The sequence below is a fragment of the Mixophyes fleayi genome, chromosome 1 (assembly GCF_038048845.1).
Source record: "Mixophyes fleayi isolate aMixFle1 chromosome 1, aMixFle1.hap1, whole genome shotgun sequence".
NCBI classification, from domain to species: domain Eukaryota; kingdom Metazoa; phylum Chordata; class Amphibia; order Anura; family Limnodynastidae; genus Mixophyes; species Mixophyes fleayi.
Window position 1 is genome coordinate 91,567,159 of NC_134402.1, and position 144,179 is coordinate 91,711,337.

At 40.6% G+C, this 144,179-nt stretch overlaps 2 protein-coding genes across 2 annotated transcripts; one reads left to right on the forward strand and one right to left on the reverse strand.

The window, feature by feature from the left end:
- The first annotated feature begins 26,245 nt into the window (after positions 1-26,245).
- TMEM192 (transmembrane protein 192) lies at positions 26,246-81,260 on the forward strand. The gene is made up of 6 exons (XM_075197999.1): positions 26,246-26,433; positions 40,491-40,637; positions 42,990-43,248; positions 56,578-56,709; positions 74,099-74,201; positions 78,540-81,260. The coding sequence occupies exons 1-6, from the start codon at positions 26,404-26,406 to the stop codon at positions 78,655-78,657; spliced, it is 789 nt and encodes a 262-aa protein (XP_075054100.1). The 5' UTR covers positions 26,246-26,403; the 3' UTR covers positions 78,658-81,260.
- Positions 81,261-83,135: 1,875 nt separating this feature from the next.
- Positions 83,136-96,249, reverse strand: APELA (apelin receptor early endogenous ligand). The gene is made up of 3 exons (XM_075189501.1): positions 95,940-96,249; positions 92,964-93,053; positions 83,136-85,019 (listed from the first exon to the last, which is right to left on the reverse strand). The coding sequence occupies exons 1-2, from the start codon at positions 96,013-96,015 to the stop codon at positions 92,965-92,967; spliced, it is 165 nt and encodes a 54-aa protein (XP_075045602.1). The 5' UTR covers positions 96,016-96,249; the 3' UTR covers positions 83,136-85,019; position 92,964.
- Positions 96,250-144,179: the final 47,930 nt, after the last annotated feature.

A 144,179-nucleotide genomic window follows, 5' to 3' on the forward strand; every position in this document is an offset into this window, starting at 1 on the left:
TTGAAGTGAACTCGGGCTAAGCCATTCATATAAACTCCACATACGCTGTGGCTGGAAGTAAACCCGCACAATAGGCAACCTAGATTAATGACACGGCTTGCTGAAGGGTAAACTGTTTACTTAGCTTTGCTAGTAATCCGTGGTTCACAAGGTGCCCGATAGTAGGTAAATATAGGATATGGACAGGTCCGTTCGATCCGTGTAAGTCACAGGAGAGGAGACAAACTTCCAGAGTTGGTTGTGCATACTCCGGGGTAGACAAGGTGGAGTCAATTGGTCAGCTGATTTTCCAAAGCACCAATCCTGACGCGTTTCTCCGTATGATACGGCTTCATCAGAGGGATAGTGATTACTCTGGATACCTGTTCATTTATAGCCAAACATAGTCACATGGTCATAATTAACAAATCAGATGTGATTCAGATCGTTCTAATATATAGAAAGTTCAGTTTGTATCTGTAACGGACTTACCTCCGCCGCTCCAGAAGCCGCACTTCCGCATCCAATACCACGTGACCGCACCTGGAGGCGGTCACATGACCACAACCTAGAGGCGGGGATTTTGAATCCCTGTCAGCATAAAAACCTCACTCTGATACTTGCTGAGTGTCAGAGCAACACTTACCTGTTCCTGGCTCCTGTGCTTCGTGGATTGCTGTGTCTTCCTGTGTGCTGATCTCTGCCTGTTTGACTACTCTGGCTCTCCTATCCCTGTGTACCGACCCGGCTTGCTGACCATTCCTCTGTTCTTGTGACCCGTGTACCGAACCTGGCTTGTTGACTTCGAGTTGCCTCCTGATTCTGCCTGACTCTATTCCTGTGTACCGAACCGGCTTGTCTGACTCCGCAACCTCCACTCCACTCCGCTGTACTACATCTTGGGGCGAACCTGAGGACAGCGACCTGCGACTCCTGGCAGCGAAGCCCACCCCGCCTTGCGGCGGTTCTTGGTGAACACCCGGGAGATCGTTAGAGTCCGCACCTCAGGTAAGCCAGCGCTAATCAAGATTAGTAGTAGAAGTATCCAGAATCTGTTACAGTATCAAGCCTTCATTAAAGGTATCCGGTATATCCAGATTCCAGAGGGGCATAATGTGCATAATCCGCAGCTCTTTATAGTGCTTAATAGCTACACCCAAGAGTATATTATACAATTGATAACAATCATCTATAGAAGGCAGTTGGTACTATAGAGTTGAAATTGGGAGCATAACATGAATAAGTAAAATTTACAATCCCATAAACACATATACAATATAAATAATACTAATTATATATAAAGATGAGTAACAAAGCACATTAATATATAAACTAAAACAAAAAATATAGATACCGACCACTGAAACCATGGCAGTGTCATTGGTCCATGGCATGTCATTGTCATTAATGAAGGCTTGATACAAACTGAACTTTCTATATATTAGAACGATCTGAATCACATCTGTTTTGTTAATTATGGCCACGTGACTATGTTTGGCTATAAATGAACAGGTATCCAGAGTAATCACTATCCCTCTGATGAAGCCGTATCATACGGAGAAACGCGTCAGGATTGGTGCTTTGGAAAATCAGCTGACCAATTGACTCCGCCTTGTCTACCCCGGAGTATGCACAACCAACTCTGGAAGTTTGTCTCCTCTCCTGTGACTTACACGGATCGAACGGACCTGACCATATCCTATATTTACCTACTATCGGGCACCTTGTGAACCACGGATTACCAGCAAAGCTAAGTAAACAGTTTACCCTTCAGCAAGCCGTGTCATTAATCTAGGTTGCCTATTGTGCGGGTTTACTTTCAGCCACGGCGTATGTGGAGTTTATATGAATGGCTTAGCCCGAGTTCACTTCAAAGGTTGCCACTACAGGATCGTACTATCGAATTACCCGGTTCAATGGTTGGACGATTAAGGGGTCTCTTATTGATAGTACGTGTAGTGTCCTTGCAATACACAGACCATTTCTGCTGGCTACTGATTTATCAGCCTAATTATACCTAGCGATGGACAATGAATTTATATAGAATTTGTATTGAATTGTTTAATTGGATATCGGTGTATGAATGCTAATGTGACTACATTTCACTATCATTTGAATTCTTTCAGATATCTATCTTTATATGAGGAGTTTTTCCAGTATAAGACACTCATTGTGTCAAATGATTATTAATGGAATGGATGTGTCCCGATATTGACAAATGAGGCTTGTTTTAAGTCACCACTACTAATTTATGTTTGTTATTTCTGTGGTCCGGACCACTGTGTGATTATTAAGGAATACTATTTCTGTAATCAATACCGCTGTGCGGCATTTCACACCGATATATTTATTTCTTTCTATCAATACAATTTATTTTATGTTTATGGTGATTATAATTGCCTCACCTCAATGTGCGGGTGTTTGGTCAGTTTTTAATTTCCTGTATATTGCCAATACAGGACTTTTTATGCTCATTTAATAAATTGATACAGAGAAACCTGCGCTCCTTTACTATTGTTCATTGTATATCACTCTGGTAGACTCAGATATCTATCATTAGGTAGCAGCGGTTATCTGTTGCATTACAGTAGATTACATAGCGCCCGGTATATATCTTTGGTTTTTTTTCAAAATGTAAAATAGTTGAAATGGCATTGTCCTTGGGCCCATCTACCCATCCATATGTTAAAATGTACATGCTCATAGTTTAACAAACTAAGCACTTCAGCAACAGGGGCTGCCATTTTTGTGGCTAAAGCGCTTGATTTTTGTGCGCCCCCACATATATGGTTGGTCATTGAACTGGACAGAATAGATTAAGAAGTTTCATTTTTTATTTTTTTTTACAAATTACTAATTGTCATTTGGTTAACAGTGGTCATCTTCCTCTATGTTGATGACAATGCCATCACCCTTATCCTCATCACTCATGATCATTATCATCACAGAAGTACCGGGTTTCTTCTGGGTGACTGAAGCCGCTAGCGTACCCCGTTACTGGTGTACCTGGGCTGTTACCCCTGACCTCTTCCTATGGATCAGGGCTGCTGTGGATGGATCCTCTCTGGCCTATCACACTGGTCAGAGCTGCTGGCTTAGCCTCCCTGCCGGTTATAGCGTACATTTTGTCTGTTGCTGACCTGCTCCTGTCCTGTTACCCATGTTCCTGTGGATACTCTATCTCTCTGTTATTGATCTTCCCGTTGTGACCCCTAGCCTGTTTCTGGATTCTGCTTATGCTCCGGTGACCCTGACCTTTTGGCTTCTTATTCGGACTTCCTTGTTTGCTGCCAGCCCTGACCATTTGGCTTGTCCCCTAATAGTCTGCTTGCTTCGGACCCCTGACCTCGGCTTATGTCTAACCACCCGTTATCATCTGGACTCCCTCCTCTGGCCTTTCCGCTGCAGTGTTGTTAAGAAACTTGCACAACATAGAGTTAAGGCCGTGGGGGCATCTGAGTACCTGTGAGCGTATCAAGCTCCACGGGAAAGGCGGCTGCTAAAGGCGAAGACCTCTACCGCTAGCTCTGCAAGTTTATTATGAGACTAGTCAGCATAACACACACACACACATATATATATATATATATATATATATATATATATATATATATACACACATACATATATGGTGTAGTTGACAATCAGTGTGTTAGTGATGTCCACAGAGTTGTCCACTTTCCTGCCCTCCCCCAGGCATAGATTACATGAGATTATGTCATTGTTCTGTTTTGTGTTTTTACCATTGTTTACATTAAATCATGTGGTCTTAGTGTGATTAGTCCTAGGTCAGAAAATCCAAATTACTGACTAATAAAGAAGTCAGTATAAATGAGCTAATTCAATCAAAGGATTTGGCTATAATCTGAGGTATATTGTGTAGGTGGGGCCAACACAAGAGTAGGCGGGTAGTCGACATCAATGCAAAACACAATGGTAGGTGATATCATAGCCATTTCATGGGGAGCCTGTCACAATAGGCAGACCTAAAACACAAGTAGAAAAAGCATTACAATGGTAGGTGCAGCAAACACAAGTAGGCAGACTTTGTACACAAATAGGTGGAGTACACACACTGGTTATGTGAGTGGTGCAGCTTAATATTCTCTGCCTACCTGTACCCAAACCTTTAAGGTAACCCAGCCATGGCGTTGGCATTCCATTACCCCCAAGAAAAGGTTCCATCCTCCCAATGCCCTCTGTACCTTTTCTTGGGGGCAGAGTAAATTTAAAAAATAAACACACATTATTAAAATATAACTGTGTTTATCAACCTGTAAACACTAGCATCAACAATACAGTAAATGATAACATATGTTTTAGTGTAAAATGTAGCATGTCAATCTTAGAAGATAGGAACTACACTAAAGCGAGAGATTTAGTTTTATCTGCTGGCTGTCGTCCTCACACTTGCAGATGCCATAAGCACCACTATCTGAATCTGCCCTTACTCTAGGAACTCTCTGCTGCTGCATTAAGTCCTGCGCTTGGACATATGGAGCCCTGTTACTGGGGTCCAACAATGTAAACATAGATGATAGTGCAATCACCTGCTGCCTGCACCCAAAATTTTATGTCTCAGCCATGGTGGTGTGAATGTTCTGCCCCTAAAAAAAGGTTCCACCCTCCCAATGCCCTCGGTCCATCCTCTTCAGAGCAGGAGTGTCTTTCAAACATAAAAAACACATTTGTTTAATATGACGCTCATTGACTATGTTAGTGTCTTCCTTATAACAAATATATTACCACAAAGAAGGAGTGTAGGATAATCGGTACATTTTATTATTATTATTAATTTTTATTTATAAGGCGCCACTAGGTATCCGTAGCGCCGTACAGGGACATACAGAAACACGATACAGGGTGAGACAGCACGGTACAGTTAACAAAAGCACAGTAACTCAGAAGCTCAATGTACAGCTAGATGAAAGGTGAGATCCCCCAGCGGTGAAGCTAGAGGGGCAGAAGGGCAGGAGGACCTCACGGACGAGACAAGGAGCTAGAGAGCAGAGTTAAGGTGGTGGAGAACAGGAGGAGAGGAGGCCCTGCTCGAAGGAGTGTACAATCTAAGGGGAGGGTTGGAAGGACAGAGACACAAGGGTAGGAGGAGGAAAGGGGAGAACGCAGAGAGGGAGAGGGGGGAGAGGAGAATGACGAGGAGGGAGGCAGGAGGAGGGCAGGATAGGGAGGGCGGTAGGTGGGAGGCTGGAAGGAGGTCGGTTAGGTGGGGGACTGGAAGGCTTTGAGGAAGAGGTGGGTTTTTAAGGCCCGTTTGAAGCTGGACAAGTTGGGGGATGTTCTGATGGAGCGGGGGAGCTGGTTCCAGTGGAGGGGGGCAGCGCGGGAGAAGTCTTGGATGCGAGCATAGGAGGAGGTAACCAGGGGGGAGGTGAGGCGACGGTCATTAGCCGAACGCAGAGGGCGGGATGGAGCATGGATGGAAATGAGGTTGGAGATGTAGGGAGCAGTGGAGTTGGAGAGGGCCTTGAAAGTAAGTGTGAGGAGCTTCAACACTATTCTGTAGGGGAAGGGGAGCCAGTGGAGGGATTGGTATAGGGGGGAGACAGAAGAGGAGCGTCGAGAAAGGAAAATGAGCCGAGCAGCTGCATTGAGTACAGAGCGAAGGGGAGCGAGATGAGTGCGGGGGAGGCCGGTAAGGAAGAGGTTGCAGTAGTCCAAGCGGGAGATGATAAGAGCATGGACAAGAGCCTTAGTGGCATCTTGGGAGAGAAAGGGCCGAATGCGTGCGATATTCCGCTGCTGGAAGCGGCAGGATTTGGCGAGAGAGAGAATGTGAGGAGCAAAGGAGAGAGAGGAGTCAAGGATGACACCGAGGCAGCGAAGTTGAGGAACAGGGGAAATAGAGGAGTTGAGAACAGAGATAGAAAGGTCGGAAGGGGAGGGGGAATGAGCGGGAGGAAAAACAATAAGTTCGGTTTTAGCGAGATTAAGTTTGAGGAATCTAGAGGCCATCCAGGGGGAGATGGCAGAGAGGCAGGCAGACACCCTGGAGAGGAGGGAGGAAGAGAGATCGGGAGAGGAAAGGTAGAGTTGGGTGTCATCGGCATAAAGGTGGTACTGGAGACCAAAAGAGCTGATGAGTTTCCCCAGGGAAGAGGTGTAAAGAGAGAAGAGTAGGGGTCAGAGAACAGAGCCTTGGGGGACCCCTACTGGAAGGGAAGAGGGAGGGGAGAGAGATCCAGAGGTGGAGACAGAGAAGGAACGGTCAGAAAGGTAGGAGGTGAACCATGACAGGACCGGATCGGAGAGGCCAAAGGATTGAAGGGTGAGGAGCAGGAGCGGGTGGTCAACGGTGTCGAAGGCCGCTGAGAGATCCAAGAGAATGAGAAGGGAGAAGTGGCCCCTGGCTTTCGCAGAGAGATCATTAGTGACTGTGGCCAGGGCAGTTTCAGTGGAGTGGAGGGGGCGGAAGCCAGATTGGAGAGGGTCAAGGAGGGAGTGGTCAGAGAGGTAGGTGGAGAGGTGGCTGCAGACGAGCCTCTCAAGTAGTTTGGAGGCAAAGGGGAGAAGAGAGATGGGGCGATAGTTAGAGAAAGAGGTGGGGTCAAGGTTAGGTTTCTTAAGAACGGGGGATACAAGGGCATGTTTGAAGGAGGAGGGGAAGATGCCGGCGGAGAGGGAGAGATTAAAGAGGTGGGCGAGGTGGGAGCAGGTGGCGGGGGAAAGGGAGCGAAGGAGGTGGGAGGGGATGGGGTCCAGGGGACAGGAGGACGGAGGGGAGGATGAAATTAGAGAGTGTACTTCTTCGCCCGTAGTGGGGCGGAAGGAGAAGAGGGGGTGGTGGCGGGAGGGGGAGGGAGGAAGCGTGGGGGGGGGGGCGGAAGATGGCAGGAGGTGATTTCGAGTCGGATGGCCTCAATTTTCGAGGAGAAGAAGGAGGCAAAGTCGGTGGCGGTGAGGGAGGAGGGGAGAGGAGGGGCGGGGGGGGACAGGAGAGTGTTAAAGGTGGTGAAGAGGCGGCGGGGGTTGGAGGACTGGGAGGAGATGAGGGATTTAAAGAAAGATTGTTTGGCTAGAGAGAGGGCGGAGCTATAGGAAGAGAGGATGAACTTAAAATGGAGAAAATCAGCCAGGGAGCGGGATTTTCTCCAGTGTCGTTCAGTTGTGCGGGAGCATTTTTGGAGGAAGCGGGTGAATTTGGAGTGCCAGGGTTGGGGTTTGGAGCAACGGGGGTTGACAGAGTGGGCCGGTGCGATGGCATCAAGAGCGGAGGTGAGGGCGTGGTTGTAGAGGGAGACCGCCAGGTTGGGGCAGGCCTGGGAGGAAAGGAGGAAAAGGAGAGTATCAAGAGTAGCAGATAGGGTAGCAGGATCGAGGGCGTCAAGGTTGCGCCTGGACTGAGCAGGAATGGGCATAGGGTGGGGAGCGGGAGGGGAGGAGAGAGTGAAAGAGAGAAGGTGGTGGTCGGATAGAGGAAAGGGAGAGATGGAGAAGTCAGAGAGATTACAGAGGTAGGAGAAGACTAGGTCGAGGGAGTGACCAAGGCAGTGGGTAGAGGAAGAGGTCCATTGTGTGAGGACAAGAGAGGAGGAGAGGGCGAGCAGCTTAATGGACGCAGGGTCAGAGGGGTTGTCGATAGGGAAGTTAAAGTCGCAGAGGATGATGGAGGGGAGGTCAGAGGAGAGGTGGTGAGGAAGCCAGGCGGCGAAGTTGTCGATGAAGAGGGAGGTGGGACCAGGGGGGCGGTAGATGACAGTGACTCTGAGGTGGATGGGGTAGAAGAGACGGATAGAGTGGGATTCAAAAGAGGATAAGGTAAGGGAGGGTTCAGGGGGGATGACACGGAAAGTACAGGCGGAGGAGAGGAGGAAGCCCACACCATCGCCTGGACGAGCGCCAGGTCTGGTGGAGTGGGTGAAGGAGAGGCCACCTTAGGAGAGGGCGGCAGGGGAGGCGGTGTCAGAGTCAGAGAGCCAGGTTTCCGTAATGGCAAGAAGGTTAAAAGAGTTAAACAAGAAGAGGTCGTGGATAGCGGTGAGTTTGTTGCGGACAGATCGAGCATTCCAGAGGGCACAGGAGAAGGGGAAGGAGGAAAGAGGAGAGATAGGGATGAGGTTGGCAAGGTTGGCAGAGCGCTGGGGAGAGCGGAGGCAAGATGGTGAGGTGGGGCAGTGGGAGAGAATGGGAATGGCGTTTGGACAGGGTGGCATATTGGGGGGGGGAGAGAGAGGTGCGGAAAGGGGGGGGGGGGTGCAGAGAGGAGCGAGGGAGACAGAGAGAGGGCTAAGGGAGGATGCCAGGAGGGCAGAGGAACAGGTTGCAGGTGACTGGGGAGACAAAGGACACGAAGAGAATGAGGGGGAGAGAGGAAGTCAGTTAATGAGGCTAGAGGTGGAAGGGAGAAAAGGTGTGGAAAATGGAAAACAAGGCAGGAGGAAAACAGTGAGTGATAGAGTGAAAACAGTGAGTAATGGAGACAATAAAATGGCGTAACAGTGGATAATAGAGACAAAAACAGTGAGACAAAATAATGGAGTAACAGTGGATAATAGAGACAAAAACAGTGAGAATGGAGAGAATGAATAACAGATGGTAACAGGAAAATAAAAATGGAGGCAATAAAACAGGCTATAGAAGCAATTGGCAATAGGGAACAGGCAATAAATGGCAGTAAGCAATGGGTGCCTAAATGTGGCTAGGAGCCATTCAGAGTGGCAAGCCAAGCCAGGGGAATAGTTCGCGATTCCAGGGAACAGTCAGGGAAAATGTCAGAGGTGTGATCCAGAGAAACAATAGTGTAGACCGTAAACGATACCTGGAGAGCATGGGTGAAAGTTAGAGGAGAGCCAGGAGACATCGAGGGAGGGGCAGCATCCGTGGACATCAGAGGTGGCAATGGAGACAGACCCGGGCATGGAAGGAGGTAACATATCCTTGAATTACTCGCCAAGGGAAGTTGCTTGTAGCTTCAAGGTGCTGGTGTATGCTTAGATGGGTGAGTAGTTGTTGGAGTCCTGCTCAAGTCAAAACCAGAGGGTAACTGCAGAGTGGAGAGGCAGCGGAGGCGAGGAGGCCGGCGGAGGCAACGGAGTCCACCAGGAGGAGACCTCAGAGCGGGTCAGTCCGGGGAACACTGGAGCGAGGTGGAGAGGTGCGGCACTCGAGGCCGGGGATGAAACCGGAAGTAGGCCTCGCGGACGGCAGTGGGAGGATGCAATAAAATAATGCCAATATGAAATACCTACGTCTTATTAATAAGACGTAGGTATTTCATATTAGCAATGAGCGCCTACTTTATCTTCTTGAACTGTTTCTAAGGGAGGGACCCCCCTAACTGGTAGAACTGCTCTTGCAACCAAGAATGAGTGCAGTCCCTTAATTTGTTTAATATAACTGTGATTATTTGTAAACACTAGCACCAACATTTCAACAGATGCCTTTTTTTGTTAAAATTAAACAAAAATATTCCAATGAATACACCTGGCAAAATATATTGCAAGTAAGACAAAGCAGGTGTTATACTGTTCTGCATACTAATTTGCCCTGTACAAGTGATAGATATACAATATATGAACACAATGTACTGTATATCTAAATTATGTAATATGTAGATGAACCCAAGCAATAGCATCAAATGCAACTACATGTGTGGTAGCTGCTAGACTATTGTGTCTTAGGTGGAGAAAAGAAGGAGGGTTTTTATTATATTCCCAAGGGTTCCTTCTCCTCAGTTAAAATTTGGGGGTTCCCCAGTGCATAGCTGGATTAAGGCACTGGGGGGCCCGGGGCACTTTAGACAGGGGGGCCCCTAATGTGTACTATGGCTATAATTTTAGACAAATACACAGACAATACTGTGTGCACTACTGTTAGGTGCACGCAGCTCTGCCTTCACCAGTAGTACAGTGTGAAGTGGGACATACCTCCCAACTGTCCTTGAAGTTATACCAAATCCCGACTAAGCGAGACAGTCACCCAAATTCGGGACGGCCCCACCAGATTCAGGACAGTTGGCAGAGTGTCCTGCTCTTGTCACTTTCATCACCTGTGGCTGCCGGTGTCTTAAACTCAGTTGTTGCTTGTGTAGATTCTGGAATGTTCATGAAAATCTAAAACAACCCTGGCATTAAATCAATAGCACCCACATTTAATAAGTAGGCCTCCCTCCCTGCAAATAGGCCTGAATATAAAATTAAATAAAATAAATAGTATACAAATTTAATTAAAAAAAACTATTCCCCCACCACACAAAATTATATCATTATCAATATTCAGGTTTAATAAATTTGCCCTCCTTCTCCCCAAACTTAGACCCACATTAAAAAATAAATGAATAGTCCCAAAACATCTCTCTCAGACAAGGAGATGAATGTTGACATGTATGAGGTGGTGTCTCAAGCAACTGGTGACACCTGGTACCAAGGGTGGCAGGAATATCAGGGTTTCCTAGTTCATGATAGCCATGCATTGGTGGTGGCAAGAAGGACACTGTTGAGATACCTGTACAAAGAGATCAACCTGTACCACAGTGAGCATCCTGATGTGACTAAGAAGTGCATATTCGAGGCTCCTGAGCCAAGCCAGTGTCTGGTGCTTAAACCTAACATTTATCTGCATCTGTATTTAAGCTGCATCCCGGAAGGAGGTGCTCAGTCCTGCCCATCATGGGGAGAACAGACTACTGTGGAGGTTCCCAAAGTGTGCTCTGGGGTGCCGCGGCGCTGTCACTGGGGTGCCGCTATCACCCTCTAAAAAAAAAACCAAACAAAACTTACCCATCCAGCCAGAGACGGATTTACACCTCATGGGGCCCTAGGCAAGATATCGGTTTGAGCCCCCCCCTTCACACACACAGTGGCCCCTCACTCACATGCAGGGCTGCCATCAGAAATTGTGGGGCCCAGTACAAACGAAAGAGCCTGGTTTAGGCCTGGAACTGGAAGTCAGTACCGCTAGACACAGAAATGACTCCAGAAGGTGGATGACTCAGAACAACAACCTACTACCCCAGATAGCCAGTAGGAGAGACAGGAAGAGATTGATGAGAGCAGGGTCCACACAGAAGATAACAGCTAGAATCTGTGCACAAGTTGATAGAATGAAGGTGAATCCAGACAATGAATAAATAAGTATTTATTTAAGCAGGCAGAATGAAGCTGAATTCACATGAAGGGTTAATGGTTTGCAGTTCATATAACAGCAACAATAAGCTGAATTCACTCAGAGGGTTCATGGTAAAAGTCCATATAACAGCATACACGATGAAGATGAACTCACTCAGAGAGTTAATGGTAGAAATCCATAGAACAGTAAACATGGTGAAGCTGAATTCACACGAAGGATGATGGTTGAGATCTGTAAAGAGCAGACAGGATTGAAGCAGCAACCAACAGCAACTGTGGGAGTCTGGAACCAGGAACTAGGAAAGTGTTGCACTGGCAATTTGCTGAGTGTAGGAGGAGACTCTTATAGTCTGCAGAGGAAGCCAATTGGTGGATGAGATCAAGTGTTCAGACTCAGCATGATGTTACGCAAATGTCTCACCCAAGATGGCAGCCTCCAGTACTGAAGACAGAAGTCATGCTTGTCCCAGGATAAAATGCTGCATTCGACCAGGAGGGAGATGTACGGTGATATGGTACCTCAGAGTGGTGTAAGCAGGACTAAGACCCTGATTCATGACAATGAGGTTGTATACCTCACGGAGATTGATTTTGGAGAAGATGGTGGCTTCTTTTTGTTGGTCGAAGAGGAAAGAAATAAGAGGCAGCGGGTAGGTGTTTTTTAACAGTGATTTTATATAGTCCTCTGAAATCAATGTATGGCTGCAAGCTCCCATCTTTCTTGGAAACATAGAGGAATCCAAGGCATATTAAAACCCTTCTTCAGATTCTCTTCAATGTAACTCTCCATACTCTCCATAGTTTTGGTCTCTGAAAAAGACAACACAAAGACTCTATATTGGGTAGTTGGAACCAGGGATCAGGTGCATGGCACAATCATATTCACGATGAGAAGGCATAGAATCTCTGGTCTTTAGCAAAAAGGCCAGGAAGTTGTGATATGGTAGGGGAAGTTGCTCGGAAACGTGTTACAGGACCCGAAAATGCCAGGACAGGCAGGTGGATGCGCTCACCTCTGCTCCAATCAATGAGAGGATTGTGGAGATGGATCCAAAGATGACCCAGGATTAGTGGAACGGAAGTACACCTGATCAAGTATAAGGACAGACTCTGAGAATGTAGTGTTCCAACCATAAACTAGAGTGGTAGTGTCTTGGAAGAAATTTTGCAACTGACCAGAGGGTTCCCATCCAGACCACAGATCGTGATCACCGGTTTCATCTCCAAGGAAGAAATACCCAAGGTTTAAGCAAGCTCAATGTCCAGGAAATTTCCAACTGCAGAGCTATCCAAAAAAGCAGAGACAAAGGCAGAATGGCTGTTGAAGTTAATCTGGGCTGGAACCAAAAGAGAATTTTTGGAAGAGATTATTTGCAGACCTAGATGGACCTCACCCATGTCCACCAGGTCTGATCTTTTTTCAACTTGTTAGGGCAGGGACGAAGCAAGGATCTCTATTCTACAGGGAGTCTGTAAACCCCAATCTGCAGGGGCTCTGCAGTGTCCACAAGAGCAGAGAAAGGGGCAGGAGGTGAATAAGGAGAATGATTCTTTATCTGCTTTCCTTTCTTTAATACAACTATCTATTTTGATGGCGAGCTGCATAAGCTTCTACAAAGAGTCTGGTGTAGGGTACTGCACAAGTGAGTCCTTTATCTGATCAGATAACTAAAGACGGAATTGGCTTTGGAGAGCAGGGTCATTCCATTTGCTGTCCGTGGACCAGCGCCTGAATGCCGCACTATATTCTTCTGCAGTCCAACGCCCCTGTTTCAGGGATCGTAAGTGGGATTTGGAAGAAGCCAGACAGTCAGGGTCATCGTATAACAACCCCAGTGTCACTCACCGGACTGTGAGTGCTTCTTCCCGGACTATTAGGAACCGTGGACGTCCTCTATCCTGAGGGACTGCGCATGCGCAGCCCTTTCCAAACCTTCAGTGTATGTTCCTTTAACTTAATTGGCAGATCAGGCAACCTCCCTATATTAAGCACCTGTGGTCAACACCACGTTGCCTGATCTTGGAGTCTCATTCCCCATGAGTCTCTGAAGGTGTTCCTGTGTTTCCTCGTTTATTCAGCCCAGCTGATTCCTGTGGTTTCCAAACCACTTCTACCTCTGTGGTTTCCAAACCACTTCTACTACTGTGGTTCCCATACCACTTCTACCATCTACTGTATCATCGTGACTGTGAGCTGATTCCTATCCGCTGCCTCCGTGCACTACAGTCTTCAAACCACTTCTCCTACTGTGGTTCCCATACCACTTCTACCATCTACTGTATCATCGTGACTGTGAGCTGATTCCTATCCGCTGCCTCCGTGCACTACAGTCTTCTAACCACTTCTACTCTACCATCTATTATTGGGACTGTTAGCTGATGCCTATCCGCTGCCTCCGTGCACTACAGTCTTCAACCTGCAACTCGTCTGTGTTTCATCATCGTGACTGCTAGCTGATTCCTATCCGCTGCCTCCGTGCACTACAGTCTTCTAACCACTTCAACTCTACCATGTATCATTGGGACTGTTAGCTGATGCCTATCCGCTGCCTCCGTGCACTACAGTCTTTCATTCACATCCACTCACCTGTTCATGATTGTGACTGCCAGCTGATTCCTATCCGCTGCCTCCGTGCACTACAGTCTTCAACCTGCAACCCGTCTGTGTTTCATCATCGTGACTGCTAGCTGATTCCTATCCGCTGCCTCCGTGCACTACAGTCTTCAACCTGCAACCCGTCTGTGTTTCATCGTGACTGTTTGGCTGATTCCTATCCGCTGCCTCTGTGCGCTTCAGTCTTCAGTCCTTGTCAACGCTCCCGTGTTTCCTTGAGTCTGCCTCCACTATTGCTACCCGCTATTCTCCGTGATCAACAGTGCCTGTTCAACTCTGCTCTCCCGTGTCCCATCGTTACTGCACCTGCTGGTTGCTATTGGCTACCTCCGTGTTCCCGCAGAGACCCGCTGCTGCTACTCCTCAGCACTACTCATCCATCTACTGCTGATCCGCTCTCCACGCTTTCCTGTGTTCCCTGCTGGTCTACCTACCCGTGCGCTGCACCTACTAGACCACCGCTTCACCCATCCAGGGACTTCGCATCCTGCCGACCTCCTGCCGTTCAGGTATCTCTGCACTCCTGTCTGACTGCCTCCTGAACCACGGTATGCATACTTCTCATTGACTGTGCTGTGTATTGCATACCTTGCTGGACTGTGTTGGTTCTCCTCTGGAGTGTGCTATCCGCTGAGTCTATTGCCATCATTGACTGTGTTATCTTATGCTGGACTACTTCAAGAGACTTTCTATATTGGCAGTATTGTTCAGTCATCTATACATTTATATTGTGCATATCACTGTGGTTCAAAGTCAAGGTGCCCGTGTATATATTGTGTTGCAGTCTCTCCCCGTGCACCTCCTCACATAGCAGTGGTACAACTTGCTAACGCAGACCACTGACTCCCCGGATACCTCCACTTGGATTCCATTCCTTCACTCAGACAGCGGTACAACTTGCTATCCGCAGACCGCTGACTCTCATCACCTCCTCGTTTCTGTTGGACATTCCTCCTCACTATAGCAGTGGTACAACTTGCTACCGCAGACCACTGACTACCTTCACGTGTCCTTTGTCCATACAGTTCCTCGTGTATTACTACCTCCATATTGCCAGTGCTGCTAGTCATAGACTTTCCTGAGCATCTCATCATCTGCTATTTCCTGTTCCGTGATCACCCTGCTCCCAGAGTACCATATTACCACCTATACTGCTCTGGTAAGCCTATCACCTGGTGATCCCTGGGTAAAGACTCCTAGTGCCCGTGACAGTAAGATCAGGCCATGACAGACCCAGATACGGAACCTACTGCTAAAGAGATGCTGCAGCATCTGGTCAGTCGTGTGGAGCAACAGGATGCTCGCCAACAGCTGTTACTTCAATGTTACCAATCGTTAACCTCCCAAGGAACATCTGGACAGACTGTTACAGCTAGTATTGAAGCTCCTGTGCTTTCCTCCGTTTCCCCAGTGCCATCCCAGGTGTCTACAGCTCCTACGCTTCACCTGCCTACTCCGTCAAAATATGACGGGGACCCCAAAACTTGTAGAGGTTTCCTTAACCAATGTTCAGTCCATTTTGAACTCCAACCTCAAAATTTTTCTACCCATCGTTCCAGAGTGGCCTATCTTATCTCATTGTTTTCTGGACAAGCCCTGGCTTGGGCCTCCCCTCTGTGGGAAAGAAACGATCCAATTCTACAAGATAGTGCCAAATTCATTTCCACGTTCCGAAGTGTGTTCGATGAACCAGGTCGTGTGACCTCCGCTGCTTCCAGCATTCTTCGTTTGCGACAAGGCTCCCATACAGTAGGACAGTATGTCATTCAATTTAGGATCTTAGCCTCTGAACTTCAGTGGAACACTGAAGCATTAGTTGCCGCCTTCTGGCAGGGGCTCTCCGATAAAATTAAAGATGCACTGACTACCCAAGAGCTTCCTTCGTCACTAGAAGATTTGATCTCTCTTTGCCATCGTGTAGATATGAGATTTCGTGAAAGAGAGTCTGAGAAAACAACAGCTGTCAAAGCACCTCTTCGTTTAAACCCTCAATTTCGTCCAGCTCCATCCTCTGTGATTCCCATGGAGATAGGACGTTCCAAATTATCTTCAGAGGAAAGGAAACGAAGAGTAAAGAATAGACTCTGTATCTATTGTGCTGATTCCACGCATATGCTCAGCTCTTGCCCTAAGAGATCGGGAAATGCCAGGCCCTAACTAGTTCTGGAGAGGTGAAGTTAGGGTCCCTGGAGTCCTCTCCATTGTCCATGAAATCTAAAGTCTGCGCTTTTGATGTTACGATTTCCTTTGCTACCAAATCCTTTGAGTCACAGGCATTGATTGATTCCGGAGCAGCAGGAAATTTCATTTCTAAATCACTAGTGAATCAATGGTCCCTACCAGTGATCACTTTAAAAACACCCATTACTGTGACGGCTATAGATGGATCACGCCTCATCAATGGTCTCATCACCCAGAGTACATCTCCAGTAACCCTTCAGATTGGTGTACTACACCATGAAGAAATTTCGTTTTTAATTCTTCCTGTTACGACAAGTCCGATTGTCTTAGGCCTTCCATGGCTTCAGTGTCACTCTCCCCAGATTGACTGGCGCACCCCTCAAGTTACGTCTTGGGGGTCTGAATGTCACCATCGTTGTCTCTCTCAAGTTATTCCTCTTAAAGTACAGCGATCTTCCATCTCATCTTCCTCCCCGGGACTCCCTCCTCAGTATGCTTCATTTGCCGATGTGTTTGATAAAGCTCAGTCTGAACGTCTTCCTCCTCATCGTTCTTGGGATTGTCCGATCGACCTTCTACCCGGCAAGACTCCTCCCAGGGGTCGGGTCTATCCTCTCTCGTTACCTGAAACTCAAGCCACATCTGAGTACATACAGGAGAATCTCCAGCGTGGGTTCATTCGACCTTCCACCTCTCCCGCTGGAGCTGGGTTCTTCTTCGTCAAAAAGAAGGATGGATCATTACGCCCTTGTATAGATTTTCGTGGACTCAACGCCATTACTATCAAGAATCGGTATCCCATTCCGCTGATCACTGAGCTATTTGATCGCATCAAGGGAGCTCGGATATTTACTAAGTTGGATCTTCGTGGTGCCTACAATTTAATTAGAATCCGTTCCGGTGACGAATGGAAGACCGCGTTTAACACCAGAGATGGGCATTACGAATATTTAGTAATGCCCTTCGGGCTGTGTAATGCCCCCGCGGTTTTCCAGGGTTTCATCAATGAGATCTTTCGGGACTTATTATATGTATGTGTCGTTGTCTACCTGGACGACATATTGATCTTCTCACAGGACCTGCCTTCTCATCACCAACATGTGGCAGAGGTCCTCTCCAGACTACGGAAAAACTCATTGTTCTGTAAATTGGAAAAATGTTCATTCGAGTTACCCCAGATTCCATTCTTGGGGTATATAGTTTCCGGAGTTGGCCTGAAGATGGATCCAGACAAAGTAAATGCTGTACTACATTGGCCTCAGCCAACTACTCTTCGTGCCATCCAGCGTTTTTTAGGTTTTGCCAATTACTATAGACGCTTCATTCAAGACTTCTCATCCATTGCATCTCCCATTGTGGCCTTAACTCGGAAAGGGGCTAATACTAAGCAATGGTCATCTGAGGCTCTCCAAGCCTTTCAAATCCTCAAAGAGTCCTTCTCGTCTGCTCCCATTCTGCGACAACCTGATGTGACACTCCCCTTCTTCCTAGAAGTAGATGCCTCTAATGTGGGCTTAGGAGCTATTCTCTCCCAACGCTCGGAGCAACAAAAATTACATCCTTGTGCCTTCTACTCTCGGGGTCTTCTGCCCGCAGAGAAAAACTATACTATCGGGGACAAGGAGTTGCTGGCCATCAAAGCTGCATTAGAGGAATGGAGATACTTGTTGGAAGGAGCTCGCCATCCGGTGACGATCTTCACGGATCATAAGAACTTGTCATATTTGCAATCTGCTCAATGCTTGAACCCTCGTCAAGCAAGATGGTCTCTTTTCTTTTCCCGTTTTGAATTAATTATAACCTTCAAACCAGCTGCTAAGAACAAGAAAGCTGACGCTCTATCTCGAGCTTTTGTGACGTCCTCTGATGTAGAAGAGGTTCCCAACCATGCTATTCTAGACCCCAAATGTATTTCTCTGGCTGCTTCATCCACCAAAATGCTACCATTTGGGAAGACCCTCGTGCCTCCTACTCTGAGGAGGAAAATCCTTTCGTGGTTCCATGCCTCTCGTTTTTCTGGACACGCCGGTGAACATAAGACCTTTGAGATTCTCTCTCGTAGTTACTGGTGGCCTTCAATGAGGAGAGACGTCAAAGAGTTTATTGCTTCCTGTGATTTATGTTCTCAGTTCAAATCCTCCCGCAGAACTCCAGCAGGGTTGCTGCGACCACTACCCATTCCGTCCAAGCCTTGGACCCATATTAGTATGGATTTCGTTACTGATTTGCCACCAAGTAAGAATCACAATACTATTTGGGTAGTGGTAGACAGATTTTCGAAGATGGCTCATTTCGTCCCTCTGTCCGGTTTACCTTCCTCGTCTACTCTGGCTGAACATTTCATTAAAGAAATCTTCCGCATCCATGGATGTCCGTCTGAGATTGTGTCAGATAGAGGAGTACAATTCGTTTCCAAATTCTGGCGGGCCCTTTGTAAAACCTTGGGCATACGATTAGCACTCTCATCATCGTACCATCCGCAATCTAACGGACAAACGGAACGAGTCAATCAAGATCTTGAGACTTTTATTAGGATGTTCTCTTCAGCCAACCAAGACAACTGGGTAGAATTGCTCCCTTGGGCTGAATTCGCCCATAACAACATGTACCATGAGTCATCATCCAAAACTCCATTCTTTGTGGTTTACGGTCACCATCCGTCTTTTCCGGAATTTCCTGCCCTCCCACCCACCCAAGTTCCTGCTGTGGAGACTGCTTGTCAGACCTTCAAAAATATCTGGTCTCAGGTCAAAACCTGTTTAAAGAAGACATCTAACAAATATAAGTCTTTCGCAGATAAGAAGAGGCGGGCTATTCCACCACTAAAAATTGGAGATCGGGTTTGGTTATCTACCAAAAATATTCGTTTGAAGGTTCCATCTATGAAATTCGCCCCTCGTTTTATTGGTCCATATAGGATCATTCAAGTTATCAATCCAGTATGTGTTAAACTTCTTCTTCCTAAGAATCTTCGGATTTCCAATGCCTTCCATGTGTCCTTACTCAAACCTCTTATTATCAATCGTTTCTCGACTCCTCCCTCAGCACCGCAGCCAGTTCAAGTTCATCAGGAGGAGGATTTCGAGATTACTGAGGTATTGGATGCAAAAATTTCGCGAGGAGTCCTCCGTTTCCTCGTTCATTGGAAGGGCTTTGGTCCTGAAGAGCGTTCATGGATCAAAGCTGAAGATCTTAATGCTCCTGCCCTTCTGAAGAAGTTTTATTCCAAAAATCCGGACAAGCCCGGTTCCAGGCGTTCTGTGCCCACCTTTAAAAGGGGGGGTACTGTCACTCACCGGACTGTGAGTGCTTCTTCCCGGACTATTAGGAACCGTGGACGTCCTCTATCCTGAGGGACTGCGCATGCGCAGCCCTTTCCAAACCTTCAGTGTATGTTCCTTTAACTTAATTGGCAGATCAGGCAACCTCCCTATATTAAGCACCTGTGGTCAACACCACGTTGCCTGATCTTGGAGTCTCATTCCCCATGAGTCTCTGAAGGTGTTCCTGTGTTTCCTCGTTTATTCAGCCCAGCTGATTCCTGTGGTTTCCAAACCACTTCTACCTCTGTGGTTTCCAAACCACTTCTACTACTGTGGTTCCCATACCACTTCTACCATCTACTGTATCATCGTGACTGTGAGCTGATTCCTATCCGCTGCCTCCGTGCACTACAGTCTTCAAACCACTTCTCCTACTGTGGTTCCCATACCACTTCTACCATCTACTGTATCATCGTGACTGTGAGCTGATTCCTATCCGCTGCCTCCGTGCACTACAGTCTTCTAACCACTTCTACTCTACCATCTATTATTGGGACTGTTAGCTGATGCCTATCCGCTGCCTCCGTGCACTACAGTCTTCAACCTGCAACTCGTCTGTGTTTCATCATCGTGACTGCTAGCTGATTCCTATCCGCTGCCTCCGTGCACTACAGTCTTCTAACCACTTCAACTCTACCATGTATCATTGGGACTGTTAGCTGATGCCTATCCGCTGCCTCCGTGCACTACAGTCTTTCATTCACATCCACTCACCTGTTCATGATTGTGACTGCCAGCTGATTCCTATCCGCTGCCTCCGTGCACTACAGTCTTCAACCTGCAACCCGTCTGTGTTTCATCATCGTGACTGCTAGCTGATTCCTATCCGCTGCCTCCGTGCACTACAGTCTTCAACCTGCAACCCGTCTGTGTTTCATCGTGACTGTTTGGCTGATTCCTATCCGCTGCCTCTGTGCGCTTCAGTCTTCAGTCCTTGTCAACGCTCCCGTGTTTCCTTGAGTCTGCCTCCACTATTGCTACCCGCTATTCTCCGTGATCAACAGTGCCTGTTCAACTCTGCTCTCCCGTGTCCCATCGTTACTGCACCTGCTGGTTGCTATTGGCTACCTCCGTGTTCCCGCAGAGACCCGCTGCTGCTACTCCTCAGCACTACTCATCCATCTACTGCTGATCCGCTCTCCACGCTTTCCTGTGTTCCCTGCTGGTCTACCTACCCGTGCGCTGCACCTACTAGACCACCGCTTCACCCATCCAGGGACTTCGCATCCTGCCGACCTCCTGCCGTTCAGGTATCTCTGCACTCCTGTCTGACTGCCTCCTGAACCACGGTATGCATACTTCTCATTGACTGTGCTGTGTATTGCATACCTTGCTGGACTGTGTTGGTTCTCCTCTGGAGTGTGCTATCCGCTGAGTCTATTGCCATCATTGACTGTGTTATCTTATGCTGGACTACTTCAAGAGACTTTCTATATTGGCAGTATTGTTCAGTCATCTATACATTTATATTGTGCATATCACTGTGGTTCAAAGTCAAGGTGCCCGTGTATATATTGTGTTGCAGTCTCTCCCCGTGCACCTCCTCACATAGCAGTGGTACAACTTGCTAACGCAGACCACTGACTCCCCGGATACCTCCACTTGGATTCCATTCCTTCACTCAGACAGCGGTACAACTTGCTATCCGCAGACCGCTGACTCTCATCACCTCCTCGTTTCTGTTGGACATTCCTCCTCACTATAGCAGTGGTACAACTTGCTACCGCAGACCACTGACTACCTTCACGTGTCCTTTGTCCATACAGTTCCTCGTGTATTACTACCTCCATATTGCCAGTGCTGCTAGTCATAGACTTTCCTGAGCATCTCATCATCTGCTATTTCCTGTTCCGTGATCACCCTGCTCCCAGAGTACCATATTACCACCTATACTGCTCTGGTAAGCCTATCACCTGGTGATCCCTGGGTAAAGACTCCTAGTGCCCGTGACACCCAGGGCACTGAAGAAGGCATCCATTGTATGAAGTGTTGGGCTACTCCGGCTACTCGGACTCTGACTCTCCTTGAAGAAGGGAGATCACAATCCCCACTCTCTGTTGATCAGAACCCGAGGTGCAAGGTCTCAGACGGAAATAAAGTTTGCAATTTTCCTTGAAATTGCTACATAATTTTCGATCCCCCCCAGAGAAACTATCCGGAAGGCTCGATTTGGGTTCTGCAACCGACACCTGAGTTGCCTGAGAGGACTTAGAAGCTTCTTCTTGCACTGACAAGCAGAGTGAGAGTTTCTGATCAATTAGAGGGGCTTGAGTCATTAAGGAAAGTAAGGCAAAAAAAGGAGTACAGGAAGAGAGGCAGAGTAAGGAAATAGGGGGGAAGAGAGGCAGAGTAAGGAAAAAGGGGGGAAGAGAGGTACAGTAAGGAAAGAAGAGAGGCACAGTAAGGAAAAAGAGGAGAAGAGAGGCACAGTAAGGAAAGAAGAGAGGCACAGTTGTTATGAATCCCAGTGCATTCACGAAGAGCAACAGAAGTGTAAAGCAAAGTGTCTTTATTCAGGTAAATAAACAAACAAAGATAGCTCAGATTCACTGATAAGAACAGGTTCCTAAGGAGACTGTATAGTAAAAATGGCAGGAACAGGTATTATAAGTTTTACCCCAGTCCAGAAGGCACAAGGTTGTCCAGGAAAGCAGAGAGTCCAGGGATCAAGCAGTGATCAGACAAACAAATCCAAATAGCCAGGCAGAGATCAAGCAAATTAGCAAGGTCCAGAAGTCTGTCCAAAAGGTCAGGGCAACAGGCAAAATAGCGTGGTCCAAGGTACAGGAAAACGATTTGGGGTCTCAGGCAAGCAGGCAAGATCCAAGGTACAGGCAGGGGTCATACACAGAAGTTCAGTCCAGCAGGTATATACCAAACAGCACAGGAGCAGGTTAGCAGCAGCCAGGAACAAATGGATAAACTGCACAAAGCACAGCTAGAGGCAGGTACTTAAAGCAGTGCGACAGGTGCAGTTCTAATCAGGCATAATGCAAGGAGATTAACTCCTTCAGGCAAGTAGAAGAGTTCAGGAACAGAACAGCAGCACCTCTGGTGGTATGAGGCACTGCTGCTAGGTACAAACAACAGAGTTGTAACAACAGTAAGAAAAAAGGAAGAAAGAGAGGCACAGTAAGGAAAAAGGAAAGAAGAGAGGCACAGTAAGGAAAAAGGGGGGGAGAGAGGCACAGTAAGGAAAAAGGGGGGGTTTGGGCGCTACTGAATGTGGGGGTGAGTTTGGGGAGAATGAGGTCCCTTTATTAAATTTGCCTATGAATTATTTAATGGCAGGGACGGTTGCGGGAAATAGGTATATTTCTAAAATGTAAATACTATTAATTTATTGCTGGGACTGTTTGTAGGGAGGGAAATAGGTTTATTTATTAAATGTGAATACTATTATTTTAATGTTGGGGCTGGAGGAAGGCCTTATTATTAATCATGGGTGGTTCTTATTTAACTCCGAGGCTGGCTGTAATTTTCTAAATATACCCATTTTTTTTTCCAAATAGGGCCCCTAACATTCCAGGATCCAGACAAGCTGCAACTAAAGAAACCTGCAGCACAGGTGGTGAAAGTGAGAACAGGTAGGAGAGAGCAGCAGAGTCTGTGAAATGTTGTGATTCTAGTGGGACAATCCCAATTTTTGGTGACCGTTCAATGGTGTACACAACAATGCAGGTTTTTTGTCTGTAGGAGGGTGGCCTGGCCACGCCCAATGATGCATTATCAATGGTATTTTTAATTTGTGGTATCATTCCTAGTTTTAATGTGCATTATAAATTTTATTTTTAAAGTGCGGTATCATTGCTAGTTTCAGCGTGCAGTATCATTGCTAGTTTTAGTGTACGTTATCAATGGTATTTTTAATGTGCAATATCATTGCTAGTTTTAATGTGTGGTGTCAATACCCATTTTAATGTGGTGTTTTGATGATTGTTTTAATGTACAGTATTTTATTTTATGGAAGCAATGATTTTTCTTATGCAGACAACCTACGCAAGCCCTCTGGGAGGGCTGTAAGTGTCATACTGTGGGCTGTAGGTGATGTAATCCAGGATGTGTCACTATGCCCTTAATTTTAGATCTTAGGGGCCCCCCTGTCTGAAGTGCCCCGGGCCCCCCAAAGCCTTAATCCAGCTCTGTTCTGACCTACGCCTCTCCGACAACCACCTCTCACTCCCACCTCCGAGATATCTCCCATGCTGCTCTCTACCTTGTCTGACTAAACTCCGCTCTCTTCTCTGTAGCCTATCCTACTCTCACCTGATACTACTCTGTTTTCATGTTCTACCTGCTACCAGGGCCGCCGAGAGGGGGGGGAGCGGGTACTAATTACCCGGGCCCGGCATGTCAGGGGGCCCGGCCCGGGCCCTTGCGCTGCTGATTTTTTTTAATTTTTTAATTTTTTTTTTCAAAACGTTTTTTTTCCTTTCCTTTTTTTTGGCGGGGGGGGGGGGGGGCTCGGTCGTTGGTGGGGGGAGCAGGCTAGTTTAAAAAAAAAAAAAAACATACTCACCTGATCGCGGAGCCGGCATCCCTCCTCTCTGCTGCTCTGTGCTCTATTCAGACTGTCTGAATGCTGGGTGTGATGTCATCATGTCATGCCCAGCATTCAGTCAGTCTGGAGCAATGGAGCACAGAGCAGCAGAGAAGACCAAGAGAGGAGAAAAGGTAAGTGAAGGGAGGAAAACGAGGGGGGCACAGAGGGGTTAAAAAACGGGGGGGGGGGGGGGGGCAGCATGACAGAGGGGTTAAAAAATGAGGGGGAGCACAAAGGGGTTAAAAAACGGGGGGGCAGCATGACAGAGGGGTTAAAAAATGAGGGGGCACAAAGGGGTTAAAAAACGGGGGGGGCAGCATGACAGAGGGGTTAAAAAATAAGGGGGGGCACAGAGGGGTTAAAAAACGGGGAAGCAGCATGTCAGAGGAGTTAAAAACAGGGAAGCAGCATGTCAGAGGGGTTAAAAAATTAGGGGGAGCACAGAGGGGTTAAAAAACGGGAAAGCAGCATGTCAAAGGGGTTAAAAACGGGGAAGCAGCATGTCAGAGGGGTTAAAAAATGAGGGGGAGCACAGAGGGGTTAAAAAATGGGAAAGCAGCATGTCAGAGGGGTTAAAAAATGAGTGGGGGCACAGAGGGGTTAAAAAATGGGAAAGCAGCATGTCAGAGGGGTTAAAAATTGAGGGGGGAGCACAGAGGGGTTAAAAAACGGGAAAGCAGCATGTCAGAGGGGTTAAAAAATGAGAGGGGCACAGATGGGTTAAAAAATGGGAAAGCAGCATGTCAGAGGGGTTAAAAATTGAGGGGGGAGCACAGAGGGGTTAAAAAATGGGAAAGCAGCATGACAGAGGGGGTGAAAAAATGAGAGGGGCACAGATGGGTTAAAAAACGGGGCAGTATGGCACAGTGGGGTTAATAAACAGGGGTCAGCATGGCACAGTGGGGTTAAAAAATGGTGGGCAGCATGACACAGTGGGGTTACAAAGGGGGGGGGGGAGGCATGGCACAGTGGGATTGAAAAAGGGGGGAGCAGCATAGTATAGTCTGATGAAGGGGAGCCAGATGAAGGGGGCAAAAACAGCATGGAGGGCACAGTGTGATCATAAGGCATGGCGATGATGAAGGGGCACATTATTGTAATATTGGAGCTGGAGGAAGGCCTAATTATTAATCGTGGGTGCTATTGATTTAACGCTGGGGCTGGCTGTAATTTTCTAAATGTAGCCATTTTTTTTTCAAAATAGGTCCTTCAACATTTCTGGATCCGGACAAGCCACAACTAAAGAAAGCAGCAGCCACAGGTGGAGAAAGTGAGAAGAACAGGTAGGAGAGAGCAGCACAGTGTGTGAAATGTTGTGATTCTAGTAGGGACAATACCAATTTTTGGTGAATGTTGTGTCCAATGTAAGGTGTAGGCCAAGACTGAACTGTTTGTGTACACACTGCATTGTTTGTATACTACCCTGTGGTGGTAGATGTCCTGAAAGTCAGGAGTGCTTAAACATATGTGACGCTCCGGCGAATTGAGAGCCTAGTGGTTTTTATGTTAGCCACGCCCCAATGGCACGTTTGCCACGCCCCCAAATGCATGACCGCACCTCCCAAAATTTTTGCACTGCCGTTTGGCTAGCCACGCCCCTGAATATATGACCATATACCTAATCTTTTTTGCGCCGCCGTAAGGCGGCGCAAAAAAATTTTGGGGCTTACTTCACTATGAGGGGGGCCCCATGAATTTGTTGTACCCGGGCCCTGAATTCTTCTTGGCAGCCCTGCCTGCTACAGTCCCATGTCCATTCTGAGTTCCAATAGCCCCTATTCTCTCAGCATTGCACTCTCTCTCTCTCTAGACTGTTAGTTTTAAACAGCACGGTCCTCTCAAACCTTTGTCTCACGTCTGCACTTTTCTCATCAGCCTTGTATGTTGTTCTCATGTATGGTATTTTAATTCAGAGATGTGCGGTGCCTTACAAATAAACAATGATGCATTTGTGAGGCTTATGTTACTTTAGAAATTGTGACTGTAACATTTGCAGATTATAAAAATGTATCACACTACACATACCAGTCCACATAACTGGGAAAATGACTCGGGTTGGCAGGCTTGCACTACACCACATTACTTAAACTAGCTTTGGTTAAACAGCAGCTTTGCAAGCATTGATTGAATTAATTGAAATGCAACCTAATAGTCTGTGCATTTCATGTGTGCTAACCTGGAATACTATAATCATCATTATCATCATTTATTTATATAGCGCCAGCAAATTGCATAGTTCTTTACAACTGGGGACAAACATAGTAATAGACAATACTGGGTAATACAGACAAAGAGGTAGAAGGCCCTGCTCACAAGCTTACAATCTGTGGGTAAACTATATGAATATGGAGTTTTTCTATTTAGCATATAATACAAGCATCATCACTTTGCTGCCCATGTGCTGCAAATCAGGAGGAGCTGTTATTGTGGGGGTACAACACAGCAGAGTAAGACAGGTAACAGTCTTCTACCACAATAAAATAAAAGAGATTCTGCAGTTTTCCGCCTCATATAGAACTGATCTGATAGAACAACTGACGGAAACGTTTTCAGGGGACAGGAAATACACGTGCTACAAGGAAGGGGAGGGCTGCCAGATCTCAGATTACAGGAGAGTGGTACAGCTACCGGGAGGGTTACTATCCTACATGAGATCCAACGTGTGCCCACAGCAGGAGGATGAACGGTAACCGCAGGCTGCTCATTGATGTAAGTAACCTGGATGTGACGTATCTTTACCATTCACTGGTTCCTATGTGTACAGTAGCACAGACATGGAGGCTGAGTGCTCGCTTATGTACATAGTTTATCTGTTATTGTCAATGGAGCAACGCTCTACGTCAATGGTTATGTCTCACAATTACAATGTTGTACTGCTCTTTGCTAATAATGCGAGTGCTGGATAGAAACAACCGAGATTATAGTGGGTGTCAATTGTGTAATATTTCAAACGTGATCAGATTCTCGGTTCAGTAGTTCGCACTGTGCTCAGTAATACCATAAGGCTGCAGTGTGTGGTCCAGCTGTGTGCCAGTGTATGGTGCCAGTGTGTGGTCCAGCTGTATGCCAGCCTCTGTGGCAGAGAATGGCTGCAGTGCCCAGTTGCACTTGTTGCTCTGTGATATTGTTTTGGTCATGTGACCGCCTGTCACATGACTACTGTTTAGTATTGCAGCTTGCACAGCAGGACAGGACAGTCTTAGTCAACGTTATGTTCCAATGCTTGGAGTTATGACGTCTTGTCTGAGACATGTGTGCTAAAGTTATGTTGAAAGCTTAATTTTCTTGAATGCATTTGGTCTTTAGAAGCTTAAAGGTTTTGCTTTATATTGCACGGCTTGGCACATATATGCTGTTAGTAGTTTTATTATGTCTGTTCTGTCCAGTAGACCTTTCAGAAATACATTTGATCACTATACACTACAGGAGTCCTACGTTTAGCGCCGTAATCATATTGTGTAGTAATCGTGATCCCCCTCCCCATCTTGTTTAAAGATAGTGAGTCTGGTATTCTAACCTGGTCAGCACATTGTTCCTGTGGGATAACAAAGGTCTACACAATAGGGAATAAAGGGCAAAGTGTATTTATGTTTAAATAGTCTGTTGTGATATCTTATGTAAATTGACATTTGATTAGAATCACATTTAAAGCTTGTAAAGTTCATTTGGTCAATATGTTATTGAATGTTATGTTCTCTAGCTGTCATGTGAGAATGGGACAAACATTTTACTTGTGGTAACCACAGAAGGGACCCCACCAAAGTACTGGTATAGGAAATGGTGATTTAGTACAGTGTTTTAAAGTGGAAAACCTCTTTTAACAGGCGTTCACTATGGACACGTGAATGCATTCTATAGCTGCCTTAAATATTTGTATCCTTTTGGGACACTGACAACCCTTTTCATGTTGTATTAAATTGTAAAATGTATATTATTATACTTTTCTCTTTGCTTTTCAAATTGTATTTTTTTGTTTGTTGCTATTATCTTTATAGTTAATTGGTAATTTTATGTAATACAAAAATATTGCTAACAATTAACAAATGAACGTGGAAACAATAGTGACGCATATTTGGTGAAATCCTAACACTTTTTTTTTTAAAAAAAACATACTTTGGTTTGGGCATAGCCCTTGACACAGGGATCCAGCAACTATATCATGATTTCCTGTGATTTTAATACTAGCAACACAAGCTAAATTCAAAGTAAAATGTTCTAAATTACTCCCCATCTGATTCTCTTTAATATTCAGTTAAGAATCTGACTTTGTTTGAAATTCTGCAGATTGTTTTGTAACTACATATTTTCAAACTGAAACAGTTTGTGTACAGCTAAATCATAAAACATTGTTTAATTGCTTCCCTATCAAATATGAATGGGAGGGATGGGTGAAACAGTCTTATGGGTAGATTTATCAAACCTTGTATAAAGGAAAAGTGGAAGTGTTGCCCATAGCAACCAATTAGATTCTAGCTATCAATTTCTAGAATGTACAAGGTAAATAATAGCTGATATCTGGTTGCTTTGGACACCTCCTCCACTTTAACTTTTAGAAGGTTTGATAAATTGTCAGTTCTCCATACTTTATCCTCCATGACTTTTTTGCTTTCATTGATTGCCCTCCTCTTCTGCTCCCCCTTCACTTCATTGACCATCTTGAGAAAGTTCTCTCCTGGTTCACTTTCGACTTGTCCAGCCACTTCTCCAGTGTTTTTACCTGTGAGATAGCCTTCACTCCCACTAGGCTCTGTTCATGTGTGTCTGCTTTTTCATAGCATACCTCTTCTCTAATTCGCTTATTCTGCCTCCAAAATCTACCACTTCTCCAATTCTCTACTATCTTGTGTGACCAACCATCTCTCTCTTTCCACATGGCAGTCCCAATGACTGCTAAAGCTCAAGATGTCCAAACAGCTCATGTAATCTGCCCTCCCATCAGAGCCAGCACTTCCTCTAAAATCTGTTTCACCATCAACAATTCCACAACTTCCTCAATCTCCAAAGCTGGCTGCCTTGGTGTCACCCTAGACTCCACCCTGCTTTACTCATCACGCCCAGTCTTTTTCGCAGTCTGGTCACCTCCAAACTCGAAATATAAACCCTAAATGCAACAAATACTCTAATCCATTATCCTATCATCTCCTGCCTTGACTACTGCAATCTATTCTATGTTGCATTCCCCCAAATCCATCTATCTCCATGAAAATGATTGTCATCTCTCACTGCACTCTGCAAATCCCTCCCCATATCTTTCAGAATGCTATTCAAATTACTCATCCTCTCCTACAAAACCATCCCTTCATATATCTTGAACCTCACCTAGTTATATACTACCACCTCTTGGATATGCCTCTGACCACCACCTCTCTACTGCTCTCTGATAACCATGTCCCACTCCTGTCTACAAAACTACTTCTCTGCTACTTCCCACCAAGAATATTCCCTACCACACCTAATCAGGAAGATTTAAGGGCTTGGGGAAAGACTGAAGTGTAAAATTGTTACTAGAGCCTACCCTGCTCCCACCTCCTACCCACTGTGTCACATTTGGTCATCTTATCTCAGTTTTGCCATTGGACTGCAAGCTCTCGCAAACAGGGTCTTCCTTACCTTCATCATCATCACCATTTATTTATATAGCGCCACTAATTCCACAGCATAGTACAGAGAACTCCTTCACATTCCCTGCCCCATTGGAGCTTACAATCTAAATTTCCTAACACACAAACATAGACAGACATAGAGAGACACTAGGGTCAATTTAATGGCATCCAATTAACCAACTAGCATGTTTTTGGAGTGTGAGAGGAAACCGGAGCACCCGGAGGAAACCCACGCAAACACGGGGAGAACATACAAACTCCACACAGATAAGGCCATGGTCGGGAATTAAACTCATGACCCCAGTTCTGTGAGGCAGAAGTGCTAACCACTTAGCCACCGTCTTGCCCCACGGTTGGTTTTTACGTCTGCACTTATCTTTTCTATAATTATTATACTATTGCCTCTATTCTTTAGTTATCACATAACATTTTGTGCCTTACCAGATTTAGTCCAGCTAATGGGTATTGTGGAGAAGTAGTCTATTAATGCACTCCACAATATGTTGGTTACTTAAGAATACAAATTGTCAGTGATTTAGGTAAACCAATCTGACAACGAGCTAGGATAGTGCTGTAAAAGAATGTACATGGACAATGCCCACTCATGTTATAGGTTCTTGTGGGCTGGAAATTGTATCGTTGTATTGTAACGACGACTATTAAATTGTTAGAGACAGTGGTGGGTCACCAAAAACTTTTTGGAGGACTCTGTCCAGCTCACGGCCCTAGGTTATGAGAACTTACGCATGCACCCCTACCCTATTATGCTTGATTAAATTAATGTTAATTACCAATTTTGTGGTGTAAATTGAATTGTATCACATGTCATAACCAAGGTACAGATTTAATTTTTGTAAAACTGTTTAGAACATGTCGCTAAACATGTGAGATGTGGATGTAATCTCTAGTTACTGCCAGCTTGTTGTAATAGTTTACTAATTATAATGTAGCTATTGCTACAATAGTAAATCCTGGGGAGAAAGGAATGCCTGCAACCTCTCCCATAGAACCCTCGTTTTTTTTTTTTGTTTTTTTTCTTCTTCTACTTTTGTGCACACATGTTTTATGCATGACTGTCACAAATGAATGTTCATACTGAGAGTGGTGGACAAAAACCATAGTGCCACCCAAGACCAACCCCCCCCCCCCCCCGCTCCTCTCCAGTATACAATTTTTAGGACCGTCTCGGCATGTATGACACATTCTATGCAAAAGATAACCAGTTCGCTATAGACAACTCTTTATAAAAGGCATATAATAGACTTTTTACAGTCATGGTACTGTGTCTTTAAGGCAGGAGAATGTGCTGATGCAGAGAACTGTCTGTGTTTACAAGTACAATGTGTCTGATAACATACAGAGACCTTTGTATAGCAGCGGTGATAAATCTAACACAGTTCGGGGGCTGCATTTTGCGGCTATCTAACCTTCAAAAGTGCTGCACATTACCCATAATTTCGGTAATAACTTAAAACAATACATTTAATGAAAGAAACAGACATCTGCCTGCAATGACATATAAGCAGGCATTTTAAACAAGTGTTACAATCTATAGCAAACAGGAGCTGGGGGCCGAAGGTGAAGGCTCAGTGGACTGCATGCGGCTGTAGGGTTACCTGTTGCCCATCACTGGTGGACTGGGTGTATTACTGAGCACTGTGTATGGTGAAATGCAGCGTATATACACTGATATAGAGCACTGTGTATATGGTGCATTGGACAGTAATTGGTGATGGGGGAGGGGGGGGTGCAGCAGAGGATTAGAAGAGTTATTTTGATTGATGGTTTAAATTGGCGATGTTTCTGCCAACCAGTTCCCCATGATCCAGCTGTGAATTAAGACTGCATTGTGACCTGGGAGATGATCCAAGTCATGAGCCCCTTCCACATTTGAGTAGCACTGTGCCTTGTAAACTAAACTACACTCCTTAAATCAATATAATATGCACTAATGCTATATTTTCTGTGTGTGTAGGGGGTGGCATCACTAGTATAATGTTCAAGGTCAGTGCTATTATGTCTGCGGAAATCCATATTGCCAGATGACTTAACTCATTAGCATGAAGTTCTTTGGTACTCTGTTATTTGGGCCACCTGGGTCATTGACTAAAACAAGTGGGCTATGTGAACATTGTTACACAGATAGGTATATTACCCAGACTTGCGATATGCAACAAAATGTGGTCCTGTTCAGAATGCCAAAACCGCAAAAAAAGTACTTGTTTCAAAAATACTTTTCATGTGTCTTTAATGCACTAAACAGGGCTTTATAATTGAACAGATTGGAATCCTGCTCAATGCATTGAGAATGCACATCCTAGCACCGCTAGTGTTAGTGCAACTAATATGGGGAATAATTTTTGCTTTAATGTGGGTACTTCTGCCTCTGCATATCCATCTGTCTTTGCAGGCCTCTACCCAATTATGATTGCTCAGGGGTGTGGCAGAATCAAATGTTGGATTGCAATAGAACCTGGAAACCTACACTTCAAGATAATGAAACACACAAGTCATAACTAATCATTACCAATCTGGATTTTCATCCTCCAAATTTAATCAGATTGCATTTTTTTTAGGATGGAGCCAACCCCGCATTTGAGGTTTCTGATGTACCCCTAAATTCACTTGATTGGAATCCTGTAAAAGACACATGTCAGAGGCAGGTGTGGAGAATTTGGTGTCTCTAACCCTTTTGTGTGGGTTACAATGAAGATTTTATGTCTTGTGCGGTCAATGGAATATAAATTGTACATATACAAGTGTGTATGAGTGTAGGAGGTCTGTTTATTAAACAACAATTTTCTCCATAAAATGGCCATCACACAACTTTATGAAGGTGGCAGATTTTTCCGCCATAAACCATTTAATATTTCTTAATGCAGTCCCCATATATTAATATGGGTACTGCGAAGTTCTGCAATTCATTAAGATTTGAAAAGCTCTGCTTTTCACAGCAAGGTAACACAACGCCATCCTGAGATAATCTGTCATTATCTATGGGATCCTGCTGAGGCCTCTCCAGAGTCACTGGATCCCTCACCTGCGGAAGTGCTATGCACATACACGTTAGTAAGAAGAATTTGTGTTGGAGGGGGGAGACTTCGCCAGAGTTCCCACAGCAACCCCAGCATGCAGCAATGCAGAATGATTGTCACCGCACTGTTTTAATAAATTGACCCCTAGGTGCTGTACAATAGCATCACCCAGGTTAATGGCTAACTGCATATTAAAAACATTGGAAGTGTAAACTAGTTTAGGCGGTCCACTCTGGATTTGGCAAACCAAGCAAGATTACTATTTGCAAAGGTCTCTGCAGTGCAGAAATAACATTATAGATTTTGCTGATGAAATAACTCGAGCCAAGTTTAGTATAGGTTCTAAAACTACAATAGTTCCTCAACTTCATTGCAAAAAAAAATAAATGTGTTCTTTTGGTCTTTTTTATTTTATATAATGTTATAACTTAACTGATTATTGATTCAATTAAAAATAAAAAAAGTTTGCATATTAAGGTTAGATGCTCAAATTTTAGTGAGACACGCGGAAGTGACCATTCCATGTATAAATCTGCACTTTTAAGTGTTTTTTTTTCTAATTATTAAAGTAAATTAAGTCAATTTTTATCTTTTTTTTTTTTTTCTTTTTTTTTTTTAACAGAGCAAAGTTGGTTAACTTGTGCTAAATAGGATGTTCAATGGAATGCTGACCCCTAGTGGGGAGCATGTAGATTGCAAGTTAATAATTTTGCAACATTGTAGGCTAAATAATATGGCTGAATGCTACATATTATTCTCTCAGGTAAAGGCTAAACTTGTGCTCTTAAATAGATCTAAATGTGTCCTTTTTAATGCATCATTTCTACTATTCTTTGGGGCGTATTCAATTGTCGGTGGAAACGCAGAAAATCCTGCGGTCCGTGCACAATTACGGTAATCGTGCGTGGAAAAACAGTTAATACGGTAATTTACTCGCTGGATTTCAGCTCGAAGCTCCCTGAGCCGCGAGCTGAAATCCAGCTAGATTTTACCGTATTAACTGTAAGGGGGGTATTCAATTGTTTCTTTTAACGCGCTAAAACAAAAAAAAACGAGCGCTCGAAAAAAACTTCATATTATACGTTAATTTTACGCGCGTAAACAGTTAATACGGTACTTACTCGCTGCCAGCGGGCTGAATTTCAGCTCGCTGCTCAGGGAGCTGCAAGATGAAATTTAGCGAGTAATTACCGTATTAACGGTAATATTTTTAGAGTGCTCGTTTTTTTTGGTTTTAGCGCGTTAAAAGAAACAATTGAATACCCCCCTAATAGTTTTAACGCCGCAGGACTTTTTAACAATTGAATATGCCCCTTTGTGTGTGTGTTTAGAGCCATCCTCCCTGTACATTGGCCCTTCCAGCTCTACTTGCTAGTCGGGAGAGGAGGGGAAGCTGTGGTGAAAGTGTTGCCACATATGCCTGCAACATATACTAAAGGAAGGACGGAATCTGTCTAAGGGGGTATTCAATTCCCCTCTGAAGTACCGCCGCATAAAACCCATTACCGTTATTGCGGTAATATTAACCCGGCTCGGGGAGCTGCGAGCAAAATGCTGCCATTGAAACTACCGTAAAAACTGTATTTAAGCGCACTATTACCGTTATTACGGTAATAGTGCGCAGGCAGCGTTACTTTTTGCAGTAACGCGCCCAATTGAATTCTCCCCTAAGTGCAGTCTTTGTAACAGAAAGCAAGGGGGACATCAGTGATTTAATTCCAGTATCTTTTGGAGTGGAACATGATCAGTTTTATCAACCTCCATGCTTTTAAGTGTTTAAACATGACATCTGATGCTAAAGGCGAACCAAAGATATTGTGAAAAATCTGAATAACTTTGTAGTCATGAGACTTTGCAGAAGTAATAACAAATAATTTGAATAATTAACTCCTTCCTAGTCACTTATTAAATTAAATACTTAAATGGTATTTCCAGTAGATGAAAGCAGTAGGGGCTGGAGGTTTGCCTTTAATAAACTGGTGTTTTAAATATGGACATAAAAATTTAAAATCTGCAATTTGACAAATCCGCTATTCATTTACCCCCAGGTCCTTTACCTGACATTAAGGCTGTCATGAATCTATATATATTTACAACCCCATGTCATGTACTAATGTTAAGTTTTCAATTGCTAAAACACCTTATTACAGTGCTACTACACTAAAGGCTCTAGGTACTAACATAGGTACTGGCCCAGTGCCCCATTTTTTGGAGCAGCGCTCCTCAACCTTTTTATCACTTTTACTATCTGACCTAGCAACGTGGTATTTGTCACTTTGCTGTCTGTTTAATTTCCACATATTTCCCCTCCATAGCTTTTCCTTGTCTAGCAATGCCAAATGTGTAAGCCCAATTGTGTGTCATTACGTAAATATGCTCCTCCTATACATGGCATGGACTGTTAGAGGTCCTGAGGACTGAGTTTGAGAAACGCTGCTCTACACTCTCACGAATACCCTGAAGTCCGATGCTGGAGCCACTTGGCCAGAGCCCGAAAGCGCAAGTACACATTATGGTGTTGGTTAAACTTGGAGTAGAAGTAACAGTGAGTGGAATACAGTACCTATGATGATAATAATTAGTGTCAGCTCAGAGACCACTCCCGATATTGAAGCCTGAGTCCAAACCCCTGCTCTGCACAGAAACTGTTAACTCAACCATGGCATAGAAAGCGGTAACTTGGATAAATGTAATTGATTAGTAGCTGGACCAGCATTGCCTACTACAGACTGAAAACACAAGGATAAAGTGAACACAATCCATTGAAAGTATAGCAGTGCCTTTGGATAAAAAGTGGCATTGTCTTTGGATGCAATTATTCCAACAAGTAATTTAATCAAATGTATTCCCTGCTAGAGCTGTTCCAGTCAACGGCAGGTGCTGTAATTATGAAGAAGTAATGCCTAGGTGCAACAACAGCTCAGCTGTGAAACAGGAGGCTATACAAGCACACAGAACGGTACCTCTGAATGCTTTAAAGTGCGTTGCACATAAAAATAATCTGTCCTCGGTTGCAACACTCACCATCGGGGTCCAAACTTCCTCTGGAAGCAACATCAGCACAAGAACTGTAGGTTGGCAGCTTTGGGGACTGGGCCAAGAAGCAGCACACAAGCCTCATCGCCAGGCAAAAAGCCAAACGTCATCTAGAGTGGTGTAAAGCACACTTTCATTGGACTCTGGAGCAATGGAAACGTGTTCTCTTGAGTAGTGATTCACACTTCACCATTTGACAGGGTTTGGCAGATGCCTGGAGACCGCTTCCTGCCAGAGTACGTACTGCCAACTGTAAAGTTTAGTGGAGGAGGAATAATGGTCTGGGGCTGTTTATTATAGTTTGGCCTGTGTCCCTTAGTTAAAAAAAGTTAAATCTTAATGTTACAGCATACAATGACATTCTAGAGAAGAGTGTTCCAATTGTGTGGCAACTGTTTAAGGAAAGCCCTTTCCTGTTTCAGCATGACTATGTGCCCATATCTCTCTACAAAGAGAGGTCCATCAAAAAGTGGGTTCCTGAGTTTTGGTGTGGAAGAAGAGCCCTGACCTCCATCCCATCGAACACCTTTGGGACAAATTGGAACGCCGAATGTGAGCCTGTATCAGTGCTCAATCTCAGTAATGTTCCTGTTGTTGAATGGATGCAAATCCCACTTGTCATGTTCTAAACTGTAGTGGAAAGCCTCCCCAGAAGAGTGGAGGCTGTTATTGCAGGAACGGGCGAGGTTCAACTTATTGATGCCCATGATTTTGAAACGAGATATTCAACAAACACACATGGATGTAATGTTCAGGTGTCCACATATTTTTTTTTTTTTGTTTTAACAAATTTATTTTTGTACAAAAGGTGACATTTCAGCACAGGACAGTCAACACAGCAATTATACCAAAGATCGTGAACATGCTATAGCGATCAACAGGTACAAAAGGTTTGAGAAAATGCCTGTGTGGAATGAAGGTGAGAATTAAAGGTTAATAATGAGGGAGGAGGGGAGGAAACTGGAACAGATGCCACCTCCCAGGACCCTGGCTAGTCCGGGAGGACAAATGCAACAATAAGGAGAACTGTCAAATTTCAGCCGGTGTATGTTAGATAGACTGTCTGCTAGCAGCTCTTCTCTTCCTTTCCAACGCCCAAATTCCAGACTCCATTACTGAAAACATCCACTTCAAAAATACTTACAAAACTTGTACAAACATAACAAAGAAATTAAAATACCCTCATTTGATTACAAAAGAAAACCAAGATTTGGCACAGTGCTGCATTTGCTCTGGGTTTATAAAATGAGTCATATCTATCAAGAAGGGCTAAAGGTATATTATTAATTAGAGCAGTGGTTCCCAAACTTTCTCAGTTCAAGGCACCCTTAGGGTCACCATAATCTTTCCAAGGCACCCCTAAGCCAAAATAATTACCGGGTAGTCCCGTTTTTTAAGTAGTTGAGTCAAAATGACGTAAGATGTATTTAGGCCCCTTCACCTTCACATTGTGCCCCTTCACCATATTATTTTGTTCCCCTCTTCTCCATCTCTCTCTGTCCCCCTCCTTGAGCATCTCTCTCTGTCCCCCTTCTTGAGCGTCTCTCTCTGTCCCCCTCCACTTTCCTTTACTTACCTTCTTTCCTGACGTCCTCTCTGCTGCTGCTCCTCACTGAGGCTGATGGACGTGATGACGTCACGCCCGGCAGTCAGTGAGGAGGAGGATCCGGTGCTGGATGATTGGTAAGTTTTGTTTTTTTTCTCTTTTCTTTTTATTGCTAGGGCGATCGCGGCACCCCTGTGACAGCGCTGTGGCACCCCAGGGAGCCGCGCGCACACTTTGGGAACCGCTGAATTAGAGATTTCTTTGACACAGAAGACATGTTTTACTCTTTTCAAAAGCTTAAATCAAAAATCCTCAGCAACTCCCAATTCTTTATGTAGCTACAATTCTGCGATTATATACTGTTAATTACAAATGGTAAGTTAACCTTACTTTCTCCAGCTTACTTTATCTGCTCCATTTTCCTAAAAGTAGTAAGTATATAATTACATTTTTATATAATGACTTTATTTACTTTGATAACCCGAAGCTTTGGCAGAAAATCTACCCTACATGGATCACAGACTCTCTGGAATGGTCTTCACCAGTAGACTTGTATAAATATTTGGATAAAATAATGAAGTGGTGGCACTCAACCAGATTGCAAGAGATCCACCTAAATTTAGTAAATGGAGCTTATATATCCCAGTCCCAATGGGAGCATTATGTAGAAGGAGAATCTGGATTTTGGACAAAATGTAAAACCACCCCTGCCTTTTCCATAACATTTGGTCATGTCAAAAAATAGTCAAGTTTTAGAACAAAATTGTATTCTTTATCAACCATGGTCTGTGAGTAGCTTTCACTAGAGATCATCAGCTATTACAGAGAACTCGCTCACATCAGTCCCTGTCCCATTAGAGCTTACAGTCTAAATTCCCTAAGACACACACTAAGGTGAATTTAGTAGCAGCCCATTAACCCCAAGAAGTATTCCTTTCTATCTGATATTAAAACTGAACTTGTGTAAACAGACGAGCTCTAATATACATTTACACCCCCCCCCCCTCACGTATTTATGCACCCAGTGGGAATGATTCAACGGTGTGCAGCATGAATCATTTCTGAACTTTAGACCTTGTAGACAAATAGTCTTATTTTATTTTGTTCCCTCACCCGAGTTTTATTTCCTACCCCTACAATACTGTGCAAAATTTTTAGGCAGGTGTGGAATAAAAATGCTGCAAAGTAAGGATGCTTTCAAAAATAGAAGTATTAAGAGTTTAATTTTTATCAATTCACAAAATGCTAAGTGAATGAACAAAAAAATAAATCTAAATCAAATCAATATTTTGTGTGACCACCCTTTTCAAAACAGCATCAATTCTTCTAGGCTAGGTACACTTGCACACAATTTTTGAAGGAACTCAGCAGGGAGGTTGTTCAAAACATCTTTAAGAACTATTTACAGATTTTCTGTGGATGTAGGCTTGCGCAAATCCTTCTGTCTATTCATGTAATCCCAGACAGACTCGATGATGTTGAGATTAGGACTTTATAGGGGCCATATCATCACTTCCAGGAAGTCTTCTTTACGCTGAAGATGGCCACACAATTAAAACCATCTGCTTAATATTGTGTAGGCACTTTGTGCTGCCAAAACAACTCTGACCTGTCAAGGCATGGACTTCACAAGACCTCTGAAGGTGTCTAGTGGTATCTGGCACCAAGACGTTGGCAGCAGATCCTTTAAATCCTGTAAGTTGCGAGGTGAGGCGTCCATTGCTCTGAATTGTTTTTCCAGCACATCCCACAGATGCTCGATTGGATTGATATCTGGGGAATTTGGAGGCCAAGTCAATACCTTCAACTCTTCGTCATACTCCTCAAACCAGAACAGTCTTTAGTGTGGCAGGGCGCAGTATCCAGCTAGCAGGGAATTCTGTTGCCGTAAAGGGGGGTACTTGGTCTGCAACAATGTTTAGGTAGGTATTCTGTGTCAAAGTAACATCCACATGAATGAGAAGACCCATTATTTCCCAGCAGAACATCGTAAAGAGCATCACACCGCCTCCGCCGGCTTGCCCTTTTCCCATAGTGCATTCTGGTGACATCTCTTCCCTACGCGTATTGATGAGCCTTGGGCGCCCATGACTCTCTTTCCTTGGACCACTTTTGATCGTTACTAACCACTGCATACTAGGAACACCCCAGAAGATCTGCCGTTTTGAAGATGTTCTGACCCAGTGGTCAAGCCATCACAATTTGGCCTTTGTCAAAATCTCTCAAATACTTACAATTTTCCTGCTTTCAACACATGAACTTCAAGAATGGACTGTTCACTTGCAGCCTAATATATCCCACCCTTGACAGCTGCCATTGTAATGAAATAATGTTATTCACTTCACTGAGTAGTTTTAATATTGTGGTTGATCGGTGTATATATTCACATAAGGAACACGTTTTTCTCAAGTTAACATTTTAATTTACTGTACAGCTTTTTATGGGAGTTCACCATTTCTAGACATTTTACATGCTAGAGCAAACTGGACTAACTAATTTATACAATGTGGTCAATTGAAAACTGCTTTGTTTGTGTGCGTGTTTTCTCCATTTTACTTGAAATTGGGGATGTTTGACTTTTTGTTAGATGGGGAGTTGACTATTTATGCTTCCTTTTATTAAGAAGTTGTTTTGTCAATTTAAAATTTTAATAATATGGATTAATTTTTTTATGAATATATCATACTTGCCAACTCTCCCGGAATGTCCGGGAGACTCCCGCATTTCGCGAGAGTCTCCCGGACTCCCGGGAGAGTGTGTCAATCTCCCTGATCTGCCCACTTCCTAGCGAAGTGGGCAGAATTCGGTTTAAACGCCGCTGCAAAATGACTCGTTTTGCGTCATTACACCTCCTCCGGCTGGCTCCCGGAAGTCAAATCTAAAATGTTGGCAAGTATGGAATATATCATTATCACTGCACTACGTATATTGTCTGTCATGTTAAAAATGAATTTACTTTGCACTAATTCTGAAGTTTGCTAATCGTGGTGAAGCTGCTCTCTGCCCATAGTCACATGTTGGCTAATTCTGTATACTAAACTCTATGTAGCCTGTGACTAATTATACACCTGACATAACTGAGGTGTATACACCCTTTTGCAGCACAAACTGGTATCTCTCTCATGCGTGATGTTTCTGCCTGTGTCTACCTTTCTTCCTTCGTTTGTGCTGTACGCTCTGTAGATCTGTCCAATTATTTTTTGGGGGTCATTTAGTAGAGTATTTTTCATAAATATCTACTGCATGGCTGAGAAAATCAAAATGTTGGCATATGAATGAAATGTGTTTATTAAAAATTGCAACGATAATTACTCTGGAGGAGCACACAGCCTGTCTATGAACCTCAGTTTGTCACTTTATACAGTACATTCTTTTTTTTTTTACCAATATAGTAACTGAGGTACAGAAAGGCCACCGTAACACCAGATTCGTTCTTTCCAGTGTATGTGGTGATGACAATTGGTGTACCTATGTGATTCTGTGGCACAAAGTGAAATGCTAAGTGGACAGTGAGTGACTAAACTATTTGTATTTTGTTTTATGCAGAGTTCTGGAGAGCTGACCCAGAGTGCAGATGAAGACTGTTTCCTGGACGCCCCTCTCCTGCCTTCGCAGAAACTTCACGCTGATATCCGGCCAATCTTCCACCCGGTGCCCACAGTCAGTGTTAGCATTGTACTAGTACTGCTGCAGGTAGGTAATTGAGAATATAAGCGTTGATATCAGGACTATTACAATTCTGAAATTCTAAAGCTTTAGATAGTTTTCTCTTGTTTGTAATGTCCTTGGATCATCCTTAGATTAAAATACATCCAATTATATAGATCGACTAAAGGCTGTCACAGTAGTGCTGCCTATATGTGTGTATTGAACACTGCTCATGGTACACAATCATCTATTTATATAGCGCCACTAATTCCGCAGTGCAGTACAGAGAACTCACTCACATCTGTCCCTGCCCCATTGGAGCTTAGTCTAAATTCCCTAACACACACACAGACTAAGGGCAATTTACATTAGTTATTTGAACTTCACTTGCCCACACAAAAAATGAGTGTAAAGTATTTTGTTATTTTGCTGCTTTCGTTTCTTCCCGCTATATGTCTCAAAATATTAATAGACACTAATTTGAGATTTAAGACCATGGCTTAAATCCACATTCAGAAACCCCATATTAACGCACATACACTATAACATATATGCATTACACACTTTAAAGCAGAATAATATAAATGGTATAATACATTCATAGTGTTTGCAGTATGCATGTGCTCAAGCTGTCCATCATAATGACTGTAGATTGTAAAGGTCAGTAAACTTATACCCCTTACCCCTTTCAGATTGTCGCCCCTGCAATGTCCTTTGTATAGGAACCCGGGATATTGCATGGGGACAGAGCCTCCCACCCTAGCAAATTCCCGGGTAGACAGTGTTTACGCTGAACACGGAACTGCCTGGGACTCCCTGGCAACATCACAAGAGGAGCTCTGATTGGCTCCTTTTGTGGTGGTGAGTTTTTTCTTTTTTTTTTTTACTTGTGTCTTTTTAACTTTACAATGGTGTTCAGTGAGACCCGGGTCTCACCATTCACACTGGCAGCTACCTGGGTCGGACCTGGGAATAACCCTTTGAGACCCGGGTCTAATTCCCGGGTCACGCGGCCCGATTAGATGCCCCTGGACCCATTCCCACTGAGCCTCGCCCCAGGACGTTGAGGCTTGCCCTGGTAAAAACCCAGGTCTTTTAGTCGGTGTGTAAGGTAGGCAGCGTATCAATAATCAGCTAAGAAATGTGTAATTTGCTGTTCTAATTATTTTATTACACTTTACAAACAATAAGAAAGTATTATATATTCCTTCTTCTACTGTTACTCATATACAAATCCACATTGTGGCCTGTAGATGTGTCATTAGCATTTTACTCAGTGACATGGTCAAAACAAAAAAAAAGTAAGATGTAAAATAAAGACCAGAAGATTGCTACCACAAGAAAACATATATTTTTTTCTTTCTTTTTTTTAAAATTATTTTATATTAATTTCAGCAGCATATTCAAAAGAAAAGCATTAAAAAATGATTAAGTTAAAAATGTAATGATAATTGTCCTGTAGTATGAATTGCAGAGATAAAAATATATCAATTGTATAATTCACCGCATTAAAATTTTTTCCAATTTGCAAACAATTGGTTTGTTACGTGCTGCTTCTCATATGGGTAGGTAGGAACTTTTCCAGTAAATGTTATTGAGGTCAAAGATAACTATGGTCAACTTATTTCTACATCACATGAACTGTGCAAGTGGGAACAACCTCTAAGTGCATTTTATTTATTTGTTTATTTATTTTATTTACATTTTTTATTTGTGGTGTATTTATAAATGAAAAGTAATCTGAAGATACTGAAAGTAAGACCATGTGCTAGGTATCCATTTTTGCTTATACTTTGCCCCGTATACTGTCTACTTGACAACATTGATCACATGTCACAGACATAAACCTAAGAAATGGTTGGTTGGTTGTACCATTGTTGCCTTGTAGCACTAGGGTCTGGATGTAATTCCAGCCAGGGTGCTAATTCTATATTCTCCCCATCTGTACTTTGTTTTTGGAATGTTGGAGCAAACATAGCGCCCCACGATTTGAGTAAAATAAACATTCTGTGATTGTATAGTGTGGCATGGTATGTAGACGCTCTGTAAAGAATTGATAATATATTTGTAATAAATTTTATCAAGCTGCGGGTTTGAAGAAGTGGAGATGTTGCCTATAGCAACCGATCAGTTTCTAGCTGCCATTTTGTAGAATGTACTAAATAAATGAAAAACTAGAGTCTGGTTGCTATAGGCAACATCTCCACTTTTTTAAACTTGCAGCTTGATAAATTTACCCCCTGGACTGACTTAAAACAAGTCTTGGAAATAACAGCAGCGTAAGTAATAATATAAGGTATATGTTGTTGTTCTGTGTAAATAGCTGATATTTACGTTATTGAACGGTTGTTTTTAAAAGGAAATTAACCTCACAATATATCTAACTTGTTTCTCCAGGTGGTGTTTGTAGCTCTGACATCCCTCTCTGGTTATTTTTGCTTATTCAATGATGAAGAGGATACATGCCAGAAATACACCACACCGCTTAATCTGTCCACCACAGTCGTCATTTCTAAAGTCATTCTGTGGTTGCTTCATGTGCTCAATGAGCGTTTTGTCCAGCACCAGCATTGTAAAGTGAGGAACCAAGGCTACCTTAACCTGTACCGATCCAGCAGGCATCTCACGACACTTCCTCTAACGATACAATCTACAGGTACTGTATATAAACTGTGTGTATACAGCATATGAGTCACTGTCCTCTTTAAAAAAGAAAAAAAAAAAAATGCAAAAAAAATCAATAGGATAAGTTATAGAATATTTTGCTGTAGGATGCCATACATCTCATTTGAAGTTTTTCTAGGGTTTGTTTGTGTTATATTTTTGTGTGTGTGTTTTTCTACCCCCTTCCCCTCATGTAAGATCTCCCTGGGATCATCTTGATTCCCTTTGCAGGTGTCTGGACTTTGATCTGTTTGTTAACTTAAGTCTGTGGCCTTAACTATAAATCTAATCATGATCTCGTGTTTGAATTTGCCAAAAGATATATCCCCCATATTCCTTCTATTTTGCTCCAGATGAGTCTGTTGAAAACAATGTTATCCCTTCAAAAGGTATTGTTTCAAAGAGGTTTCCATACCACATATTACAATTCTCATGGTGTCACAATCTCTGATAGAAGGGCTCTATGTCAGCACTGATTTTATGGGCCTTGCATTGTATTTATTTCTTATGGTATAGCCGGTAGTCTTATATTTGTACATATATACAGTGTGTATATATATATATATATATATAATTGGTAAACTTTGTTCCTTGCCGTTGGCTCCGGATGTTGTAGTGGAGGGTTTTAAACGCTGTATAGGATATGGCCGTTAGAGATGGCTGCAATTTAGATCAGCTATGTTCTCCACCTCCCACATAATTATCTTCTCACAGTTAAAGGTTTGTGAAGGCAGTCGTTGCAGCAAGGACGGGATGGTTCAGAGATCTACTGGAATACTATCGCAATACAGCTGTTAGACCCAGTGAGTTCAACTGCTGTTCCCATTTATGTTCTTGCACTGGTGACCTCTGTAGCCTCCTTGATAGTAGCATTGACAGATAACCATAAGAATGCCCAATCGGCACAAAAGCTAAAGCCTTATCCAGAACCAGAACAAGAAAAAAGTTTGGATAACGTAAATGTTGAAGGACGGTCATGGTTCCTAGCAACTGATTGTCTAAAGATTTCTACAATGAGTCATTTGTCATGTCTCCACCTACTGTTGTCTCCTTATTCCAACCACACCGGCCTGTGCCTGCACAACTATGCCAATCAACAAAGGCTGCTTTAATAATGGTGGCTTATAATGTATCTGCCTTACAATAGACACACAGTTTTCTCCCCAGCAGCAACAATTGTTATTCCATAACATTGTGTATCCTTTTTTCATTCACACCTCTTAGATTTGAGTACGGTCATCTTAACCCACTGTTCCCTGTTGTTGTACGTAATTTGTTTGTTATGGTTTCCCCCGCTAATGTACATGTGCAGATTGGTGTAATGTGCATTTCTTCACAAGATGTTTGGATGCGGAGAGCTTGTCCTGAATAGACTTTGGCCTTGTCCTCAGCCTCCCATGAAGTGTTACCCTGGCTTGCTGCTGTGGAATACTTGGCAAGAGGCACATCTGACCACCTCCTCCCTTAAAGTGTGAGGACTTAATCCTGCCTGGCTGATGGTTCTTGATATTGCCATTGTCTGGTCTGCTATCCAATATTGACAGAAGAACTTACATTCTGTGATTAAATATGGGATTGAATATATCCTAATATAGGATGCTTAAAAAAAAAGCAATCTATGGAGCATATATTTAATTTCACAGTACTGATGTACCCTCGTGCAAATCTGCCAGGAGTCGATGCCTGGGGTACAAGCCCTGGAGTTGGAGAATGTGAACTACCCTATTAAGCGAAATAGAAATATACAAACGAGCGCTCCACTTAGTGTGATAGCCCTTGATGACTTTGTAGGCTGTCACCTTACCCCACAGTTGAATATGCAAATATCAAAAAATAATTCACCTCAGTGAGCGCTACACATTATCACCACATAAAATAAATGAATATTGTGTCATCGAAAGTCCATGATAAACTTGATGAATCGTCTACTTTATTTAATTCAATCAGAACCTCCAAAGAATGAAAGAAGCAAAAATACATAAAGTGTAGTATATTGATACAATAAAACTTGAACATAAAGCCAAACGTGATTAGTGGAACAGCATCATATATAATGTGCAGATGAACCACGAGCACAAACAGTGGACAATGAGTATTGAGTGAGCCTCCAATAATTATGGCTATATTGAACACCAAATGTGTAGCAATATTCTAAAGGAATGTCATTGCCTTGAAAAAGACCTAATGGTTGAAACGCATCGGCGGCTTCCCATAAAGGACACTAGACTTCTGCTAGTCCCGTTCCATCTGCACATCCCTGGGGCCCCGTAAGATATTGCTGAAAAACATTTGCGTCTTATGTTTCTGGTATACAGATAGACTATTATCTTTATTGGAAAGTGTTACACCTGTCTATACTTGTTATCTATTTTTAGATAGTTTGTTTACAAATAAAAATGAGATAATGCACTATGTATTTCTCCTTTCTTTCTTTGCCCCCCAATTTTTTCTGAGGATTGATAGAAGATGGCGGTAAAGTCTTCATCCTCCAATAGGATTTGATTTGGAAATATATTTATATATGTCTGCCCTATTTGTGATCAAGTAAGCACATTCACATGAGGGTGAACTTCTAAGAAGATCTTTACACATTTGGGGGTATATTTACTATACTGCAGGTTTAAAAAAGTGGATATGTTGCCTATAGCAACCAATCAGATTCTAGTTATCATTTATTTAGTACATTCTACAAAATGACAGCTAGAATCTGATTGGTTGCTATAGGCAACATCTCCACTTTTTCAAATTCACAGTTTAGTAAATATACCCCTTGGTGTTCAATATTTCCCTAATTTATTGGAGGCTCACTCAATACTCATTGTCCACTGTTTGTGCTTGTGGTTAATCTGCACATAATATATGATGGTGTTTAACTAATCACGTTTGGCTTTATGTTCAAGTTTTATTGTATCAATATACTACACTTTATGTATTTTTGTTTTCTTCTTTTTCATTCTTTGGAGGCTCTGATTGAATTAAATAACGTAAAAGATTCATCGGGTTTATCGTGCACTTTCGATGACACTATTTTAGGTGGTGATAATGTGTAGTGCTCATTGAGGTGAATTATTTTTTTTAACTCTATTAAGCAGGTTGATGGAGTTACTCTCAACAGTGGCAGCTCACTTTTCTACTCTACTATAAGGCGCATAAGAAATTGTTACATTAGGCAAGTGCTATTTTGGAGAGAATAGCTTTCCTTTCTAGATCTGATTGCCCAGTTATAGCTAGTACTCAACTTTGGGTCCTCTGGGATCTTTTGTTCTTCATATTCTACCAATTTATTTTTATCTAGTGAAAAATATACCTTTGTGGAACTTAATTGATTTCTTGATACAATTGACTGGTTCCATCTGGATGGGAAGCAGAGTAGTTATTGCATAATACTCTAACACTGAATCAGAAAATCCTACATGTTATTGGATTAACCATTAAGTGGTTCAAATCCTACATGTTATTGGATTAACCATTAAGTGGTTCAATCAAAACTTAGGCTCAATATGAAGTCTTTATATAAACCCATTTCAATTTGAAATTGTGACATTAAGATCCTTTTTAAAGTCTTTGCTATGCAATGCAATACAAATATCTCTGTCACTTTTATTAATCTGAAGCAGACTGGATTTATGCAGTTATGCAGCATATTAACCATATCCATAACCTGTCATTAAGGCTTAGTTTCAGGTGGTGCAGCTTCTATAGACGTTTGTAAGGCCTAGAGTGGGAATATTTGTGTATGGTTCTCAGGGTGATATGGTATAGTCCATGCTTTATCTAAACAATAAGTATAACAGAATCCACTTTAGATAGAATGGGGTGTTACTTGGTTTTGTCTGCTAGTCATGGCGCCCAGCGGCAGCACCTGCTGAGGGTCCTGCCTCACTTTATGCTGAATTAAATCCGCCCCGTGTTTGAATTTTAGTGCCACTTTTTCTAGTATGGTAATGCCGTAAAATCGTGAGGATTGGTCAACATTGCACCACTGTCAGGTAATGGTTTACTGTGTAGTTATTTTGGTAGTTCATTGTTGTTCTAACAGGGAGGAAAGGTATGCATGAAAAAATATAGGGTTTGTTGTTGTAATGTTTTGGTTTAGTTATATTATAAAAATACTAAATATTTGATAATTTTAAAAATAAATACATTGGCTTTGGTGCACATTTAAAATACTGATAGAGTAGTAGGGATATGTATAGTTTAACATGTATTCTGTATTGTAACGTTCTAAACCTATTTCTGATTCAATATTATAAGTTAGTGTATATATAAAATAATATTCATGGTAATATAGAGGATTTTATTAAAGGAATGATTGTATTATTATCCTGTAATATAACATGGTAATATTGACATTCAAATGTATTCTTAGTGACTCACATAAAGGTTCCACAAATCTAATTTAATAGAACGTGTTATTGTTTTTGTGAAAGTGTTTGTTTAGTTGAAAGTGGCTTTTAATGTGTTTTCAGTTGTTAAGATAATAGTTTCACTTGCAGCCACAAGGTGGTGCTATGTGACCAATATAATTCCTGGGTTATCATATTTGTAATAACACCTGTCACCAGGTTAGCATATGTTGTTTATTTATACTGCCATGTGTTCTAATAGGAATTTTCTGTGTGAAAATGTTCGCCATCCATCTGGGAGAGAGTCTGTTCTGTAGCACACCCTGTATACTAATGTGAGGAAGATAGGCCTGATCTGTCTGGCCCAACTCCCTAGTGCTGGTGCACCAGTGAACTGGGCCAGTCGGATGTTTAGAGAGAATAATGTTGTCATCTCACCTACAGGAGATGCCTTGATGTCCGGCAGGTGAGCTTAACCCCAATATAGCTATATTGTGCACAGAATTCTCCTTTGTGTTTATGCTGCCACAGTGATTTTTAAATTCTGTTTGTTTCTGAGCGCCGGACAACATTTTTCTTTTATTTGCACTTGCACATTGGTCCTATTTGTCCTTGGCTGCCGTTTCAAATGATTTTATACACTTGTACACATTTCATTAATTTAAAGAAGCGCCCTTTTTTCCTTTCACTATTTTTTGGATGTTTAGAGAGTTTGACTGATAGAGAGTGGGACAGTGGCACTAGAGAGACCAAGCACTGGCCGAAATGACTGTCATATGCTTAATAGTTGTGCTTGTTAATCTTATTCTCCCTTCAGCCCTAGGCCCATTTCTATTACTAGTATAGAACACTGGAAACACTGATATGGAGCTAAAAGGAGGAGCAAGTTGGTAACATTTTATAGTAGATAATAGTGCAGCTTTAGAAGAGCTAAAACTGTTTCCTTTGAAACTGTGCTATAGCTGCAGAACTCTGGAAATACAGAAACCAAGGCAACCTTACATAATGCAAATATTTTGAGGACATTCCATTGCTGAGGTTTGCTATATAAATGCGTGTTGAGGTTTCTTTCCTATCATCATATAATAAAAATGTCATAAAACTCTACTGTAGATATTTACTGCTAATATAAGGGCCACTGTGGTCTTTTAGGGCAACATATGGCATATCGGTATCTCTTGGACACCTCCTGTTGTAGAAATGTTTGTTACAAAATGCTCCTAATACCTAGTTGTACTTATTTTATTTCATTTACTGGAATATAAAATACATGATGTCACACAAGTGGTCAGTCTGATTCGCTCACATGGATCAGACGAACAGATCCCTGCTTTGATACAACAAAGGTAATGTATTGGTTTTGGGTGGAGTTTGAGATAAATAAAAGTCACTTACCATGACGGCTCTGTTAGTCGCATCCTCCTGGGTCTACACTTGCTCTAACACCTCCTGCTCCGCCTAAGTGAAACAAAGTAAGCCGGTTTTGATGCCCCCCATCCATGAACTTCCTATTCAGGTGGAGCGAGTGGAGTCTGTGAACGGACCATGGAATGTAAGCGAGCCTCCATTTTGTTCAATGTTTTATCTCCTTGTCATTTAAAGGACCACTTAACCTGTTCAGTTTGCTCTTTTCTACATCACCTGTTACTCATCTGCTGGGTTCTCTTCATAGGATAAAACCTTGCTATGATGTTTTTGCTCAACTCTCTCCTGTGTTTAACCCTCTGGTGTGCTCTTTGCTGTCTACTCTTCTCTCCCCTGCTATTGTGCTTTCTGCTGTCTCCTCCCATTCTTCTTCCATACATTCCACCATGGGCACCTCCGCTCATAAAGATTATGATTAATGGTGAGACGGTTTCTCTCTTTACACCATGCACACTAACAGTAGGTCCCACAAATTGATTTGACAGTTCCCAAAACTGAAATGTGGGTGTGTGCCTATGTATACGAGGGGCAAAATCACTGTTGTGCCAAATCTATAGCTATGCGCACCCTCACACAAACACACTCCCCGACATTGTCCTGACCGTATGGTTTTGGACAGTGGGAGGAAACCAGAGCCCCTGGAGTAAACTCATGCAAACATGGGAAGAACATATTAACACCACAGATAATGTCCTTATTGGAGTAGAAGCTGAATGACCACTGTGCAATCCTTGAACTTTGATACAAGCCTGGAGCAACAGAGAAAACCTTTTTAAGTAAATTACCTTTTATTTTTTGGGTTGTTGATCTATGTCCATTACATAGTTATTAAAACAAAATTGTACAGCAGAGGGGATTAACACATGTGGAAAAGGAGATTAGAGGAAGAGAGCCGTAGACATCACAGTAGAGGGGGAAGGGCACAGGTGAGGGGTTAATACGTGGGTGGAGTACAGTAGAGAGCTTTGCACAGGAGTTTACACTTGGGGAGAGCTTGGCAGAGGGATGAAATCTGTATTTTACTGTCCTTTTGTATAGCGTCAAATGCATTTTTGCAAGTGAAACATTTAGATTTTTCGCATGGATAAAATAAGCGAGAGAACCAAGTTATCCAAATTGTTGACCAAATCATGGTGTTCAGTTATGCAATAAAAGTAATAAGTTATCTCGTTGTATGTGAGCTCTAACATATACATACATTTCTATGTTATTAGGAGTTCTTATATTAGGCAACTTAGTAGTTGTAGTAGTAGTTTAGGTTTAGTGACCTTTAAAATAGAAGCCACTTATGCCGCTTTCATACTGCCGCCCCGGCAATATCCCGATCATATAAACCCGGGATATTGCCGGGGGACAGAGGCTCCCACGGTGAGAAATTCCCGGGTAGACCCTGTTCATACTAAACACTGGTCTGCCCGGGGTCTCCATGGCAACATCACAAGAGGAGCTCTGATTGGCTCCTCTTGTGATGTGTGGTTTTTTTTTTGTTTTTTTTTAAACTTTATAATTGTGTTGAAAAACCCGGGTCTCACCATTCGTACAGCAGGCAACCCGGGTCGAAACGGGAATTACCCCACCAAAAGTCCTGGGTCTATAACCCAGGATTTTTCACTAACACCATTCATACTGCGCCTAAACTCGGGTCGTCTGGGCTTACCCCGGCAAAAACCTGGGTTTTTCATGCAGTATGAATGGGGTTTTATTAAATTCACATCCTTTAAAGCTTCAGTGATTTTGATTAAATGCAACAAATATTTTATTGTTTTATTCATTTACTTATGGCAAACTTTATTTTCATTTATGTCAGCTGCACTTAAGCATAGAATACCCCACACGACTAACAGACTAGCGCTGGAACTTTGATTGGTTGGTGTGACGAGCACTGACCGGAAATTGTGCAAAAAGCCATGACCTCTAGTACCTAGTGTAGGGATGCTGGGCCAAAGCTGTTCTGCTACTTTCGGTGGAGGGGAGGGTATTACAGCATATTTTATGCTTGGTCAGAGATCTTCTCTACAGGTATAGAAACCTCATTTTTAGTACAGTGATTGACCGGTGAGCAAAAGTGCTGTGGAACCAGGGAGCTGAAGTAGTGGGAATTTTTTTTTTTTTTGCACTTTATACCAAATATATTAAGATAATTTGTACAGTGAATTGAGTAACATGCTTGTTTAGTTTATTGGGGAAGGGGTGTATCATGTTCGATTACCCGGCATGTTCAACTACTTTTCTCTCGCAGTTACTGGTCTGTTTTCCTTAGGAATGTTAGTGTATATGTAAAAGTAAAGAAATGTGTTTTGAATTACCATGATATGAGCTGCAATCGTTCAGTATATTCTGGGAGTTGTTTTTTTTGTATGTTTATTACCTTTGTTTATTTACATTTGTTAGACAGAGGTGTCATGTGAAGAAAATCCAGAGGCTCTATGTGATTAATCCTGCGTTTTTATTTTGACTGTGTCTGTATGTGGGTGAATTCATTGGAAGGAATGTTTCTCTGTTCAAATTTGGATATTTGTCTGATACACTGGAATGTTACATTTGCATCTAGCCTTACTGAGTTTTAAATGAGAAGTCTTACAATATTACTCCTCTCATCTGTCACTGCGGTCCTAAACCCCAATCTGGTGCAATCTTCCCAGCAGATCGTTACAGCAGATTGTGATTACTTTGTGCAGTGTAGTTATTTGTTTCCAGGCAAGTTCAAACCTTAGGATTTCTCCTCGCACTAGTATAAATACCTGTGCGTATCTGTAAATTGTGCGAGATGAGATATATATATATTCATGCTCATAGGATAGTACAGACCAGCACTGGCGTTTATAGAGTTTTTCAATCCACCAAAAGAGTTCAGTGTCTCTGGCTTTCTTCTATATATAAAAAAATAATAATCCGGGTTTGTCCACTTTAATCTTACACTCTCAGGGCTAGATTTACTAAACGGCGGGTTTGAAAAAGTGGAGATGTTGCCTATAGCAACCAATCAGATTCTAGGTTTCATTTTGTAGAAAGCACTAAATAAATGAAACCTCGAATCTGATTGGTTGCTATAGGCAACATCTCCACTTTTTTAAACCCGCAGTTTAGTAAATATACCCCTCAGTGTGTCTTCTATAACCCTATAACTTCTTGGGACCCCCACAGTGGTATTTGCTGCACATGTATTTTATGGTAAAGTAAGGCTAAGCATGAATCACACAATCCTCATAACATTGGACCACGCTTGTGGATAATATCACAGCTGCTCCATGTTTGCCACCTCTCCTGGAATATTTGGGAGACTCCTGTATTCCAGGTAGGTCTCCCAGGAGAGTAGGGCATCTGCCCACTTCCTAGTGATGTGGGCAGGATTAGAGCCGCCATGACACGATTCTCAGGGAATTGTCACTGGGGTAAAAAAAATGATACGATTCACCCAGCCCTGTCCACCTCCGGCCACAGGCGAACATCAAAAAGTCGACAAGTGCGAGCTACTCCTGTCATTTCTGTAAAAAAAAAAAATATAATATTTTGCCTTTTTAAATGACTTTCTGAGATTTTGCTGGGATTTAAGTAAACATTCATTCAACAGTTTATATTAATAGCTTACAGTATATTCCTCAACTTTAAGGAAATCTAATTCAATTTATTCACATAAGAAACTGTTTATATTTCCAGTTTAAAAAAACAAAATCACACTATGATTTGGATTGCTAATTAGTCTGTATTTATTCGAACTTTCTGCAAATTGTAAACCAGGAGGTGTTGATGAGATGGATGGTAGATGTGGTCAAATGATAGCCGTGTATGGCCCAGGTTTAAATGAGTATTAGCAGACATAAAACACCCTTTATAGAGTTACTGTTAAGAAAAAGATAAATATCCAATCATAGTACAATAGTCACCATCACATGACCTTAACTTTATTAAAGCATGTAGCATGTTTCATACTTCTGCCTGAAAGGAATCCTCTCTGTCCCCTAAGTGAGTATTGAGATTTCTGCACAGCAATACCAGTTGGCCTGATTCATTAAGGAAAGTTAAACAAAAAATATGTTTTTGGACAAAACCATATCACAATGCAAGGGGTGCAAATTAGTTCATTATTTTGCACATAAGGAAAATACTGGCAGTTTTTTTTCATGTAGCACATCAATACTTGATAGCTTATTTGTAGACTGAAATTTAAAGTTGATCTAGGACATGCCCTACCCCAAATATAAATCTGCCATCACATATTAAATTTACCTCCCCTCCAATGCAACATGGTTTTTTGCCTTACTTGCTTTTGCTTAAATTTCTTTTAATGAATGAGGCCCATTATCACTGATACACTGACATATATTGGTGCCTGCATATACTGCTGGTTTTTTATATGTATATTGCAATGAATAACTTTGTAGCTGTATTTTATATTCTGCTAATTGGAACAGCATTTTTTTTTTCTTCTCTTTATGTACTTTTGCTTTTAGCTCACCCAGACATTCAAATACCTGTTTTTTTCACTAAAACACCCCAGTGGGTGCAACTATAGATTGTAGAAATATACCTTGTCGGTTTAGCAAATGTTAAAAATAGTAAATATGACAGTGTGTGTTCCATTCATGGTAACTGTGATATGCTTGAAGGAAAGCAATGATCTGCAATCCTCTCATGCAACAATCACAAGGACATGCACCTTAAAAAACTGTATATGCCCTTTTGGAGAACAGGACAGTAAATGTTAGTATTGACAGATATGTATTAATGGTAGGAAAGTACAAAGCCATGCTGGTGATTTGTCTTTCAGTTTACCGAGACTTTCAAATGCCTCTTTTTCAGTCGGATACCACAGTTGCTGTGGCACCAATTATTTAAACATATACATATTTATTCTCATTGTTAGGAAAGTGTCTCCAATTTAGAAAGAAAGAAAAAAAAAAAAAGGTTTTAATTTTTCTATTTATAAACTTTTTTCCGTCAAATACCAGCGTTTCTGTGGTTCTGATTTATTTTTGCATACACAAGTGTGCAAGTACAATACCAGAACGTGACAAAAATATGAAATTAATATTTACTTTTGGGATCCGGTCATTGCCATCTCTGAAGACCCCCTATGAGATGGAGGGCCTGATAGCCCGTTTCTGGCTACTTAATAAGATGAATGTTCCCTTGTCTTGTTTTAATAAAAAAAAATCCCTTTTGAAACCTCTTAACTCAGCAGCTAAAGCCGTGATTCTGGTCCATTTGACGTTTCCCTTCCAACTCTGTGTGAGAGGTTCAGGAGACTGGAATTTTATAGAACACTGGATGATCTCCTATCCTCTGTAGATAATACTGTGCTATATGGGGGCCCTGGCTTGGATTTTTAGACTTGGGGAAAAATATACATCTTTGAATTCTCTCCCTTCCATCTGAAGAATTCTCTACCTTGTATATCATTGTGCCACTATAACCTTTCTATTGGTTCCTCTTTAATGTTTTCTTTTTTCTTTTATTTTTTTTTTGGGGGGGGGGGAAGGGACTGGGCCCTCTATTTTTTCCTGCACTCCCACATTCCCCACCTGTTTCCATGACAGTTCTCTGTCCCCCTTACCCGCTTTTGCTGTTTTGTTCTTTTATTGAGGATATTTACACGTAGTGTTTATTAGGCACTATATTATCCACCTAAAATGTTTTTATATGACCGTTATTTGTGATTTAAGAGGTTTGTGTTTGTGGGCTATGACACACCCAAATGTGGGAAGCTTCACTTTTTGTTTGAGTTCTTACCTGTATATATCACTCTATGTAAAGATTTTCATTGTTATACGCTTTACTCATGCTTTTGCACGATATATGCTCACATGTTGCATGCTCTTCTATATTTCAGTGGTATTTAGTAGATATGAAGAAGTTAAATAAAATGTTTAATGCTTAGAAATGCAATCTTTATCACCTAGCCAAATAAAAAACTGATAGCTGTTTAGATTCCAATGCTGACTAGGCTAATGATTTTACACTTGTGTGGGGATCCTCATTTAACATTGATGCTAATTTATATCCGCTTATATGTACTATGTTATGCAGACTTTAACTCTCCAATACCTGATTTCTAAATAAAATATTTTTTCATTTTTACATTTTTTTTTTTATTTTATTTTTTTTTAAATTCCTCTAATTTTTAGCATGCTAAGGATTTTTTAATTCTGTATTTTACCTTTTCAGCTAGACTTATTATGTACCATGTTTTTACCCTTTGAGTGTGATAATTAACATTCTTTCATAAGTGCATTAATCCTGCTCTGGGAGTTGACACAGATCACTGCCATGTAGAAATTAACCCGTGCTAGAAATGGTGGTGGAATGCCTTTCCTTATATTGTGAATGGTAGATCTGGCATAGAGATGGTATTGTGGGCACCTGACATCCCATTGCCTTCAGATACCAGGCATGTATTAGCAAGATAAAACCTGGTTATTGAGCAGGGAGACAATGCAAATTTAACTTTAGTGAGGAGGCAGCATATTCCCTCCGGACAACTGTAAGAGCAGACTGTATGCAGGGAATCGCTGGAATACAATGCCTTCCTCTTGTAGGGATGCATTTTGTATTATGGATGACGCATTTTTTCATTCAATAATTTTTAATTGAATTTATATCTGTGTAATACAATTTTAATGCAAACAATTGTTCTGGCCTGGTAAATGGATTATTTATTGTGCTTCAGATTAAAATGTTATGTATTCTTTTCCAATAAACCTCTATTCGTTTGTAAGCTTATAATGTTTTTCTATATTCTCCCTCTATTCTCTACACTGTTCATCTCCTAACATCCTGCCTGTCAGCCTGCTAGCATGCAATCTTTGTGTTATGGGCCATTAGCAATTAGACTAAATGAACATCATTAATAACATCATTCCACTTATTAAATGTCAACTCTCAGCATGGCTCGATGGCTGAACATGCTGGTGGTTGTAGTTCGGTAATAGCTGTGTGTTCTTCATTTGTCTGTTCATGGTGGTATAAAGGGTGCTGGATAACTTCACAAATTATTAACTATAAAAAGCCTGAATTAAAATGTTTCTAGAGGTGCTGGTTTGTGGATCCGGTACAAAACTATGGGGAACTGTTGCAAAGCTATTATATAATTCTACCCTTTTATAACTAGGAAACCATGGCGATCTAAGCAGTCTTGTATTCTAAAACCACCTGCATGGCTGGTCCACTCTGTACCCCTAACATTCTCGCATCCCTATACGTCAACATATAGTCGGTCCATTGCTTAACTTGCCCACCTGTGTATCTTGTGTAAGTTCCTTTTCATATTAGATTGTTAGTTTTTGTGAGCAGAACTCTCTTTTTCTCTTGTTTCATGTACTATAACCAATGTTTGTTTCTTTTACATCTCCTCGTTGTGCCGCGCTGTGAAATGACCTTTTATTATAGAGAGCATATTAATATACATGATTTTTGTAAAATATCTCTGCTAATCTGGTTTCTTTCTGAAATGTAATGTGCTGTGATGGTGTTTTACATTTTATGTGGTTTGTTTTCCCCAGAAGCATTGTTCGAACGGTCATCTTGTCATTATCTCTGTTCCTTTCTGTTAGGCAATGCAGCTGTACTTCTAATCGTCTCTGCCCAGGATTCCTTTGGTAACAGCAATGTCTATCTCTACCTCATCCTGAGTGTCCTGATACTGGAGCTGATCATATCGGTGATATTCCTCCTGATGTACGCAGGTGAGAACCTCCTTCACAAACAATCTGAGAAATTCCTTTTCATTAGAGTAGTACAACTTGCCAGGCCAAAGAGACCTTTTAGACTGCTACAAAAGTGAACTTGTTCTGTGACATCTGCCCTCTTTATGTTGTTGAGACTAGCTTTTTGTGAAGGTTTGGGGGTAAAACAGGAAATACTAACAATTGAAAGTAGATCATTAAAGTTTCAATGTTTGCTTAGAACTCAAAATATCCAAGAGCTTGCCGGGGAGGAATGCCGGAGGAATGTGTATCCGCTAGAGGCCTTTAGAAGCTAGGCAGTGAGGTGAACCTCCAGTAAGTTGGCATTACACAATGGAAGGAATCTTACAAAGTCTGGATACTGACCTCTTTGTGCTAGTTTATTCTTTTTACTTTAGCTATGTTCTGCCTTTACTTCCAATATCATGCCCCTGTCTCTTTTCCAGAGGCTTTATCTCTTCCACAGGGACTGGCCATTCTTTACTGTCCCTGGACTGAAAAGTGTTTCTTTGATGTCTGTTTATGTCCTCTCAGTTTTGTTATCTGCACAGATGAGGATTTCTACTAGTACCTGCTAAGTATGTTTCCCTCAGGCTTACTGGAATGGCCCAGAAGCAAGATTTGTGAAATGTGATGACAGATACAAAGCAATGCTTGTATTGCTCACCTACTCGGATGCCTCAGGCCCTCTGTTCCTTTTCTGGAAGTCCACTCACACTTATGATTCTGGAACACACAATGACTTATCGACTAAAATTAGAATGATCAACATTAAAGTATTTATACTCTGGGAAGTAAGGAACATCTCGCCTTTTGATGAAGGTTTTGAAATGTTTCTGTAGATTGGTAGGAGCTCTTGACTCCTCCTTGCTGTGATACAGGTTTTTATTTTATTTTTGTACCATACCATACAAGGACGATGCCCAATATAGCGTGTTGATTTCTGTACAGTATGTGCTTCTTAGATCAGTTTTTTTTGGACAGCCCCAAATATGTTCTTTAAGTAGTCACTTACACTGCATCACTTTTTCCTTGGCTACAATGTTCTGCTCATGCAGTTTTAACTTGACAATGTTTCAGTTAATTGACATGCAAATAAATTGTCTGAAACTGTAGCACAATGGTCCAGATGGTGAAGCAAATATGGAATTGGAATGATCGAAAAAGGAATGTATTATTTTTCACTGTGTGTTTTTAAAAGGTTGCCAAATTACCTATTTAGTAATAGTTTCCCCACACATATCATTTGTATTTGCAGCCCATGCATCGCAATATGGTTTGTTCAGGTATAAATTTGCACCCTTTGTCGGGATTTTCGGCAAACTCCATGAGACCCAAAATATTTATCCCTTCAAACACCAAAGCAGTGGAGAATTGATGCTGTCTTATGAAGCTACAATAAACCTTTTAACAGTATATGTATTTTAAACAATTAAAAGAAATGTAAGAGTTAGAATTAAACCTAACTTCTGAGATAATTCAAACAATCCAAAGGAAAAAAGTTTTTAGGTGTGTATTACAGTATTGTTGGCAGTGGCTACTTTCTGACATTAACAATTTAGTATGTGTTTGATGTTTTGTGCTTATTTACAGTAGAACAATGGTTCTCAAAATGTCGTTGTCATTTGAATTAGGACTTGACATGATGCCAGTTAACGTCAATTGAAATATTTGAAACTATAAATCTTGATACACGTTATAAGGTTAGAAAAAAGACACCAGTCCACGAGCTTTGATAAAATTGTTTGGAAACAATAATTCTTACTTAAATACTCACCTGAATTTTGGGGAGTCCTCCTGGAAGTAGGCATCCTCCCGGACTCACTATGCAATGCCATTAATTTGGGCATTATTATTTATTATTATTATTATTATTATTATTATTATCAGTATTATTATTATTTATTTTTTTTATATATATAGCATCAGTTGTATTGCACAATGCTGTACATGGGGTATTCACATCAGTTCCTGCCCCATTGGAGCCTACAATCAAAATTGCCTACCACACACACAGATACTATGGTCATTTTTCTCAGAAGACAAATTCCACACAGATAGCGTTCTAGTTGGATTCAAACTCCTGACCCCAGCGGTGCGAGACAGCAATGCTAGCCACTGTGCCACACTGCTGCACAAAAGTTTAGCATAAATGGGTTTTCCTCATAACTGTCGGTGACTATGTTCTGTACATGCATTGTATGTGCACTTGGTTTCTCTACTGGTGCCTGTATAATATAATGGGTCAGTGTATTATAATGATTTTCTTTGTGCTGATGTCTTGTGCTGTATAATGACAACCATTGAAATCTAGATACAGCCACACAACTGCATTTTAATTAATCCAGATTTCTGTTCAGTAAATACTTTGGATATGGGGCATGCATATTACACGGCAGGTTATATTGTAAATTTGATGAGGGTGACTTATGTTTTTTGCATTTTCCATTCCTCATCTTTGCAGACAGACATTAGCAGACATAAGCTTGTATTCCTGTTTGAAGCCCAAAATAAAAGTATGGTTCAGTATCCTCTAGAATCATATTCAATGGCTGTCTTCTTGCAACAGTTGCTAATTTATTTTTTTCAAGCTATTTGAGCAATTAACAAGATAAAAGGATATTTTCACAGCCTAGATCAAACACTTCAGTCAGGCTATGCAGTCTCTAGTGGGTATATAGACAGGACTGATTGAGAAACCGTTTCCTTTCTTGAGTTCATTTAGAACCAGTTGACTTTTTTATATATTTTTTTTTTCATTTTTTTCTTCGTGCAATCATTTCCCAACCTTGTGGTTTTGATGCTAAATTTCCAGTTAATTTACATGGTAATAAACTAGCTATAGCATCAAGTTCCCTTAGCCAAATGTGAGTAAAACGGGCATGAATTATATTTTCTATGGCCCATATGATGGCACTGAATACCAGTCTGCTCTTTCATGCGAACTGCAAATGGATCATTGACCAATTTCATAACAGTTCTTGCTTATAGGTAGATCAAGAACATGGATGATGGACCGACCATGGTTTGTTCAGAGCAGGACCTCATGCATCTATTGTCGGTTATCCATTTTTTTAATGTGCATTTTATATAAGGATCATTGAAACCTGTGTCGGTTAGCTTTGATCACAATGCAGCATAGGCCTGGGCAATAACATTCATAGGATGGAGACTAAGTTATGGTTATTTATGTATGATAGAATTGGCACTAAACAAAAACATGTTTTATATGTAGTAGAGTAAAGTTTTTGTTGAAATGGAAATGTGTGCTCTTCTTGCAAGCAGGTAAAAAAAGAATGCAGCGGCATACACTGAAGTTGCTAGCACTGTCATGTATGTTAATGGTGTTTCTTTAAAATATAGAATTGGGCTGTTACAAACATGTGCAATAAAGCAGTATTTTATTTATTTTACTGACGCTTGTTAATGATTACACTTTTTAATTCAGATGTAGCCTTCATGTTGTAGTTGGCATTCTGTGTCCCATGTTTGAAAGTGTTCCGATCAGCCCAGGAACTGCCAAATCTTCGGCAGCAGATGTAAATTTTTGTTTAATGTATTTTTTCTTTTTTTTTAAAAAATGAAGTCATTCACCAGTTCACACTAGTCTCCATCAGTGCCTCCATTGGTGCTTAGTGCTTAAACCCTCCCCCCCATAAAAAGAATGTGATGGAGAACAATAATACCTGCTGCTTCTATAACAGATCGATTTATTTGTTTTAATAAATAAAATAGTGCTATTTGCTGTAAACCATACCAACCAATTAGAAACCAGATTCAAATGCTGGATATAAAATAAAAGGGAACTTCTAACTATGATTTACAGCATGTTTTTTCTGCTAACAAGATAGTATTATATAAGCAATGCATGGATGTATTTATACACTCATCTACCGTAGAGTTTGTCCTAAAAGCACTCCATATTTTTGCATGAAAGTGTGTCTTTATATTACGTTGTGTCCGAGATTCATTTTTGATTCCACAAATTGAAATACTTTGTATTTGTAGTCTTATTGTCACTAGCACCACCTTCCTGTTTTCATCCAAGAAATTACGATAATATGTGTGGTAGCTTTTTAGCTCACCAGACCTAGCAAACCTAACACCTCATATGTGCATGATTTTCTACTTAAAGTGTTGAGGCTTCTTAACGGAGGTGATAATAAAATGCATAAATGTGTAAATCTCAAGATCAGACATTTTAAATGTTGTATTCTGTAAATTGCCTTGTTTGAATTGTCAGAGAATAAATTTGAGATTTGTCACATTTTTATATTAATATTAATCTTTCAATCCCTAACTTGCATGCTAAAGGGTAATTCTACCAAAAATTTAATGCCCCTTAACATATCCTCCCTGAAACTAAACTAGCAGATCTGTGGACTTCCACGCCAGGGGCCAATCGCTTTGCCCACATCCTCTGGTCGTCCAGTACCTGGACAAAATTCTGTTGCAGTGTTGGCAGAGACTAGGTGCTAGATTTACTAAGCTGCGGGTTTGAAAAAGTGGGGATGTTGCCTTTAGCAACCAATCAGATTCTAGCTGTCATTTTGTAGAAGGTACTAAATAAATGAAAGCTAGAATCTGATTGGTTGCTATAGGCAACATCCCCACTTTTTCAAACCAGCTGCTTAGTAAATCTAGCCCTAGATCTCCTGCTCTCTCTCTCTCTGCCGTGTCAAATTAATTGATGGGAAGAGTAATGTGTAACAATTAAATTTTAGCTGAAGACACCCTTTAATAATCAATATGAAGTTGTGTGACTAATTCTTCCTTTAAATAATATTGGGCCTAGGGCTAATACTTGTACAAAAATGTGTCTGTTTCTCTTTTATTCCTGTGACCCCTAGTTCCTAACTTCCTCACAGTACCATGTGCATTTATTTTTGGAAATAAATTACAACTTCTATTTAGGGGTATATTTATTCATGGACAGGGAAGCCCTGTTGGCAGAAAAAATGACAGGACTAGCGATTTTAAAAAATAAATAAAAAAAAAATAATATTTTTTTTAATCGTTAAATCTGTTACTGCCGCACATTGATAAATGGTTCCGCTAGTACTGAATCTAATAGCGGTGCTAAACACTCAGTTTCGCCCCTGTGATATCACCAGATGAAGAAGGTGGCACAAAATTAAGTGGAAAGGAGCGGGCGAGATAATCTCTAAACTGCATAGTGGTGTCTGTTACACAAACAACCCTTTAACTTCAGAGTAGGGCGGGCAATGCTATATCTTCCAAAGTGACTCTCACAACATATTGTATTTGCAACTATGTATATTTTGGCATAATATATAATGTTTGAAAGTGGAAGTATCTTACAAAACGTATTAAATATAAAATACAAGTTGTCTTTATTAAAGAGCGACTAATAACATTAGCAAATATACAATGCATATAGTGTACAGTTTCATGGACCTCATTGGAATGGAAGATATTTCTGATAAGATGGTGAACTTATCTATATTTTTCTATACACTACAAACTTCTGGTACGTAATCCCAAACAACGACGCTACGTTCAACCTCTATAGCTTAGTTTTTCCGAAGTGGCTGATGACCAAGGAAAGTTGGTTTACACTGTGACATATATTAAGTTCTGTCAACATATGGGAACCTTATATTTTTCTTATATGTTCCTGTAAAGCATGTGAGGCACCATATTGTTTGTTCTTTGCGCAAGCACCCATGGCTGGGTATAAACACAGCTAAATGTTGGAAGAAAACGGTCAACATGTAGCTATATTTTTGTTCATATTAAATGAAAGCAAAGCTCTGACTGGTTGATGTAGATTACGGAACCTTTTGCATGTCTGGTGTTGTTCACTAGACATTACTTTTAGTGTAACAAGCCAGTTCACAGTAAAGAAGAACAGGTCTCATACCACAGAACAGATTTTCTAATGTAAATGGTGATCACCTTACAAAGCCCATAAACAAAACCAAACACAAATGTGTTGACTGACACTTTTCAGTCACTCTGTACCACAAATAAATATTACAATTCTTTACTTGTTTGAAAATAGTTGTCTGTGCTGTCATTTATTGCAGGGCTTTAAATTCCAGCTCAAGGTGATATTTTCTTCCTACATGATTATCTACTAGTAAACGAAGAGCAGTAAAGATTTTGTAACTGGAAGCTGTTTTGAGTGATTCCTACTCAGGGCTGCACGTGTCTGTCTAGCTGGTAGCCTACGTTATGTGTTCCCCTAAGCAGTCTGCAGCTTATTCCTTTGTGTCAAATGATTATATATAGAACAGCTGTATGGTTTTCTTTTGTTTTCCCCTTCCATTACTGTTTGTTAAACATTGTTTAATCTTCCTTTTATATTGAAGATTTACAATCCAAATGTGTTTGCGTCATCTTCTTATCTGAAATTGGATGTGTGCTGCTCAGAAAGTAAGCGGCTTTGTCCTGTCATAGCCTGCAGGTTATATGAGTATGTTGTGTTATCTGTGCATAGCCAGGAGAATAGCATTCACTGTTAAATCGAGCAATTAATCTGTGTTTACTGCGTGCCTGTAGAGGAGTAGAGATGATATCCATTATTTCATACTATTTGTCAGACAGAGCATTTTCCATACAGTTAAATCCTTTATGTTTTTGACATTCGATGGAGACCAGAAGACTAATTTCTGACACATTTGTACTTTCCAATGGCAGATCTGGGCACTCCGCGCTAAGTACAGATTTGTTTTACACAGAAGTGGAAAAACAAGATTTTGTTTTGCCGGGTGAGATTATTTAAATTAGCTGGCAGGAGTGGTGAAGGCACGATTAGGGAGATGTTCCCAATTATATAGAGGTGTGCACATAAAATGTGCTGATATTTGGGCAGGTAAGAATGTGTTGCTACAGTTGGAGTGAGACTGTTACATAGATGAGAATGTGCTATTATGTGGGTGGGAGAGAATGTGCCACTTGTTTGTGGGGGGGGGAGAGAATGCGCAGCTGTGTGTGTGGGGGGGAGAGAGAATGCGCAGCTGTGTGTGTGTGGGGGGGGAGAGAATGTGCAGCTATGTGTGGGGGTGGAGAGAATGCGCAGCTATGTGTGTGTGGGGAAGAGAATGCGCAGCTATGTGTGTGGGGGAGAGAAGCGCAGCTATGTGTGTGTGGGGAAGAGAATGCGCAGCTATGTGTGTGGGTGGGGGAAGAGAATGCACAGCTATGTGTGTGGGGGGGGGGGGAGAGAATGCCCTGCGCTGTGTTTGTTGGGGGGGGGGAAGAATGCCCTGCTATGTGTGTGGGGGTGAGAGAATGTGCCGCTATGTAACGCCTACGGGGAACAGGACAGACTCACACAGATGAACTTGCCTTAGAAACGATGGTCGCCTCCGATGCCAGAGCCGCTGTCCTATCCCAGGAGATCAGCAACCGACCCTCTGTCACCTCCAACCACTTACCTCTATGGAAGAAACAGGAATTACGGCCGTGCCTACCAGGAAAGGGCTGTCCAAGACCACGGCAATGAGCGAAGACACTAGTCAAGCTCGTTTACCACCACCTCGTTTTTCTCTTGCCAAGTCGTTGGACTACGGGTACCTGAGACTGGGAACCTTCCCGCCTCAAGTACCCCACTCGCCTCTCAGTGAGGGCCTAACCGAAAGAGGGAATCCAGTGTTATACTCACCAGGCACTCCAACTTCCGATCCCTGCTTTCCTGCTCCTCCCCGACACCTGTGGGCGACAGATAACACACAGCCTTCCTATAGCAACTTAACTATATAACGATAACTACAACTAGGTGTGGTGTACTACCGGGACCTACTCTCTGTACTTTACGGGGAACACCAGCCCGTGTTCACGGTCTATTCCAGAGGGCTGTTCCTAACACCCTCACCCAGGTCGTACCAAGAAGACTGTCTTCTTGCTATGGAGTCACCCATGGAATCCTAAGGACCGGCTGCACAAGGCCCGAAAGAGGCTCGCTGGAACAGCACACCACCGGAGTGTCGACTGCCGCACGGAACCGCCGTTCGTCACCACTGGAACTCGAAACGACTGCCTCCACTCAAGTGGAACACCTGTCCCACTCCGGAACCGCCAAAGAATCTGCCAGAACTGAGGACTGGGACACTGAACCAGAACCACGGGCCGCCCCTGGAACTCAATCAAGCTGTGCCGCACTGCCAGTGAGATACTCAATCACCCCCTCTGGAAACCAGCGTAACCCCAGGGACCTACAGGACGGGAAAACTACGGTGTGTTCTTCCCTGGCTATGTGTAAGCTTGTAACTACACCTTGTCCCCACAGTACAGGTCAATGCAGGAAAACAATCATGAAACAAGAGCCTACCTTTAATGGGGGCCTGACGTCTTGAACCTGTAAAGAAACACAGCACAGCCCCAAACACAATATACAAGGCAATATTCGATGCACAGATGGAATAATACTCTGTTACAGTATATGGCAGGCTGACCATGCAAGTACACAGTTGCTATCTAACCAGCCGGTTAATTCAGCACTAACAGGAGCCTTCTGCTCTACTGTTACCTCCCACCTAGTGTACTCACCTCACACAAAGGACCGCACCCCACTCTACTCAGGGCTCTCACGCCACTGACTACAACCAGGGCCTTATGCCCTACACCATGGGTCTCTCTGCCCAGCTGACTACAGAGCCTTGTGCTCTAACTATGGGCCTTAGCCCCCTCTCTACCTTGGGCTCTGAGCCCACTAACTCGGGCCTTGTGCCCTTCACTATGGCCTCTAGGCCACTAACTAGGGCCTTGTGCCCTGTCACCTAGGGGCACTAGCCCCTGCCTCACTAGGCCTTGTGGCCTTCCTAACTATGGGCACTAGCCCACTACCTAACTACAAGGGCCTTGTGCCCTTTATACTCTATAAAGGGCTGATAGCCCCCTGACTTTCTTTACAGGGCCTTGTGCCCAATTCCCTGGGCCTTGTGCCCCTAACAAGTGCCCCCACGGGCCTAGCGCCTGACTGTGGCCACAGGCCTTGTGCCCGACCTAAGTGCTGAGTATACTTACCAGCTCTGCGCAGGATACTCAACTTGCCCCGCAGCCTTTTTTCTCCGGGTCTTCCAGACCCTCCAGCCGGTGGCGCCTCTTTTCCTGTTCGGCGCGGCGTTTTCAGCAGTGTTCTGGACGGGGGCGCTCTCAGCCCTTACAAGGGCTCCCTTCGACGTCTCCAGCGGTGATTTTCAGTGGCAGGGTAGCTCATTGCCCTAACAAGGGCACCCTGCCATTTCCGGCATCAGTGTCGTCTTCTGCCGCTCCAGACGACCCACGACGTCCGCTCTTCACTCTGCCGCCGATCTTCTGAATATAACCGCCGGCGGAACATCATTACTAGGCGCCGCCGCGAGCGCTCATTGGCTCGCCGCGGCGCCAATCTTTTGAACGGGCGGAGGTGAGCCGTGATTGGCTCACTCATCCGGCCGCCGATTGGCCAGCGGAGGAAGGTGATTGGCTCATCCTCCCTCCGCTGTCAACCCCTGCAGGAAGGAAGAAATACTCACCACTGGATCGGTGAGTAGATTTTCTCTGCTTCTTTCTTCACCCTCTTCAGGGGCACTGCAGCCAGGGCCATCTTCTGTCCCTCCAGGGACACAGCGGCAGTCTCCATCTTCGCCCTCTTCACGGGCACCGGATCCGAAGTTCTGTAGAGATCTGGGGCAGATCTCTACAGCTATATGTGTGGGGGGAGAGAATGAGCTGCTATGTGTGGGGGGGGGGGGGGGGGTAGAGAATGCGCTGCTGCTAGGTTGGGGGGGAGGGAAGAATGCACTGCTACGTTGGGGGGGGATGTGCTACTACGTGGGGGAGAGGGTATAGGAATAGCATGCTCCCTGTGTGCATGCCCCCTGCATGTAATGGCCGCACCCTATCTTGTGGTGCACCGTCCCCATTTTTTGTTTGGTTCTTTTAACAATGTTGAGAGGAATGGCATAACTGAGAAGAAGTTCCTGTTTTCCTGTAGTAAAGTCTACGTATTTTACATGTTTAAGCAAGTTAAGTTTTATTGTGGTCATTTGAAATGACCACCATCTCCCGTTGATGCTCTTGGCCAGAAAAGTCCCCTGCACTAAAGCAAGACATTTGTAGTTGTGCTAAAGACTAGCTAGACTGTATGTTTAACTGGCAGATTGTAAAAGTAGTAAAGGAAACTCTGCATTTAGAAAGTAATGTTCTAATGGCATAAAGACGTATATTATGGGGAAAAGAAAACCTTTACTGTTGGTGGCCCTGTAACCATTTAATTGATTCTTTGTTTACTTTTTAGAAGTGTAACTGTCGTTTGTTCAGGTTCTCATTCTCCACCCTTCTTGTCCTGTTTCTCTTCAGTGTCTTATCCATTTTATAGTTGTTGGGTTTTTTTATGGGTGTTTTTGTTTTTTAAAGGGAGTGAATATTTTTATTGGAGATTACATTTCAGAATCATTTAACTACTGTAAACTAACTATAAGAAATACACAAGTATTTGCAATAGCTCTCTATGAGAAGTGCAGAATTCAATTTTCTCAAGGTATTTGGTATAGTTATATGTATTTGTATAATAATATATATATGGACAGTGTTAAGATGCCCACAAGTAGAATGATTGTTTTAGTGTTGAAATCCCTGCTACAATCAGATCAACAGCCAATATAGCCACGCACAGGGAAGTCAATTTGAGAGGCTTTGACTACTAAAAAATTTTATCCTGTTAATTAGTTCACCCGAGAACAAATATAGTGCTAACATTTCAAGCTGAACACCCATATCTCCCTGGTGCACATATTATCTGTTGGAGGAAAACTGCAGAAGTTTTCTCATCTTAAACTACATGGTTTTAAAATTCCCATCCATTTACAATCACTTTGGTGAAAGGCCCTTCCCTCCTGATTGGTTGGCTGCAGCATGCCTTCAATACAAGCTGTCATTTATAACCCCCCATCAGTTCCCTGCTCTTGGGGTGGTGAGAAATGATTACATAGGCTATTCGGCAGAGGTCCCTATAAGTCCTGGGATATTGCTGAATTGAGTAAAGGGTGAAATCTGGTTGAGGTAGTTCATCGGAAGAACCAGTTTTTGTACTACGGTAGAAAACCCATTTTAACCTTTTCATTGCTGTGCCTTAAAGTTCAATAGACATACCTCTGTGTCATATGTTCTCTGACAATCTTGGTAGTGGTCATTATTGACTAAAGCAGCAGCATGTGCAACCTAATAGTTCCAAGTGATGATAATTTGAATATGACTGGAATTTGCTCATTAAGGTAGAAAGTCCTGCAGTCATCAGCTAACATGGGCATCCCTGTGATCCGTTCGTTGGATTTCCCCAACCGAATCGCCATCTGCCATCATTTGTTTGTCTGCTGGTCATGCCACTTAGACGAAAATCCACAAGTCGCTCCTTTTGTGCCTGCCTTTTGAAACTATTGCCTTACAGACAGTGGCGGGAACCATTTTGTGGGCTGGACCAATATATAAGGGAATAGAGACTATTAATGCAGTAGAAACCAGTGCGTCATGAAGTGCTTCACCGATATCACTGGTTCTTTGTTAATTGATAGGTCTGGATCTCCTGAATTTTGCATGAGCCTACAATATGGCAGGTGCACATTAACCTTTCATGAGCTCAGCCTATTGCATACAGTGCACTGGCAATCTCCTTTAATGCAACAAAATAAGTAAATCAACCTTTTCTAACCTCCATGAGATGTGACATAGTACCAGCCCTGCAACTCTACAGGTTAGATGCAGTCATAGTTTAGGTCCTTGGATCTGTAAGTTCTCCAGAGAATCTTTTCAGTGGCTTATCTTTCTTGTCTTCATGACCCCTATTGTTTCTTTGTAATTTTGTTTATTTGTTTATTTTAAATTCTCCTTGAAACTCAGTGATTTACTTTGAAGTCATGTCTTTTGCTTGTTTGTGTTTAGTTATTGAACTTTGAAGGTGGTGTTTTGTTTTGCAAGTGAAAACCATCCAAGGCAAAGCCAGGTTTTGAATTCTATTCAATTCCTAACATCAAAGGCTGATTACTTACATCCCTGGTGTTTAAAAGGAGAAGTGATTTTCTTTTTTTTTTTTTTTTTTTTTTTCCATTCTGATCAATGTCCTCCTCCATTTAATTGGACAAACATCTCACTAAGTAGATGGCTTTTGTCATTTACGGTATTTGAAGTTGAGCCTCTCTCCCCAATCCTTCGCTGTGCTTAAATGAAATAAGCTTTTAAAATCGGTGTTTCTTACACCTGCTTTAGGATAAGATTGCCTATTTTAGGCTCCTATTAAAATAACATAGGCAGGATTGAGCTGTACAGCAAACTAAGGATTAAACATAGAGCGACAAGACCCAATAGAGAACACCAGCGTAGTGTTTTATTAGATGTATAACTCTATTATAGAGCCAAGTCAGTTGTGTAAAACACCAAAGGTACTTTGTAGAAATCCAAAAGCAAAGCTAGATGAAAATAAACAGACTTGTAAGATCCTTAAGGTCTTAGTATATCCTGGAGACGTGTTTCTTTTCGATTTTGCCCTCTAATAATCAGTTCAGCAAATGTCCCCATTTCTTTCTCCAACTCATTCATAGACTCTTTCCTTTCAAATGCATAGTGGTGATGTGTCTCAAGAGTAGAAGTATCTGTTTCTGCAACAGAACGATCTCTGATGGCAGCCACTGATGTGGTTGTTCAGTGAAAATTAGATATCAAGATTATGGTTCTGTGAATTGGGTGCTCTTAGATTAGAATCCTAAATGGATGACCAGAAATTAGTGAAGAGATAAAGATTTTAAGTAATCACGACTCTCAATTGAATATGTATGAATGTATGTATATTAAAATATTATATATAATATATTTTTTATATATTAAAATTATATTATATATAATATTTTTTCTTATTCATACACACGGGCTCCTAAGAATTCTATCTTATTCTTGTAGACAAAACAAATGTTTTTTGTATAGTCAAATGAATATTCAAAATGAGATGACAATCAATTGGTTGAGGAGAAAAATTGAGTAGGCTTTTGACATAATATGTTGGGTCAACAACTGGCTGGTTAACATGGGTCTCCCTGCAGTCCTTATTGATGTGGCTACCTACTTTCCATATACTGTAGAGCAGAAATGGGCAACAGGTAACCCTTCGAGCCTTCACATGTGTTCCCCAGCCTCTTCCTGCTTTATCAGACTTGTTTGTTATAGCTTGTAACACTTGTTTAAACGGACTGCTGATTTGTCATTACAGATCTTTTTCTTTTGACTAAATGTGTTGATTTAACTTATTACTGATATTAAGAGTAATTTTACGGCCTTGTTGAAGGTTAGAGGACCATCCATGTTCCCCCTGACGTGTTTCTGGTTGACTATCACTGCTTTAGAAAGACATTCAGGTCTTGGATGGAGTAGCCAAGTCATATTATATGCTTGGGAAAACTTTCCATAAGGGCCTATCTGAATGTTGTAGAGACATTTGGAATACCCACTGAGATTGCACAGATATGCAGCCTTTAGGATGTAAGCTCACAAGCAGGGACCTCTTTCCTCATATTCTCCTACTACTATTGCATCACCCTCTGTATATCTAGGCCTGCTTTTCTAAGTGATGTGTGTTATTTGTTAAATAGTAGATTCATGGTATTTGTGTTTTGTTTTCATGTATTATGTAATGTGTTATGGATCGTTGCTGTCTGTTTGTTGTACTACTGTAAATTTCATGTATGACACTCTGGACCTCTTGTGGCACTTTATAAATAAAAGATGATTGATAATAATAATGGAATACAAAGGGCATAGCATAGTCTGTCTGTGTGTGGAAAAGTTGGCTACACACTACTAAAACATTTATGGGATGCTTCTCTCTCCTTAAGTATCAGCGCTAATAAGTGGAAGGATGCCTCTGTACAAACTCCTCCATTCTCTCAAAAAATTATTTAGTATGTCGTTATCTTTAAGCCCTGTAGCCTTTGTGTAACACAATGAACATTATAACTTGCAGCAATGCAGTAAACTACTTTGTTCAATAATGCTTCACATAGTCTACTTGCCATTGTCAAGATGTGTGACGCCACCTACCACCAGACATGAGTGCTGGTCAAAAACTGGAAGTTGTGTCAAAACATGAACTGGAAATGGAATTGCTGCCAATGCTTGAACGTAAGAGTAACACATAGTGCGGGTATATACTAGGCTCTGGTGAGTATCAAGACATAGATTCTAAATTACTGAGAAAAATGAAGAAAATAAAACCTATGAGGTATACCACAAAGGATTGATACTTGCACAGAAATAGGAGAAAAATAAAATAAGCACATGAAATAAACAAACCGTATCAAGATAATAAAAATTTGTTTTGTTACTTTAGCTTGAAAATTGTCGATTTGTGTGGTTGGCACAAGTTTTAAGTCACGATTAACATATTAGAAACAAATACCGTTTTGAAAGGCCTCGTGGTGTCAACTGAAACGGTCAATTTTAATCGTCATCCGGATTGAGCATTCACAATTATATTAAATCCACTAGATTGTAATCTCTCTCAAGCAGGGTTCTCCCTACCTCACTCCACCCAATTTGTCTACCTTGTAGGTCCATTTGTCGGGTCCTACATTGTATATCCTGGGCTATGTTTTTTTGTACTTTATTTTCCCTACTGTTCAGAGCTGTAGAGTATTCAAGCACCCTACATTATTAATATTTAACAATAATTACAGGTAATAAAAAGCATTTCTGAAGCCTTTCTAATTAAGGATTTTGTATATTTTTTTTAATTATCCCCTTACTGAGCAGCTTCCCACAGTCTTTGCTCTGTTACTGTTTTATGCTAGTTTTATGGTTGCTTTTCAGTTCGTTTTCATTTGCTCTCATGAATACATCTAAAGTATCAAACACTTATGTTCTAAAATGTAATGTACAATGGAGGAGGTGGGAAAGGACCACCAGCAACCGATACGATGGTGGCCTGTCTGATTACTTTATAACCTGCTGTTGGATATTCATGTGCTTCTGTGGGAGAGTCATTGTGAGCCACATAGTTCAAGTCATATACTCTGTTCCCAAACAAGCAGGTGGTCTTGGTGAACAATGGTGGAAGGCTGCTCTCTCCTTACAAAGGAGCACAAAGAAGGTTTAATGGGACATCATAAGTGGGATCATATACTGGGGAAGTGCTGTGCAGACACAGTTGTCCTTTTGGATAAGCATGAACCAGTTCTGTAAATGTATATATTTTTTTTTTCATTCTTTGTTCATCACCATCAAATCTGTATAGTTATTATATATGTGGAGGACTTACATTTTTGAAGACACTGATTTATTTATTTTTGTGTTGTGTTCACAAAGCTATTATAGTACTCGTGTTCCAAAACATTGAAGGAGATCTATCTATCTATCTATCTCTATATATAATCTCTATATTTTTTTTATATATAGATATATTTTGCCTCTTCTCAAATAAAAAAAAAAATAATACAGAATAGAATTGCATCTTGTTTTTGCAACGTGTGAATATTCGTTTCTGCATTTGTGGTACATAGGCATCAACCAACCTATCCTTTGCATAACTTTCCTATATCTTTCAGCTTTTTTTAATTTAAGCATTATCAAACACGTAAATTTATTTTTTTAATTGAGGGAATATGTGGCCGATTGCTCCCCACGCTAATCGTCAAATGTTCTTTGCCGTCTGATAGTCATGTAATTAGAAGACACTTGAAAATTAACTGTATCCAAGATGACCCTATAGTGTTCATAGCGTTTATGCCACAAGCACCACCCCAAATTAACTTTATTCGCCGATTGTTAGTACACAAATAATTGCTTATCTGTTTTTTTGTGATTCTTTGAATAACCGGTCAATATGATTATAAGATTGTATGTTGGTGATCTATAGAATGAGGGTTAATAATTAGACGGTTTGTTATAATTATATCTTTTTACACTGGTCGTCTTTGCTACATGCAAGATCCATATGTATATACATGTAGTTTATTACTTCATAATCGGGGGCCAAGTACTGAATACCACTATAAAGGCTGTCAGAGAAGACGAGAGGCCACAAAAAAGCCTTGGAGGGCTGCAGCTGCTCAACCCTTTGCGTCGTAGAGAAAGAAACTCGGTGTTTGCTATGCGCCTGATTTGTAGTTTCTTAACCGGTCATTACATTACATGAACATTCTGGCATAAAATGATGGTGTAGTTTGCAAGTGCCACAAACCTATAGAAAGCATGAGGTGCAAACTTGGTCAGATCAGGGCGTTCTATATGGAATGCAGGAAATCTGCGATAATGTCCCTGACTAGTTGTGCCAATGTGAAAAAGAGTTAGTCTCATGAGCTTCAAGTAGTTGAGATTGAGTCTAAATTGGGAATGCAGCAAATATGTGCAATCTGTGAAGGTAAAGGAGCATTGGCTACTGATGTCTGCAGCATACCACTTCTAAATCTTTATTCCATCTACACATATTATTAATATATTAAAATGCTAAAGAAAAATACATCCTGAATGTTGCTTTACATCCTAAATATTCAGTATTTTAGGAGAAAAATAAGAAAACCCTAATGATCCTAAGTTGAGGTGACTTGTAGATCATAGAGCCACAAAATATCAGGCAAAGTGTCACAGATGTGTAAAGAGGGTGTTTCTGCTCCATAAATAACCCCCTTGTATAGATGTTTCTATGCTGTGTCCCAGGCCTGGATCCTGGGTGGGTTACGTGTCCCTGGCTGGGCTGCACAATGAAACTGCAGATTTCTATTTTTATTTTATTTATTTTTTATAAATTTATTTTGTTTTAGTTTAAACTTTTTTTTTTCTTTTTTTTTTTTATACATTTCCCTTTTATAACTTTGTGCACTACATATTTATAGTTTCCTTCTCTGTACTGTAGCAAAACAGTATAAATATACCATGAGTAATCATTCTGCATGTTTCATAGGTGTATTGCATAGAACATTACATTTTACCTTTTATGAAAACACACTGTTTTGTACAGATCTTCCTAATGAAGCTATTGTCATAGATCCAGTTAGAGAGCGTGTGTATTGTAGTGAACATTTAATAGTACAATAAAGTGGACATGAACTGTATTTATTTGCTTATAACTAAGATATGATTTCCCAGCAGTCTCTGTGCTGCTGATTATCATTAAAAAAAAATATATGCTGCCTATCTCCTCAGGTTAGTGCAAGTTATTCATACAAGCTGATATCTACAACTAGGATTTTTGCATTCATACTGCACTATGAAATAGTAACAATCTGTTGGTTCATTGCATACATAGGAATTGACAGTCTGATCACGTGTACACAGCAGGTGTTTGTTGACTTCATCAAAACTCATCGAATACTTTATTCATCCTCAATTCTGAGATCACCTTGCTATAAACCATTTCTATAATAGAATTGGTTATTAATAAACAATATGATTTACATTTTAGTGCAAATCTACAAGTTTAATAGAAGCATGGCTAGACCTGACATCATTGAAGAAGAGAAGATGTATACATTTCAAAGTCATGTCACCCCAGGAATTGGATTCAGGTAACTTGTTTCAGCAATATTGGATATTTTGATATTGCTGATCATTTAGAAGATGGTAGAAAGTTGATGTACACAGCTGAAACATTTTTTATATGAAATTTGAACGGTTTTCACTGATTTATAATAAAATCAATGTGTGTTTTTTTGTTTTTTTTACTGTTTTTAGATATTTTTATTTTTTGTTTTCGTTTTTAATTTATTTTAATATTTTCTAAGTTTCCACCGACCCCATGCACTTCATATGTATATCTGTGTGTAATTGTACAGATAAACAGATTATTTAATCTCTTGTCTAAGTATAAGTACTTAGAGCATGTCCACACCAGAGTATTCTCTTATATTCCAAATAGAAGGCTGTGCTAGAAAACCACTGGAGAAATAGCGTAGCATAGGGACTCAATGATCTATATACTGTGCCACCTATGTTATCCATATGGTCGGTGATATGCACAGCTTAGAGATGATCATACAGACAACAAATTTAGCACAGTTTATAGGTTGATGGATCAATGTACTAATCTAGTTCCCCAGCTGTTTTTCGCATTGAAATCTGACGTTGATAGCAAACGATTAGTGTGGACAAACCATAAGAGTATGGATGGGTGGTTATAACATCCTGTCTGTTTCTTTACTTTACTGCCATAAAGTATCCGTCCACTACAATTTTAGACTTGCAAATCACAGAATGCATGGGCCCAAAAAGATTGTCGTTCCCGATCAATACCTACACCGTTAGGGTTCCTGTTTGGATTGGAGCAGACTGCCACCGAGCCCCCTGCCTCAGTTCCCAATAGCAGCCAGATCGACAAAGTGCTGCATTCCCACTCATCCCTCAGGCTTACCTTACCGGGACTACCGATTAAGCCCCCCGGTCCGGCCATACCTCCCACCCCCTGACACACCACTCGCGTCTCCTTTTGGGTGAATGGACCGCAGATGGTCCCTTCCAGTCTGGAGCTGAAGAGGCCTGAAGTTCGGGCTCTGGAGTGGACACAGCACTCCTCCTGTGATACAATATACCCATGCAAAGGAAGAAACCCCTTTCACATTCCGGGACCCCAAACGCCAGAGTAGGGTAGGTGCAGTGACGTCCCTGCAGCTTCTCTTTCATTTGGGGCTGCAGATCTATGCTCCAGTTATATTGAGGCTCTGTCTTAAGTCTCTGCCCAGTATGCAAGTGACACAAAACCCTTCCTGAGAAAACACACTTGGATCTGTGTGGAACCGGGCAATGTAATGCCCTTGACTGTTGAGCCCCTTTTCAGCCATTCCGCTACAAGTACTTCTGAATTGCTTGTCCATCACACCTGTAGTACTCGCTCCCCACTGAGATGCACTGCGTCTGATCTCATGGGTGGAGGAGCCCTCCACCCATGCCCTCATGACCATGCATTAAATTCAGCTATGTTTATTACTGCTACCACACCCACTATCTCTGACCTTGCTGGTTACTGTCTATTCCTCCCAGGACATCTGGGCCATCGTTGCCTCTATCCCAGCCTCACAGTCGCAATGGAACCCAAAAAGAATACGGATAATGCACCGGCTTCAGAGGTCCAGTTTTTCAAATCGCCTCCTTCATCCTCCATGATAGCTTCAGCTAAAAATAAGGTGCCCAGTAAAGGTAGAGATGGCCCTCCTACACCCCTCCTGCAACTCCACCCCCTCCTGCACCTACACCTTCTGCTAACTTACTCTTGCATGCTGACCATGATGGTCCGCTCACCGTCAAAACGATGCAGTTGACACTGGCTTCATTTAAAACCAATCTGGTGTCTGACATTTTGCTCTTCTATACGTGAAATCAACACGCAAATAACCGAATTAGGTAGGAAAATGCCACATATTGAGCATAAGATGGTGGAGTTGGTGGCATCAATTAACGAACCTATAGTCTCACACGAAAGCCAGGACTTGGGCTGCCAGCCTATGTCAGACAAAATGGACGATATTGAAGACCACTCTTGGCGGAACAGTCTTAAAATACGAGGCATTTCAGAGTCGGTCTCGAATTCTGAACTGCCTGATTTTGTTAAAGAACTCTTCCAAAAATTTCTTACGGATGCATCAGACCAGGACATATTATTGGATCACATACATCAGGTCCCGAAACCGAGTCCGGCCTGGTGGCGGTTCCACATGATATGCTTATGTGGATTCATTTTTACTATTTCAAAGAGAAGATATTAACGGCAGCTAGAGCCTCTGCAGAGATTCTCCAGGAACTACAGCTCTTCCCTGATATCTTTCCAGCCACTGCTGCCAAGCAGCGGTCCTTCCAGGCCATCACCAGAGCCCTGTGCAATCGGGAGATTTATTACCGATGGTTAAGCTTATAATACAGCGCAACATCGCCACTCATATAATTGCTTCCATGGACGATGGAGTACAACTTTTGCATCTTCTGGATATGCAGTTACCACCTGCTGACCCGACACCGGGCACAAGTTCGACAGGAGTGGTCGCGATCGATTCATTCTCCGCTTTTTTTTCCTTTTTTAAGGATCATTTCTCCCCGGCGGGACCTGCTTTGTTGCCTGGTCACCTTTTGGTTTCTCTGGACTCTGGTGCAGGACTCCTCTTATGACTGTATTGCAAGATTAAGGCTGGTGGTATGCTTACTGAATGGGGTGCGGGTCCCAGACCAGTAAGCAGGACTCTGTCCAATGGATTTTCTTTGCTTAGCCAAATATTTGTTCATTTCTTTAGGCCTCAGATAATGTACTAGAAGGCATGATAAAATATATACTCTTATTTATGTTTATATTGTGCCTTATACTTGGTTTTGGAGTCTGTGTTCGTATGTTGATGTGTACACTTTTTCTGTGAATGTTATGGATAGGTAGCAAGTGGTCACATTATTAGTGTAGGTGGGGACTCCTACCTTCGGGCCATGTACCCATCCTTACCAATTTTGCCGGTTAACCCAGCAAAATTGGTAAGGATGGGTACATGGCTTCTGTTTATCCCTTTACCCCCCCCCCCCCCCCTTCCCTCTTCCTCCTCACTCCCAGGTCCTCTACCCTTCCCAGGTACACACAGTGCTCAGCTGTGCACAAGATTTTTTATTTCATTGACTATGGAAGCGTCCTTTCTATATTTGGGTATTCCTGTGCAGCTATGGCTTTTGGCTATTCCCGTAAATGGTTACATTTCTCTCATTGAATGTGAGGAGTTTAAATTCATCTAATAAACACCGCCTGGTGCTCTCCACCAGCAGAGAGCGAGTGTTATGGCTGTACAGGAGACTCCTATTTTGGCTAAACCACCTCCTACTGCTTTTAGGGACATAGGATCCTGATTTGCTATACCACCAATGCCCCCTTTAAGCTGAACGGAGGGCCCTCTTGTTTTGCTCTAACTCTAATTTTACTCTTAGCTCCAGCAAGCAGGCAAAAACAGATGGTACTGATTGTGATAGTGTCTTTAGATGGGCAGCTGGTGAAAAATTTACCCTAAATTGATTGCAAACAGACTTAATCCCCTAATCCCATCCCTTGTCCATCCGGACCAGGTGGGCTTTGTTTTGGGCCGACAGGCATCCGATAACACCCGGAGAGTGATCAATGTTATCGAACAGACAAATAAAACAGGGTGCAAATTGCTGCTTTTGTCATTGGATGCTCAAAAGGCCTTTGACAGGCCCCAGTGGGTCTATATGCGTGAGGTCTTGGTCTGGTTTGGATTCGATCATGAGATTCTTGCATCCATTTTAGCGCTATATAATGGTCCCAGCACGTGCCTTGGACCCTCCCTCAATAAAGCCCCAGGTCTATATTATCTATTAAGATTGTGGCAATTTGCTCACTTGTGTTTACCTTTGTACATTGTAATACTGGCATTAGTATGTGTGCACTGTACCACCTCACCCTCGTGTAACCCCTCTCCCATTTATTCCCCTCCCCATTTTACTTTTTGCTTTATGTACCACCTACCGAAAAACCCAAAATAAAATCCATTGTTGGGGGGTGGACACTACTGCTAGTTTACTCAGTAAATCTAGTCCAATGTCATCAACATCAATATACAGTCACAAAACAAGAAAAGAATGTAATGACACATAGCACAAATATGAAAAATAATATAATACACAGGGTAGACAACCTTACATTAAATTTTGGAGGCATCAAAGGAATGTATTAATAGAACTACTTAGAAATTCAATTGCTGAACAACAAGAATAGAAATGTTTTACTACTGCAGAAGCGATTGGTTATTTGTAAATATTTCTGTAGATGTATTGTTTTCAGAAGCCTACCGGCTTCATAACTTCAAATATATTGTTTAGTGAGTGTGTGTGTCATTTTTCAGTGCTTACATTTGATTTATTTCTTTTAGCAACGGAGCAAGCTTAGAAGAAGTTGTTGAAAAACAAGGTGATACAATCGAATATCTTCAGCGCCACAATGCATTGCTTTGTAAGCAGCTTCTTGCCGCAACATCACACCAGAAGTAGCCTCTCCACAAGAATAAACAGCCACAGAACAGTGGGGTGCCACACTGATGTACACTGCTGACCGTTATCTCCAGTTCAGTATATTACTGACCCATGAGGTTGACTTTCAAGGTCTATCGCAACTGATGGTTTTTCTGTCCATGGCTCTGAATCTTATAGCTTCGGAACGCTTAGTAACTTTGTTGCTGATCTAAATGCTTCAACCTGATGGAATTGTTGTGCATCTGTGTTAACGTCAATTTAATTTTATACTGATGGACGTAAAATAGAATCTTCCAAATTCAAATATCGTTTGCATTTGTTAGTGTTTGTTTAAATGACTACAAGTATGTATACAAGATCTTTATCCAGGTTATGTGTTTTCCTACTTTCAATGCAATGTGTGGAACATTTGTAACTCAGTAAATAAGAAAATACTCCCCTAAATTTAAAATACATTAATAAAAACAGTCTATACATGGGTATAGCAATATATTTTCATGGCTGCAAATGTACACAATTAGGCTTTCAATTATAAGAATGTCTCACCCCTTCACGGATTCAGAAATATTTGACAAGTGTATTATAGTGTGCCAGTATTATCTTTTTTCTAGTAAAAGATAGTATCATTTAATCTCCTGTGTCCTAATGTGTGTGTATTTCCGTTTTGTATGTGACAAACTGAGAAGGATGGAAATTTTTTTTTTTTTTGTCAATTTCAAATTTTCATCTTTTGAATTACAATTATTTTCTAGAACTATGTGTGTACAATTCACCAGGCAGAGGTGACTTCATTTTTGTTTAAAAAATAATGCACTGTCTATATGGAATTCCTCTGTACCTCCATTCACCCACGTAAATTGGTGCAATCTCAGCTGATGGCTTGATTCAACTTCAATATTGAGCGTCATACTATACGTTTGGTTATCTCCATAGCTCACGACTGCACTTCTGTGAGGAGATGGTGGATAAAGAATGAGTGATGGTACGCACGCTACGTACAATACGTAGATATGCTGTAATAAACAGGGTGATGTAGTGCCTGGTGAAAAGTTCTGTTTCCGTTAAAAATTAAGAGTGGTGTTTGTACTTTTCTGTAATGAACTCTTTGTACTTTGATAGAACCGAGATTTACATAAAAATATATTTTATGTGGCTATATTACTGTGGTGCAATATCTATACAACCTGTGAAAATTGTTAAGTGAACTCCATTTTGTAATCATTTCAACAATAGATTGCTTGTGATTTCGTTAATATTTTGCTTGTAAAACAGCCCCACCTATCCTGCTTTACTATTATAACAGCTGCAGGGCTGGAGATCTTTTCATTTGATTGCCAGGGTAACATTCTCCCCTTGCATTTGGCCAATGATTATGGGAAATGTCCAGCTACAAAGTTAGCTGGAACCTGGAAGTATAGAAGATGTGGTCAAGGAGAAGAGTTCTACTGGCAAAATGTTAATACATCCTCAAATAATCGTTTCCTGAAAATTTTACAGGTGAAGTCCTAAGTATTTTTAAAGCTGCTGTTGAACAGTGCCATATCATTTCTATACCTATATTTATAGCTTAAAGTCAACTTTAAGCATATTATTTAGTAGTTACACACCTTCTCTTCAATGTATGATAGGTGTCGTCTGTGCTTCTGTAATATTTTGTGATTTTTACATAAAATCACATTTACAATTTTTTTGATTCATGTAGCAGTTGTTCATTTAAAAACCAAAGTTCAATAAATATAGAGTAAGATTTATTTGATAGCTGATGATATTGGACTGGCCACATCATGTTCCCCGTCTGTCTCAGTGTAGGCAAGAGACCACTGGAGATATGTGGTTTCACACACTATAAATGTATTGCTTACCAATGTACACACTGCATTTGATCCCATCAATATGAGTATTAAGAATTAATGCTACAGCTACTAAGGATAAATAACAGAATTCAATGTCAGAACAAATTCGACATCCAGAATCCACTTTATTGCTGATTCTTTTGTATCTTATTGTCATAATGTGAAGCATTACTGGTTTTACTACTATACAGAACAGTTCTGCCTGGGTAAAAGGGTTGTCAAGTTAGTCATAGATAAAAATCCTTCCCACATCCACACATCTCGCACCCTCTCATAATGAGCCTATTTTCTGTATGTCCCTGCATCTCCATAACCCGGCAGTGATGGATACAGACAATGTACACTGCTCCCAGCTGTCATAGTAATGGGCACAATGAGTCTGCACACCTGCATTTCCATGTAACTTGTCACCGGCTTCTCTTAGATACTGTAATATTGTATATTTCAACACTGGATTGTATAGGCAAGGACAAATAAAAAAAAAAACCCATAAATGACCAGTATGTATGTGTGTGTGTGTGGAAGGGGGGGTCATAATGAGGTGGTGAGAGATTATTTTAACTTGAACTGGATACCTAAGAGTTTGAATGACACAGCAATTGTTTTCTGTACAATATTAAGTTTATACAGACTCGAAAAAAATAGAAGTGGTACGTAAAATGATATTTCTTGCACTGTGTGTTCAACTTATCGTTTGCTGCATATATTTAAAAACATTTTTAAAAAAATTTGTTTAATGAAATGTTTAATAAAGATTTTTGAAATAGACTCTGAATATTGTGTTTTTGTAGGGAGAAACATTTAATGAACATTTTACAGCTGCTGCTAAATGCCAAATTCTAGTGGTTATAACTCGGTAGCAGTTTGAGAGCAGTGATGTCTTAAGCACTGCCCAGAGCAGACTTCTTAGAAGTGCCCCTGCTGGCATAACACACAACCAACAATTATTTCATGTTTCATGCTGCAAGTGGTTTATAATGAGCCTGCACTTTTTTCCCCCCTCATGTTCTTTAGAATACACAGCAAGTCCTTAACCCCCAAGATCAGTGTAAATCTTGTTCAGCTTATAATTGCACTACTAAGTCTGAATATGTCTAAAATGATAACCATGTAACATAATAGGGGCCCCCTGTCTTAAATACCCTGGGGCCCCCTGAGCGTTAATCCAGCTCTGGTTAGCAGCAGTGAGCGGATAGCTGCTCCCAGTCCTGGAGTACACAGCCTGCAGAGCAAGCCGAGGAGCTCAAAGTCTCACAAGATTTGGTAATCTTGTGAGACTAAGAGCTTCCCTGCCCACTCTACAGGAAGTTCCCACCCTGATGGATGTCAGCAGCACCAGAAGCATAGATAAGTACAGTGGGCTGTACTTCTATATACATGCCATTCCCCCAGGCATAATGTGCCTGGAGGGATGGCATGATGTGGCTGGGAGGGCATGATAAATGTAATGTTTTGTTATAATGTATGTATCAATGCCCCATGTTGGCCACACCTACAACACCATCTGGTCACACCCTTTTCGGCAGCACACACGGTTTCTTTCCTGCTGAAATTAAAGTGGGCCTGTGTACTTTAAATGCAAGGGCTGATTTTTAGTCCCAGTCCGGCCCTGGTTTGGGATGTGGTGGATTGCATCATCCTGGCTCTGTCCCCGCGACTCAATGTGCCATGTTGCCACGGATGGCAGGGCTAAAGTGACGCAATTCACAGAGAATCGCGTCTTGTTGGCTCCCATCCTTTACTAGGAAGTGGACAGGATGCAAGAAAATTGCCTGCTTTCTTGGGAGTCCGGGATGAGTCTCCCAGAAATTCCGGGAGAGTGGGCAAGTATGGTTAATGGTCAATCCATTTTGCTGTGTTCTGCTGTATTGGGGCAGGACTGGGAACACTTAGGTCAAACCCCATTGACAAAACATGTAAAATATTGTACCCAAATGCAAAAATGAGGTGAATAGTTTTAATAATTTTGCTTGTCTGGATCCAAGTTACCACTACAAGCTCCACTATTATAATGTTCTCCTCTGTTATAACATATACTAAATAATATAATTTGTCATTTTTATAATCATAACAATTATGCTCCTTGTATGGTATAATTATGCAAAGAATATATGTCTCCTGTAGTAGATTAGAAATGTATTAGAAGACAACTGGCTGTATGGCTTTATTTAGTCTCCACATGTAAGTTTGATGCGACTGCTAGTCAAGAGTACTGGAGTAAAAATGTGTTCTGAATAATAGAATTAACATTTAGAGCCATATAGCGTATGTGTATCACAAATGGGCAAATTATGATGTAAATTGTTTCGGGGGAAAAAAAACTGGACTACAACCACATTGAGAAATGCTCCATGCAAAGTATGTAACAGTGTTTTTTGTACAGTGACCAGTGCAGATATTACCGTTCAGTTCACCAACATAGTTACCAGCTCCACCAATACTCCACTATCTCGCCAATATCTCTGCTTTGTACATGCATGTACCCAAAACACATCATTTATATTAAATAATATATGAACTTGTAATGAAAATAGTCTCCTCTGGAAAGATGAACTATAACTGGCTTATTTCAATATTTTTTTTTTATTTGTCATAAAAATAAAATACAGCTAACCAAACCATTTACAAGCCATACAAAACATATATAGTTTATTACAATAACATGTCAATGTTTTTGGAAGTGCATCTTTTCTTTAAAGAAATATACATTATTATTTTTTTAATATAGAAACATGAACACAACCAACTGTAAAACTTGAACAGCTTTGAGAATATACAGTTTTTGTATTTATATTGCCTATGTTGTCTACTTTAGAGACACTTCTATTATACATTTTATACGTATATCAATGGTAAAGACAAATATGTGTTTTTGTTTTCCGGGTCAGTGTTTTTGTCCCAGTAAATCATTACATTTAAAAATAAAAAAAATAAACATTTATGTTTCCTTTTGATTCTACCTGAATTAATAGAATTTGCACATGTATCTGTTGTAAGCTGCCAGCACAGGGTATGTTTTTGGTTGCTCAGTGTTGACCAAATTTACCAGCCGTTGTACCATGTTCTGGTTCATTGTACCTGTTCAAACTCCAGTCCATGGGATCTAGTTTGATTGCTCAAAAAAAAAGATTGAATGATGACAGCCTTTACATAAGGTTAGGATTATTTTTCAACAATTAAATGCAGGTGGACATGCTGATACAATCTGGATGTTCCGATGACCCCAACAACTATATCAGTGCAATTTGGGTAGTTGTATATCTGGTTGTTTATCTGTTGTGCCATGTGGCTACGAATAGGTCAATGTCTTCTGGACTGGGCAAACTTTGTCATGGTTTTGTCTCAACGTTCTGCATAAAACAAGGAACCCTAATTAAATGTCAACGGTTATTGTGTCTACAATTCTTTTTAAAGCTACACCTGATTGAGTGTTGATGGAAAATCAGATGAAGCCTGTATTATTATCTCTAGTCCTTTGTTTTCACAATATTGGTTAACAATTTTCTTATTGAAGTCAATCAGAATGATAACACAAGTTTTGATAAACAGATTAGGGTTGGGTCCTCTGCCTGTTATCCACTGCAGAAAGCTACTCTGGTGATGAAAGTCTTGAAGAATTTGAGCATGTATTCTTGGGCCATGCAGGAGATCCCAACACCAGCACCATCTTTGATCAGAACTGTGCAGTGCTGCGTCCAACAGCTGTGGCAGACCTGGTGCTGATAGGTGGGCCAGAGACAGCAGGTTCTCCTTCCAGACAGGCGGCACTGCGCGGTGATGGGAGCGTGTGCAAACGATAGTTGTCGCCAGAGTTCATCCATTAACAACTGTGTAGAATTTAGTTTATGCAACGTTACACTATGGTACAATACTCATAAAAACATACATTCTGACATATGTACTAGAAATAAGTACTGCAATCAATAACAGTGAAGTCCTATGCGTTACCTAAGAGTTGGAATCGCACCAGTCATAGAGATGGCATAAGCTGGTTTATTTTTTCATGTCCAGCCACATATTACAGGTATGCAGTTGTGCATTCGCTCCATATAAAATAACAGAGGCTGTGGGATCAGATTAGCAGAGGATTGATATAACCGTAATACGCATTGTTCCTTTCTGGTAGATAAGGCATATCTGGCACCGTCTTCTAAAGACACTATACATCTCTGCATTGTAGAGCATTTAGTCATCCACCTGGAAAATATTCAAATTGATCATAAACAAGTTTGTCTCTTATTGCTCTTGTGATACATATGCTGCTTTATGATAAATACTCCATGTTTGTTTCCATGTCTTTTTTGTTTTTGTCGTCATTGTGATATTGAGATGCTTCTGCTCACCAGGTGGCAGGCCAAGGTTTTGAATCGCTTCACTTACTCTCTGTCCGTCTTTCTGAGTATGCCAAGAAATGAATGATTCTGGTCCATGGAGATGTTTATCCATCATGCACAAGCACACTTTAATAAATAATAGCATTTTCTGTTGTTCTGTCACATCGTTCAGAAACTACTGAGCACCTTCAGCCTAAAAATAGAAAAATGTTGCATGTCAGTTGTGTGAGAACAGCATTTTTATTGAAAACACATTGATAGCAATTGCACTAACTCAATATAGTTACATAGCGCACTGCATAATAATTTCTGTAATATTGAGTGCAAAACAAATATTGTACCATGTAGCCCACGTTTCAATTTTGGGAACTTCCCTTGGAAAATCAGTCTGCATCTACTTTTGCAGGAAATACGTATGATCCTAACACTACTTTCGGCTCAACCCCTCCAATAAGTTACACTTCTTTTTCCCCCCCCAAAGTTACTGCTCAGTTTAGCATAATTTATGCCTTAGTTAATCATGTCAGTGAGTGGACATAGAGACTGTCTTTACTATGTATCTGTTTTGTGTGTTAGAAAGGTTTGTGGGGGTTTTTATAGCAAATTATTTCAGTTGTATATGTTAAGGGTGATTGATTGGTATCAGATTTCCTTAATGTTTAGAAGCCATATCTGAAAATGTATTTTATTTAAATTTTAAAAGCAATTCCAGATATCTTAAACTTTGGCTGTATCTACTAACAAATCTAGAAACATTTTAAAATGAGATTTAAGATACTTCATAGCTGAAAATGAACCTTAGCAAACGTGGAAGTAATTGTTGCCATTAGCTCACATTCATGGTATTGCTTCATATTTACAACAGTTATATTTAATAGTCCAGCATTATGATCGTATTAAACATGTGCATGTTAAATTGATTTTATTGGTGTTTGTATTATTGTTGTATATTTATGTGTGTGTGTGTGTGTGTGTATATATATATATATATATATATATATATATATATATATATATATTCACAAATATATAATACATTATATATAAACTATTTTGTCTTATTAGATATACTGTGCTTTTTTCACCTTAATGTTATATAGGTGTTCCTGAAAAAAAAAAAAGTTTCCTCCTGGTCTTCCTTGGTCACATTCCATAAAATATTGTCTTTTGAGAGTAGCAGATAACTACAGACAATGGGTTCCGGTCAAACAGTGATTTCTTTCTGCAGGCTATTTTATTTGGACTAATGGGATGGGACGTTTACAGTGCAAGTTAAACACCCTTTTATGCAACTGATACTATGCTGCCCCCTCTTCACTTCAATGAGGGCCTACGGTAAATATGTTTTGTTGAAATCAGGCAAATTATCAGGTAAGTCATTCATCATCTCTTTCAGAGCTTCAATAGGATTGCGGAAGCCCTTGAGATAGTAATGTTTTAATAGGCACAGTATCAGTCAATTAGTGGTCCTGATATTTAACAAACAGAGGCCTATCTTTTCAATCCACTGCAATAATGTATCACTTCATCTTGTGTATAGAGTGGCCTAAGCAGAAGGCAATGCTAATTGTGTTTCCTGACCTAGTTGCTGACAGTGTGGGGAGCAAAGTCTTGTATTTGTGTGTGTGTGTGTGTGTGTGTGTGTATATAATATATATATATATATATATATATATATATATATATATATATATAATATAATATATATATATAATGTTATACACATACATACACACTACAGGTTTGAGCTGACAGTTTACCATGAGCTAGAAGTAGAATCTCCTAAGTGGAATCTTACACTGTAAAATCGCCGGTTTAAATGGTTTTGAAATCTAAACAATGTTCTAGTACTTGCATCATAGCAAGTATCAGAAATAGGATTTCAAAGATATGGTCCATTACGCCCATGAGATGACCTGCTCTCATTATTCTCCGATTTTTCATATGAAATAACTTTGATTGCACCAAATAAAAGAAAATACAGGGTTTTTTTATAACCTCAGTTACTTAATTTCATTCAGTTTATGGCAATTAGCAGAGCCTAGCCACCAAATATAGTCAATTATATAAATTGACTGTACGGTTTATATCCTGATTTTAGGCCACGGCTGCTCTTGCAATTTTTGTATTTTGTGGCTGAAAAAAATCTCAATAAAATTAAAATGTTTCTGGTCATTTGTCTCCAGCTTCTGCTATGCAAAAATATGCTGCAAAGCAAATCTTGTGGGCAGTCTCACAAACTAAAATTTAGAGACAAAAATATAAAAAAAGTAAAAACCTGTTAAACTGTGTAAAAGAGACACTATTATTATATGAATGAAACATGGAGCCTTAGGCTGATTTCCCTCTGGTGTTATTTTAAATGCCATGTCAAATGAGATTGTGCCTACATTTTGTTAGGGGGTCAGTGGAAGGCACTCCATTAACCCCAATATGTTCACCTGTGGTGATCGCAAATAGATTGAGCTGGCAGCATTGGGAGGATAGAGCCGCAATGCAAACGTTCCTGTCCACATTTGCGAATACAATTGGTTATGGAAATAATTACTTCTGTTTCTATACCCGTTTCCTTGATTATGTTAGTATTATAAGACACTAGTAAAGCAGCCTTATACAGATCTTTCTATATCAGTCTTTATAACATGATTCACTGTTTACCTAGAAGCCTGATGCATAATTTTACTTTGGACTATGTTATAGTTTTCATGCCATCTACAATGTCTTCAAAGTAAGAAATACTCATTTATATAGTCAGTTGTGTTCAACATGATGGAACTTCTGTTATTACTTTTCATTTTCCTCCACATCAACAGCGGCAGGGGATTTATTGGAGTGCATTTAGGAAAAATGGTGACACGGGTAATGGTGTATAACAGTATGGTGCTATGCATAGCTAACAGCCAGATGTTTGCATTCATTTTGAATGACACCTGGAGTGCTATTGCTTCCTCTTGATTACAGTGTATTCATTCTGCAATAGATTTAAAAATGAAAATAAATTTGCTGGATTATGATAACTTGAAAACATGTTTATTGTTTACTTTCCATAAATATTAAAGTTTTATGCAGGTTGGAACAGCATTCTCTCGCTCTATTATCATTTCTTGGTAACTCCCAGCGCCCGGGCTTCTGTAGAGCGGAGACACAGCCTGCACAGCCTCCCTCCCTTTCAGACCTGCCCTGTGATTGATGTGCACTTAAGTTGTAATGGGAACAAATGTGGCACAATTGATCTTTCTACAATTGAGCACAAGCTGGTAAAATGAAGCGTGACCATTTGTCATGAGATAATTTGCGAATAAACATCTGATTTATATCACAACAATTATTTTTCCATTTCTTTTTAGCCAAATAACATATTTCACCTTGAATAATGGCTCTGCAGGAAATAATCCTTTACATCTGGATGTAGAGAGGAAAAGGCATTTGTTGGGTAAATAAAACCATAGATATCATGTTACCAAACTGGCAGAGTGGTTGTAGAAATAATATTTATAAAAATGTGTCTCTCAGATCAAAATCGCTATACTATATACTATATAGGAAGCATAATTCTTGTATCATTCTGCAGACATCTGTCTGGGGAGCGGGAAATTCGCTTCTAATTTATTCCAACCACATACTTTTATTATTTCACCTAATTATATATGTAAAATACATTGGGACTAGTACACCAATTTCTATTCAGATGTTTGCATGTTGCCTGGAGAGGCAGAAAGGGGGCAGGCTGGAGCCGGCAAGCATAGGGTAGGTATAGTAAGGGCGTGTCTCTGTAATTGTAACATAATTAGCTGTGGACACATCCCTAGATGCGCCTTTTAGGAGGTGTATCTCTTGCCGGTACTGGAGGGCTGGTACAATTAATACGCAATGCACTAGCTGCTTCTGATTGGCTGCTTGCATGTTGACCCATCCAGAAGACAGTACTTAAACCATCAGCGTTACTATATTATATCATGATGCAACCGTCTATTCATATTACTTAACTGACATTTCCATTTGGACTACTGCAGGAAAGATAATGCCAATTTGAGTTTTCAAGGTGGAAACCGCAGAAGTGGAGGTGTTTATATTTAATGACAGTTGAATGTTGCATTTTCAATATCGTATTTATTAATAACTATAAAGACACTGTTCCCTCTTGTGTATATAGTATTCGTTACATTATTATATTGTGCTACTAATAAAGTAATTGGACTAGCGTTTACTAATAACACTGTTACACCACAACTCCATCCATTGTTACATAAGTATACCGACTTCTACACGTGACGTACGCTTGACCCAAATACTACTGTACAGTGTTTGACTAAACATACACAAGTATGCTTTTTTTTTTTTGTGTGTTTTTCTATGTATGTTTGGTGCGCGAATGCATACAATTCTAGATGAAGCCTGTTATATCTAACTAATCTGATTTATTAATGGAGCGTGAGGAAATTTGTTTCATTTATATTTGTTTATATTTTGTGTTTTTTTTTAATTAAAATGTAAACTGCTTACTGCATTATACTAATTTTAGTATTTAATTATATGCAGCTACTGAATATACAAACACACAAAAATAATAATAAAACATATAGGGCCTGATTCATTAAGGAAAATAAGCAAAAAAAAAATGAATGTTTTCTCCTGGACAAACCATGTCACAATGTAAGGGGTGAAAATCAGTTTATTATTTTGCACATAAGTTATATACTGGCTGTTTTTTCATATAGCGCACAAATTGGTAGCTTTATGTTTACCCTGAAGTTTAAAGTTCATCTAGGACATTCCCTCCCCCAACTACAAATCTGTCCTCACGATTTAAATTTACCTCCCGCTCCAATGCATCATGGTTTTGCCAAGGTGCAAAGTTACTTCTTCTTTTTTTTTTTTTTGCTTTCCTTTCCTTAATGAATCAGGCCCAAGATGTAGAACTTGGCACTTTTTCTTAATACATTGTTTAGTTGCAGTGTTGTTTGATTTGCATTGAAGCTCTTACCTACAATGGTTAGTTGTTTGTAGTGATTTATATATGGCTCCTCATAACCTGCTGACTTCTGTCATGTGAATGGCTCATTAATTTGTTTTGTGTGTGTGCGCCTAACTGTTAAATGTGCAAATGATGCTCATTTTGTAAGCTGGTGTAAAACTATTGCAGGATTAGATGTCCTGGACAATACCACTACTTAACAACCTCCGTGACAAGGTGCTTGTATTTATGTGTTCCTGACCTGCCCACATTCATCATTTTGAGCCTTTTCCTGAAATCGGGCTTCCCAGGAGTCCAATTTTACTTAATCATGTGGTTCTTTTGTCATGTGGACACATTCCCATTAAGGATTAGAATGAGTCCACCAACTACATTTCAAATGGGAACCCAGATTTTCATTGAATCTGGGCTTCCATGAGTGTGAGAATGATGGCCTTAGGTTTCTGTAATTGCAAGGGAACAAATTATTCTAACTGCTTAGAAAACTACAACTGATTTGGTGTGCATTATTGTATATATTACTTGGTGAAATGTAATAGATAAATAAAAACCTCCTTTTTGAATGATCTGATAAAACTGGAAATTTTCATGTATTTCCCTTCTGTAATTTTTACATTGTTCTTATCTTGTACATTTGTGCAATAGAAAGTATTGTGAGTGAAGGTTTCACTTGTCATACCCAGGGGGATCATCATCATCATCATTTATTTATATAGCGCCACTAATTCTGCAGCGCTGTACAGAGAACTCACTCACATCAGTCCCTGCCCCATAGGAGCTTACAGTCTAAATTTCCTAATATAGGTACACACTCACACACAGACAGACAGAGAGGGAGACACTAGGGTCAATTTTGATAGCAGCCAATTAACCTACCAGTATGTTTTTGGAGCGTGGGAGGAAACCGGAGCACCCGGAGGAAACCCACGCAAACACAGGGAGAACGATCATGAGCTGTTAATATCCTCACACCTTTTTACCAAAATTCCATAGACTGAGCTTTAATAGTAAATTATGTGTGAAATAGTCTAGCACCTTGTATCAAAAATCCCAACCCATCTTCACTGATTCTATCTGGTCATAGTGGCCCCATCAGTAGAAGCTTAAGAGGGGGAGGGGTGGTACAAGGTATCCAGACGGCTCTGGCCGTGGTGTATTATACTGAGGTACATGGGGCTCTGGCCCCACTCGCCCACCCATGGCCCCATCTGAGCCAGACTGTGAGCAAGGGAATGTGTCTGCCCCAAACAATAACGTACTAGGGGACCCAAGAAGAGACCAGCAGCCCTATCCATTAGTGTTGGACACAATTTATACTATTTTCTGTGTTTGTCATCTGGTTAGATTAATAGGTGGTATAGTAGTATACCAACACTGTTGGAATTAATTTTGCAACTATATATAAATGTATCTATTTATATATGTTGTTACAGCTGTATCTTGCCATGATGTATGTGTATGTGATTTATTTGTGAGTGATAAGTACCTACAATGATGTGGTGTAGACCTAATGCGCAGCTTAGTCAATAGTCTGCACTTTGCTCCAAGCCCTGATTATATCATCTTATTGCCCAGGGCCTAAATAATTACCTATCTATTGTTAAAGCAAACAAGCCCTCTACTATTGTTATCATCTGCACTTTATCAATACTGAACTTAATGGAGATTTTTGGATAAGCCAAAGACTTGTCAAGTTACTTATTCTGTTCTGTGCTAGTATAAGGTGAGCCTTGAGATATCCTGTACTTTTCAATCATAAGAATACACAGTTAGTTAGGTGTTTTTTTTATGATTTGTTTGGCAAAAAGTAAAATGATCTATATGATTATGGTTATATGATCAAAACCATTCAAAGACCATTTCTTACCAATTATAAATAACCATTAGGCTACATAAACAGTTTGTGAACATGATGGTGCTGTGAACCGCACAAACCTAAGTGTTCCCTAACTCTAGCCATTTCTGATTGAAAATACAAGCAATCTATTACAGTGTTTCTCTAGGTCAATGTTGGCTAACCTGTGACACTCCAGGTGTTTGTGAAACTACAAGTCCCAGCATGCTTTGCCAATATATAGCAGTTTATTGCTGGAAGGATATGCTGGGACTTGTAGTTTCACAATACCTGGAGTGTCACAGGTTAGCCAACATTGCTCTAGGTAAAATAGTCTATTTACCTGAGTCAGCAATTATCCCACCTGTGCCCACAAAGGGACCCACTTAAAATGTCATGTTGAGGTACTTGAGGTCTGGAGTTGTAAAATTTGGTTCTGTAGGTTTTGATTACAATGAAGGGTGAACCTCAGTGGCCACTTGTGACCCAGTAAAATAATCTGGTTGATCTTTCTGGGAACTGGGAAATAAGACAAATACTCCTCTAAAGCATCATTTTCCACTGACTTATTAGGTAACACCACTTCCTATCCTTTTTGTACAAACCAAAAATGTATAAAAACGAATATATATATATATATATATATATATATATATATATATATATATATATATTGTAATTCTATTGAGGATCTGTTTTTTTCTAGAATAATCAATTTCAAATACATTATTATTATAAGCCACTTATACTAGCAGCAAGTATAGGGACATAGTTAGAGCAAGCAATATTGTGTATGTCCCTGCCTAATACAAACTGCATGTTGCAGGTACCTGCATCGGTCACCATGTTGGTTTAAAGGTCATCGCTAGTAACCATAGAGAATCCATATGCTTCTGTTTAAATGAAACTTTAATTAATCAAATAACCTGATTAAGTAGAGGTCATGGCCTTTCTTATCCAAATTGACAAATACCTTAAGCCCTGATATATGCCCATGCATCAGAGGAAAGTGCTTGTGGTTCGTTCAGTTATGACCTTTTGAGGGCAATGGGTTTTTATTCAGAGGTGATTGTTAATGGGGTCATGCCGGATTGACAACTCTGCACCAGTTTACAAAAATGTCCAGAAGACCATTCATAGTAAATATATATAAATATATCTACAGTATTCAAAACAGCAAAGAACAATATTAGTGCAGCCTCTAGAAGGATACAATATAGGATTTAATTCTCACCATTTCAAATATATGTGAGTCTAGTTATGTGTGAGAGAAATTTCAGGTCCCAGGTGCGGACGTTTATGTATCATTTAGGTAAGCAGATAAATACCTCAGGGAAATGGCACTCTTGAATGAAGAGGCATACACCTTTTCAGGAAACAGTTGTGTCTATGTATCCTTCTCCGCTGACCGAGGTTTGCTGAAATAAATAAAAAACACAATTAAAACAAATCTGTTCTTACATCAGAAATCTGGTAGCTATACTAGATTCTGCCTGCTTGTACAATCTACCATTGTCTACTTTGTGGCCCTGCTACTATACAGAAAGGTAGACCTTCAAATGAGTAATGGTCTTAAAGTTTTTTTTTCCTTTTGAAGAGTTATTACTAATTAATATTGTGAACTGGTTTTTGAAAAAGGCTGAATGAAGATTTTGTGGTGGTACAGTAGTAACGCTTATGTCCGAATGCGTTTATCAAACATCTGTACCTATTACAATTATTTATTAAAACTTTCAACTGTCTAAAGTACACAAAAGAAATACAAGGTACAGATGATTTAAAAAACAAAAAACAAAACGTTCATCACACAAAATGGAAATATACTGTGAATGTTTTTAATGGTTACTGGTCAACAGCTATGCACAGGGGTTGAATAATCCAGAAGCAACTCTTTCAGGTAGTATCCTCATTTGCATTCTCTTGTTTAAAGCATTGTTGAGAATATTGCATTTAAACAAAAGAACTTTTCCCTGGACAATTACCCATTGCACAGTGTAGGTAGTACAGCATGGATGAGAAATGGTCACATCTGTCTGCATTAATTGTAAACTGAACTAGAATATTTACCTATATCCAGGCACACAGTTACACATTGAATAACTCAGGCATCTTAAACTAATTTGTTATACCTTCCAAGATTTCAAATGACCAAAGATTAACATTTTGATATTGGTGTAAACAGTTACAATTTTGCTTGTGTTCCTAGAGTTGCTTGTGTTTCAGCATTGATATATACATTAGCATAAACTAGAGTTGGAATATTCACCATCTAACAAAGCCCCTATTAATTATACATGGCTTAATTGCATTTAATACAGATGCTTGTGTCTACTGCGGGCATTTATTTCAACAAACTTCAACACAGCCAACCTTTAAACCTAACCCATAAAAGAAGTAATATTAACTGAAATCCTAAAACTGAGTCTACCCCACACCTTAACTCCAGACCTAAATGTAACCCAAGACCCAATACAAGCAACCTAGCTCTCACCCCAAATGATGTTCTTACTTCCTTACTCAGATTATAATTCTATAATAACACTCACACAGCATCATTTGTACCAGGGAAGTGTACAGAATATATATATATATATATATATATATATATATATATATATATATATAATCATGTATCGCTCTTTTGGGAGTACCTTGACACATTTTACCTTGGAAATACAGTTATAAGTAACACAGCTGTGATTACAGCACGTCAACATTGAAAACTAGATGGGGTCATTGCTGTAGTATTGACATAAGAGGGCATGCAGACCCATTGTGGGAGGCAATGAAATAGTTTATCAGGATGATCTATACGCAAAGGTATAAACAGTTTGGAGATATGATGTTGGTGGAATTTTTTCTCTTTTCAATATTTTGTACTATGTTCTGGAAACTGAAGACCCCCCGCCCCCTCCCCAGCTCTCCTCTGCAAGTGTACAAAGGTGCAATCGACTTTTATTGAGCAGGTGGACCACAGTACAATAGTAAACTGTTCTTTGAGACACTGATTTAAATCTATGTTGATCTCTTACTATTGTGCCGGACTCCCATCACCATTTGATATGCACTTTGTGTTTCACTGAACCTTTGTTAAAGTTAAACAAGAGCTAGTATTCCACCCACTGCAGAGAACATTGTTGTAGCCATCTTCTATAAAATCCTTCCTCTTACATACTAACTATTTTGTTATGCAGAGTGCAGTCCTTGTATTAATTACCTTAACTGGCTTTTGTAGTTTATTGCACATAACCACATTCATCTTCAGGGCTCAAAATAGTCATTTATATACGAACTCTCTACAACTATTGTATTATTAATCTTTTTTTTTTTTTTTTGTAGTTTTATTTTTCTACAACAATGGCATTTTTAAAATATGGACATATTCATCTAACGAATGTCAACAATTTTTCATTTGCTATATAATGTAAACTGCAGTTTTCAGTATATGGTGAAACTGGTTTTATTTGTGCACTAATGACAACTTTATATATAAATATATGTATAATTCAGTATGGTATGGTGAGAGTTAAGTGCAAGTAGTCATACAACTAAAGTTTTAACTATGTTTGCCCACCCTTTGTTCTCTACACAAAGTTTAGTCACTAAACCTATTTAGATGACCAGCAACACATTCTTAGGTGGGTAAAATTATCTGATTTAGTATCTCTTCAAGATCTATACAGGTTTGATTTTAAGGGGCTGATGCAGGGTCAGCATCAGTTAACAAACATGCCCTAAAGACCACTGAAAATCAGGTTCTATTTACTTATGTGATCGAGTTCTATTTGATAACAGAAATTCACATCTGGATATCTGTACAGTATGTGACTGTTATCCACAGCCTGTACACAGTAGTAAATATTTAACATTGTTATTTGACCAACGTGATACCATAATCTTTTTAATACCTAGAGGTTTATAAGTACTACACATTCCCCAATCATTATCTAATGCATTAAGTGTGTGGTCACTGACCTGATCAGGTTACTATTTAAACTCTCTACTTACTTTTATCAGTTGATAAACAAACAAATACCAACATGCATTGCCTGGGAAATTAAATATATTATCTCAAAAATAAAATGTATAGCTTTATTTTGCTTCATCACATAAATTCAGCAAAATAAAAACACTTTCTATTAAAATAAAATTTTAAGCTGCTTTGTGATGTATTAAATATTATTGCATTGAAATCCTTATTAATAAAAAGTGCATTTAACAGGTAAAATGAAATACTCGTTTCATATATCGCTCTAAAAGGTTTTCATTAAAACATAATAATGAAATAAAACATTTTTTTTTACCTGGTTTCTGTCCATGAATAAGTAGCAGGCTCATCAGGATGATTAATAAAATGTAAAATAATTTCTGAAATTCCATTTTTCCTTTCGGAAATCCCCACGAGATATGGAGCTGGTGTATTAATTCCTTGAAAGCTGCTTTCAACTAACTCTTCTCAGTGAAGTGGTTGCTGCATATCACTGCAAGGTTAATGATCACAGGAGACAAGGTTATAGAGCCTCCCACTTTCTGCCTTTCCTTCTCGATTCTGGCTTGTTCCTTCTCTTTCTGTCCTCTTTCTTTAGTCTCCCTAGATAAATAGCAGTTCCAGAATAAAAGTAAACAGTAGCTCCTGCCAGTGTATATGGAATGAGAAAAAAAAAAGGGATCTTCCCTTTAAATACCACCCATGCAGGGAGACCTATGCAAAATAAGCCATGATACTCTTACATTTGCAACTGTTTAAACTTTGCGTCGCCCATATTGGTCTCATATTCAGCAAAGCAATGGAAAAGACAGGAAGTCCCTCTATTGTCCCCATTTTAAAAGAATCCTGGAGCACACACTTAAAACCCCAAAATGCTTTGTGAGAGAGCTTGCTGCACCAATGATTTATCTTTTGCTAAACTAGCTGCAAAGTGGGAATCATTGAAAACCTATATGTGGGCTGTTAAACCTAATCCCGGAGCATTGTGCCCCTGAATGGACATTGGGTCCAGCCTATGATGAGCTGAATGGCAGATTCGCTGACCCAATGACAGTAGACTGACATTACCCCACCGACTTCAAAAAGAAAATGTTTTGCTCTGTAGATTAGAAAACTATAATGTGACAACAATGGTGAAGAAAGAGATGCTGTTGTCCTACTACGCTTTAACTTAGCCATATATCCTTACAGTTGCATGTGTATGCTGTTTAGATGATACAAATGCAGGTGCACTGTGTCTGTTTACACTTTGTCCCCCACAGGATCTTCAACTGAACAGTGATTTGAAAGTAAATAGACTCACGTCCATTCATATTAAAATCTAGTATGCATCTGGTGCTTTCCATTATTAGCATGACGACTTTAAGGCTACACACTATTAAGTTATAAGTATGCTGTACAGTTTGTACTGTCCTTGGAAGTTATGAATAGCTATTTATGGACCAAATATAGTCAATCTCCAATGTCCAAGTATGCAAAACACCTACTCTAGCTAGATTAAAGGCAAAAAGCCCCTTATACCAGCAAAAATAAAAACAATCAGACCAACAACATAAAACACAAAGGGCCTGATTTTGGAGTCAGGAGTGAATCCAGCTAGAAGGTGCAATTTTGCAAGCAGCCAAATTCATAGACATTGATCTATTATAATGTCTTTAGGGTAGAGATTCTGAATTCTGTTTTTATTTAAATATTTCTACAGATAGTTTATGTATATTATTCTGTGGTGAAGCTGTGTTATGGCTGCATGGGAGCTACAGTGAGTCTCAATACCCAACTCAGGTATTTCACATCCTTAGAAATGAAAGAAATGAAAGAAATGAAAGAATGAACTATGCCAGATGTGGCCAAAAGGTAGACTGCATTCTACTGGTAGATCGTGAGGCATCCACTGTCAGATTGTAGGACCCTCCTTACCCCTGTTTCCTTGTTTCTAAGATTAAAAAAAAGCTGCAACCCTCCTATTTCCTCAACCAGCCCTAACGGTAGACGGCCTTGGCTGGCTTCTACTAGTGAGACAACAAGCACCAGGCAGGCTCCTCTGTGGGATGAGGGGGCAAACAAACATGCCCCCAAGCTATGGGTTTCCCTGCTATAATGCCACCAGACCTGGCTGGCATAGCGTAAGGCTGATATTGGACTTTTCAAGGGGACCCTTTGCTTTTTGTCCCATCAACTTTGCCGATACCAGTCTTGGCTGGCAGCAGTAGAGCTGGTTTGGCTATTTGATGGCGGATGGGGATGGAGCGGTGGGGCAAAGTCTGTGCTGGTGAACATTTCCCCACCTAACTTATGCCCAAATCAGTTGATTATTGATGATTCTTTGGTTCATTTATTTTTTAAATAAAAGCTTTGTATAGGCATTGCACTTCCAGCATAGACATACTGTTCCTAATGCCTTTCCTTTTTATTAGAGAGATTTCATTGTTCACAAGATTTACTACACATTTTTGCTACTAACACCTTTTACTTAATTATAATTTAAGTATTTTCTGTATTGTGACTTATAATGTCTTCTTTAGTAGTATTATGTAGAAAGAACAACCGAATTAACACCTTTTCGCTGATGTTCTGGTTATAAATTAGGTAATGAAAGTGGAAAGAAGAAATACAAGACGTGTTCAGCATATTTTAGGTCACATGTAAATTTGATGTTTTACTGGTAGTAAATAGCTGAAACAATGTTAGACGCTGTCACTAGAGCCCCTGGCTATTTTAACACTTCCTTTTGCAAACTTTTTTTTTCTTTTACTTGATTGATAGAAAAGTATTTGGCATACTTAACCCAATACAAGCATAGCCTTAATAAACTGTCACTTTCAAATTATGTTGTGTGTGTTTGTGTGTGCGTGTGTGTGTGCGTGTGTGTGTGTGCGTGTGCACAGTAGTAGTGACTAAGAATGTGGTTAGCTTAGTAGTGGGAAAGGGCTTTGGGTAGCTTTTGATAACCTTGCAGCACCCATGATAAGGGAAGTGTAAAAAAAATAATAAAAGCTCTATTCAGAAGCATCTATAAATAGTTAAACTGAGATGAACTCTAACTTCCCCAATACTAACAGAAGTGAAAGATTAAATGTCCTCTGGTCCACAGTCTGATTTTAGTGATTCTCACACAGCACTTTAGTGTGGAGTTAGAATAAACCAGATGACCATTTTGTTTCTGAGAAGACCCAGTCTCACACTTGTAAGTCAGGACCAGTCTGGGGAAATATCCTCCCACTGCCTCAAGCAGAAACTGTTTCTTCAGTGTCTCTTTTAATCCCCCAGCAAAACCTATTTTAACACCTTCCCCAATAAAGTGCTCTCAAACCCATCCTGTCCAAACATAAATGTCCAAGCAGGGCTCAGGTTAATACTTTTGTTTCCTCTTTCCAGGGTGCAGACATAACCATGATGTGGGGAGGGGGGTATGGGGGGGAACGATACTCTCACATATTATAATGGGCCATAGAAATTTCTTCTTAAGCAGAACTTTATTGAACAATTTGTGTGCCAACAACTTCTATGAAGACCAACTGAAGGCATTTTACACAGCACATCTCCTGTCTGCTCCATGACTTTTACAAGGAGTTTGGAAATGCCCCATATATAATTGTCTCTGAGGTGTCTCTTATTTCCTATATTTCCCTAAATGCCATGATAACAAAAATTGCATTGCTCCTACACCCTGTGCAACTGCAATGTACAATGCCAGTATATACTGTTCTGCAAACCATATAGCAGGTAACGGGGAACCATTGGATAGGAGAGGAGACAAAAAGGACAAAGGGCAATTGACGTTCGGATATTTATTTTTAAAAGTGAGCACTGAAAGAGAGTCAGGTTCCATTAGTGTTGAATTAGTGCACATTATATAGCACCTATGTTTTTGTATAACAGTCATTGGGCCTCATTTATCCATAGTCACTTTACCACTTGTGCTACTCCCGACCCAGCTTCCCTCTGTGGTGTCTTAATGAGCTTCATGCTGTGATCACCCACAGACCAAGGTATTAATTCTGGTGTTCTCTTTCTCCCTGAGCAAGAAATGAAGTGCAAAAGGGACCACCAACCAGCTCATTACAGTAAGTGAGTTAGGGAAGGGCAGGGGACCTAGAAACCTCATTCAAAAATTTGCTACGGGGTCTCCAAAGTTCTAGTTACACCAATGATAATAGTCATGATTATCCTACAGGAGGTACTACCTTTGCATACCTGATCCTTATAGAATGTTACTTGTGTTGCTCACTAGGCCAAATGTTGCCAACATTTTCTTGCCCAATTTATACCAAGCACCATAAATTTCTTATGATTAGTATTTTGTCAAAAGGCTGATCCTTATTATCTAAGGGAAATAGGTTGGAATTCTATTTTCTATACAAAATGAATAGCTTGTGTTCCAAATCAAGTTCAATATAAACTCTAGAATCTGAGAACATACTCACACTGTCAAAGTAATATGGAAAATGCAGCTCTCGCAAAAAAGAGAGATTATTAAATGAAATCAGATTGTAGTAAAACAATATCTATGCACCAAATTCCGGAACATATAAATAAAGTAGATTAATGTAATGTAAAAAATAAATCGGGGGACCGAACTTGTTATAGGCTATATGCACTTTTTAAACCCACTACTGTAGGAGCAAGTATGCACTCTCAACACAAACATGATCATTTGAATAATTATTGTTTTGCACAATACTCACCAATTACATTAGAGTAAGAACGATATACAGTGAAAACCACAGACAGTGAACAAATAGAAACAGTAAAACACATTAGACTGATCAGCCTTATGACTAAAACATAGAGGCCCTGATTCATTAACGAAAGTAAAGCCAAAAACGAGTAACTTTGCACCTTGGCAAAACCATGTTGCATTGGAGGTGGAGGTAAAGTTAAAATGTCATGGCAGATTTATAGTTGAAATATCATGTACTAGATCAACTTTAAATTTCAGTCTAAGTATAAAGTATTTTTGTGCTAAATGAAAAAACAGCCAGTATTTAACTTATGTGCAAAATAATAAACTAATTTGCACCCCTTGCATTGCAACATGGTTTGTCCAGGAGAAAACTTTTTTTTTTTGCCTTAATTCCCTTAATAAATCAGGCCCATATAGTGCATCTCCATGCCCAACCACATAGCCTCATAATGACACCATATAGCCACAATCCCACATATGCTGTTATATGTGCCATTTTATAGTTTCTTATGCCACCATGCCTCATACAACTTACTTACCACTTGTTTTCACAGTACTACCACTTGTGATTTCTGCTCTTATTGTCTGACTCCTGGAGATGTTTCTGGAGGCAGAAGTTTCCCAGTGACCTCTGGTAACCCTAACCTTTGCTCTCTTCCATCCCTGTTTCCTTCTTCCCGCATGCTCTTTACAAATAGTATAACATTTAGCCATTTACATTTAAGCAAACAGTATTTTATAGTTTTTAACATATTTTGTTTTAACTGAAAGCTGTGAACCTGAATATTGAATTTAAACTTTGAACCACAAACTCAAATTGAACCAGCTGAAAAATCCTGATCATACCGCAATCAAGTTTAGGCCCTTAAACTGGTTATATTCAATCAAATTTTGAACCGTTTGAATCATTTGAGCATCTCTATTATAAAATCACACACACACTTCTTTATCTTACAGTGACTACAGAGAAAAATGTTTATAAAGAACAATTTACCTATTTAGAGTATAACGATAACCAGAGCAATTGCTTATTTTAATCGGCGGACAGATCATATATATGTGTTATTTTCAGAAAATATGTTACTCATAAAATAATTCTATGACTAACATAATCCACTATATTTGTTTTTATTCTACACTAAATAATAATTTCTAACACTCAGATTATTTATATTGCTATACTTATTTTCAGCATCTAGCTGGAGTTTAAATAAATTATCTGAGATAATACTATATAAACATGCTTTATGTTTACATTTTTATTTGAGATAACGTTGTCTGTAGTTAAACAGTTATTTAGTAGTAATGTTATTTTTCTTAGATAAACTTGGGCACTTCTGAATGTTTAAATAGGAATAATTCTTTGCTGTGAATCACAACTGGTGGATATAATAAGGACCCCAATTGAATAATGAAAAAGTTATCCAGTGCTAGTAACCCGGGACTCCCACTCCCGCTGTTTCAATGAAGTCTCTGTCCCCACAGTTGACCTTGACAGTGGTTGATTAATGATGCATTTGGCCCATGTATGAATCTTTGTCAAATTATATATTGCATACTTAACTTGTAGCATATGAAAAATATTGATGCTGTCAAGTAAAACAGTTGCTGCGTCTCCTACATAAACCTATATCTTGTCCAACAAAAACACTCAAAAAGTAACATTGTGGTCTTAGTCAAATAAATACTGGTCAGGAAATAAGCAATTTATTGGAGCTGGGAGGTAATTTATTCTTTCTGTTTCCAGAGAGGGATAGCTGAAGTTCAGTAAAAATCTACTCTAATAAATGGAACGAGGATTTGTATGCTTAGTGATTTCTTGCTGTAGTACCCATGTGTGTAGTCTGTATTACACGGATACACTGTTTGAAACAAATGTCATATTTTGCATTTATTAAGCTAATTCATTTAAAATTTTAGAACTGGATATATATGCACTGATTATCGCAATGCGCAAACAGGGGTATATTTACTAAACTATAGGTTTGAAAAAGTGGAGATGTTGCCTATAGCAACCAATCAGATTTTATCTGTCATTTTGTAGAATGTACTAAGTAAATGATAAATAGAATCTTATTGGTTGCTATAGGCAACATCTCCACTTCTTCAACTCCACAGTGTTATAATGATTATTTTAAAATATTTAAATGGACCCACGTTTTGATTTATTTTGCTTTCTCCTTTAGGGGAAGGAGAATGCAAAATAGGCAGATGCAGGTACAGTGATAGTTATTGATACAGCCGGTGACAAATACAGCACTAGACAAATACAGTGTATGTCCTACGGCAGAGGAGCGTAATTACTACATATTCCCTGCTTGCCTATGCCGTCCTCACAGGGGGTCATTTACAACTGAATGCTGCAAAGCTAATGAACAGTTTTTCTTTGCTGGGATTTCAGATGGCTGCTTGTTCACAGCTGCACTTTGCATTGCACCATAATGCATGGTTTGAAACCACAAGACAGCATCATTTATAAGAGATGTTTGTTCTGGATGGTAGGAAGACTAGGACCTAAGCTTTCCTAATCATGTAGGCGCAATTATATGATTGATAAATTCCAAAATATTAAAGATAATTCTGTGACACCATAGCCAATAACAAATGGCCTGATATTTCTCTGTGTGGCACATAATCAAGCATGAAGCCAGGAATAATCTAATATTGATCAGATGTTTATTGGGCATATTGGTAAATGCAGTTGAAAGGTAGAGAAATGTCCACTATGTTCATCTTTTGCAGGAACAGGCCATGGTCTTGCCCGGCACTCTCAAAGAACATCAAAATATACCAGACTTTAATATGCAAACAAGATCTTTAAATACAGTACAAATTGTTGGAGAGCCTAAGAGCTTAGGCCTGGATTTCCCATTTTTTCATCCCTATGACATTTTTGCTATATTTCCCCCCTCACCACGTAGCTCCAAAATTCAGTATCTCAACTACTCCATCTTTCATACTCTTATTCTTTGTTCCAATAATATCTAAATTAGGCTAAAACAGGAAGAAATCAGAAAAAGGTTCAAAATGGTGGGGGAACTACTGGGGTGAGAGGCAGAACTTTTACACCCCAGACACAGGAATACAGAGGAATAACTGTGCAATGAGGGACATATGCACTTGACATTGCACTAAGTTCAATTCTAAATATGCTTAGAAGACAAGCTGGTGTTTATAATTCACAATTTGGTCATAAATGACCTTGCAGGATGTGTAAATAATACACTACATAGTCACCACATAAATGCAATGTATAGTAGGCATTTGTATATTTTATTATCTATTATATCATTTATATGTTGTGTAATGTGTATTACAAATTATGTCTAATCTTTATTTTGTGAACTCCACAAATATGCTTTTTTCATTCAATGTTTATATTGTTTATAGCTTATGTAACCAACGGTGCTTATGTACAATAAATACAATGCCAAGAACAAAGATTCTTTCCCAAACACAATTTTCTGATTCATTCCAATTTCCATTTGAAGATACCATTTAGTACATTGTAGTGAAAACTGACTGCTGTGTTTGCATTGCAGTAATTATATACACATTAGAAATGAAAAGAACACTTGCTTTCTAAAGAGCAGATCTTTGTTTTGCTATGCAGTTTTACTAACAGGCTAACTTCCATATACTCCTCCAGTATTGTCAGTATGTGCAAACGTCTATATGCCTCTGTGAAGCTTATACTAAACTTCCCCCACAAAAAATAGATCCATTGACCAATTAATTTTAAATTAGATTCAATACAGTATGTTGTGAAATAATGAACTAATTTGCAAATTTTCAACTACAGCAGCAATATCAATTCAAGTAAACGTGATTCGCATATTTCCTTTTTCTATAGTTTAAATGGTATAAACTAAGTAATAAAGCTAAAAATGGAAAAATGTGTGAGAATTGCTTGTCTTTTATGTTGAATAATTTATCAGTGTAAATGATAAGGATATTTAGAAGCTACTGTGATGTTATGTGTGTATAGAGCTAGTAGGCTTCAGGTGAGTGGTTTAAATTAGGACAAGAAGGACTTAATGCAGAGTTAAACATATGCCCCTTGGCGTAGTGTAGATTTCACCCTGCACATGCCCACAAAAAAACCTTCAAGTGGCTACCCTTATGCAGAGCTGCACACATCCACACTGGCACCAAAAGAGGCGCGGCGCAGGGGGGATGGGACATTTTAAAATAGGCCGAGTACAGTAAGGGCGTGTTCATGGAACTGTATTAATAACTGCAGCATTTTGCAGCCATATTATTTGCACCAATTCTTATGTACACTGCTGCTGCTGATCTAGATAACCACTTCTGATTGGTTGTTGCAATTTCACCTCTGAACCTGATTGGTGCTTTCTTCATTGCTCGTACATATATTATAGTATTTTGTGTGTGTATTTCAAAAAAATGTTTTGTTACATGCACGAGAAGGAAGTATATACTGTATATGCTGTATTATATGAAGTCTAAGAGCAATTGTGTTTTTCCCTATGAAAACAAATGTTTACAAGTTGTATTGCTTACAATCTGATTTCATGTATGTGTGTGTTGGACAGTGGATGTACACCTGGCGTAAACCTTACTCATATGCTACAGATGCAGTGCTGGACGCATCTGTGCAAAATTTTTGGGATGTAAATTACACCCAGGTTGCGTCCAGTTGTACCCAGAATTGCTAATGTTCTACATTATTGCAGTTTTATTGTATTGATTGCAAGCTCTTGGGAGCAAAACTCACTTTCTGTCTGTTTTAATGTATGTATCTGTAATGTTGTCATTGTGTATTTTTATGTGGTGGTGTACCTGCTCATTATAGGTAATTTCCAAAGATGCAAAATTAAAGAAACGAAGAAATGCCTATTTTGCATGACTGCTGATTTTGCATGGAAGTGTGCAGATTAGCGCATCAAGTTGGCAGCGACAAAAGTTTGGACATTCCATTCTAAATGCGAACTAAGTGCACTCATGCACATTCTATTGCATTCACATGCGAAAATGAGCATTTGTTTTGTGGAATGAGATACTTAAATGAGCTTTAGGGGAGGAGAGAGCCCATTTGCGGGAGCATTGCTATGTTAAATTGTGGTCACAAAACTTTTACTAAAACTCTTGACTTTATTTCTACAGATGCTTGCAGGTGGCGGAAATCCAGTCTAATTTTAAATGGGACACCTTTCAGTACCTTACATTCTAAATGGCATTTATTGTACAACTCTAATAATGTAATAAAAATATTGACATATATTATTCAAAAGGTGGAATGGGTGTGGACACCAATGTATGCTCTAGGTGAACAATTAGGTACATTTGTGCAAAATGGAATGCCCTACGGACCCGCATTTTTAGGCATTTAAAGAGGAATTAAATTCTTGGTGGTGTGCCGTGGAGTACCTCCGGAACAGTCCAAAAAGGCACTCTACAGTGATGTATTTTTGCCAATTCTTCCTTACCCCCCATAGAAGTGTTCCGCAGTACCCGGAAATAGTAGATTGTCAAATCGAGAGAGGCGAGAAGCACTGTCGGAGCTTCTCACACATTTGAGTTCCCCCTTAGATTTCAACTGTTTGTGAAATGTTTGGTAAATGCAAAGCATCCTTTATATGTATCCTGTGCTCTTAAGCAAAGATTACAAACCTCTCATGTAACGTTGAAACCTGTTTTCAGATAAATAGAGACCGATCATATTTTTATTTTAATAAGTGAAAATGGAACTAGGACAGGGTTCCAAACAATAAAAACTTGCAGGGACTTAAACAGCATTTTTTTTAAGTTAGGATCTTGTACCTGGAGCACAAGGCAGTGCCTCTCCCTGAATTGTTATGCAAAATAAGTGCAACATAGAGCTTTGCAGAAACATAGCCTCAGGGCTTATTGTCCTCATTGTCCAAATAGTGATTACTTTGAGAAGCGGGTAAGAATGCTAGCTACCTGCTGTTCATGTTACTAATAAATAAAGGTAAACGGATTCAGATGGAACATTTTATGATACATATAAATATTTTAATAAATTGGGTCACTTCTTTAGTTTGCAGGGGACACAAGGAGGAAGGGAACCAGATATCTACATCCTTGTCCTCTGTGTGACAGATGAGGTTGTGTAGAAAAACAATGATTCATGAGGGCAGGTGATTTTATACCACTTGACCTACTGTGACATTTGCATAGGTTGGGGTTGCCAGCTATTCAGAGGTGACAGCACTGCATAGCAAACAGTCTTTGAAAAGGTGGAGATGCAGCTTTGTTTGCATTAGAAAACCCAGGTCAGATTTTCATGGAAATTGAGCCCTGAAATTAAAAATTGTCATTAGTATTCGGAATGATGACTATGTAGATTTATAATTATATCTACTTATGCCAAATATAAACAGATGTTATTTTTTTTAATCTAGGACGAAGTTTAAGTGGTCTATTTATTAATAGGTGAATAGCCCTAGATCCAACACAAATAGGAGTGTTTGTCAGATTTAGGGTTTCTCCCTATTTAACAAAGTCCCCAGGCTGGAGAAGACTATAGCTGGTCACCGCTGACAGTAGCCTTCGCTGGGGGCTATCAGCGAAGCTTCTCCATGCAAAACACTACTGTATTGGTATTAGTACCAGCGCTGTACTCCTTATCGCTATCATCATCTCAGGATGACGATAGTCTGGGTAATGAAATAGGCAAAAAAAAAATTATTATTTATAGCATTTTTTCATTTTTTTTTTCTTTTTTTTATTCCTTTTTGTTTCATATAACTTTATTTTTTTTTTTCTTGAATCTGGACCTGGAAGCCCAAGTCTGGTCTTCCACTTTCAGTGCATATGGACAGGGTCGGATTAAGGGAATGGAGCCCCTGGGCTAAGAGGGTCTCCATTCCTCTGTGAGGCCCCTGCCCCTGTGCACCCCCCCCCCCTGTTATCCGCCTGCCACCTCTCCCCCCAAGCGCTTACCTCCTTCTCCTGTCACTGTAGTCCTTCCGCTGCGCGCTGTAAGCTCCTTACTGAGGCACCAGGGAAGAACTACAGTGACAGGATCAGCAGCATTGATCAGACCGATCAATAATGCTGCTGAGCATTTTCAAGGGTCCCCTGGATACCCGAGGCCCCTGGGCTGGGGCCCAGTTAGACCTCGGGTTGATCGGGCCCTGCATATGGACAATCCAGCAAGCCAGTTCACGCATGCGCAGATTGAGATGGTATGTGGTAAATATCCTCTTACTGCTGTTAGACAGTATGTTTGGTTAGCTGAGCATTGCTCAACTTCCTCCTCAATCTTTGAATGGTAAATTGGGCGATAGAAGATTTTCTATCACTATAAGATACAGAGATAAAATATCTTCAATATCACCTAATAATAATAATTACCTAAAATGTATATTCAATTTCAACACCAATGGCTTAGCCATGATCAATAGTTTAGTTTTAAATAAATTATGTATCTTGTTTTAATCTTTTTTTAAAAAAAAACAAAAACTCACTATATAAACCCAATGGATATTTCCAATATCCATTGGAACTTACCATGTAAATTCCTGAACAGATCTCCATTTTATCAGAAGCCATTTTGCCGACCAGTATGTCTTTGGACTGTGTGTAGAAACTGGAGGAAACACCTTCAAACACGCGAAGAACATACAAATTCCACACAGATAAGGCCCTGGTTGGAGTCAACATAACAAATTTAATTTTAATGACAACTCTGGTCTAGTATAATAATGTTCTCCATGTTGGGTAAAATGGGAGGTAGATAGGATGGTAGGATGAATCAGCACATTTACTTCCATCTCGCCATGTCTTAGAGGTCCGCTTTATAGGACGACATGTATTCTATAATGCATATCTTGAGGATCCAGACCATATTAGGGCCTGTTGGTGTGGTCGGTAGACTTCTGTAATCTATAGTTACACACAAACCCATTTTTATCAGATTACTATCACTTATTGACCTCAGTTTAGGACAACCATGAGGTGATAATAAGCATATAAATGACTGAAATTGAAAGACAACACGGTGTCCCCTTTTATTTTGCAAGTCCCAGGAGTAGCGACTTCTTGGGTTCCTCATACCGAACCCTGGAATCTATGTTACCTCTTTCCTTGAAGGTTTCATTAGTTTTAATTACTTTGGGTATACCAGCCTACACCGAACAGTCTAGGTCGTCGACGGTTCCCAAAGTGTGCGCCGCAGCTCCCAGGGGTGCCCTGGGCCAGCCACAGAAAAAACAAAGAACACAAAAACTTACCAATTCGCGCGGCGCCGGGACCCAGCATTCTCCTCTCTCACGCAGCTTGTCACTTGTGGATTGGTAAGTTTTTGTGTTGTTTGTTTTTCTATGGCTGGCACGTGGCAGAGGGGACAGAGTGAGAGGGAGCATGAGAGAGGGCAGAGGAGGGGGACAGCGTGAGAGAGGAGGGGGACAGCATGAGAGAGGTCAGAGGAGGGGGACAGCGTGAGAGAGGGCAGAGGAGGGGGACAGCGTGAGAGAGGGCAGAGAAGGGGGACAGTGTGAGAGAGGAGGGGGACAGCTTGAGAGAGGGCAGATGAGGGAGACAGCGTGAGAGAGCAGAGGGGACAGCGTGAGGAGAGGGCAGAGTGTCTGGATGCAGAGGGGGCAGTGTGTCTGGATGCAGAGGGGGCATTTTTGCATACAACTAAATAAGTATTTCTGTCCTGACCTAAATACTTATTACAATTTTTTGACCTAACTACTTCTAAAACAGGACTATTCAGTAATTATTTTGGAGGGGTGCCTTGAAAAAATGATGGAGACTCTAAGGGTGCCGCGAACTGCAAAAGTTTGGGAACCACTGGTCTAGGTACTGATAGTTTCCCTATTATGAAATCTTGTTTAACCAAATGAGATAGGAATTAGTAAAAACAAACCTAAAAAGAAAGTGCAATCAGAAAGCAATATATATATGTTATTTAAGATAAGGATTGGCAGGTAGCTCTAACAACTTGAACCCTACTAGTACCATGAATCATAAACTAGTATAAACGTTCACACATTACATCAGGAACAATTAGATAAAAAGGTCATTTAGTAGATTATCTAGTATTAAATTACTGTGCAATTGTTTCTGTAAGGTCTTTGATTTAAGGTGACAATACCCTTGCTATCACCTTTTAATGTATATACACACATCCGCCTCCAAGTCCCATTCAGGTGCCATCTGATTGTATTATGTTTTATTTGCTTCTGTATTGGACTATGTTAATTTAGTAGTAATACTTTCTTCCTTTGCTTTGAAAAGCCTGGCAAGCCATTGTTTCTTTGGTTTCTCTATTACTTTTTTCCCAAGTGCAACAGCAGGCCAAACTATCAACTAGAGTAATAATATACTGCTAATCCATATTATGGTTTATCTCAGGATCATTGCAAGAACATGACAATTGAGGATAGTAGGCTTTGTTCACAGTGGGAACATCTCATTGGTAATTCATACAAAATATCTTTTATTGTGTGGTCCTATGAAGTAGTTGACAAGGGTGCACTGACATGATACATTTTCACTGACAGCAGGTTTGTACTCCTCAGAGAAATCAATATGACCTGCAAGATGAACTCATCTTTGCCATTATCATCTTAGTAACAGAAACCTTAATACGTGGAAGAACAGATAAGACAGGAAAATTGCTATACCAGAACTGTAATAAAAAATGTTTTAAAGCTACATTATAATCTGCATGACATATCATTTAGATTTGGTAGTTTAGGGGAATTGTGAGATTTTTTGCATAGCTAAAACGTTCTACAAATGTGTTAGTTTTTGTTATATTGTCGGCATAAATTTTATTATATATTAGAGCTGCGGTTATGTCTGCAGCTTTTCTCCACAAGTCTAAATGACTTTTTCTCTTTTCAATGAGCTGAACACATCTGCATGATTACTAATTGGCTGAGAGAGCAGTCTTTGGCCCGGATAGCCTGAGCCAGGGTAATTGAGTGACTGAAACAAGAGTTATCACCAAGAAAGACTTGACTGCTGTGGAAGGCCCTTGTAAAACCACAGCATAGCTGCACACACATGGATTATATGATACAGTATAATTAAGGAGAAACATATTGGTTCTCATTTAGAGTCGGACGCAAAGTCAGTTTAAGGAGTGTAGGAGTGGGAGTGTGCCGCAGCTTGGTAGGGTATTGCGAGTGGAAAGCAACCCCAGTTGCATCCCATTCGTAATACCCTATTGAGCTGCGAGCAGTTCCTGCAGCTAGCTAACGCTTGCACCACCTAATTCCTGCCGCACAGCTTTAGCCCTGTTTTGACATGTGTTGCGTCTGCGCCTCACTGCGACTAGGATGTATTTACATGGTCACGCCTTCACAATTCCACGTTCCTCCCATTCTCTTGTAGTGAGTCGCAAGCTGTCGCAAGTTTCAACTGCGTTATTGTTGGATGCACCTAAAACGGACTTTGCGTCCGACTGTAAATGAGATCCATTAAGTGCATTCAAAACACTATTTAATATATGAAATGTATGTTTTTTTAATTTCATTTCTTTAGAATTTTAAATGGGATTAATACAGTATGGGGCAGATTCAATTCAGAAAATATATGCGCAAGGTACCTCTGCAATGGTAGCGAGACACCTTGCGTGGATATTTACTAACAGATGTAGTGCTGCTTTCTGCAGTGCCCCATAGAGGTGTGAGTAGGGGGGTACTTCTAGGTGGGTTGGGGTATGATGCCTAGAGCACACTCAGGGCTTGGAATGTACTATATATGATATGTTGCAAAGGAAATTAATGTAAGGCGAATATGATATGGGAATCACCTCATAAAAATATGCTGTTTATATTGGAAATGTAATCAAGAAGATTTAAAGCTCATGGCCCTCAAATGTCAAATTGCTACACATTTGCTTTGTGATACACTATTATTATTTACCATGAGTACATCTGCAGTCTGTCACATACAGTGCTAATTTTCACTATTATTGTGTACTAGTATATAAAAATGAGTGTAATCCCTCAACGACATGGCACCTTGTAACTGTTTTACTTACATTTTAGCATTTTTGCTATCTGCTGTTAAACAGTAACTTTTTGCATTATATATGTTTATGATAAATTTATTTTAGGCTTTTAAAAGCTAAATTGGGAAAAAACATTATGCTTCTGATACTTAATGTTGGTTTTACACTCAGTATAGGGACTATATTTTCATGCTTGTAACAACTGTTTTATATAGAGATGAGTGAGGTTGTGGGTTTATTTCATACATATCGAGTATTGCAGAGGAACAGACCATTTCACAGTGGTGCATACAGTCTTCATGAAGTTTAATGCCCTCCAAACAGCCTGTTGTGTATTAATGGGTCAACAATCTCATTTAAGTGCTTTGAAGTGGTGACAGTAAGGAGATGTGAAGACCAATTAGAAGGTGGTTGCAAACAATGATCAAGAAATAAGTTGTTGAGCGTTGTGTTTTGGTAGTTTATTGTGTACATAAGGGCGAGCTCAGCAAAGGTGAAGTTGGCAGGAACTGGAGGGAATGAATGTGAGGAATGAAGAAGAGGGCATAGTCTTTGGTGACCCTTAGATACCACTGGGTGTAGGAGTGATTGTAGAGCTATTCTCAGAAGTAAGATTTAGGGTGAGAGGTTGGTGGTGAAAGCTGTACACAAAGAGTTCTATTTTTGATAAAGTAAGTTTCAGTAGTAGAAGGGCATCCATGGCAAGACAACAGTACAAAAACAGAGTTGAGTGGTAGCTATTTCACACATTTTAATGTGGATGGACCCCATGTCTTGATGACAAAAAGTGGCACAAGCAGCTGCTAATAGTTTTAAATAGGACTGGTGAACAGCACACAGTCAGTTCCATCAGTAAACTGTATGTATACTGGGAAAATGGAATGGAGCATACACGTTCTAAGGGTCAGTTGCTGCTGCATAGCTCCAGAGATAAAGCTGTCTAATGCACATGATTTATTGAAAACAATAAATCCTTACTTTAATATTTTGTCTTTTATGCCTATATTAGAGATCTATGATGAAGGGACAACAGACATTACTTTGGATTAAAGAATATACATGGAAACAACCTACCGGTAATTACAACAATATAGTCACTCATCAAGCACAAACATTATACTTATGCACTTGAAAACCATTACTTGAGAATCCTGGAGTTCAACTGTAAACACTAGAGGTCATTTCATTTTGCTAAAAGTCACTGAATTGTCTGCTTTGTGCATAACAATTAAGAGAAGCATATTCCAGTTTATGGATTGGTGAAATAAAAATTATTAAGGAATATATAAATATTGAAATTTTATATATATATATATTCACATGGCTGCAAACGTCTAATAATTATATAAAATCATAAGGCACTAGTTAAACTGATTATTAAATAAGACTAAAATCATGATTACGGTAGCTTCACATTCACTGGTCATATGAGCTGACATTCTCCTCCTCTTCTCTTCATATCTGATAATGACTCTGGCTTCTTATGACAAATGCCAGAATTTGGTAGATGAGTGGACGAGCACATGTCTAAATAAGTATGGTCAGTTTTTGGAATTGTCCCATATTTTTGGGGGTGTTTACCTGAAAGTGTGTGTATTGTTGTTTTAATGCATCATGTTAAATGTATAGTCTGTGGTCCAGTTTCTATCACCGCCAAGAATGTGTACAAACAAGTTACTTTGCAGGGGAAACAAAGCTTTTGTGGCCACTTTCAAACCAGAAAATGCCTCCATTAATGTATCCTCTTCACCCCTTGAATCATATTAAAATATTTTGTCCTATATATATTCTCATTTTTAAATGGGGGCATAAAATGACACACAAAAGTGCGTCTAGCTTGCATTTAGTTGTGAATGCCACCAATCCATCCAACTATTGTCTTTACAACATATAAAATTAGCACAAATACAGACGCCATCTGTTTGATGTATGTGTGTGGCATAAAATTGGGTTCATTTGTGAAAAAATAGGTGCATATGGATTTTGCACTGCAGGAACCATATGTTTTAACTTGTATAGATGATCTCTGCTATTTCTAAATGATGCTAAAATATGATGCGGTTCAATCAACAAAAACATCACATTGACTCTATGACACCATTGATTCATATTTTTGCAGTTATGACAATTTATAGAATTTGTGGTGGTCCCATAGACAAATGCTACATGGAAACAGGGTGAAACAATGTTATATAACATCTTCCACATTAAAATGCATCTGCAACAGGTTAATGGTTTATTAGGCATACTTATTGAAAGATTAGTACTACAAGCACCAGCATGCCTAACCACATAAAGGCAGCCAGGTCCTGCTGGGAACAGTAGTGCACCATCCAAAAATGATATAATATAACTTTCATTTAAATTATTAACAGGGTCTGATTAAGGGTTTAGACCACCCCAGGCTAATAAATGTGTAGTGTTCCTTCTCAAAACTCAGCTCCACTTGGCTTTTTAAACGGGTCACGGCAATCTTTGTTACTCACTTCGTTTTCATTAAATTCACAACTGCATAGAGAAACGGAGTGATGAACGCACACTACCGAGGGTGGGGAGAGGGGCAGGGGCGCACGCAGGGGGGTTTCTGGGTCTCCAGAAACCCCTCCCCTCCGCTAACAAAAGTGCCCCTACTTACGGCACTGTACTATACAGCAGCCGCGGCTCTGTCAAAGAAGCGTCCGCGGCGGTGCTGTATTGTATTTTTTTTTTTTTGGGGTGGGGTGGGGAGGGGGGGGGGGTGGGGAAATACCCCCTCTAAAAATCCTGCGTGCGCCCCTGAGTGGGCTGTTGTGTCTGCATCTGTCACTGTTCTTGTTTCTACTTCTCGCTTATGCTCAAGCACCTGACTGAGGATGATTCATTCTTTGTCAAGATTAAAACCTTACTACATTTTTCTTTCATGCTTTTTGTTTTACCTTCGAGAAGAACTATTCTCTTATATTTACCTCTCTCTGTCACAATTTTACAGCCCCAAAATGTTAGCGCCCCCAAAACCTTGTGACCTATGATGCTGTCTTGTCAGCCTATTGGATAATCAGGCCTTTATTATTAACTCACACCCACTGCCCAGGCCTAGTGTTATGAGCATGTGGCGGGCTTGTCCTACAAAGGGGGCCCATAATTTTTTGTAGTTCAGACCACCTAGGCAATTCAGCCCAGTACTGACCAGCCTTGGGCTGGTTGGAGCTATGACGGTGGGACATCGCACTTGTTTTTCCTGCTATAGTTTAACCAGCCCTGGCTGGCATAACTTAGTGTTGGTATGAGCATTTTTGAGCGAACCCTATGCTTTCCATACCCCTGATTTTGCCAGTACCAGCCTATGCTGGCAGCACTAGAGCTAGATTCCCTATTGGGGGTAGGGGCTTTTTTTCTTCCTTTTGTTCAGTTTTTTATCTATAGGCAGGGCAAGGTCCGCACAACGGCTCTTTAACCAGGGGGAAGCAGCAAACACCTGCATCTGCGCCTGCTTCCTACTCTGTAATGTAAAGGAGGGAAGATCACCCCTTACCTCCCTTGTTCCACCTCTAAGCTTAGAGGGGTGCAATGGGCAGATACATGTGCCATTTCACTAGTTATTTCAGGTTAATTAGTTAAATAATGCATAGGATAGGAATTGTACTCTACAGATACAAGCTAGTCAGTAAAGGAAAACTGTGATTCATTGCAACTTCTGCACTTAAATTCAATGTTAGTAAATGAGTCAAAGGGGTAAATTTACTAAACTGCGGGTTTGAAAAGTGGGGATGTTGCCTATAGCATCCAATCGAATTCTAGTTATCATTTATTTAGTACATTCTACAAAATGACAGCTAGAATTTGATTGGTATCTACAGGCAACATCTTCACTTTTCAAACCTGCAGTTTAGTAAATATACCCTATAGAGTGGACTAGCTGAGTTAGTCTAATATTGACCCTTTCAGGTATTTTTTTTAAATGGCAACTTGCCTATTTCGTGTCCTCCAAATAAGGCTTTTCATGGCTTGGACATCATAACCATCATAAACATTTATTAATAGGGCGGCACAAATGCCTGCAGCACTGGATAAAGGGTACATAGAGTGCAATATACAAGGGTGAATGAAAGTGGACAGGAAACAATGGGTAAGATAGGCTCTGCTTGTGAGCGCTTTCAATCTAGAGAGAGGGGGCAATGTTGTGTTACGAGGACCAAGCCCTGGCTTAAAGCCTTGATGGTATTACAAGTTTTGCTAAGTAGATGTATCTTTCATGTCTGTGCTTACTGTGATCTTTACAAGGTTTGTCAATGTCACTTTTACAAATCCATCTTTCCGTTACCTTCTAAGTTCCTCCTTGGGGGATTTTAGGTCAAGTTGATGATTTATACAAATCATTCAAAAAAAGATATGTTTGATGAAGAACAGATCAGCATTCCTTAATGCGTACGCTGTATATCCTTCTGATAAGAAAGACTCTATGTAACTGATACTGCATGTGCTCCTGTTTAAGTTGAGCAAATAAAGTTAGAAGATGACTTTTATTTCAGCGGAAAGTATAAATATCACTCATATTTAAAGAGCATCAATTATCATTAGTCTGTCAATCTAAAGGTGGACCTGTTGGAAGCATATTTTGGTGGACCTGTTGGAAGCATATTTTTATTTTTGCTTAAAATAAAGAAGTACTTCAACATAACGTGATATAATAATGTCTTTACTACACTTATCCCTCACAAGGAACCCTGCAAATGATTGTGAATTACTTCTTTAGCCTTCTCAGTTTAGCTGGGCAGTGCTCTTCACTCTACACTGCTGCCCCACTTCTCTACGTCAGTACTTGCAATACTTGTGTAGTAAAGAATTCTACAGGTGAGCAGAGCCTGGTTAAACTCTGATTCACATAATTTATGTAATTTATGTTTTTCTTAGTAAATGGGCCCTATATCCACTGGAGTACAGAGAGATTTAACTAGTCATTCAGTAAATAAACACAAAAAGATAAAGGGACATTATGTCTTTTCCCAGCTCTGCTGCACTGTTAAACTCGCTTACTAACCCACTTACTAATAGACTTCATATTTAAAGAATACGCAGTACTGCAAGTCACTAATGGCATATTTACCAATTTGATGCAATTTCTAGAATACTATTTTTATTTCTTTTATCTTAAGTAGCTTGTCTGGATGTATATAGACTGCTATGGCCTTAATCGGTACATAATGTATTTATATAGCGCCACTAATTCCGCAGCGCTGTACAGAGAACTCATACACATCAGTCCCTGTTCCATTGGAGCTTACAGTTTAAATTCCCTAATATACATACACAGACAGACAGAGAGAGAGAGAGAGAGAGAGAGAGAGAGAGACTACAGTCAATTTGATAGCAGCCAATTAACCTACCAGTATGTTTTTGGAGTGTGGGAGGAAAACTGAGCACTTGGAGGAAACCCACGCAAACATGGGCGAACATACAAACTCCACACAGATAAAGCCATAGTCAGGAATTGAACTCATGACCCCAGTGCTGTGAGGCAGAAGTGCTAACCACTTAGCCACCATGCTACCTCAATGAATGGACACAAAATTCCAACATGTCCTCAAGATGTTGTAGAAACACTCCAACATCTTGTGGAAAGCCTTCCAAGAAGAGAGGAAACTGTTATCGCTATAAAAGAGGGACAAATTCTATATTAAAGTATATGCATTTGAATACAATGTCATTACAGTCCCTGTTGGTGTAATGGTCAAGCGTCCAAATACTTTTGTCCATATAGTGTATGCAGAGAAGGCAAATTCCCTGCATCCAGGTAGAAAAAGTTTACAGCTATTTTTGCTGAATAAAGTAAGAACAAGAGCACTTCCAGGTCTGAGAGTAGAATCTACCATTTTCTATGACCATTTGCCCAAAGGTTTCATTATTAATGTTACTAGAGAAGACTATAGCTGGCCATATACTGTCCATTTTGGCTCAGCCTGACAGTTGGGTGACTATAGCTCTGACAGATTTAGCCACTTATTTATGTGTATGAGCAAATCTGAAATATGTTTGGTGCTTGGGCTACATTAGCGGAATTGGACTATGATGACATACACGGTCACATTTCATGTGGCACATGCGATGGCTTTGGAGATAAGGATTATCAGTGTTTTTGTCCCCATACATAATTTGCTATCTAAATTGCAGCATCTACATGTACCCATAGGTTGCATTAAACCAGGTATATAAAATAACGCTATATTATAGATCTAAAATTCTATTATGGTGACTTCAATAAAAACATTTTACTGAACACTATGGATGCTACATTGAACCAACTAGATTTTCAGTTTCACTGGCTTTTTAACTCAAAAAAGGTTTTTTATTAGAAAAGAGCAAAAAATAACACAAGTGAAATATGACAGAGTATGCATATCTATACATGAACAATCAAAGGTTAAGTGGCATTTAAAAGCATCAGGTATTGTTAACACATACAAAACACATATCAAACCAAAATAACTGAGACAAGGTTATAGTACAAGTAAAACATAAACGTAGGGAGGGTAAGAGGTATGAGTGATGGACTCAATCCCTGGAGCTGCTATAAGTAGGTAGTCATATGGGGTATGTAATAGGCCCCTAAGGAGGGGGGAGGTTCAAGAAAAGATAGTATGATCCTAGTTGGACCCAGAAGGCGAGAGTGCGCTCCTATGAGTAGCATAGTAATCAGACCAAGTGAACCACTTCATCAGGGGGGAAGAGGCTGAAGTGGAATATTTGAAGCCTATAGTTTCCATCACATAGCTATGTTGAGGTTTTGCTATAATTTTGGAGAGAGGCGGGAGAGCTGGATTCTTTGGGTATGGGCAGGATTGTTGTGACTGGATCCAATGAAGTACCCAAAGGTATTTGTAGAAGTCCGAAGTCGGGATTTGGTAGCACTCCTAGAGAGAGGAAAACAAGACCAAGATAACCTGCTCAAAGAGGTCTGATGCCTTAGTGACTCCTCGGGAGATCCAAAGACCCAGTTGCAGGTGGGGAATTAATGTTGCCACTGCAAGAAGACAGAGATGGAAGGTGGGGAGGGAAAAGTCCTGAATAATCTTAACCATTTTATCTCAGCTCGCTAAGAAGTCCCTAACACTAGGCCTAGACCTCCCATCTAGCCAAAGCAAGTCCTCTATCGGGAATGGGTAAACCGCTTGGCTTTCACAAGTGACCCATAGTTTGTGAGGGTGGGTAGCTGTTCAGTCTTTAAGCTGGTTAAGCCTAGCAGCTTCTTGGTAGAGTTTCAGGTTGGGAGCTGCCAGGCCACCTCTTAATTTATGTTGAACAGACGTGAACAAGCTATTCTCGGGCGCTTGCCTATCCACACAAAACGCAAGGCACTCGTGTAAAATTTGTTGAGTATTTGGCAGGGTACCAAGACTAGAACGGACCTGGACAAGTACAGGATTTTTGGCAAGAGCATAATTTTGAGTGCAGCTCTCCTACCGAGCCACGAGACCTCAAACTCCGCTCATGAGGTAGTAAGGGCTATAACTGTTGCAGGAATGGGGTATAGTTACAGTCTATAAGATCTTCAGGATGGGATGGGATATGGATTCCCAAGTATTTAAGAGATGAGGAGCACCAGTGGAATTTGTAAGTAGATTGTAGTGAGAGAAGTCTATCTGGTGCTAAACCCACCCCCATAACTTTGGACTTGGTAGGATTTAGTTTGTAGTAAGAAGCCTCAGAGTATGCTCCAAGGACATCCTGCAAGGCAGGAAAAGAGGTCTCATGCTCAGTAAAGAACAAAAGTACATTGTCTGTGAATAGACAGATCTTATGATGGATATCCCCAATCATGGTGCCAGTGATAGCGGATGTTGTCCAGATCCGTTCCGCCAGGGGGTCCACTGCCAGTGTGAAGATGAGTGGAGAGAGCGGGCAGCCCTGTCTGGTTCCATTGGTAATATCAAAAGGGACCGACAGGAATCCATTACTGAGAACTATACAGGGTACAAATTGCTTGGCGGAAGAAACCACTAAACTCAAACTTGACAAGGATGGCCTTCAGGTATTCCCAGTGAATCCTGTCAAACACCTTCTCGGGATCTAGCGAGAGTAACAGCAGAGTTTGAGCCCGAGTCATGTGGGTAGACAATATATTAAGAACCCAGGGTGTGTTATCTGGGCTTATCTGCCCAACACAAAACCAACCTAGTCTTGATTAATAAGGCTTGGCAGGATAGGGTTAAGTCAATTAGCAATCAGTTTGGCAAATAATTTAAAATCTGTGTTTAAGAGCGCAATTGGCCTATAGTTCTGACAGTGGGCAGGGTCCTTGCCAGGCTTGGGGGTGGTAGCTATCCTAGTCTCCAACATCTCTTAAGGTAAGTATCATTCCTCATTGGCATTATTAAATAGAGATGTGAGCACTGAGCCGAGTTTCCCCCGGAAGGCAAGGTAAAAGTCATTTATGAGACCAGAGGGAGGGAGTTTAAGAAGGCAGCTATACTAGTAGGAGAGGGGTGAGGCTGAGAGTGGTCCTGGCGAAGATTGTAAAGCTACGCATAGTAAGCGGCAAAATGATCAGCAATGTCCGACAGGTCATAGATATGGGATCCTCGAGGGCCTGCAAGAGCTTTAACACGATTAATGGCGTTCTTTCCCCTAAGTTTACGAGCCAGAAGTTTACTCACCCTATTTCCCAATGTATAAAACTTTTGATTTAACCTGGCTATGTCGTCGTTCACCTGTAGTAACATGATGGAGCTTAAATTTTTCCGGAGATCATTCAAAGATGCTTTAATGGCAGGGTCAGAGGGGTTGAGCTTATGTTGTTGCACTAGTGTAACAATCTGGGCTACATAAGATGCTATCACCTCCAAGTGGGTGTGTCTAATTCTAGCCACAGCCTGTATAGCCGCTCCCCTCATGACCGCCTTCAAAGCGCACCAGAGCGTGTATTCCAAGGTGTCTTCTGGGGCGGAATCTAGTGCCTCACTCAGGACCGGTTTTCCAAAATCCTCCAACAGTACATATTCAGCCATGTGCCAGGGCTGTGGGGGAGAATCTCTAGCAGGGGCCTCCAAGCACCAAGTTAACGGAGCAAGGTCTGACCATGTAATAGGCATAATCACAGTGTTGGAAACCCGCTGAAGAGACTATTTATTGGAGAGGAGGAGATCTATACGAGAAAAGGAGTTGTGCATCGAGGAAAAGAATGTTTAATCCCGTTCCCTGGGGTGTTTTGCTCTCCAAACATCGTATAGATCAAATTTGGCAAGAAGCTGAGAAAAATTCTGGGCCAGAGAGATAGCAGGAGGAGGGAACCGGGCCGCAGTGGAGGTAGACCTGTCCAATCTGGGATCTGGAGCTATATTAAAATCCCCCATGTAAAAGACAATGCCTTTCTTATTCTGTTGGACAGCTTAGAATATGTGTCTCAAAAAAGGGATCTTCCGGGAATGAGGGGAGTATAAGGAAACCAAGCAGGGCCCCCGGACAAGGCAGTGCACCGGGGCCCCTATATATATATATATATATATATATATATATATATATATATAATGTGTGTGTGTGTGTGTGTGTAAAAGAAAAGTGATTTTATATATATACACATATATATACACATATGTATCACTTTTTTTCTCAAATCCCCCTTGACTTACCTATCAATCGCCTTGCTCTCCGAGTCTGATCCCCTTCTCTACTTTGTCGCTGTCCTGCACTCCTCCGTGGTGCACTCCTCTGTGCTGTGCTTGCGATGAATGTTAGGCATGATGACGTCATCAGGCCCGACATTCACTGCAAGTGCAGCATGGAAGAGCGGACCAGGGAGGGAGCCGGATCGCCACCTGACCTAAATGGTCAGGTTACCTTAAAAGGTAATTTTTTTTTATTTTTTTTTATAGGAGTCCTGCTTCGGGCCCCATTGTCAGTTGGGCCCCTGGGCACCTGCCCATCGTACCCAGTCGGAAAGATGCCCTGAAACCAAGGTGATGGGCTGCTTGTCCAGAGTTCATACTAGAATGAGGTAGTTTTCCGTTTTTATCAGTAAGTTTCACTGGCCTTTAATATTTTATTAACCTACAATGTTGTTTCAAGTATACACCTACCATTGTTTTACTGCATTTTATGTGCTAAAGTAATTTGGCTCTCATGGACAGAACAAAGTTTATGGCACATTGATGTTGTTTTATTTGTGTTTACAAAGCGGAACTTGAAACTTGATTTATTTAACTGGATTTGCTTAGTTCAGATTTAATGTTGTACAGTATTCAATTATCCATCTCCATAATTCTCCATTAGTCCGTTCTCCATGTTATAATACCAAAAACATATAATAATACTAATAGTGAAATCATGTATTGAAAGAAACAGCATAATGGGTTTGAAAGTCAGTAGATTGATAGCAAAGGCAGAGAGGTCATTGACTTACGTAGGCAGAAGGGTTACAAAAAGTCATGCAGAAAGATAATGGTAGATGGAAAGGTTGGGACATTTTGAGGAATGAGAAGAGAAAATGAGGGTAGTGACAGCAGAATGTAGCAACAAGAATGTGGAGTCAAAGAAAGTGACAATGAGCTGGAAACCATAAGGAAACTGGAAACCAGAGAAAATAGTTTGTCTTCTTGGAAACGGTGAAAGTATCCTTAGTGTTGAGTATATAGTTTAATGGGCGACTAGTATCTCAGCATCATTGAAGCTTTGGTGTAAACACATTATTAACAGTAATATTTTATTTATTTTGTAGCCATATTTCGCAATTATTTCTTTTCTGCAAAATAGAATTTATCATCAAACAAAGAATCGATAGGTAAAACATCATAAAAATTGTAACATTTCTAAATTAACTTTGACTGCAATATTTCACTCTAACTTAATACAGTTAATAATATAGAAAAGCTTGTTGGAACCTGGAACATTTTTTAAGGGAAAAAACAACAGCCCCACGTGTGTAATTTTTTTAACTTTAAATACTGTTGTATTTTTTCAAAGCTTATGGGTAAAATTTACTTGTGAAAGGTTTGCAGATTTTGTTATACAGATTATCAGTAAAGTGGAAGAACTTCCAAAACAATTAACCTCAGCAAAACACAAAAATATTACCCTTGTAACATGTCAAATGCACAATACTTTTATTACTTACACTACATTGTTAGGAACCCCTCCACCCGGCACAACACAGCACGGAATCTACTCTGCCAGTCAGGTGTTCACTGGAGCCCCTGATGGCAGGGGCGGATCTAGAAATCTATTGCACCCGGGGCGATTTAGGGGGGGGCGATTTAGGCCCCGCCCCCTTTCTAACATCTAAGGCTGCCGATGGCTGCACACTATGTGCGGGTCCGTCCAGCCGTGACATGCAGGGACAGTGTGCTGCCCGGCCGCTCTGATTGTGTTTAAAACACAATCAGAGCAGCCGGGCAGCACACTGTCCCTGCCTGTCACGGCTGGACGGACCAGCACATAGTGTGCAGCCGTCGGCAGCAAGTCTCTGCTAGGGAGGGCGATCGCCCCCCCCTGGATCCGCCACTGCCTGATGGTGGGGACAGACTGGGCTGCAGACTGACAGAGGGTCGTGAAGTGTGTACCGGCTGGGGAGAACCCAGGCAAGCGGAGTCAGGTCCACGCAGAGGTCAAGGGCCGGCAGCAGACAGCGGTATCAGTAAACAAGCTGAAGTCAGGGGTCACAGGCGGATAGCAGAAACGGTAAATAGGCCAGGGATCAGGGTCACAGGATACACAAGCGGAGTCAGTTCAAAACCAAAGGTCATACACGGTAAATCAGAAGTGGTCTCAGAAGACTAGAGCAGGAACAAGCAGGTCAGCAGACTGGAGCACAGAAGCTATAACCGGCAATGAGGTAGCATTGCCTTAAATACTAACCACAACCAAACAGAGCCTAGCTCTGTCAGAATACTGCCCATATTTAATTAGCCCACAGGCTATCTATGTGCGCACGCGCCCAGCAGTTCCCCTTGCTGGGACACGGCGCTCTAACACACAGCTTCCCGACCGTTGCCTAGGCAACGGCCGGGCCGAGCCCCCGGAAGTAACGTCCCGGTCGCCATAGCGACGGCCGGGACGGAGGTAGGGGAGTCGCGGTGGCTGGGCATCGCCGCGGCTTGTAACATACATTTTGGTAAAAGAGCTTACAATACATAATAAATCAACTGAGTGTTGCTTATATCTTTTACATGAAAAATGTTTGGTCTTTTAAAATAATTTGTGTCACTTTATTCTTGGTAAAACACTTTTTATAAAATCTTCTTTATTTCCAAAACATGATTCTATTTTCTTTCATTACGTACACAATTGTTATTTACTGATATGGTTACATACTTTTAAGATATGTATAATATTTTAATAATAAACCACATAGGCACAATAAATAACAAACGCAAACTCCATTTTTTGTTTTATTTGCAAAAAACAAAAATCCTGTTTTAACATTATAATTTGAGATATGTTGCCACATTAAAAAAAACAACATTCTTGTATCTAAATGGGACATTATACATAGCATATGTTCCCCAGACATTCCTTAGGGTATAATGAACATGACTGAGAATCTTACACTCCTTAGATTCTCCTGTTTGTCATCCATTACAGACAGCAGAAGTTTCAATGAAAGATCTAGTCAGTGAAAGATTTCAAGCAAGGCCAATTCACCCGTAAGTGAGTGCAGCATGTGAGTGCGGCATCATTAGCCTCCAATGGTACAATGAAAGCATCAGTCAGCGCAATGCTGGTGGGAGATGAACAGGTGAAATATAAGAAGTAAGAAAATATATTGGGATTCTTTTAACTAGTGAGCAACTTACAATGAACATGGTTATATATGGTATTGTAACTCAAGAGATCAACAATGGTAGTAGCACTATTGTAAACACCTGTCTTAATTAATTAAACTGGGGCTTAATAAGGCATGTTTCTCTATGCTGATGTATTTATTTTTATTTCGGTTTAGTGCTGAACACTAAATGTGAGAAGGGTAACATGGAAGTGTGCATGGAGGTATTCCAAAAAACCCACTGTGCTAATCACCTTTCAAACTGCATCTCTTTTGGATCTGATGTATAAAATGTCTGTAAAGTAGATAAACTCATCTCCTGGCTCATTAATTGTCTTCAAAACACAATTATTATTACTATTTTTTAATTATAAAGTTCTGTGTTACGCAGCGCTGTACATTGAGGGGATCATGATATAAACAGATTATATACAATGACCTGAAACAGAAGGTAAAATGGCCCTGAGCTTACAAACTAAGAGGGCAAACCATTGATACATAAGGTGCTGGAATAACAATTATAGTTGTTAGGGGGAGAAAGTGCTTGTGGCTATTGTTAGGCAGCAGCGTTATCAGCCTCCAATAACAAAGCAGTCCTCAGAGAGAGGCATTTCTGTGCAGCTACCGGTGGTGTGGTACTATTGGAATGAAGAGAAACAGCGGAAGGTAGAGACACAAAATATGAACCAGGCACTGTAGAAATCTTAAAAAGTAAACTATTGAGCAATCATAACTGTCTGTCACCATCTATCATAAGTGTCCTTGTTCTGCTGGTTATAGGGGAAGCTTCTGCTTTTGTGCTTCACTCTCAGTTTGGAGTAACTGGGTGTAAAACGATGTTTTTCGTTAATATAATGTTCGCTGTTGGAAAAAGAGCCAGGACAGTTGTTCTCATATTCAGTGACAGTGAGAGCACCAAAGGAGGAACAGAGATGACAACAGCAATGACATGTAAACTCATTGGGTCTGATTCATTAAGGAAAGTAAAGCAAATAAATTGAGTAACTTTGCACCTTGGCAAAACCATGTTGCATTGGCGGGGGAGTTAAATTTAAAATGTGATGGCAGATTTATAGTTGGGGTAGGTCATGTCCTAGATCAACTTTAAATTTCAGTATAAAATATGAAGCTATCAAATTTTTGTGTGCTACATGAAAAATCAACCAGTTTTTAACTTATGTACAAAATAATAAACTAACTTGCATCCCTTGCATTGTAACATGGTTTTGTCCAGCACAAAACTTACTCCTTTTTTGACAGACTTTCCTTAATGAATCAGGCCCATTGGGTCCAGCAGCTGTATTGAGATGGTATTCAGTAATTCTTATAAACAACCATATACTTGGTGTGATGACTCTCCTTTCACCATCATGTGATTTCCCACTACCTTCACGTTTCTTTTAAATGTTTTGTACTTGTGAGAAGATGATTATGTATAAGGTTAAGCACAGAGCTAATCTAAAGTGCAGCCATCTCTAATGGATTTCCTAATACAGGAACAATAAAACATGCTGCATCTCACCAAGCTTGTGTATGCATGTTACTAAGAGCAGAAGCCAAAATACTTGATAGTCTTAAAGGAATGTAAATTTTAATGTATTTTTGTAACTGTCCTTCTCCCTAGACTTGACTATTAGATCAGTGGTGGTCCCTAAATTGGGGTCCAGTTGGTCTAGTTCCACCCTGAACTGATTAAACAGACTGCTGCACTGGAACTTATGTAGAGCCTAACCTAGGTCTACTCCCGATTATATAGCTGCAGTGTCTAACCATCCTTCTGTATGAGGGGGATATACGAGTTGTGGGCAATACTGTAATCTTAAGCATATTTGATCTACCAACAAGATTCATGCCACTAATATAGTGATAAAATGTCATTTTTAACTGGAGTCCCTCCGTCTTGCTGCAGTCACAATCTGGTGTATTGCATGTGAAATAGACCCCAGTGGTTGGAGGCCGCTGACATCCAGTATCAAGTGTCTGTATATTGTTAACTGTATATGTGAAATATATTGTAGATACAAAGATTAAAATGCAGACCTAGTCAAAGGATTAAAGTTGTCCTAGACAGTGATCAGTGTCGCCACCAAATGAACCTTCAATAGACACTAAATATACGTTAAACCCTTTGGCTTGTGTTCAGGCGTTAAATAGGTGCGTGTATTTTCACAATTATTATTATGATCAACCTTCTGAAAATATATAGGTATATAAGGCTTACAAATACTCCTGCAGCTCCTATCCAAGAATTTTGTGAGCAAATCCACAATTAAAACTTTATATAGTTATATACACTAACAAGGAGTGCAATGAGTAATAATCTAGAAATTTTTAAAATATTGTTTCACCATCCACATAGTTAAAAAAGCAAATTATTCATATATATAAAACATATGAAAACATAAAATTTCCCACAAAATGATAATAGAATTGCCACTCAAGCGATAGTAATAATATAAATGGCAAGTTGATGGTGCACACATCAACTGCCACAATAGCCTTAGTTATAGCTTAATGTCTAATATATGGGAAATAAATAACATAAAAAAATAAAAAATACAGCTGTTTATATATAGCAAGTCTAATATATAGATTAGTTGCCAGTATTAGGGTCTGCAATATGAATAGTTAGTTGATGCTTGCAATGCAGGAATGCCAATATGAAAAATGTGCCCATAGACATATATATAAGGCTTCAGTTATACAGAGTGCAGATAGTTCATGGACAAGTCAAAACTTCTGGCCCAATAGACAGACCACACTAAGTAAAAAAAGCTGCACTGGCAAAAGCTAAAATCCTCAATGAGAACTCAGCACACTGGAGGCAAGTAATGACTAACAGAGATTGAAGTCCTCAGTGGGAACCTGGTGCTTTAAGAGCAGTGAGCAATGGATTGCTGTGGTCAAGTTGTAAACAAGTGTCTTGTTCTCCCGTAGTTTGGCAGGCAGATGGCAAGTAGCAATAGTCTGGGGTATAGCCGATATCTGTTATGCAGTTAAAAGTCTCACAGTACTTATCATATGGAACGGAGGTGAAAGGTATAGCCAGTATGGCATTGACAGGCAGAGGTCAGAGATGGAAACAAACAAATAGCCAAGGTCAAAGATGCAGGTGGCCGGCAATATGGCAGTAAAATAAATAAACCAAGGTGTGGTACACAGAGGACAATAGATAGAGACACGCTGGATACAGGTCAGCAATAACTCAATAATCTGGCAACTGCACACTTGCATTGTGGATCTTTATAGGTCAGGTACGTACCCAGCACCTGTGATGACATCATCGCCCATCAAGAAATCACTTGTGCGTTCTGCTATTCGAACAGTGCAATTATGAATAACTATCTCCCACCTCATCTGTTACCTCCCTGCCCTAGTCCAGATGTCAGTATAGCGAATACATGTGAGTTATAACATTTTGTCAGTTTCTCATAAAATGCTTATCTCACTATGGTGCCTATTTATCAAAGCTACATCTTCAGATAAATCCCTGAAAACTGACGTACATAAACATAATTGAAATCTTTTGCTACTGACAGATCTGCCAGCACATGTGGGGAGGGATCATGTGATCCCTCCCTGTCACACGACTCATCTTCTTGAAGTTGTCGAAGTCAGCAAATTGTATAAAGTCATTTCAATTAATATTGAGCAAACTTGTTTGTCTTTGTCTGAAAAGATGCGTAGAGCACGCTACGGCGTGGAAGGGCGTATCCAGCCACAACACGTGGTAATAACAGTTTTTACTCTTTTACACACATTCGCACAAACACACACATTTGTAATTAGTACACATTAATTGTAGTTGCAACACATAGTTATTTATGTCGAAATATAGTAGTATTTATGTTTAATATTATAAGTTATATGCATGTTAGTAAAACATATGGTTCAGGTTATAGGAAATGTGTCATGTTTAATCCCCTATTCATCAGCAGTTGTCCGGTTCCTTTGCCGAAGAGATCGCACATTGCATACTCTAGTTAGCGATGTTGGGGAATAAATTATTAAAGTAATACTGACTATAAAATGCTAATAGACTAGTTGAGACTGGATTCTTGGCGGGAAAGTCGGAGCACATCCCCTGGAGAGACCCCCACATTTGGATATTTTGATTTGAACTGGCCTATGATCTGCAACATCCTGGACCTTCCTGAAACCTGGACCAATAGAAGCAAGCCACATCATCTGCATTGTTTTACTGTATTTCTAACTGCATATAAACAGGAGCTCTTCATCTAGTGAGCAGTCTTCTTTGACCACAGACTTCAGACCTGAATGACTGTTCACTGGATCCAGGGCACCTGCGATAAGTAACGGCTGTACTTATTATTATTTTGCTTGAATTATTCTGCTACTTTTTGAGAATAAATATTTGTGCGTTGGAAACACAAATCAAGATTCGACAATCGTTATTGGATAGCGACAAAACGTGCATAACACAATCCAGGATTTCTGTGTGCATGCCCGAGGTTTTCCGTCGGCACATGCGCACAGGGATTGAAAGGAGGAAATATCATCACAATTGGCATCGAATAGGAGAAGAAGAGAATAGGGAAGTGAAAGGGGAGTTTTGTACTGCACAGGAACAGCAGTTTTTCGGAACTGCTGTTCATGTGAATTGAAAACTATTTTTCATATTATGCGGTGCATCTTAAATATGCCCATAAGTAAGAGGCTTCAATCCACTAGGCACCAGCAGAAGTTACTGGTGCCATGTTATGGGACAGCTGCCCCCAAGACTTACTGCGTGAGACAGTAGCTTGGGATTGCCTCATTAAAGACAGACCCCCAGGTTGTAAACCCCTCAAAACAGATGTAGTTAGCATAAATAGCATACTTAGCATACAGCCATGTATATGCCTCTACACGTCTTCACAATCCACTGCCCAACAGTGGTCTAATCGTAAAATAGAGAGAGAATGATAGTAAAATATTACAAATACACATTTATCGTTTCACTCTTTACATTTTGGGACATGCAGTCATTTTTTTAAATAATTTTTTTTCATATAAATTTAGTACAGCGGATACCTACCAGCATTCAGTTATTTAATATATGGAATCTGTTTCAATGGTCTAAAGCTGGGCACACACTGCAAGTATCGTGCAGATCACACAATAAACAACCATTTGACCAGATATTGCAAGTGTGTGTACCTTCCCATGATCATGTTTTATCTTACCAAAACACATTTCATATGTTGATTTGGTTTTATAAACTTCCTAAAAATCACGATCAATGATGGATCGATGTCAATGGAAGTGTGAAAACACTCATGACCAGAAGCATAGGCAGATATCTGTAGAGTGTACAGAGTCACAATCATTTCAGCAGATAGTTATGATAGATGAAGATCACAGATCTGAAGGTAAGTAGGTAAGGTGTAGGTGTGTACGCATGAATTGGCATGCTCATCGGAAATTTCAGTCATTGGTAAAATCGCTACAAATATCGCATCTGAAGCAAAATGCAATAGTGTGTACCCAGCTTAAGAATTTGAATTAAAGGTGTATTACTTTCTTTTAAGTTACATGAAGCTCATAGAACTGGAGTGGTACATACACTGTGCTTGTTAGCACCTGTACCTCATAGCTACTCTGTGCCTAGAATCTACCATATCTGGAGTCTACTGAACTTTCCACCTGGCTAATATTTACAGTTTACTTTAAGATATTTACCTAGTTACAACATCCTCTGGTCTAAAGGGTCTTTCAGAACAAAGGTGTAAATATATCAATGGACTCTCCTGCACCAGAAGACATAGTCAGTGAATGTAAATGTTCAGGAAGCAGACAGATATAAACCTGACCATAGTAGTATAAAATGTAACCTGAGCTGTATTGGAATAATCCTCTATGTTTTAATGAGCAAAGGGCAAGCTCAGGAAATTCAGAAAGGGATTAAATATTCATGTTTCTAAAGTCTCTACATATGTGTGTTCTAAAAGTCTAATATCTATATGGCCACTTTTTATTGGCTAATAGTGCAACAGATTATTGCATTTTAAACAACCTATTCATTATCTCTTGTGTAGAATTGGTGAATTGCTGGTACTGGTCTTTCTCTGATGTGGGCTACCAATTTTTATACTCCACATCACTAGTATGCACATTTTATGTTGGCACTCATTTTTAATTGATATTTGCATAATTGCATATATTCTCCTAAATGCAGTTCCTACAGAGAAGTCAAATAATTCATAAGTAGTAGATTTAGTGGCTTTGTGGAGTCAACATAATTTCCACAAAAACCTGCTGACAAAGAAGGTTCCATTGTCATTATGGATAAGGAGCACTATAATAACATAGTGCTACATCTTTTAGTTGACAATGAGACTTATATAAATATCCCATTTCTAATATTCAAAAGAGATTAATGGAATTATTGATAAAATATAAAAATTTGAAAGTCATTACAGAAAAGGAATATAAATATCTAATGACAAAAAATCCTCTGACACCAGCGTTATGTATTTTACCGAAAATTCATAAGGATGAGCGCAATCCACTGGGAAGACCAATAGTTTCAGGTGTAAATTCTATAACTTCAAATCTATTAGCAATGATTGATTCATATTTACAACCGCAAGTGGTTAAAACAAGATCTAATATTAAAGATACCACATATGTTTTACAGAAACTATCTAAGATAGAATGGAGAGATAATTATATTCTTGTCACAGCTGATGTAAAATCACTCTATACAATTATAGAACATGCGAAAGGGGTGACAGCTACTGATTCCTTTATGATTAAAAGTGATATGGAAGAAAATTTGATGAATTTTATTAGAGATGGAATTTCATTTATACTGCATAACAATTATTTTTATTATGATCAGGAGTACTATATACAAAAAGTCGGAACAGCTATGGGGACCAGCTTTGCCCCAAGTTATGTCAACTTATGGCCTCATGGGAGGAGGAGGCTGCTTGGCATAACTCCACCTTTGGGGCAAACCTGGTGTCCTGGGTACATTTTATCGACGATATTTTGTTTATTTGGAGGGGTGATGAGGATCAATTAAACTTATTTTGTAAGTCCCTCAATAATAACCAATGCAATATCGATTTAACCTTTGATAACAGCAAAGAGACTGTTTTCTTGATCTGACGATTTACATAAAAATATACATACCAAGTTATTATAAGAAACCAACTGATTCTAATTCCCTTATCCCAAATACCAGTGAACATTACAAATGGTTAAATTCTATTCCTTCTGGTCAGTTTGTACGCTTTTGTCGTAATTGCACCGAAGATTCGGAATTTATTGCTCAAATGGAGAGAACATCGGAGGAATTTAAATGTAAGGGATATCCTGCCCCTATTGTGGAAAAAGCGAAAGAGATACATCGGAAATTTTTTAATATTCTTTTCTACTCGATTCACCCACCAATATAGAGAGGTTGAAAAAATCATAAAAAAACACTGGATGATCTTTAAGAAAGATGAGACTTTAGGACCTCTTTTTCCTTCCAGTACGAAATTTCTATATAGAAAAGCGAGGAATGTGAAAAACAAATTGGTAAAGGCAACAGTCACCAATAAGAAGAAACCTACAGCTTATACAGGGTTCCATAGATGTGGAATCTGTCAGATGTGCAGGAATACATATTCAGTGAATAAAAATAGTAGAATTACAGAGTTCGAAGTACAAAGAAAAAAATATAAAATTGACCAATTTATTATGTGTAACAGCAGAAATGTTATATACCTTTTGAAGTGTAAATGTAACAAATATTATATAGGCCGCACCACACGCACCTTAAAGGTTTGGATGGCAGTAACATTTAAATAATATAAAAAAGGGTATAACAACTCACCCCTTATCCAACCACTTTAAGGAGCTAGATAGATGCTCTCAGAAATGTATTGTGGATTTTATGGGCATTAGCATTATCGAACCAGATTGGAAGGATAACGACACTCACCAACTTAGCTAAGAATGAAATGTTCTGGATCCATAAATTAAACACTTTACTACCAAATGGTCTGAACTGAGACTTTGAACTTCATTGGTTTCTCTAAATGTATCCAACTAAGTGAATATAGGATTAGTCTTCAGAATAACATTTAATTCACTTATTTTTTATAGGCTGTAATAAGGTTTATAATAAGGTTTATTTCCTATGGTAGCTAAGGTATATTTCCTTTGTATTATAGTATATGTTATCTAGATCCATTGAAAGCACCTCCTAGTGATTGATTCTATAATTATGTAATGTGAAATATTTTTTATGACTTGTTAAAGTATAGTTTTAGGGCAATCGTTTATGTTGTAGTGTTTTGGAAATTGTGATAGGTCACATGATCAGGAAGATTAAACCACTACATACCGCTTTGTAATCTGGGTAATGTAGTTTATTTTGAGAAAAATCATATTGGTTTATAATATTGTGTCGTCATCCTTCATTCCCGGCCGATCATGTGATCGAAACAAAACTGTGTCATTCTATGATTAAAGGAGATTAATATATATTGACGAACTATATGAACATTATGCTGATATTGATATTTTGTTTTATAAGGAAAATCTCATAGAGGATGTATTGGATGCAGTGTCTTTTTGCTGATCCATTTTGCGTGATCACATGATTGGAAAAGCGCTGTAACATTTTATTGTAAATGATAAATGTTTTTGCAATTTATGACTATTGAGGAATTGTACAGCAGGGTGAAAATATTTGTGAACCTGTGTAAGTAAGTAGTTCTATATGGGATGTATTATCCTCATAAGTTGTATTTGAATGTATTGATTAGTCCACAAGTGTTTGATGACACTATAAAAGATGGACGAGGACTAAGTTAGATGTATGCCTTGCTAAAGACCACCAGCAGGTCGAAACACGTTGGTAAGTTTGTGATCCATCCACTTTGTTGTTCTGACTGCCATTCACTCCGTAATCAACATTGAGAGAATCCAGAGGCGTACTATCTATTGAGAAGCCCAGACCATCGGTCTAATCCGGTAGGCGGCCACTAATTCTTCTGTGGAGGATTTTTATTCTGAGTCATGATACTGTCATGAGCCGTGGCGGCTCTGGGCACCCCCGCGACTCTCTCTCTTCTCTGGCCCAGCATCCCGGCGGTCGTCATGACGACCGGGATGTCACTTCCGTTTTGTCCCGGCCGTTGCCAAGGCAACGATCGGGCGTGTGCGCAAATTAGGTATTAGCTGTAGCCTCCGGGGGCTATTTATCCCTGCTGTGCCCCAATCATTTTCATTGGTCAATACCAGTATATTAGGCAGGAAGGGGCAAGCCTCCCTGCCAGTTATAGTCCCTGCTTCCTAGCATACTCCTCCTGCTGTGTTGCTGCTCCTGTTATCTATATTACTGTTGCCGACCCCTTGCCTGGATACTGACGCTGTGGATTTGCCTGTGACCTTGACCCCTTTGCTTGGATACTGACGCTGCTGAATTGCCTGTGACCCTGACCCCTTGCTCGGATAGTGACACTGCTGATTTGCCTTTGACCCTGAAATCTTTGCCGGGATCCTCACTCCACCTCTTTGTTATACACCTGTGCTACGTTCTCAGGTTATCAGCTCCTACTACTAGAGAACAAGACCTGGGGACATCCGAGTACCTGTGAGCGCGACTAGCTCTACGGGAAAGGCGGCTGCTATAGGCGAAGACCTCTGCAGCGGTTCTAGAAGTTGATACCTGGGGCGTGAGCCATAAAAGATACATGAATGTATTATTTTTTTTTTTATATATTTCATATAATAAATCAGCATTATTTTAAAATGATAATACATGATGAGATGCATTTTACTTTCTCTTTTATGGTGTAAATATGGAATTATATATATCTTCCACATATGAAATGAAATTGGAGATTGGACATTGAAGATTATCCTCATGTGAAAGAACTTTACCATTAAGGAGGACTTTTGGTTATCTATTTGACAATAATGAACTTTTATTGATTATTGAATAGAAATAATTTGATATTTTTATAAGCATTTACAGAGCCACTGATGGATGTGTCATATAGTTATGTCATAATTTCCACAATTTTTTTGCAAGCAAAAATGCGCGATGTAGCAGTAGTTGGTGAAGGACTGACCATGCTACTGGACTGTATTAAAATGAGTGTGTAATTCATTACAGTGATGGGCTCACATCAGAACATGCATGCAGCCAGTCCTTTTATTCTCAGTGACTGCCAAATCCAACCTGCATCTGAACAAATAAACAGACATTCAGAGTTAGGGGAAAGAGGTGACTTGTAGATCCATGTGTTTTCCTTGAAGTCCAATCTCTATTATCACTAGTCAGATGAGTTACAATGGCTATAAATAAGTCCCTTTGTCTGGTTTAGAGTACATAAAGAAACCATAGTAAATGTATATATACACCTACTCAGTGGCGGATCCAGGGGGGGCGCGATCGGGGCAATCGCCCCCCCTAGCAGGGACTTGCTGCCGCCGACTGCACAATATGTGCAGGTCCGTTTGGCAGTGACAGTGTGCTGCCTGGCTGCTATGATAGTGTTTTAAACACATTCATAGCAGCCAGGCAGCACACTGTCACTGCCGAGCGGACCTGCACATACTGTGCAGCCGCCGGCAGCCTTTGATGTAAAAAAGGGGGTGGGGCCTTAATCTCCCCCCCCCTAAATCGCCCCGGGTATAGCAATTTTCTAGATCCGCCCCTGCACCTACTGACACTGTGATTCAATCTAATTAGATAAATAGATAAATGTGGAGTGACTTTTAACCCATGGTTCTGAGTAACCCTGTGAAATATTCAAAATAGAAGAGGAAAAAGGGAGGAAAGGAGGAGGGGAATGCAGTGCTGTTTTTATCCACAAACAAAACTAAACACAAAACTAAAAGACAGGACAGGTCATTTTTATTTTCCAAAAGTGAATGTAAACAAAATTTATCTATCTTGAAAATGGGCAATATGAAATATATTACAAATAGTCAGGTACAATTATTGCATTCAATTAGTATATTGTTAATTTTTAGTGGGCCTGATTCATTAAGGGAAGTTAATTTCCACCCCTTGCATTGTAACATGGTTTTGTCCAGGGGACTACTTACTCAATTTTTTTTACTTAACGTCCCTTAATGAATCAGGCCCAGTAAGTCTCAGGTTAAATCAATATGTATGATGTAAACTTTCAGATATGTTATAAATGATTGTTTTAAAGTTCCCCAATAGTGCAAAAAAAAAAACACCTGGTCAATTTTACCAGACGCGGATGGAACAAAATAGTAAGATCCTCACCTCTTTAGGAATAGATCACCCCAGTGTTTTTAGAGGTGAGTACAGTGGGCAAAGTGGAAAATTAGAAGTGGAGGTAGGGAAAATGTTAGTGAATGGAAATTGAAAGTTTTACAATGAAGTAGGAAAAGTGGCGGTATGACATGACACCGTATACATACCCTCTTCCACCACTGGGTGAGTATATCTAGTAATGTTCTACATTGGAGCCAAATGCAAATGGGGATAGTATTAGCAAACAGCAGACACAGTTAAAGGTAGGATATCAAAGTTCTCCACTTTTAGGAACAGATCATACTCATAATTTTTAGAGGTAAGTTGGTGACGACAAGGACACTACCATCTGAGGTGCCTTATGGACAGACACAGAAAATATCACAACAGTAAACTTGATGAGCCCGGTGGCCATTACTTTACAACTTACCTCTAAAAATTATTGGGAGGATCTGTTCCTAAAAGTGAATGACCCAATATTCTACCTTTAACTGCGTCTGCCGTTGGTTAATATTAACCAGGTCTGTTTTTGGCCCTAACATGGAACATTACTATACATACTCACCTCTACAAACATTCCTACATTTTTCTTTTGTACAAAAACTTTTTCCATGTATAATACTAGTCATTACTTGCAGAAATACTTTTTTGTGACATACCATTTATAAATTGTATTCTCCATTAGCGGCAGTCCCCGGCGATATAATGCAAATGTAATTTCAAATGGTCAATTGAGTTAACACACAATTTAATAAGGCAATCTTTAGTTGGTGATGAAGAAAGACACCAATGAGTTTTTATATAGGGATTATAATGATTTGACCTAACATTGTTTATTCTGTAACAAAATTGCTTGTAACGTATTTTCAGAAGAATGAAATAATTGGTGTCACCTATTTCTTTCTGTATGGTGTAACACTTGATGTCTGCATTATGCAAAATAGATCCCCTCTGAGTATGCAAGTCAGAAAGAATAGTGTCAGAAAAATATTACATTCCTAATTAAATCAATTTTATTCTGGGGATATATTTTAAAACACTATCAATTTCAGATCCATTGGTTAATGTCATTTATTCTTCATTTGTGTCTGCTAATGTATAACATGCATTTTCTTCACTTTTTCTCTATTGCAGTTTGATCTTAGACCTGTCCATGACCTGAGATGTCCGCTCAGCATTCAGAAATGTGGTATTAATCCTCAGCATTATCTTGGGATTGAAAGACGTAATGTTCATCCTTGCAATGGTGATATGTCATGACTTAAACATATTTGAGTGAACACATCAAATAATTAATCAACATTTATCTTTAGTAAATTAAATCTACATCAGTTGATAATGGCTTGCATGAAAGATAGTAATGGATATATTGTAGTTATATTGGGTAGCATGTAATACGTTAGTTTCTTAATGGCCTATATTTACAAGTTGTTGCTTTTAGACATTTTCAAACTGATTTGTAATGCCCCACCTAGCAGTGATAAGGTAATATTGTAACTAATGTGTGATGATCTGATCCAATGCCCTCTCTGGGTACTTTATTACTTTTGAAAAAACTGCAACCACAATGTGTAGCAGATCTGCCAATTTGAAAATATTTTTCACAGTGCTTGCATTCTAATAGTGATTTCTTGTCATGTGGACTTTGGCAAAAGGCTTATACTTACTGGTCCACACTATAGAGACATGAAATATTTAGCATGGATGTGGTGGCAATAAGTAAATGCTGTGCACATCAGACATATCAGGTCATCAGACATAATTCAATGTCCAGCATATATTGTAGATACATTCCCAATGCCCGCGATAAATGACCAGCATAACATCCATGGCCGCCAAGAGGAATTTTGGGCCCCGGTACAGCAATTTCATGGGGCCCCCTATAGGTGATTACCGTTGGCTGTGCGTCGCTGCGTCACCAAAGGGGGTGTGGCCATACCATTGGGGGCATGACTGTGCATCATTAAGGGCGTACCTAGCAGTTAAAAAGCACTAGGCCACCCTCCTACAGAAAAATGCATTACTCACACATGCCCCCTCTGCCCAGCATCTTTGCTCACACATGTTCCCTCTGCCCACATGCTTTAATCACATGTGATTCCCTTTGCCCACATGCTTTAATCCCACTTGCCCACCCTCTGCACACTTGCTTTAATCATACATACACCTCTCTGCCCACTTGCTTTATTCACACATGCACCTCTCTGCCCACATGCTTTAATCACACATGCCCCCAGCTTTAGTCACACATACCCCCTCTCTGCCCAGCAGCTCTAATCACACATACCCCCTCTCTGCCCAGCACTTTTAGTCACACATGCCCATCTCTGCCAGCACCTTTAGTCACACATGCCCATCTCTGCCAGCACCTTTAGTCACACATGGCCCTCTCTGCCCAGCACCTTTAGTCACACATGCCCATCTCTGCCCAGCACCTTTAGTCACACATGCCCATCTCTGCCCAGCACCTTTAGTCACACCTGGCGCTCTCTGCCAAGCACCTTTAGTCACACATGCCCATCTCTGCCCAGCACCTTTAGTCACACATGCCTCCTCTTCAGCAACGTTAGTCACACATGGTCCCCTTTATGCCCTGCACCTTTAGTCGCACATACCCATCTCTGCCCAGCACCTTTAGTCACACATGCCTCCTCTCCAGCACCCCTTCTTCTAACCTTATTCTCCACTGCACAGAACACAGGATGCGAAGATATCCAGCAGGCCGTCTGCACTGAGTACCATGTGACCGCTGCAGTCACATAACCTGGTGATCTGCCACATTGGCGTCTGAACGTACTGTGCCTTAGCTGAAGGGGATTTAGGCATTATTGATACTCCCTGCCCCAGAGCCCAGCCTGTCCCTGCATCATGCTGCCCCCCCAGCCACATCAGGTCAACCCACAACCACATCAGGCCACCCCACAGTCACCCCACAGCCATGTCACGCTACTACACACACATCACGCCACTCCACAGCGACATCACACCCCCCCCCCAGAAAAATGACACCACTCCAAGAGCCACATCACGCCCCCCAGTCACATCACGCTCCACCGAGTCACATCACAGCCCCTCACCCACATCATGCAACCCCACAGTCATACCATGCATCATACCACCCCCAGACACATCACGCCACTCCCCAGCCACATCACTTTGTTTAAAATACATACATTATAATAAAACATTACAGTTATCACGCCACTCCCAGACACATCACACCATCTCCCAGCTATATCACACATTGTGCCACCCCCCAGCCACATCAACAGAGAAAGGCGGAAAAGGGGGGCACAATCCACATCACATCACATCAACCCACAGCCACATCATGTCTTAAAATACATACATTAAAATAATACATTACATTTATCATGCTAACCCCAGCCACATCACGTCACCCCACAGCCACATAACATCTTATAAAATATATACATTATAATTAAACATTACATTTATTACGACACCTTTCACCTACCTCACGCCCCCCCAGCCTCATCATGCCACCCCAAGCCACATAACGTCATATATAATACATATATTATAGTAAGACATTATATTTATCATGCTCCCTCCCAACCACATCACATCATGCCACCCCACAGCCACATCACATCATATATAGTAAAACATTACGTTTATCATGTCCCCCAGCCACATCAGGCCAAACCTTCAGACAAATCATGCCAGCCCAGACACATTATGACTCCCTCAGTCACATTATGATACCCCCATAGCCACTGTTCTTACCTATGCTGTGCTTGTGCTTCTGACATCCATCATTGTGAAAATGTCTGCAGAGTGAGCAAGGAAGCTCTTAGTTTTGAGAGATCTAGAGCTCCTCAGCTGTTGGACAGGGTGTGATGTCACACACTGTCCAGGAACTGGGAGCAGCTGCCAGCCCCCCTCCCCCCAACCTCATCCCCTGTGCGGCTGCATCCTTCGCGTGTATGCCACCCTCTGGAGCAAAAAAAATTTAAACAAAATAAAAATGGGAAAAGAAAAAACTTGGTTCCATTGGAGGCCCAGACCCTCAGGCAAGTCTGGACCCAGGTGCTTTGTGCCTGCACACCCCATCTTGGCGCCCATTTGCCTAGTAATATCTGTTGCAGCACTCTGTCATTTCATCTGAAAGTCTACGTTGGCCATATAAAACACTATTAGCTACAGTACATTAATTAGCAATAATACAACTACCTATTGTTTGTAGCATAGTGACAAGCCAAAAAGGATGCACTGATAACACCCCCAGCCTCCAGTGTAAGGACATTTATTCCAATAATAAAAACGTAAAAAATTTGCAAAACTTATCCATATGACCATGCTTTAAGCTCTAATTAATTTTACACATACATTCTGCACAATTTTGATCATAGTATCCCATTACTTTATTACTTGATAAGTTTGGAACAAGCGCATAATTGCTTCATTAACATGGAAATGATAAAATACTTGTTTCTACCCAGTAATAATATTAATTATTAATTTTCACAACAGTAGGATGTCTACTGGTCTCCTAGTTTCTTCGGTTACCGATCTGACGCGCGCCCACCTCTTAGGGCTTTGGCTATAACAAAGCTCTTTGTTACACTACCCTTCCATGTAGTCGAGCCATGAATAATATTCCAGCCAACGTGGCGGCCATGGCTGTCTTAGACGCCCTCGCACTATATCTCTCCCACATGAAAGCTACAAACGTGTCTGTCTGACCTGAGTGTAGGGGAACCCTATTATTCAGAAAATTGGACCATTGTCTCCAAGACGCCTGATAAGCTTGTCTTGTTGCTGGGACAAGGGCTGCCTCCGTCAATCCTATTATGCCAGCTTGATCATCTGCCAAACACAAGAGGGACACGGGGTCCCTGTAAGATTAGCCTTCAGTGCTAGGGCCCTAAATCGTCGCCATTGGAGACTTGATAGTGTGTCTGCTATATCGTTATTAACTCTAGGGACATATTATGCTCTAAAAGATATGTCATATTCTAGGCACTGGAGAACTAGATGACGTATCAAGGCAGTGAAGGGAGGTGTTTATTAATGGTTTGTACTACACCCATGTTGTCACACCAAAAAACTATGTGTCAAATGCATAACATTGGGGCCCATAATTATAATGCTACTATGAGTGGGAAGAGCTCCAGGATTAAAAGGTTGGTGAGAATGCCACATTGATGCCACAATTCTGGCCAGTGTGCTTCACACCAGTTCCCATTCCAGTAAGCGCCAAAACCTAGGGATCCAGATACGTCTGTAAACAATTCCAGTTGTTGATTAGGGACCAGGGGTGTGGGCCAAATTCATTTTCCATTAAAATTATCTAAAAACCTCATCCATATTTGTAAGTCATCCCTTATTTATTGCGACAAACGAATAGATCGAATAGGTCTTGATCTGCCAGTTATAGCTCTTTGGAGTTTTCCACAGAAAACCTGGCCCTTGGAAATAATTCTAAATGTAAAGTTAAAAAGGCCTACAAGGGATTGTACTTTACGCAACTGTGTACACTGAGCACTCTGAATGGCATCTATGGCTTCCTTCATAGTCTCGATTTTATCTAACGAAAGTTGTCATACACCGGCTGTGGTGTCAATCTCAATCCCTAGAAAAGACAACCTCTCTACCAGGCCCTCTGTTTTGTCGTGGCTGATGGGTACTACTAGCACTGTGAAAAATGACTTGGCTGCATGTAAAATGTCACTACACTGTTGTGATCCTGCTCTACCAATTATAAGGAAGCCATCTAAATAATGCACTCTCGTGATGTCCTGTGCCTCCTTGTATGCCCCAGTGCAGGAATGAGCTAAAGCTTTCGAAGTAGGAACAAGAAATTGTGCAGCCCATGGGCAGACAACGGTCCACATAGAAACCCTCTCTGTATTTGAAACCCATCAGTTTAAAAGAATCCGGGTGTAATGGTAGCAGTCGGAAGCCAGACTCAATGTCTAGCTTTGCCAGCACGGCGCCAAGTCCAAACTCCTGTACTACTCCTAGCACAGATTCGAAGGACTGATAAGTCACTGTACTTTGAAGAGGGTCTATTGATTCGTTCACTGAATTGCCCATAAGGTAAGATAGATGTTGAATTAGCCTAAATTTTCTGGGTGCCATTTTGGAACAACTCCAATTGGGGACTCTACCAGATTACGAATGGGTGGATGTTCAAATGGACCCAGCATACATCCGGCTTTAAATTCTTTAGCTATTTTCGCTTCCATTGCTTCTGGAAAACTATACGCGGATTTTAGGTTACGGGAAATGGGCGGGCATAATGTGCATTGAATGGGGATTTTAAAACCTAAATGAAAGCCTTTTCCCATATCAGGCCATTTCCTGATGTGGGTATAGCCTGAGCCATTTTTCTAACGCTTGTATGTTAATTGGGGAATGGGTCCTGATGCGGAACTGCCGTCTGAACCTGCTGTGGGTGAGGGTCTTGTGCATTCTGCAGCGGGATGAGGCCCTCTGCAGATTAAACAAGCATGTTGGTATTTGCATGCTGCGCCCTGAGTGCATGTGCTTGCATTGAACGAGAAGCATTTGTTTTTTGATGGGAGGGCCGCTGTAGCCCTCCTGGCTCTATGAAATCGTTTGACTGGAGTAGGTAGAAGCCTAGCTGCTCGGTCATTAATTCCAACCATGTATCAATATCTTTGAAGCCTAAAGGGATGCTTGCCCGTCCGCTCATTTTCCTCCTAAAAATCTCATCATACCTACTCCATATCTAGGGGTTATCTTTTTGGCGCATGTCGTTTATCATTTGTAAATACTTCCACACATCTGCTGAATCATCAGGCCTAGATCCAATGTATATAGCAGCGAATATACAGTACTCATTAAGCCAATTAGAAAAGGATTTGTATGCCTCTACTCCTATGCCATTTTTTACTTTGCTGGCAGTTAGACACTTCTTACCCATGACCGTGATAGTGAACATGTCTACGAAGAAGCCTTTTTAAATCCTATCCCTAACACTGGGCCTAACCCCAAACATGAGCGACCGACTCTCGCACTGCCCAATGTCGCTTGACCGTTCTCCTACCTAAGGGCCTAATACCAGATTCGTTTTAGATGGTGGCTTACTTAATAATTGGGATTGCAACATTTTCAAGAACTGACGTGGTCCCTGATCTATGTCAGAGGAGTCATCGCTAGTGCTAGCTAAAGGGGGACTCATGTTAGCTATAGTATGTGTCATTGCTGATGGGTTCTCACCAGAGATGAAGGCCCCGCTTGCCTCGTTCGCGATTCCCGTGGTGTTGGGGCTGCGGTCTGTATCTCCGTGTTGCTCTCCGCCGGGGTGGAGACTTACATAGTCCTTGAGGCGCTTCTGGCTTCTTGGTCGATCAACAGGCTCAGAGACTCTGAAATAGATAAGACGTTAGCATCAAGCCTAACACAGCTCCTGCTCTCGCGGGGGACTGAGAGGTGTAAGAACATTCTGAATCAATGTATCTATGTTGACAGCGGGACGTAAAGGTGGCCGTATTACCCCTGTGTAAACCTGAATGTTACAATTCAGATACCTGTATTAATCCTGAATAGTGCTGGCAGCCCAGAGGAGCAGAGTCTAACGGATTCCCCTGTATTCACCAAGAACCGCCGCAAGGTGGGATGGACTTAGCTGCCAGGAACCCGCAGGTCGCATCCCTCAGGGTTGCCTCAGAATGTAACACTAGATATGAATCACCGGAGAATGTCTCTAGAGAACGGCAGATCCGGAATAATGCAATGGAGGAATCAGAGTAGTCAGACACGCTGGAGAACTGGTACACGGATATCAGAAAGAGAGTTGTCAGACACGCTAGGAACTGGTACATGGATCAGACAGCGAAGTACACAAGGATGTTCCACAGACTTGGTCAGACAGGCGAGTGAGCCGGGAACAGCTCATCACCTGCTCGTCCAAGCAGGAGCAGGTAAGTCAGCACCAGCAGCAGGGGGGTGATTAGGGGAACGGCGGCAGGAACCAGCACTCTCGTCACCGGACATTTATCCGGGGATCTGCACAAGATGACAACTGGGGGGGAAGAGTCACAGAGCCTACTTGGGCGGTTGGCAGCACGCTTAAGACGGGGTATTCTCAATTTAGGAGTCCACAAAAATGGCAATAAAATAGCAGAAATGTGGGGGGGGGGAGATTGATGAAAAAAAGGGGGGGAATTAGAGATGAAGCAAAGAGGGGAGGAATAAAAAACTAATAAGGAGGAGAATAAAGATAGAGATAACATTTTGAGATATGTCCAGCTAACAAACAGTAGTATTTCTGCATCAGATGTTGCATAATATTATAATAGTATGATAGCATAATAGTAGTAATAGTCGCAATATCCTATTCATTCACAATATAATGTAATTAAGAGTGACGTGTCATTACACAAGAGAGAATATTGTCTTGTCACCGTTATTAATGAATGGAATGAAATACAAGAAGAGGGGAAATCAATGTATCTTGCTATGTAAATGAGTGCTTTCTGTGGACTACAGATGCACAGAAACCACTAACTGGTTTTAGCGCTACTGAACCAGGAGGTGCGGAATCTAACGTAATTCTGGTGTTCACCAGGGACCCCTGGGCTTTGCTGCACAGGGTTCGCAGGTTGCGGTCCTTATAGACAGTTACCAGAGTAGTGATTGAGAGTGGTCAGTACGGTCCGGTCAGAAACCAAACAGGTACAGACGGTACCGAAGGGAGATCCACAGAGAAGTCAGACAGGCCGAGGTCACAATGATAGGACTAGAAGCAGAATCCAGGACAATGGTCGACAAGTCGGGGTCACAACAGAGACAAACAGGCACAATCCAGAAGAGAAGTCAGGGAAGCCGGGTCAAAACCAAAACAGGAGCAGGAACATAAAATAACGCTGGAGAACAGGGGACCTGATACTCTGGCACCCTAATGGTGTCAGAGCCAGGTTTAAATAGAGTCAGCCAGGCTGTGATAGAAGG

Bases quoted from the DNA above. Each gene is read 5' to 3' on its own strand.
- TMEM192 (XM_075197999.1), top strand. From the start codon at position 26,404: ATGAACGGTAACCGCAGGCTGCTCATTGAT. The intron at 56,710-74,098 runs GTGAGAACCTCC...TTTACATTTTAG, and splicing joins ATTCCTCCTGATGTACGCAG to TGCAAATCTACAAGTTTAAT. The intron at 74,202-78,539 runs GTAACTTGTTTC...TATTTCTTTTAG, and splicing joins ACCCCAGGAATTGGATTCAG to CAACGGAGCAAGCTTAGAAG.
- APELA (XM_075189501.1), bottom strand. From the start codon at position 96,015: ATGGAATTTCAGAAATTATTTTACATTTTATTAATCATCCTGATGAGC. The intron at 93,054-95,939 runs GTAAAAAAAAAT...TATTTATTTCAG, and splicing joins TATTCATGGACAGAAACCAG to CAAACCTCGGTCAGCGGAGA.